This window comes from Narcine bancroftii, chromosome 3 (genome assembly GCF_036971445.1).
Source record: "Narcine bancroftii isolate sNarBan1 chromosome 3, sNarBan1.hap1, whole genome shotgun sequence".
Lineage (NCBI taxonomy): Eukaryota > Metazoa > Chordata > Chondrichthyes > Torpediniformes > Narcinidae > Narcine > Narcine bancroftii.
Genome location: NC_091471.1, coordinates 157,610,711 through 157,713,627, shown reverse-complemented (window position 1 = coordinate 157,713,627; position 102,917 = coordinate 157,610,711). Strand labels below are relative to the sequence as shown.

General features: G+C 42.9%; 1 protein-coding gene and 1 pseudogene across 7 annotated transcripts; one reads left to right on the top strand and one right to left on the bottom strand.

Moving 5' to 3' along the window:
* Window positions 1-36,755: 36,755 nt before the first annotated feature.
* On the bottom strand, window positions 36,756-86,465 carry rchy1 (ring finger and CHY zinc finger domain containing 1). 7 transcript variants are annotated; one of them, XM_069925544.1, is made up of 10 exons: window positions 86,360-86,448; window positions 76,517-76,701; window positions 72,898-73,017; window positions 70,594-70,709; window positions 53,272-53,350; window positions 46,003-46,047; window positions 44,316-44,374; window positions 41,884-41,913; window positions 39,905-40,025; window positions 36,756-36,938 (listed from the first exon to the last, which is right to left on the bottom strand). In XM_069925544.1, the coding sequence occupies exons 2-10, from the start codon at window positions 76,532-76,534 to the stop codon at window positions 36,819-36,821; spliced, it is 708 nt and encodes a 235-aa protein (XP_069781645.1). In that variant the 5' UTR covers window positions 76,535-76,701; window positions 86,360-86,448; the 3' UTR covers window positions 36,756-36,818. The 7 variants fall into 7 exon arrangements, with proteins under 7 accessions (XP_069781645.1, XP_069781646.1, XP_069781647.1 ...); XM_069925545.1 differs by having other exon boundaries at window positions 76,517-76,684; window positions 86,360-86,447; XM_069925546.1 differs by lacking the exon at window positions 86,360-86,448 and adding an exon at window positions 83,874-83,896 and having other exon boundaries at window positions 76,517-76,684.
* Window positions 86,466-92,733: 6,268 nt separating this feature from the next.
* Window positions 92,734-92,825, top strand: LOC138759699 (U6 spliceosomal RNA; annotated as a pseudogene).
* The last annotated feature ends 10,092 nt before the right edge of the window (window positions 92,826-102,917 follow it).

The following is a 102,917-nucleotide window of genomic DNA, read 5'->3' as shown; positions in this document are numbered from 1 at the left end:
CACCCCCGACCCCGAACAGCTATGGGGCACTCAAGACCTCCTTGGGTACCAAGGACTTACTACAACCGTGGGGGACGAACCTGCCCCCCGCCCATCCGATGTGATACACATGACTTAACCCCGGCCTCCCTGGCCACCTCTCCATGCTGCACCACACCAGCCACTCCAGCCCCTGCCCCCAGCCCCCCCACACCCTCACCGACCAGTAACCAGGAGCCAGTCCTGCAATGGTCGCAGAGAATCCGATGGCCGCCAGACCATTTTAATCTGTAAATATTGTGTATATGTTTGGGAGTTTACTGCAACTCCTCCCCCCAGGGTCAATTTTAAAGAATGTGGTGGTACACCACTGGCCTACTGCAGGGGGCAACCTCTGTCCCTGCAGAAGAGCATGGGAGCAAGACAACACCTGGCTGGCTGTCAATCAGTCAACCTAAATGGGCCAAGCCCCACCCAGTCGGTGTCAATCACCCTCCAGGATATAAGCCTGAGCTGGCCCTTTGAAGTCACTCTCAGAGCTTACACCAGCACAATCTCACAGCTGCTTCTGTGGAGTTTTACGTCAAATAAAGCCTGTTGTACAGTCTTTTGGTTTTGTGTGTTGGCTTCTGACCAACGACACACCACATATGCACCATCTTCTCTACAGAAAAAGATGCCCCTTTTAAACATTTCCCTCTCACCATGAACCTAACCCCCTCTCGATTTAAACTCTCCTACCCTGGAAAAAAATATTATGATTATTGACCTTACCCACAGGCCTCATGATGTTGTAAACCTCTGTAAGGTTCCCACAGCCTCTGACACTCCAGGGAAGACTTCCAGCTTTTTTTTAGTGTTACAAGATCAAACCAGCAACCACAAAGAAGGCATATCACACAGGGGTAAAGATGAACAATTACTTTATTACCAAAAATTCACTTTCAAACTTTAATTCAAAATCCCCTCTTTTATAACAATGCCCACTGGTTACTATGCAAAATTTCTATAACAGTGTAAAACTAATAAATTCCCCAGCCTAAATATAACATATGTAATTAAAGTCTAAGTTATATTTCCAACCAGCCCACAGAAAAACTTAGACACAAAACACACAAGACTCACAAAACTTCGATCTCAACTGAAGCAAAGATCATAAAGAAAATTCAGTTTGTTTGGTAAACTGAAGCCAAAAGTTCTTTGAGAGAGAGAGAGAGAGAGAGAGAGAGATAAAGAGAGAGAGAGAGCACAAAATTCAAAGTTGTCTTGTGTTGCTTGCAGAGAGTGGGACCACTGGCTTGGTCCAGGTCCTTCTGGCTGCCTTCGGAATTTTCATCCTTTTTGAAATCCCAACATTCTAAACCATCCTCCAGACCATGACTCATGCTCTGGGCTTTATTCCACTCCACAGCACCACGCAGTGGTGGTTTATCATCCAAGTCCAGAATTTTTTTTCCATTTTCTGCACATGCTCAGTCTGTCTCCCACTCTCTCAGAAGTCCACCTTCACCTTGGCTCTCTAAGGCAAACTGTCACATTTTAACATAAAAACCACACAACACATAGGCCAATACACAACACAGAACTCTGTAACATTAGTCAAACAGCACAGTAACAGGACCTTTTTTCTCACAAGCCCTTTCTGCCAATGACACCCAATTTGCCTACAACCCAGGTACATTATGAAGGGTGGGAGGAAACTGGAGCACCCGGAGGAAACCTATGCAGACACAGGGAGAACGTTCAAACTTGTTATTGACAGCATGGGATTTGAACCCCGGGGTAACAACTTTGCACTAACCACTACGCTAACTGTGCTGCCAATCTCTCTTTATAACTCAAGCCCTCCAGTCCAGGCAACACCCTTATGAACTTTTTTTGAACTCTCCAGCTTAATCAAATCCTTTCCATAGTGTGCAATCAGAACTGCACATCAACAACTTCAACTGTGACCTAATAAAGAGTCTGCACAGCTGGAGCATGATGCCCAACTCTTGTACTCAATGTCATGGTCAATGAAGGCCAATGTACAATATATGAAATGGATGCATTCAGACATTGCTTTAATTCTCAGTAAATTCCACAGGTGAAGTATATTACCACAATGCAAAATACTATGGACCAGAGCCAGCACAGATCAGAGTTAAATCTCATGTAATTGCTTCAATCATTAGTTTACAGTTTGCATAATTTATTCTTCAAATAGAATCTGAAATCATTCCTCCTCATCCCACTCATTCCAAGACATCAAAGAATGGCTTGTTATTAAGCTGCTGTGATACTCATTTACATTTCTGACCTTGTGATTCATGATGAACAGATCGTACATTTATACAGTACCAAGGATTGCCTTTGAGCTTCTGTGGTTCTTTAAGAGTCTCCATTCAATCCCAGGCCTTGCTATTGAGGGGGTGAACATAAGAACATAAGAAATAGGAGCAGGAGTAGGCCTTCCAGCCCATTGAGCCTGCTCTGCCATATCCCTTAATCCCCCTAATATGTAAAAATTTATCCAACCTTGTCTTAAATATATTTACTAAGGTAGCTTCAACTGCTTCAAAGGGTAGCAAATTTCACAGATGCACCACTCTCTGGAAAAAGCAGTTCCTCTTCATCTCTGTCCTAAATCTACTACCCTGAATCTTGAGGCTAGTTCTGATCTCCCTCACCAATGGAAACAACTTACCTTCCTCTATCTTATCTATGCCTTCCATAATTTAATATGTTTCTATGAGATTTCCCCACCCCCTCCATTCTTCTAAATACCAGAGAGTACAGTTCCAGACAATGCAATCTCTCCTCATAGGCTAACCCCCACCCCCATCTCTAGAATCAACCTGGTGAGCCTTCTCTGCACCGCTCCAAAGCCAGTACATCCTTCCTGAAGTAATGAGACCAGAACTGCATGCAGTACTCCAGACACTGCCTCACTAATACCTTGTACATTTGCTGACTAACCTCCCTGCTCTTAAATTCAATATCTCTAGCGATGAAGGCTAACATTCCGTATGCCTTCTGGAAAGCCTGCTGCATCTGCAAACCAACCTTTTGCAATTCAAGCACAAGCACTCCCACATCCTTCTGCAAAGCATCATGCTCCAAGCAAGCAGTTTCCATTTAAATAATAATAATCTGATCTTTCAATTTTCCTTCCATAGTGGATAACCTCACATTTACCAACATTGTACTCCATCCGCCAGACCCTTGCCCACTCATTTAACCTATCTATATCTCTCTGCACACTCCGTACCCTCTGCACAATTTCATTTCCCACTCAATGTCATGTCATCAGCAAATTTAGATGCTCTAAACTCTGATCCCGCTTCTAGATCATTAACATATATCATGAAGAGTTGCATGCCAAGTACCAACCCTTACAGTACTCCACTCACCACTGATTGCCAACCAGAAAAGCACCCATGTATCCCAACTCTCTGCTTTCACTGGTTAACCAATCCTCTATCCATGCTAATATATCACATCCAACTCTATGTATCCTTATCTCATGCACGTCTTTTATAAAGCACCTTCTTGAAATCCAGATAAACAACGTCTATCTGCTCCCTCTATCTGTCGCACTCGTTATATTGTTAGGAGCCCGGAGGACCCCATAACCAAGCAGCAACAGAAATTCACCATGATAAATGGTTTCTTAAACAAAAGTTACTTTTAACTATATTTAAACATGAAAACAGGATCAAACTCTAACTTATTACTATTAACTTAACCTAACTTAACCCCCTTCTAATTCTAAGCGTACATGTATATAATGTGTGAGTAAGATTAGAAAAGTACTTTAATTCGTAGTCCAATCTCACTTCTCATTCCTCCAAGTTCACTGGTTGCAGGCAATTCTTTTCTGTGCACAGAATGTAACATTTATGAAGTTCACCAGGCTTTAATGCTTGAAAGGTAAATGGATACCCCTCAGGAAGGTTCTTGTCGGTTTGCAGAAAGAGATTTTTTGTTCACTGGACACAAACTAATTCCTTCTAATCAGCTGCATCAGTGTTTTGCCGAAGAAACTTGCCCTATTAGGGTTTTCCAGATGATCATCTATTTCTTTCAGGTCACCACAAAGTTCCTTTTTGTTTCTCTTATTTCCAGTAGAAACATTAGGCAGCCAGTCCTGTCCTCTTGTATGGACCACAAGGGCTTTGATCATGCTGAACTAACAACTCACAACTCATCTTCAAAATGGGGTTTTTCCACAAGCTTACCAGCTTGTCCTGTTCCAGTCCCAGCTGCTGCTGCTGAACTCCAGCACTGGAGAACTGATTTCTCTCTCTCACACACACACACACACACACACACACACACACACACACACAAACACACACACACACACACACACACACACGCAGAGAAAAACCTGTTTGACTCTCTGCTTACAAAACCACATGACCCTCTTAGAACAGAAAACTGCCCTCAGACAGCCTGCAGCTCCGTACCTAATCCTCTGAGTTCTTTCATCTGTTGCTTTTCAAAACAACAGTCCATTAGTGAAGTCTCTATAGGCACTCCCCAAAGCTTCAGCAAAGCTGCAGTATTTTAAAATGAGATGTTTTGAAGTGTTTGTATGTGACCTACACTAACAACCTTCCACAATTTATCTCCTTGAAAACATATCAATATACAATATAAAATGCAACATAATTTTTCACACTTTCCCCCTACAAAGGAATTTTAACTCCAGTTAAAATTCAGTTCTAACTACAGTGACTTTAAAATCACTAAAGAGATAACAATACACAATTTAACATGTTATAACAATGTAACCCGGTGTTGAGAATATATATTTCTATACCTGATCAATTTTAACATCTTGACAGACAATCTGCTATCACATTATTTGTACCTCTGATATGATTTTTTTTTAAATATTTTATTTATTAGACAACAAAGTAATAACCACAATTACATAACTGAAATGTTAACAAATTGTCAAAATCATTCATGGTTGCAAAGAACTACAGAAAATCCTAAAAGAAAACCCCTAACCTCCCCTCCCCCAAACATTACCCCTCCCACTATCCTATCTCTAACCCACCTACCCCAAGTTAAGCAAAAGGTAAAGAAAAGAAATAGATAAGGAGAATATTTCATATCATCCATTTACTATATGATAAGGAGATCCAGCAGCACTTAAGACCAGCCTTAATTTTCAAATTAAAATGATCCAAGTATGGACTCCGAATCTTTTTAAATACATATTAATCCTGTAAATTATGTTATCTTCTCCTTTGGTATACATGACCTCATTTCCGCATGCCATCTTTGTAAATTAAGCTCTATTTGATCTTTCCATGAAACAGCTATACATTTTCTTGCTACTGCTAAAACTAATCACAAAAATGCCATTTGAAATTTATCTAATTTAATCAAAGTTGTCTCCCCTGTGTCAGTCCTTTGATCCAGAGTTAAAATACTTTCCAACAACAATGACTGAGCAGCCCCAGTATCTCTAAGAATTTTAACTGGAACCTCTGGTTCTCCCTCCTTTACTGAAACAAAGCTCTCTGAAACAAAAGGTTTGAAAACATCCATGACCTCCTTACCAGGTTTGGCACCTCTGCTCTCCTTAAATTCCACTGTTTGAATACATGCTTCTGGTAAAACCTCCTTTTCTCGTTTCTTTTTCAATACTAGACCATTCACAATCACATGACCAGGTTTCTTACAAAAATGACATACAAATGCAGAAGTTCTGTCCTTTCCTACCTTTCCTTCATCTTTCCTTTTAACATTTTCTCCAGACTTTATTTCAGGCCTACTATCCTGACCCATACTAATCTATTTTTGTGAATAAGAGCAAATTCATCCACTAATCTAGCTGCCTGTTGCCACGTCCCCACATCTCTCTCATCCATGTATAACTTGATCTCCTTTGGGACACACCTTTTAATTTCCTCTATTAATATTAATTCTCTCAATCTGTCAAATTCATTATTTATTCCTTTTGAGGTGCACCAACGGTCAAAACATACAGATTTCTTCAGAGTAAAATCCTTAAAAGACTGATTCCATGTTATCACCAAACTCCTAAATTTTTGCCTCTATGCTTCCGGAACCAACTCATAAGCTTTCAATACTGCTTGCTTAGCAGTATTATAATTTGCCACTTGCTCCGTAGTCAAGCTAGAGTATTCAATTTGTGTTTTTTCCTTCAATACACTTTGGAGCATTAGAGGCCACTTTTCTTTCAGCCATCTTGAGCACTCAGCAACTTTTTCCAAAAAGCTGAAAATATGTATCTATATCTCCCTCATCAAAAGGAGGCACAAGATTTACCTCTCTACTAGCCAAAAACCTCTCGCCAAGAGTTACAGCCTCAATCCTCTTACTTCTCTCCATCTCCATTCTTAACCTCTAATTGAAACTCTGTCCCTTTCAACTTCCTCGTTTCGTCTTTCAGCTACCTCTAACTCATATATCCTTTTTTCTCTTTCTTCTTCCACCCTCAATGTATCTCTTCCTTCTTCCACCCTCAATTTCTCCAATTCCAATTGCAATTCAAAAGATCTATTCTCTGGAAATTTTTCTAAGTCTTTCTCAACAACTTTTCCCTCACATATAATATTTCACTATAATCCTCTGTATTTGTACTTTCCTTATCCAGTGCTTAACTTCAGTAATTTTCAATGCCTTAGAAATAGCCATCAGTTCCCTCTTTTCTCATGTTCTGCAGCTCTGTGGGTGATGGTTTAACAAAAATGTATCAACATCCTTTGGTGTTGTTTTTCCAGACACAAGCTTTAAGTTAGCTTGCAAAAAAAACTTGCAAAAATTCCAGGCACAATAGTTTGCAAAAAAAAAACACTATCAACTAATAAATCATAAAACTGCAATGTTCAAATCCTAAAGGACGAGCCCTCATAAAATGTTGTGGAGTCCAGAGGACCCCAAAAACCAGCACCAATAGATATGCACCACAACACAAAGTGTTACTTAAACAAAAGTAGTTTTTAATTATATTTGAACAAGAAAACAGAATTAAACTTTAACTTATTACTATAAACTTACTTAACCTACTTAATCCCTCCCTTCTAATACTAAGTGCAAATTCTTGTACTGTGCATTAATAAAGTTCACCAGTCTTTGGCGCTTAACAGGCAAATGGTTACCACAGGGTTCTGGTTGGTTTTCTGAGAGAGATTCCTTTTGTTCCAGGACATCCGCACTTGATTCCTTTCCAATCAGTCTTGCTGACAAAACTTTCCCCCTTCAGGATTCTCCAGATATAACAGCACAGAACAGGCCAGTTCGGCCCTACTAGTCCATCTGTAACAAATCCCCACCCTCCTAGTCCCACTGACCAGCACCCGGTCCATACCCCTCCAGTCCTCTCCTATCCATGTAACTATTCAGTCTTTCCTTAAATGTAACCAAAGATCCCGCCTCGACCACGTCTGTCGGAAGCTCATTCCACATCCCTACCACCCTTTGCGTAAAGAAATTTCCCCTCATGTTCCCCTTATAATTTTCCCCCTTCAATCTTAAACCATGCTCTCTAGTTTGAATCTCCCCCACTCTTAATTGAAAAAGCCTATCCACGTTTACTCTGTCTGTTCCTTTTAAAATCTTAAACACCTCTATTAAGCCCCCTCTCAATCTTCTACGCTCCAGAGAAAAAAGCCCCAGTCTGCACAACCTTTCCCTGTAACTCAAACCTTGAAATCCTGTCAACATTCTCGTGAACCTTCTCTGCACTCTCTCTATTTTGTTTATATCTTTCCTATAATTTGGTGACCAAAACTGTACACAGTACTCCAAATTTGGCCTCACCAATGCCTTGAACAATTTCATCATAACCTCCCTAGTCTTGAATTCAATACTCCGATTTATGAAGGCCAACATTCCAAATGCCTTCTTCACCACACCATCTACCTGAGTATCAGCCTTGAGGGTACTATTTACCACAACTCCTAAATCCTTTTGTTGCTCTGCACATCTCAATAGCCTACCATTTAATGCATATTAAATTAATGCATATATGATCCTCTTTCTTTCAGGTCACCTTTCAGACAGTCAGTCTTCTCCTTTGACCAGGCAGTCTTCCAAAGTTTACCAGCTTGTCCCTCTGGAACCAGATTCCATGGCTCTCCTTCTCTCTCAGCTCTCTCCCTCTCTGAGATCCAAGCTGTTCTCCTCAGCCAGCAAAGATCACATGCTCACCCAGGCATGCTGCTGAATGTTGCTACTTCATTGTACTTTTGCAAAAAGCACTCTTCAAAAGTCCTGCAAAAATTCTGTGTTTTAAAATGTCTGTGTGCAACCTGCTCTAACAATCTTTCCAAACCACCTCGAAATACTCTGTCACATGACCTGAAAGAAAGAGGTTATTATCTGGAAAACACTGATGCGTCAAGTTCCTTCAGCAAGACATTGAAGTGGCTGATCGGAAGGAATCAGTTTTGTGTCCAATGAGTAAGAAATCTTTCTCTGAAAACTGACAAGAATCTTCCTGAGCAGTAACCATTTACCTTTCAAGCACCAAAGCCTGGCAAAATTCAAAAATATTAAATTCTGTGCACAGTACAAGAATTGCCTGATACTGGTGAACTTGGAGGAGTGAGAAGTGAAATTGGACTGTGAATCAAATAACTTTACTGTACTTACACACACATTACATACATGTGCGCTTAGAATTAGAAGGGGGTTCAGTTGGGTTAAGTTAATAGTAATAAGATAATGTTTGATCCTGTTTTCATGTTTAAAGGTAATTAAAAGCAACTTTTGTTTAAGTAACCATTTGTTATGGTGAATTTCAGTTGCTGCTGGGTTTTGGGGTCCTCCGGGTCCATAATATCACTATATTTACTTTTGTATCTGTAATCGTGATTATTATGTATTAGTCATTAATATCTATTATAATAATTAGGGACTGGAATGTAATGGTTACAACCTTGTGTTTTTGATTCTTTTGTTAATTTTGTGCCTATCCCTTTAAGAAAAATTGTTGTTTATAGTGTTGCCATAGTTACTATGACATCCTATGTTGTAATATCCAAGCGGATTGAGAGTTTGTATCTCATCCTTCGAAGAATCATGACAGAGATATAAGCTCAAGATACTTTTCTTTGAGTTCATCTTAGTTTGTTTATTTCTTTTATATCGGTTTAAAGTTGAAAATCATTATCATTATACAGGATGCTTTGTTACTCATCGTTATGAAAATCTCAATGCGAAGTTATGCAAAATCTTTATATGTTTTATCAACAAATTAAAACTACTTACAGCTGCAACTATGAAGTTTGATTTATTGAAATAATAATATAGTAATTCAGAATATTGTCGCTTACGTTTCTATGAAGATGACATGTTTTGAAATTGGGAAATATTAGAACTTGGAAAGTGTCATCTATAAGGAGGGACTAGGTTATACTCATTAGAATTTAGAAGAATGAAAGGTGATCTCATTGAGACATAAAATTCTGATAGAACTGGACAGATCAGATGCAAGAAGAATGTTCCTGATGTTGGAGAAAGGGTGTCACAGTCGAAGAAGAAGGGGCAAGCCATTTAGAATTTAGATGAGTAAAAACTTCTTCGTGCAGAGAAATTGTGAAACTCCCTGCAACAGAAAGTTGCTATGGTCAATTCATTAGATATATTCAGAAGGGAGTTGGATGTGGCCCTTATGGCTAAAGGGATTAAGGGTATGGAGAGTCAGCAGGAATAGGGGACTGAAGTCATACGATTAGCTACAATCATGTTGAATTAGGTTCAAAGGGTTAAATGGCCTTTTGCATCTATTTTCTCTAAATCGCCCCACAGTCCTGCTCATTACTCCTGTGTGCTTTCCTGCAATTCCCATTGGAAGATCCTGCTGAATTTCTCAGTCAGCAAGCAATAGAACATGCTCCAGGGTGTGTCACCCCCCCCCCACCTTCCCCCCCCCCCCCGAGCATGTTTGCCCCAGGGCACAGCAGCCCTTCAGAACAAATTTTAGAAAATGCCTGTTCAATGCAGAGAAATAAAGCCCATTTCTCCTCCCACCGGATTGTTTACAAATCATTCTCTGTCCACTGATACTGGTCACTGTCCCTCCTACCAGTGAAATGGTTTCTCATATTTACTATCATAATTTGAGAGTTTTATAGCATGGAAACAGGCTCCTCAGCCAAACCTGTCTATGCCAACAACTTGTCTACCCATTTCCCTGAATTTGGACCATAACCCTCCAAACCTCTTCTATCTTTTAAACAATACTCCCTAAGACTCTTAGGTGCGGATGTCCTGGAACAAAAGGAATCTCTCTCAGAAAACCAACCAGAACCCTCCTGAGTGGTATCCATTTGCCTGTTAAGCGCTAAAGACTGGTGAACTTTATTAATGCTAACTTCTGTGCACAGTACAAGAATTTGCGCTTAGTATTAGAAGGGAGGGATTAAGTAGGTTAAGTAAGTTTATAGTAATAAATTAATATGGTTTATATTCCAGCTCCATTTGTATTCCCAAAATGCATCAGCTTGTATTTATCAAGATTAAACTCCATCTGCTATTTCACAGATACACCATTATGGGCTGAAGGACTTGAAATGTTCTCTGTACTTCAATATCGCCCTGCAACCTACGACCTCCTTCCACACTGTAAACAACTCTACCAACATTTTGTCATCTGTAAACTTAATGATCTTTCCTCTTACATCAAAACTCAAATAATTCACATATATTACAATAGTTTTGATCCCTGTGGTCACTATTAGTCACAGCATTTAGTCACAAAAGCAACACTCTATGATTACTCCCCTATTGTGAAGCCAATTTTTGACCCATTTTCCCTTGGATCTCATGGGCTCTGACCACTTCTGTACCTCCAAAAAAATTCAACATGGATTCGTTAGAAATGCCCTTGCCAAAGCCTGCTGGCTGTCTTTGGTGAGTCCCTGTTATTCCAGTGATCATTATTCTTCTCCCTTGGAATTTTTCTCAAAACCTCTCTCCCACTGATGTTAGGTTCACAAGACTACAGTTACCAGGATTTTCTTTGCTGATGTTCTTGTAAAGACAGAGAAATTTGTTGTCATCAGTGTCCAGTGAGGATTAACAATCTCAGCCAGAGGCTCTGCAATCTCTTTCCCCACATGCCATAGCATCCCCATTCTGGGGATTTATACAGATTTGAGCTGTCAAGACAGTGACTGTTTATGGAGACGTGCATTGGACAGGTCCTTGCAATCAAGCTTCTGGATGAAACCTAAAGCCAATATTGTTTCTAAATGTTACTCTCTGACATCAGAATGGCATTTACAGTCAAGATAATTGCCTGTTTTTATTGCAATGGAGGAAATACACAGTAAGCTGTCAGGAAGAATATTCACAAGTGTGAGATCACGCGCCACCACTATCCCAATATTTTATTTGTTCTCTAAAGCAGTGGTTTGCCACCTCTTTTTTTCCACTCACATACCACTTAAGTAATCCCTATGCCAATAATGCTTAAGGTAGTATGTGAATGGGAAGGGAAGGTTGAGAACCACTGCTCTAGACCCGATTGTTAACTGAAATATTTTACTTGAGAAAAATTGTCATTGACCCATTTCCTTTGGAGTTATGAAACCATGCACATAATGAGCCAATTAGGTACAATTAAAACAGAGGTTTTCAAATTTGTTCTTTCTACCCACATACTATCTTAAGCAATCCTTTACTAATCACAGAGCGTCTATGGCATAGGGATTACTTAAAGTGGTATTTGAGTGGAAAAGAAAAGGTGGAGAACCACTGCTCTAAAGGAATATATCTGTCATTGGCTAAAAAAAAACATTCTGCAGGAGGAGGAACAGGTGGAATATCTGAATTATCATTTCAGGTTGAGACATCTGTCATTAAGCTGGAAGGTGCGAAGAAAAGGGAGCAAAAAAGATGTTACTGAGGAGGAGGGGCTTCAATTACAAAAAGAGGCTGGGTAGGGTGGGACTTTTGTTCCTGGAGCGTAGGAGGCTGAGGACTACCTTTATAGAAGTTTATAAGATCATGAGGGCAAAATTGCAGAGGGAGATAGAAAAGGCATGCAAAAAGGGCAATGTTATAAGAGTCATGATGGATTTCAGTCTGCAGGTTGATGGCAAAAACCAGATTGGTACTGGATCCCAAGAGAAGGAATTTATTGAATGCCTTCAGGGTGGTTTCTTAGAACAGCTTGTGGCTGAGCTGATCAGGGAAATGACAATATTGAATTGAGTATTGTGTAATGAATAAGGGTTCTGAAAATAAAGGAATTCTTTGGAGGCAGTGATCATAGAATGATAGAATTCACTCTGCAGTTTGACACAGAGAAAGTAAAATCAGAGGTGTCAGTATACCAGTGGAATAAAGGGGATTACTGAGGAATGAGAGATATTACGAGCTCCCGTTTTAGTAAAATGGGATTATCACTGTAAGGGATAGTATAGACAGGAAGAACCGAATGGTCACTATTAACATTTAACATTTCACATAAGCACCATCACAACACAAGTCACAATCCAGCAACATTTTGAGACATTGGAAGAACTGAGGGAAGGCTTGTCTAGTCTGTTCTAGATTCAATACATTTTCAGACATTGTAATTTTGCCAGGGAGAACCATTCTGACGGCTGAAGAGAAAACAGCTGTTTGAAGTTGCTCTTACGGCCAGCCTTTTTGTGGAATTCAGAGCACAGCATGCTCTGTGATGACTGTGCCTTTTCAGTGGATTGACCTGTGCCAGGAGGGGCTTTTGGGAAGCAAAGTGCTTCATTTTTATTGTGATTAACAGTGCCAGAGTCTTGGAAGCTTCGTGGAGGCCGCCCAGCTCGAGTCTTGCCTACAAAAGGACCAGAAGTGTTATGTCTACAGCTTGTATGGATGGTCATTTCTTCAAAGGCAATACAAGGAGAATTCATGAGTCTGTAGCAGCCACAGCCCCATCTTCCCATCATTCTAGGAATGAAGGGATCAGCATATGAGGAATGTTTGATGGTTCTTGGACTGTACTCCTTGAAGTTCAGAAGAATGAGGAGTGACTTCATAGAAACGCATCGAATGTTGAAAGGCCTGGACAGAGTACACCAAACACTATAGCACAGTATGGGCTCTTCGGCCTTCAATGTTTGTGCTGATCCATATATATCTTTTTTTTTAAAGTACTAAACCCTCCCTACCCTGTAATCTTCTATTTATCTTCCATCCATGTGCTTATCTAAGAGTCGCTTAAATTCCTCTAATGTTTTAGCCTCCACCACCATCCCTGGAATGGCATTCCAGGTACCCACAACTTTCTATGTAAAAAGTGTACTGCTGAAGCTTTCCCTAAACTTCGCTCCCTTCATACAATATGGCAAAGTTGTTTCCCATGATAGGGGAGTCTAGGACAAGCGGGTACAACTTCAGGATTGAAGGGTTCCCATTTAAAACATAGATGTGGAGGAATTCTTTACAGAGAATGATGAACCTCTGGAATTTGCTATCAAAGGAGGCTGTGGAAACCAAGTCATTGGGTCTATTTAAGACAGAGATTGATAGGTATTTGAATAGTCAGGGTATCAAAGGTTATGGGGAAAAGGCAGAGAAGTGGAGTTGAGTCAGAGAATGGATCAGCTCATGATGGAATGGCAGAAAGGACTCGATGGGACAAATGGCCTAATTCTGCTCCTGTACCTTATAGTCTTATAATAATCGTAGTCTTTTTCCTAGGAGTCTAAAGCAAAAAAGCAGAGATTTATAGTGAGAGAAGAAAGATTTAAAAGGGTCCTGAGTAGCAACTTCCTTCACACAAAAGGTGGGTAGTATATGGAACAAGCTTCCAGATGAAGCTATAGAGGCATGTACAATTACTTTTTTTTTAAAAAAAAGGCATTTTCATGGTGGGAAAAATTAAAGGGATATTGGCCAAATCTAGGTAAAAAGGACTAGCCAAGGTTCACTACTTGGTCAGCAGGGACAGGTTGGGCTGAAGGACATGTTGCATGCTGTATAACTATGTATTTTTCACATTATTTCTTTTATGCTAGCTCATGTTCATTCATCATCTTCCAGTGTTGCAGTTGCTTGAACAACCACAGTCAGTTCACCCCATCATACCTTCCCAGTTCAAGTTTATTATCATCTGACTGTACATATACAATCAGATGCAAGTGTTTTCCTGGACTACATACACATAATCTTTGGCTTGGCTTCGCGGACGAAGATTTATGGAGGGGGTAAAAGTCCACGTCAGCTGCAGGCTCGTTTGTGGCTGACAAGTCCGATGCGGGACAGGCAGACACGGTTGCAGCGGTTGCAGGGGAAAATTGGTTGGTTGGGGTTGGGTGTTGGGTTTTTCCTCCTTTGCCTTTTGTCAGTGAGGTGGGCTCTGCGGTCTTCTTCAAAGGAGGTTGCTGCCCGCCGAACTGTGAGGTGCCAAGATGCACGGTTTAAGGCGATATCAGCCCACTGGCGGTGGTCAATGTGGCAGGCACCAAGAGATTTCTTTAGGCAGTCCTTGTACCTTTTCTTTGGTGCACCTCTGTCACGGTGGCCAGTGGAGAGCTCGCCATATAACACGATCTTGGGAAGGCGATGGTCCTCCATTCTGGAGACGTGACCCACCCAGCGCAGCTGGATCTTCAGCAGCGTGGACTCGATGTTGTCGGCCTCTGCCATCTCGAGTACTTCGATGTTAGGGATGAAGTCGCTCCAATAAATGTTGAGGATGGAGCGGAGACAACGCTGGTGGAAGCGTTCTAGGAGCCGTAGGTGATGCCGGTAGAGGACCCATGATTCGGAGCCGAACAGGAGTGTGGGTATGACAACAGCTCTGTATACGCTTATCTTTGTGAGGTTTTTCAGTTGGTTGTTTTTCCAGACTCTTTTGTGTAGTCTTCCAAAGGCGCTATTTGCCTTGGCAGGTCTGTTGTCTATCTCGTTGTTGATCCTTGCATCTGATGAAATGGTGCAGCCGAGATAGGTAAACTGGTTGACCGTTTTGAGTTTTGTGTGCCCGATGGAGATGTGGGGGGGCTGGTAGTCATGGTGGGGAGCTGGCTGATGGAGGACCTCAGTTTTCTTCAGGCTGACTTTCAAGCCAAACATTTTGGCAGTTTCCGCAAAGCAGGACGTCAAGCGCTGAAGAGCTGGTTCTGAATGGGCAACTAAAGCGGCATCGTCTGCAAAGAGTAGTTCACGGACAAGTTTCTCTTGTGTCTTGGTGTGAGCTTGCAGGCGCCTCAGATTGAAGAGACTGCCATCCGTGCGGTACCGGATGTAAACAGCGTCCTCATTGTTGAGGTCTTTATGGCTTGGTTCAGCATCATGCTGAAGAAGATTGAAAAGAGGGTTGGTGCGAGAACACAGCCTTGCTTCACACCATTGTTAATGGAGAAGGGTTCAGAGAGCTCATTGCTGTATCTGACCCGACCTTGTTGGTTTTCGTGCAGTTGGATAATCATGTTGAGGAACTTTGGGGGGCATCCGATGCGCTCTAGTATTTGCCAAAGCCCTTTCCTGCTCACGGTGTCGAAGGCTTTGGTGAGGTCAACAAAGGTGATGTAGAGTCCTTTGTTTTGTTCTCTGCACTTTTCTTGGAGCTGTCTGAGGGCAAAGACCATGTCAGTAGTTCCTCTGTTTGCGCGAAAGTCGCACTGTGATTCTGGGAGAATATTCTCGGCGACACTAGGTAACAACTGTGGCAAAGCAGCAGGTATGGATGGAATCCCCCCAGAGGTCTGGAAGGCTGGTGGCAAAACTCTGCATGTCAAACTGCATGAGTTTTTCAAGCTTTGTTGGGACCAAGGAAAACTGCCTCAGGACCTTCGTGATGCCACCATCATCACCCTGTACAAAAACAAAGGCGAGAAATCAGACTGCTCAAACTACAGGGGAATCACGCTGCTCTCCATTGCAGGCAAAATCTTCGCTAGGATTCTCCTAAATAGAATACACATAATACACAGCACATAATAATCATATGCATAAATATTTTGCAGTAATTTACTCATTTCATTAATAAGAGACACAAGACTATTGGGCACTGTTCATCAATCTCTCCCATTCCCTTTGCTTGTTTTAGAACATTAGAAATAGACATAGCACTACTCAGACTCAGTGATCCTGCAGTTGGATCAACATGACATCCTCTATCCGAAGCACTTTCCTACTTTTGTTCATGGTTTGTTACTCATGCCAATTAATGGGTCAATGGCTTCTATCGACATCAACAAATATTCATATTTCTATCCCCAGTCATTTTGATTCCTGCTTAATCATGCATATATACACAGATTTGGCTCCATTCATTAGATGACATCCATATTCCAGCCACATTCCCATTATTGCAGCACTGTTATTTCAACAGAGACAGCACAATGGCAATGGCTATTTAAAGGAATGCTATGAAGTCACAGTGACAGAGATAGAGGTATATTTTTGGACAGATAGTAACTGTGTACCAGACCAGATCTTCAATCTTAAAAATGCAGACTCTCATTAGTCAGGCAAGAGTGATGAGGTTGCAGTGAAAGCCTGGACATTAAAGTATAATGAACATGAATGATGCCATCATTAGTAACTTTGACTTGGTTGCTTTGGCAATTGAAAGCTTCTCATCAAGAAACAATGCAAATAGAACAAGTTCAGGGTCTTCTAGGGAAGCACAGACAGAACAGAACAATACAGCACTGTACAAACCCTTCAGCCTTTGATGTTGTGCCGATCCATATATCCCTTCCTTAAAAAAAGTTCTAAACCTTCCCTACCCCATAACCCTCTATTTTACTTTCATCCATGAGCCTGTCTAAGAGTCTCTTAAATGCCCCCACTGTCTTAGCTTCCACCACCATCCCCAGCAAGGCATTCCTGGGACCCACAACTCTCTGTGTAAAAAAAAACTTAACCCTGATGCCTCCCTAAACTTCCCTCACTTAACTTGTGTCCTTTGGTATTTGCTGATCCTGCCCTAGGAAAGAGGTACTGGCTGACCACCCTATCTATGCCTCTCATTGTTGTAGACCTCCATCAAGTCTCCTCTTATCCTTCTACACTCCAAAGAGAAAAGTCCCAATTCTGTTAACCTTGCCTCATAAGACTGTTTCCCAATCCAAGCAATATCCTAGTAAATCTCCTCTGCACCCTCTCCATAACGTCCACATTCTTCCTATAATGAGGTGACCAGAACTGAGCATAATACTCCAAGTGTAGTCTTACCAGAGATTTGTAGAGTTGCAACATGACCTCTCTTCTCCTGAATTCAATCCCCCTATTAATGAATCCCAGCATCCCATAGGCCTTCTTTTTAAAAAAATGTTATTTATAGTTTTACAGACTTGTATTAGCCAAGTGTTATAGGGGAACAATCTTCCCTTTTTACAGATCATTGCTTGCCGTGTCCTCCATTTTCCCTTTCCCCTCCCCCCCCCCCCCCCGCCCATCCTTCACCCTCCCTCCCACTTCAACCAGGTAAAAGCATTTTAAAAATCACTTACTAAAAACTTAATTATCGTATCAACCTGTGCGGCAACCTTGAGGGATGTATGGATTTTCACTCCAAAGTTCATCGCAAGAATGACCTTTTCCCATCTTGAGTTAAATTAGGATTTGTGTTCCTGATTTTGCTTTCACCTACAGATTACTTAAACACTACCCCTCAGATTAGCACAATCACACTCATTCCCCTCAAAAAGGCTACCAATCAATCCAATTGTGGCTACACAAAAAAGCAAACTGCTGGAGGAAGGAGGGAGAGAGACGGTTAACATTTTATGTCAAGACCCTGCATTGACAAGCTGTGGAAGGGAGATGGCCAGTATAGGTGAGAGAGGGGTGAGGCCAAGTTCCCATCATCCTATTCTGACCCCATGCTTTGCCCTGACTCCAATTCCTGCTGGGTCTTCAGCACAACCCCTGTGCCCTCCCTCTCTGATACTGAGGGAGGCCTCTATGGCCTCACTCCCATACCAAAGTGTGTGCACCTCAATGGGCCCCAGCTCATTAGCCATTATGGGGGTGGGGGGGTGGGGGGAAGAAAGGTAGCCAGGGTGGTGTACACAGTAGCTGGTAGGTTATAGGTGGAGATAAATTCCATTTCCACTTCCCATTGTTTTCTCATTCTACTCATCTCCCACCACTCATCTTGACCTTCCCTTTATCACCTTCCTCAGGTAGGTTCCACCCATAAAATCATCTCACCCCTTCCTCTCCCCTCTCTGTTTTAATGAGGGTCTCGAGCTAAAACAGCAACCCTTCTGTATCCAGACACTGCCTGACCTGGTAAATTCCTCCAGCAGTTTCTTGCTCAACATTCCAGTATTTGCAGTCTGTGCCATTACTGTACAACTATATTATATTTTAACTTAGTATTGCACTGTTTGTGGAAGATCTTAGAAATATTGTTATTAGATTTCAGATAAAATTCGTCTTTACTCCAGTTTCACTCCCATGAGCAATGCAAGGAGATGGACCAAATGTAGCAAATGGGACTGGATCAGAATGCTAACTTGGTTGACATGTACAAGATGGGCTGAAGGGCCTGTTCTGTGCAGTATGACCTAATGACTCCAATTACACTTCCAGCCTCTCCACATCAACAACTTTTCCAAACACTGGATCATTCTCGGAAATATCCCTGACATCAGCAGTATTCCAAGGAGCCCCTATGGAGCTGGATGCCCTATTACACTGCAGGAGAATTGTTTACTCAAGTCAGGTGGAAGCCTCAGGATATGTTACCCAGATCGAAGAGCGGCCCACAATTAACGTCATTGTGTAACAGTGGAAGTTATTTTTATTTAGTGATTAAGGTAAATATTAACCTCTATAATTCCCGGCAGATCTAACCAATGGTCAAAGATGATCTGAATGTGAATCAGATGCAATGGTACCTCTGAGCAGAAATGCCTGCAAAAGATAGTCGACACAGCCCAATACATCATAAGCAAAACTCCTCGCCATCGAGAACATCTACAAAGAACATTTCCAATGAGAAAGTAGATTTTAGAATATAATGGAAATGTGTTTTAAAGGAAAATGTAGCTTAAAATGGCGACTGGAAGGGAAAAGGAATGGGTTGTGGCCTTGGAATATATTCCTTTCTCATAAGAAGCTCCCTTGTTTCATAAAGCGATGTGAATGGTGTGATGAAGGGTCAGTCCCTTCGAATGTACCAGAAACTTGAGCTAAGAATTTACAAAAACAAATGATTTTGTGAACTGTGAGGAAGGCAGTAGTCTCCTATATGGTAAGGTAGCTTTCTCAACTCTTTGATATGATGGAGCACACTTGGCAAAGTGAATAAAGTTTGTTTTTGCAACTGTATTTGTGTTTCCTTTGGAGCACCTCAGGTCCACTTTAGCATTTGGCATAGTCAACAGGATCCCAAGACAGGAATCTCTGATCAAGTTTGGGGTGAATAAGTGGTCGGGCCAGTGTCGGAGAAGCAGAGGGAGTTAGGGCCCCCAGGTAAACTTACCTTGATTTCACTTTGTTGATCCCCGGTGGCGCAGTCCCTCGCCTGAGGTTGACTGGATTGCGTTGACAGGATCCACAAAAAGACCTGCAGGAAGGAATATAGATTGCACAAGGTTAGTGTATTTTAATTGGGCAGCAAGTTCAGGATACTCAGTAAATTTGTGAATTAGGCAGAGAGCCTAATTCAGTAAATTAAAATTGGAAAGGATTGGGCTGCAAGTCTGGTTGAAGTCAGTAAATTAAGGAGTGCGGAATTAGACAGCGAGCACTGGACTCACTATATTTGGGAATTGGCCAGTGAGTGTGAGAACTCAGTAAATTAAGAGTAAGGATAAATGGTCAGTGAGTTCATAATATTCAGTGTAGCGTAGTTATTAGAGTAAAGAGGATAATTCACAGATCCGGATACAGAAAAAAGAGAATACAGAGAACAAAGATAAGATAAAGTGCAGTGCTGAATGTTTGGGCTAAGTATGGCCCTTGGGAAGGGCTGAACAAGCTTAATGAAAAAGATAGTGGTATCAAGTGGGAAAAAAATTGGAAAGAAAAAGTGTAAGAAAGGACCAGCCCACGCTAGCAGCAAAAATCATTGTGTGACCCCAACCCCATGTCTGCCTTACTGATGTTGTTTGAGGGAAGCAATTTGGATTGCCTGATCTCCAATATATATCCAAGTGTAATTCTGTTGTATCTCAAACAAGCAATCCTGCAGAACCACTAAAGCCAAACCCAGCACCACACAGACCTAGTAGACGCTGATCTATTCAAATGTCAAGGGAAGGACGATTGTGAAAGATTATATTGTGTTTAAGTGTGGCAGGCTTTTTTTTTAGTGTAGGTCACATATAAACACTTCAGAGGAATCTCATTTAAAATACTGGAGCTCTGCTCAAGCTAGACAGGCCAGCTTAGAGAGCCTTTGCAAAAGCTTTGGGGAGTGCCCAAGGGACTTCACTAATGGATTGTTGTTTTGAAAAGTAACAGATGAAAGAACTCGGAGAATTAGTTTCAGAGCTGTAGTCTGTCTGAGTGCAGGTTGCTGTTAAGAAGGTCATGTGATTTTGCAAGCAGAGAGAGTAAAACAGGTTTTTCTCAGAGAGATAATTCAGTTCAGCAGCAGCAGCTGCTGGGACTGGAATATGTCAAGCAGGCAAGCTTGTGGAAAAAACCCACTTTGAAGATGGGTTGCGAGTGCTTAGTTCAGCCTGGTCAAAGCCCTTATGGTCCATACAAGAGGACAGGATTGGCTGCCTAATGTTTCACCTGGAATAAGGGAAACAAAAAGGAACTCTGTGGTGACCTGAAAGAAAGAGGTTATCATCTGGAAAAACCTTGATGGGGCAGGTTTCTTCGGCAAGTCACTGAAGTGGCTGATTAGAAGAGATCAGTTTGTGTCCAGCAACAAGAACCTTCCTGAGCAATAGCGATTTACCCTTCAAGTACCAAAACCTGGTGAACTTCAACAATGTTAAATTCTGTGCACAGTATAAGAATTGCCTGCAACCAGTGAACTTGGAGGAATGAGAAGTGAGATTGGACTGCGAATCAAAATACTTTTCGAAACTTACACACACATTACATACATGTGCGCTTAGTATTAGAAGGGGGTTAAGTTAGGTTAAATAAGTTAATAGTAATAAGTTAGAGTTTAATCCTGGTTTTATGTTTAAAGAAAATTAAAAGCAACTTTTGTTTAAGTAACTATTTGTCTTGGTGAATTTCTTCTGCTGCTGGGTTTTGGGATCCTCTGGGCTCATAACATTTTGGGGACTCGTCTTTTCGGATTGAAAATTGGAGTTTTGGTATCTTAAACTTTTGGAATTTTTTTTGCTTTATTAGTTCATTGGTTTTTCCAAGCAAATTTAAAGTTTGTGTGTGTGTGGAAAACAGCAGTAATGGATATTACAGTACATTTTTGTCACATTAATCACCTGCAGAGCAAGAGAAAAGAGGAACTGATGGTTATTTCTAAGGCCTCAAAGCTGACTGAAGTCAAGCATTGGTTGAGGAAAATACAAATACAGAGAATTATAGTGAAATATTATATAGATGAGGGAAAATTTGTTGAGAAAGACTTAGAAAACCTTCTGAAAGATAGATCTTTTGAATTGCAATTGGAGTTGGAGAAATTCAGGGTGTTGGAGACTGAGAAACAGAGAGTATACGAGGCAGAGGAAACTGAAAAATGGAGGAAATTCAAGTTAAAGATATCTGAAAAACTGAGGATATACGAGTTAGATGTAGCTGAAAAATGGAGGGAGGATGATGAAAGACAAAGAAAATATGACTTGGAAAAGATTGAAAGAGACAGACGGTTTCAATGAGAGAAGTTAAAAATTGAGATGGAGGGTGGTAAGAGAATTGAGTCTGTGAGATATAACTGCCAGACTGAGGCAGGCATTAATAGTACCCAGTAAGTCGAGTAGACCATTCACACCGTCATAGAGTGATTAACAAGTTAACTCAGCAGGCTCTGACACTTGGCCCCACCCAGAGTAAGAGCCCGGTTGAATTTTACTCGCCCTGCCTGGTTGGAACCTTTCACACCATCAGATTACCCGCTATGGATCTGCTACATTGGCCAGTTCAACCCACATGTACTTGGCAGTGTGAAAGAAGCTTATGATGACCTATTTTTCTGCCTATATTTTTCCCCTTTCACCCTTAACCCTGTCATCACGTTGCCTGGGGCGCAAGCTGGGGCCTAAGCCATGAGGTAATCAGCAAGCCCTGATGGCACCAGCTTCCTTGCAGCGCAGTGATACAAGTGGGGCCGGTTCACTACAAAAGATGTGTGCTGCCACACAACCCCCACACCCCCAGAACCGGCTTATGCATCTCGCCGCTTGGGTGGCTGACCCCTTCATTTAGGTTGGGCCGTCCTCACGGGTTGGTCCAAGACCAAATGCACTGGTTTCAGTCTATCAACAGTAAATAACTCCTCCTTGCCCACAATGTCCAGGGTAAAAGTCTTTCCTGAACAGGGTAGGACCATGTACGGGCCCTCATACGGGCACTGCAGGGAGGTAGAGTGCGGGCCACGCCAGACGAAAATTAAATGCGATGAGGCCAGCTCCTTGGGAATGTTCACCGGGTGTCTGCTGTGGTGGGTTAGTGGTGGGGGTGCCAACGAGGTATGTCTTTTTTTTTTCACACTATAAACCATATTGACCAAGATACATACAAATATTTTTCTTCTTAAATATATAGTGTTGTTTTCTCCCCCTTTCCCCCCTCCCTTCCTTCCTTCCCTCCCTCCCTTTCCCATTTATTTAAAGTTCAAACTATAAGATACATTAAACCCGTTAAACAATGTTGTCACTTAATAAAAATAAACAAGAAATTTTACTGAGTCAGTTCTTTTCATTATCTTCTCCTTCTGTCATTTTAGGTGGTGGAAGTCCACAGTAGGATTTCTCTATTGTGTTTCATGTATGGCTCCCACATTTGTTCAAATATTGTAATATTATTTCTTAAATTATATGTTATTTTTTCTAATGGAATACACTTATTCATTTCTATATACCATTGTTGTATTCTCAAGTTTTCTTCTAATTTCCAGGTTGACACAATACATTATTTTGCTACAGCTAGGGCTATCATAACAAATCTTTTTTGTGCTCCATCCAAATTGAGTCCAAATTCTTTGTTTCTTACATTACTTAGGAGGAAGATCTCTGGGTTTTTTGGTATATTGCTTTTTGTGATTTTATTTAATATCTGGTTTAGATCTTCCCAAAATTTTTTCACTTTCTCACATGTCCAAATTGCATGAATTGTTGTTCCTGTTTACTTTTTACAGCGAAAGCATCTGTCTGATACTGTTGGGTCCCATTTATTTAACTTTTGAGGTATGATGTATAACCTGTGTATCCAGTTATATTGTATCATACGTAACCTCGAGTTTATTGTATTTCTCATAGTTCCGGAGCATAGCTTCTCCCATGTTTCATTCTTTATCTTTATGTTTAGATCTTGTTCCCATTTTTGTTTAGTTTTACCATTAGTTTCCTCGTTCTCCTTTTCTTGCAGTTTGATGTACATGTTTGTTACAAATTTTTTGATTATCATTGTGTCTGTAATCACATATTCAAAATTGCTTCCTTCTGGTAACCTCAGACTGTTTCCCAATTTGTCCTTCAGGTAGGTTTTCAGTTGGTAGTATGCAAACATTGTATCGTGAGTTATATTATATTTATCCTTCATTTGTTCAAAGGATAATAATTTATTTCCCGAAAAACAATTTTCTATTCTTTTGATCCCTTTTCTCTCCCATTCTCTAAAGGTTATCTATTGTAAAAGGGATTAGCTGATTTTGCGTCAATATTAGTTTTGGTAGTTGGTAATTTGTTTTATTCCTTTCTACGTGAATCTTCTTCCAAATGTTGAGCAGATGATGCAATACCAGTGAATTCTTACGTTGTACCAATTTTTCATCCCATTTATATAGTATATGTTCAGGTATCTTCTCCCCTATTTTATCTAGTTCTAATCTGGTCCAATCTGGTTTTTCCCTTGTTTGATAAAAATCTGATAGGTATCTTAATTGTGCGGCTCTATAATAATTTTTAAAGTTTGGTAGTTGTAAGCCTCCTTGTTTGTACCATTCTGTTAATTTATCTAGTGCTATCCTCAGTTTCCCGCCTTTCCATAAAAATTTCCTTATTATTTTCTTTAACTCCTTGAAGAATTTCTCTGTTAGGTGTATTGGTAATGACTGAAATAGGTATTGTATCCTTGGGAAAATGTTCATTTTAATACAGTTTATCCTTCCTATCAGTGTTAGTGGTAAGTCTTTCCAATGCTCTAAGTCATCTTGTAATTTTTTCATTAATGGATGGTAATTGAGTTTATATAGATGGCTGAGGTTTTTATTTATTTGTATACCTAGGTATCGCATTGCTTGTGTTTGCCATCTAAATGGCGATTCTTTCTTAAACTTTGAGAAATCTGCATTATTCATTGGCATTGCTTCACTTTTATTTGCGCTGATCTTGTACCCCAACACTTCTCCATATTCCTTCAATTTCCTATGTAATTCTTTTATTAATATTTCTGGTTCTGTTAAGTATATTATAATGTCATCTGCAAATAGACTGATTTTATATTCCTTCTCTTTTATTTTTATCGCTTTTATTTTATTTTCTGTTCTTATCAGTTCTGCTAGTGGTTCTATAGCTAACGCAAACAGTGAGGGAGATAGTGGACATCCCTGCCTTGTTGATCTGCTTAAGTTAAATTGTTTTGATATATATCCATTTACTGTCACTTTCGCCAATGGCCCCTTATATAATGCTTTAATCCAATTAATATATTTCTCTGGTAAGCTGAATTTTTGTAGTACTTTGAATAAATAATTCCATTCTACTCTGTCAAAAGCCTTCTCTGCGTCTAAAGCAACCGCTACTGTTGGAGTTTTATTTCCTTCTACTGCATGAATTAAGTTAATAAATTTACAGATATTGTCTGTTGTTCGTGTATTTTTTTAATAAATCCAGTTTGGTCTCTTTCTTCTTTCTTTGGCTTGGCTTCGCGGACGAAGATTTATGGAGGGGGTAAAAAAAGTCCAGGTCAGCTGCAGACTCGTTTGTGGCTGACAAGTCCGATGCGGGACAGGCAGACACGATTGCAGCGGTTGCAGGGGAAAATTGGTTGGTTGGGGTTGGGTGTTGGGTTTTTCCTCCTTTGCCTTTTGTCAGTGAGGTAGGCTCTGCGGTCTTCTTCAAAGGAGGTTGCTGCCCGCCAAACTGTGAGGCGCCAAGATGCACGGTTTGAGGCGATATCAGCCCACTGGCGGTGGTCAATGTGGCAGGCACCAAGAGATTTCTTTAGGCAGTCCTTGTACCTTTTCTTTGGTGCACCTCTGTCACGGTGGCCAGTGGAGAGCTCGCCATATAACACGATCTTGGGAAGGCGATGGTCCTCCATTCTGGAGACGTCTAGATTTACTATTTTTGGTACAGAGTCGGCTAATCTGTTTGCTAATAGTTTAGCTATTATCTTATAATCTGTGTTAAGTAAAGATATTGGTCTATATGACACTGGTACAAGTGGGTCTTTCCCTGTCTTTGGTATTACTGTAATTATTGCTGTTTTGCATGAATCTGGTATGCTTTGTGCTTTATCAATCTGGTTGATTACTTCCAGAAGGGGTGGGATTAATAAGTCTTTAAATGTTTTATAGAATTCTATTGGGAATCCATCCTCTCCTGGTGTTTTATTGTTCGGTAGTTTTTTTATTATCTCCTGTAATTCTTCTATTTCAAATGGTTTTATTAATTTATTTTGCTCCTGTTTGTAATTTCGGTAGTTCAATTTTAGTTAGAAATTCATCTATTTTGTCTTCTTTCCCTTCGTTTTCAGTTTGATATAGTTGCTCGTAGAATTCCCTGAAGTTTTCATTGATCTCCGTTGGATTATATGTAATTTGCTTGTCCTTTTTCTTTAATGCCAATACCATTCTTTTAGTTTGTTCTGACTTAAGCTGCCATGCTAGAATTTTATGCGTTTTTTTCTCCTAGTTCATAATATTTCTGTTTTGTCTTCATTATGTTCTTCTCCATCTTATATGTTTGTAGTGTTTCATATTTTATTTCTTTATCTGCCAATTCTCTTCTTTTAGTTGTGTCTTCCTTTATTGCTAATTCTTTTTCTATATTTGTTATTTCCCTTTCCAACTGTTCTGTTTCCCGATTGTAGTCCTTCTTCATCTTAGTTACATAACTTATTATTTGCTCTCTAATGAACGCTTTCATTGCGTCCCATAGTATAAACTTATCTTTCACTGATTTCGTATTTATTTCAAAGTACATTTTAATTTGTCATTCAATTAATTCTCTAAAATCCTGTCTTTTAAGTAGCATGGAGTTTAATCTCCATCTATACATTCTTGGTGGGATGTCCTCTAGTTCTATTGCCAATAATAGGGGTGAGTGGTCCGATAATAGTCTAGCTTTATTATTCCATTTTCCTAACTCTCCCTTGAATGTGGGCTGATAACAGGAATAGGTCTATCCTTGAATATGTTTTATGTCTGCCCACATAATATGAATATTCCTTTTCCTTTGGGTGTTGTTTCCTCCATATATCCAAAAGTTGCATTTCTTGCATCGATTTAATTATAAATTTGGTTACTTTGTTCTTTCTGTTAGTTTTTTTTCCAGTTTTATCCATGTTTGAATCCAAATTAAGGTTAAAATCCCCTCCTATTAGTATGTTCCCTTGCGTATCTGCTATCTTCAAAAAGATATCTTGCATAAATTTTTGATCTTCTTCATTAGGTGAATATACATTGAGTAAATTCCAAAATTCTGAATATATCTGATATTTTATCATTACATATCTCCCTGCTGGATCTATTATTTCCTCTTCTATTTTGATTGGTACATTTTTATTGATTAATATAGCTACTCCTCTGGCTTTTGAATTATATGATGCTGCTGTTACATGTCCTATCCAATCTCTCTTTAATTTCTTGTGTTCCACTTCTGTTAGATATGTTTCTTGTACGAATGCTATATCAATTTTTTATTTTTTCAGTAAATTTAACAGTTTCTTCCTTTTGATTTGGTTATGTATTCCATTAATATTTAAAGTCATATAGTTCAACGTAGCCATTTCATACTTTGTTTATCTTTCCTTTCCGTTTCCTCATCACCACCTTCCCTTCTTATCCATTTCTGCTTTCTTTTTTTGAACACATTATAAGACAACATTTCTAAAACATAAAATATTTCCACTATTCTCATATCTAAAATTCCTTTAACCCCAATAGCCCCTCCCCTTCCTGAGTTGCCCTTTGTCCCTTGTCAGGCAACCACATCTCCCCTCTCCATTTGGATTTGCGAATTCACTCGCAAGCGTCAACTGATTTCGCAGTGACTGTAATTCTTCGCCACCCAGCCCCCCCAGAAAAGATTTTAATCTTCATATATAACAAAGGTCACTCTCTTAATTCCCTCCTTACTTCCTTTCTTCCCTTTCTTTCCCTTCTTAGATACATACACACATATACATATATATATCTCTTCATCTCTCTGTCTGTTTTGTAGTTGTTCTGCAAATTTTCGTGCTTCTTCCGGATCCGAGAATAGTCTGTTTTGCTGCCCCGGAATAACTATTTTAAGTACTGCTGGATATTTTAACATAAATTTATAACCTTTTTTCCATAGGGTCGTTTTTGCTGCATTAAACTCCTTCCTCTTCTTCAGGAGTTCAAAACTTATATCTGGATAGAAAAAAAATTTTTGACCCTTGTATTCCAGTGGTTTTTTTGTCTTCTCTTATTTTCTTCATTGCCTTCTCCAATATATTTTCTCTTGTTGTATATCTTAGGAATTTTACTAGAATGGATCTTGGTTTTTGTTGTGGTTGTGGTTTAGGGGCTAATGTTCTGTGTGCCCTTTCTATTTCCATTTCTTCCTGTAATTCTGGTCTTCCTAGGACCCTGGGGATCCATTCTTTTATAAATTCTTTCATATTTTTGCCTTCTTCATCTTCCTTAAGGCCCACTATCTTTATATTGTTTCTTCTATTATAATTTTCCATTAGCTCTTCTGAGCTAACAGCTCCTGTGTTTCTTTAACTTTTTTATCAGATTCTTCTAATTTCTTTTTTAAGTCATCTACTTCCATTTCTATGGCTGTTTCTCGTTCTTCCACCTTGTCTACTCTTTTTCCTATATCTGTCATGATCATCTCTAATCTATTCAGTTTTTCTTCTGTACTTTTCATTCTTCTTTTTATTTCACTGAATTCTTGTGACTGCCATTCTTTTACTGTTTCCATATATTCTTTAAAAAAAATATATCCATGTACTTGCCCTTCCCTTCATCTTCCATTTCTCTGTGTTCTTCCTCCTCTTCTTCTGAGTCCACTCCAGGATCTTTCTTGCTCTCGTTATTTTCTATGTTTTCCTCTTGCTGTTGTGTTGTAGTTGTCAGTTTCAGCTGTGGAGATTGACTCCTCAGCTGGTCCCCCCTCCCGTCAGTGTTATTTTTCTCTTGCTCATCACTCATGCGCGAGGATTCGCGCATGCGCGGTTGCGCACTTTTGTTTGGCTCTGTCAGCCATTTTTATAGTCCCGAGTTCAGGGCCTCGACTGACCTCAGGGAGCGGGCTTCTCTCTCCACGGCAGGCCTCCTCTGACAGGTAAGGCCTTCACCTTCTTCTTCCGATGTCTTTCCTTCTTTTCTTCCCGTTGTTTTTGGTTTTTCTTTCTTTGCTGCCATTTTCTCCACACTTTTACTTTCACTTTGTTTAGGTTTTTATGTTTGTGCCTTTGGTTTTTCTCTATCTTTTTTTTACTTTTCTGGAGAGGGCTGGAGTTCCCCGGCCAGCCACTACTCCATCACGTGACTCCTCCCAGCGAGGCATGTCTGATGTGGAGGTCTGTGAGTAGGGTTGGGTTCTCGCCTCCAAATTCTGTGCCTGGACCGACGAACTCTCCCAGCAGCGACAGCAGTGAACCATAGACGAGTTCCGCAGATGAAACCTGGAGATCCTCCTTCTGGGCTATTCAGATGCCATGCAGGACCCAAGGCAGTTCGTCTGCCCAATTAGGTCCTTTGAGCCGTGCCATGAGAGCTGCTTTGAGATGCCGATGGAAGTGCTCCATGAATCCATTAGCCTGGGGATAATAGGCTGTGGTGTGGTGGAGTTGATCCCCAGTCGGTTTGCCAGTTGCACCCAGAGGACCACTGTATCGCTGGTCATGTGAGCCGGGACACCGAACCAGGCAACCCAGTTAGCAAGTAGGGCTCTGGCGCAGGACTCAGCGGAAGTGTCTTTCATGGGGATGGCTTATGGCCACCTCTTCGTTCGGTCAACCACAGTCCGGAGGTAGCGGGCATCCCTGGACACCATTAGGGAGCTCACTATATCAATGTGGATATGGTTGAACCTCCTGGCTGGCAGGTTGAAATGTTATACAGGGGCTCTGACATGGTGTTGGACTTTAGAGGCTTGGCAGTACATACAATTTCTTGCCATCTGGGCCACTTGTTTGTTTAAGCCGTGCCAGACAAAACGTTCCACCACCATGCGCATTGATGCTTTGATGCAGGGGTGGACCAGGTCATAGAATGCCTGTTGCCTCCATTGTGGGGAACTACCAGGTGTGGGGAGCTGTTTTAGACGTCACACAAAAGCGTGTCATTGCTGCTCAGTAGCTTCAGGTCTTTGAGGCGCAGACTGGTGATGGCAGTTCAGAAGGCCTGCGTCTCTTCATCCCCTTTCTGGGCCTGAGCTAATTGGGCGTAGTTCAGGGCGGGGGATAAATTGTGGATGGTGGGCCTTGAGAGCGCATCAGCAACGACGTTGTCCTTACCCTCCCGGTGTCACTTGTCGGTGGTGAACTCTGAGACGTAGGAAAGGTGCCACTGCTGGTGCACTGACCATGGGTCCTTTGCCATGGTGAGGGCCTGCGTAAGTGGCTTATGGTCCGTGAAAACAGAGAAGGGCCTGCCCTCCAGAAAGTAGTGAAAGTACCTGATGGAAAGGTACAGGGCCAGGAGCTCCCAGTCAAAGGCACTGTATTTCAGTTCGGGAGGTCAGAGGTGCCAGCTAAAAAACACTAGTGGGCGCCACTGTCTGTTGACCAATTGCTTGAGGATGCCCCCAATGGCTGTGGCGGACGCATCCACTGAGAGTGCTGTGTGGGCGTCGGGCCGTGGGTGGGCCAGTAGGGTAGGGCTAGCGAGGGTGGCTTTGGCTTGGGTGAAAGCTGCTTCGGCCTCCTTCGTCCACTTGAGTCTTTTGTTTCACCGAGATTAGGGTAAACAATGGGCGCATTATGCGGGCGGCCCCTGGGATGAAACGGTGGTAGAAATTAACCATCCCGGTAAACTCCTGAAGGCCCTTGAGTGTTCTGCCTGTATGGCCTTGAACTCGTCCGGTGATGGTGCTGCCCCATCCACAGTGATGTTATGGTCTTTCCCGAACTGGCATATGGCTACGTTGACGGTGAGGCCAAATTCCGCCAGACGGGCGAACAGTGTGTGAAGATGGGTTTTGTGCTCATTGTGATTTCAACTGGCGATGAGGATATCGTCAAGATAAATAAACACAAAATCCAGATCTCTACCCACTGCGTCCATGAGCTGCTGGAACGTTTGGCTTGGTCAGACATCTGCAGAAATTTGAAGAGGCCAAATGGGGTGATGATGGCGGTTTTGCCAATATCATTTGGGAGTACGGGGTAGCCCCTCACCAGGTCGACCTTCAAAAAGATCTTGGCGCCATGCAGATTGGCCGTGAAGCTCTGTATATGGGTGTGATAGTACACCAATGTGTATATGTATATATTGTAGTATAGGATGATTGAGATTGGCTGAGAGCATAGCCATGCCTACTGGCAGGTTTTAAAGGTTTGCTCCTAACCAGACCCAGATCATTCTGGACTGGTCGACCTACACGTGATACGCTCCATCTTCTAGTTAATAAAAGCCTTGGTTTGGATCAACAAGCCTTTGACTCTTTCGACGTACTCTACAATGGGGTATGGGGAATCGGTCAGGCGTGGTTGCGTCGTTGAGCCAGTAGTAGTCCCCACACGGGCGCCAATCCCCAGAGGCTTTTGGGGCCATATGAAGGAGAGAAGCCCAGGGACTGTCCGACCTGCGGACTATGCTGAGTTCCTGGAGGCGGGAGAACTCCTCTTTGGTGAACTTCAGCTTCTCCGGCAGCAGTCGTCTGGCCTTAGTGTGGAGCGGGGGGCCCTATGGTAGACACCATATTGAGGCATGGTGGCGGTGAATGTGGCCGTAAGATGACGGGGAAGTTGTTGAGGATGCGGGAGTACTCACTTCTGGGTGTACAGTGGTGGCTACTCCAGGGTCGTGCACGCTGGAAGATTCGAGTCGGAGAGTCTGGAATGTGCGGGCATGTACGAGTCTCTTGCCTTTGAGGTCCACTAGTAAACTGTGTGCCCGAAGGAAGTCGGCTCCTAGGATTGCAGTTCGCACCTTAGGAACCTCTATCGCCCGAGGTGTACCTGGATGCTTCGTGTGCCACAAGTCTTTATTTCGGTGCCATTCACTGCCTGTACGGTCAGGCCTCGGGTTCTCATGTGGGATTCAAGGGCCGTTGGGGGAAGCACACTCATCTCTGCTCCAGTGTCCACCAGGAAACACCGTCCACTGGTCTTGTCCATCACATGCAGGAGACTGTTTGCATGGCCAGCCGTCACAGTCATCAACGGTGGCTGGCCTGGTAGTTTCCCTGGTATGAGCAGGGTTGGCAGCACTTGCAGGCTTGGGCTCCCCAGCATTAGTGGTAGAAACACCTGGTGGTTTGGTGTTCCTCCGGCCCGCTTGGGCGGTTTGTGGTCAACTAGGTCCAGGGCGAGTGACCTGACTCATGGTAGCCTCATTCCCATTTAGTTCTCCAAAGTACATCGGTGTGGGCTACGACTTTCTGTGGGTCAGAGAAGTCCTCGTCTGCCAGTAGGAGTTGGATGTCTTCCGGCATTTGTTCCAGGAAGACTTGGTCAAACATCAGGCAGGGTTTGTGGCCTTCTGCCAGTGCGAGCATCTCATCCATCAGAATGGACAGGGATCTGTCCCCCAGGCCGTCAAGGTGGATCAGCCCGGCCGCTCATTGTCAATGGGACAGACTGAAGGTGCTGAGGAGGAGGGCTTTGAGGGCGACATATTTACCATCCTCTGGTGGATCAGATCATCCACCCTGGCCGCAGTTTCTTCATCAAGGGCGCTCACCATGTGGTAAAACATCGTGGAGTCAGAGGTGATCTAAGGTGAAACTGTGCCTCCGTCTGCCCGAACCAAGTGCATGGGCGATGCATCCAAAAGGAGCGGGAGTTTCACTGCCACAGCGCTGATCACCATCGAATCCATAGCCGGAGACCTGATAAGCGTCTGGGCTCTGCGGGGTCACCAATGTAGTGGTAGCTACATGCACAGAAACACACCACTGGACTCGGTGGAGTTTCACTTGAACTGCTTTATTTGAATTTCATGCACGCCCCTTTAAGGCCAACAGGAGTTCCGCCCCATGCGGCAGTGACATCATCACGTTGCCTTGGGCTCAAGCTGTGGTCTAAGCCATGAGGCGCCATCTTCCTGCAGCTGCCTCACCAGTGCAGCAATACAAGCAGGGCCGTTCGCTACAAAAGATGTGCGCTGCCACACAAGTTTGGTGGAGCATATAAAACATGTCAACAATTTAAAGATTGGGGTTGACATGCACAATTATTACACTAATCCTATTGGGCAATGCTTTGGTACATATTGGTTGCAGTGTCTTGAAAAGGGATTTATCACTCTTCTTGCAATACTTTTGCATTGCTTATGTAAGTTTGCTTTTCATCTGATCATTGGCATTCAATTTTATTATAAAAGGAGGGAATGATAAAGTAGATTTTAGAATATAATGCAAATGTTAGTTTTAAATGGAAAATGTACCTTAAAATAGTGATTGGAAGGGAAAAGGAATGGTCTGTGACCTTGGGATACATTCCTTTCTGAAAGGAATGTATGAAAGAGCGATATGTATTGACAAATTATAAGGATGAGTCCCTTCGAATGTTCCAGAAACAAGAATTTTTTTAAAACAAATGATTTTGCGAGCCCCAAGGCAGGCAGTAGTGTTACGAGCCCAAAGGACCCCAAAACCCAGCAGCAACAGATATTCACCAAGACAAATGGTTACTTAAACAAAAGTTGCTTTTAATTATCTTTAAACATAAAACGATGATCAAACTTTATCACTATTGGCTTAACTAACCCAACTTAACCCCCTTCTAATTCTAAGCTCACATGTATGTAATGCGTGTGTAAGTTCAGAAAATTTTTTTGATTCACAGTCCAATCTCACTTCTCATTCCTCCAAGTTCACTGGTTGCAGGCAATTTTTATACTGTGCACAGAATTAAACATTTATAAAGTTCACCAGGCTTTGGTGCTTGAAAGGTAAATGGAAGGTTCTTGTTGGTTTTCAGAGAGATTTGTTGTACATGGGACACCTAGCCACTTCAGTGTCTTGCCGAAGAAACTTGCCCCCTCAGGGTTCTCCAGATGATAACCTTTTTCTTTCAGGTCACCAGAGAGTTCCTTCTTGTTTCTCTTATTCCAAGTGAAACATTAGACCGTCAATCCTCTCCTCTTGCATGAACCACAAGAGCTTTGACCAGGCTGAATTAAGAACTCATAACCCATCTTCCAAATGGGGTTTTCCATAAGCTTGTCAGCTTGTCCTGTTCCAGTCCCAGCTGCTGTTGCTGGCTGTAACACTGTGGAACTGATCTGTGTGTGTGTGTGTGTGTCTCTCTCTCTCTCTGAGAGAAAGCCTGTTTGACTCTCTCTGCTTGGAAAACCACATGATCCTCTTAGAACAGCAAGTTCCACTCCAGACAATATGCGACTCCGACAAGCTCTTTCATCTCTTCCCTTTTTGTAAACAACAATCCATTAGTGAAGTCTCTTGGACACTCTCCAAAGCTTTTGCAAAGGCCCTGAGGCCCCAACATGTCTAGCATTAGCAGAGCTCCAATATTTTAAAAAAGATCTATTTTAAAGTGTTTGTATGTGACCTACAGTAACAATACCTTCCCCCAATTTATCCCCCAAAATCATATCTATATTCTGTCACAGTAGTCTCCTTTATGGTAAGGTAGCTTTTTGAACTATTTGCCATGATGGAGTACATTTTGCTAAGTGAATGTTTGTTTTTGCAACTATATTCGTGTTTGCTTTCGAGCATCTCAGGTCCACTTTAACAGTCAGAAAGCAGTAGCAATCATCAAGGATCCACACCATCCAAGCTCTGTTCTCATTGCTACCATCAGGAAAGAGGTGCAGGTGCCACCTTTGGGTTCATTAATAGCTGCTATCCCTCAACCATCAGACTCCTGAACAAGCCACATTCAGAGACTCATGAAGGACTCTTACTTTGATCATTTATTACTGAATACTCATTTTCTGTATTTGCAATCAGTTTCTTTACATTTCTTTCTAATTGAATACAATTAACAGTTACTGGTAATCAAAAATTCTGCCTGCCCACAGGAAAAAGATTCTCAGGGTCATATGTGTATGTACTCTGACAATAAATTTGAACATTATGTGGTATGGTAGTTATAAAGCATCAGATCAGAAGTCATCAGCATTGCTTAAATAACATGCAGACTATTGAAGGTACCAACCACCCATCAGATGGGATCTTTGTCCATCAGGAAGGAGGACTGTCTGCAGGCTGTGAGATTGAGTTATTCCAGAATATTTATTTTATATATTTTTATTTGTACTTTTATTATTTGCTGTGAGAAATGTATTCTGTGTTTATGTGTGGTCTGCAGAAATGCTGTTTCGTCTGGTACAATCAGATGATCTGTCAAGCTGAACATGGAACATATTCAATTTTCTGCCTCCATGGATCTGGGATAACAAAGAAACTACATTCGGAGAAAAATCAATCCTTCTCACCACTATCTTAAATAGGCAACCCGCCATTCTAAAACCATGCCCCCTGGTTGCAGACAACTTCACCTGGAGAAATTGCTTCTCAGCATCCAGCTTGTCAATCTCTTTTAAAATTTTGCATTCTTCAATCTTATTCTTTCTGTCTTCCACATTCATTGGAGTATGGGCCAATTCATTCAACCTCCTCCATTTGTCAATTCCTTCAGCCCAGAACCAACCTTGTGAACCTTCAATGCACAGCCTCCAATTCCTGAACATCTTCCCTTAAATATGAAGACCCAAAATGCATGAGGTAGCCCAGATTGAAGCACAACAGCTTTCACATCATTTGGACTGAATAATTTTATCACAATCCTTTTAAATAATAGCCTGCTTCTCTATTCCATCTGAAAATTAGAGGTTTACTCGCACTTATGACAACACATTGGCACTCAGCTTGCTCAAACTCCAGCCTCGTTCCTTGCCGAGCACTATGTCTAGCAGAATCGTAGCTTAAAAGAGAGTTCCTCACAGAAACAAACCCCAAAGGTTAGTTCAAAGGTCAAAGTTTAATTTTCACTGAAGCAGAGGTACAACACTGGAATGGATCTTTGAACATGCAACGCAGGAGGAAAGAAAACAAATACTCATTTGATTTTTGGATTTATGGAGCTGGAACAAATACAACCCAAAGAGATTCACATCCATCTGTATCATAATTTAATTACATGACAGTCTAAGTAATGCGTAGATTGGGTCCTGCATTCACGCCATGTGATAACGAACAGCGTTGTGGTCTGGTGAATCAGGCACATTTTGGATGCGTTCACGTCAACTACGCTTCAAGAATACAGACATCTTCCATGTGTGGGAACAACCACAGAATCTCTTCTAGCCACAGAAGTTCCCAAAGTGTTTTATGGCCAATGAAGTAGTTTTGATTTGCACATATTGGAGGATTATGGGAGTGCTGGGGATGGGAGGATAATTTTGGACACTAAATTCCAGTTTTAAAAAATAATTAAATAGAATATACTTTAGTTATTGGTTTAGGATAAAGGATGAAACAGCAAGAATACCCTTGCTAGTCTTCAAGATACAGTAAACCCCCAATATGCAGCACATAGGGAATGGGAGATGGCAGATAAGTGCTTGAGATTGCATGTTATGTGATTGGCGAATTAGCCACTGGGGGGCACCACTTTTAAACCTGCTTGAATTCCAGATAACGGATTTGACTGTATGATTACAGGACTTTTTTTCATCTGAAACTTCAGAAGTGATCACAGTTCATTCGACAGTGTAGCTCTCCTTCACAACTGAACTGGAAGCATCTGCCTAGATAGCACAAATTCACAACCATCAGACTCAAAGGCAGGTACGCTACCTCTGACCAGTGGCCAACTCTTACCAAGCTGGCGCTGCACCATGAATGGATCACCGAGCTATAAAAGACTGGAGCCCATAATGAAATGGTAACTATTTTAAAATGTTTCTGTAAAGTCACACTGAGATCATAGAAAATATTAAAACATTCAAACTTCAAAAGAAAACATGGATATCGAGGTGTAAATCAAAGCCACCTCATTTTTATATTTCTATCCACCTTAAATGATTTTTCAACATTTATACAGAGAATATTACTGACCTAAGTGCTCTTGATAATGTAATCTTGAGAAACTTCATTAGAAATTTTGAGTTGCAAGGTAGCAGAGATTTTCAAGTACCCAAGAATACAGGATATGGAAGTACCCAAAGCTGAGCTTCTCATAGTGAATAATGAGCACTCCAGAGAGAAGAATAATTGCCTCTTGCAACAGATTGGGAATTACTTTAAGTTGACTAGGTATTGGCAAATGTAGACAATTAATGAAAAGCTAAAAAAAAGTATCACTGGCTTCTGAATCAATTATAACCAAGTTTGCTCGTTGAAATAAAAGTCAAAAGGAACTCAATATTCCAAGCCTACGTTCAAAAGTTTTAATTGAGAATACAGGACCCAGTCTGTACATCGTTGCTGTCACTGCAGTGCAATTAGTCCTCCGTCCTGGGCGGTGTTGTAAGATCCACATCCGCTGCACTTAAGACCCAACACATGGAACGGCGCAGTACTGTGGAGCTGACAATCATTGCACATGATCTGCAGAGGTAACCACAACCACATGACAGTCATTGGAGCAGGATGACAGAACAATGTAGATGCTAAAAGTACAACCTTACACTTCAACAGCACCTTTTACAACCTTAAGATACCCCGAAGTATTTTCAATCAAATTGTTCAATTCATACACTTGCGACAATGTGATAACGAGCCGTTATCTTGAGAAAATAATGTTAGCAAGGGTCTTCAGAATGTGGAGTGGGAACACCGCTCGACCAAAAGGCAGCTAGGACTTCAGTTTGATGTCTCTTTCCAAACATTTCCATTGTTTATTAGAGCCAAACACCCTACAGCATTCCTTCACTCTAAGCACTGGGACTGCATTACTCTAGTGCCTGAGTCACTGGAGTAATATCAGAACCATAGTGTTCAGATTCAAGAGAAGTCAAGTGCTATTAATTTCAAAACAAGAGTTTCATAATAGTGGAAACATACAAGGTCAAAACAGCAGAATTATATTTCACAAGATGTTGGACACATGCCAGGCAAGGATTTAAATGTCCAACTGCAGTCATCAAGTGAGTTGTCAGACAATTTTCAAGGAGAACCAGGTGCTCCTCTCACACCCTAAACATGTTAAATCGCCACTGAAAATTGTCACTGATGTGTATATTAGTGGCAGAATCTGAGGGGGGCGGGGGAGGAGTGTGGCAGGGTTGAGAAATTTTTTGAAAAAGGATTTGATATAAGATTATTGCAAGTGGACGATTGATGGTTGGTATTGTCTTGATGGGCTTAAGGGCAGTTTCCAGGCTGTATCTTGATTTAATTTAGAGATACAGCACGGTATCAGAACCTTCCAGCCAATGCCACCCAAATACTAACTCCATACATTTTTGGATGATGAGAGGAAACCTACGTGGTTCCAGGGAGAATGTTCAGACTGTCCTTACAGAGAGTCCTGGATTCAAACCTGGGTCGCTGGAGCTGTAATAGCTAATTGTGCTTCCCCACTGTATTACTGTGATTGACTTCTTGTCAGTGTGCAGTCTGCAATAGAAGTTACTTGTACACCAGATAGGGACAGTTGAGGACCTTTCATGAAAGATTTTTTTCTATGTTACATATAGCTTGTTACAATTCCCAACACTGATTCACAAATGTCAAAATTGATTTCATTTCAATGGCGGCATTGCCACAACTGCTGTAACGGCAGCACTGCTGCTTGTGCAAACCCACGGAGAGCGCTACCGTGGGGTCCAGCTGCTGTCAACTCTGTACAAGCTTTGAATGGCCCCTTAAAGGATACGACACTAGTTTTATTTAAAATTCCAGACTGCGGGGTCTGCGTCCAAGATGGCAGCACCTGTGATCAACAGCAGCCACAGGGGATCAAGGTGTTGCAGACTCTAGAGAAGTAGAGGACTATAGCAGAACACCAAAAAACAGAGAGAACAACCACCACCCCCCCCCCCCACCCCCGCCATAGGAAGGAGAAGCAGAAGAGACAACCCATAGAACGATGACCACTGTGGTGGACCAGGGTGGCTGAAGGAATCACACAGGCTGTTGGTGACTTGGGACAAGGAACCCACTTAGGCTGTGGACTGCTGGAGACTGAGATGTGAGAAAGTGCCAAGGGCGCTGAAGGGTTCCTAATCATATCAGAGCTCGGGTTGTCGATGGTTTGGACTGTACTCTGTGTGGAATGCGGAGGCTGCAGGGGCTGCGGGAGCACTGGAGGCGAATCCATGGACACTCAGTGGCTCTAGGGGACTTTCTTTTGCTTCTCTTTCTCTGACTCTAAGAGGCACTTCAGGCAATTTCTGTCGATGGCAAATCTATCTGCCTTACAGCAGACAAAACCAATTTCATGTAATATGACACTGTTTTCATTACATGACAATAAATGGAATTTTGAACTCCTGATGTCCATTCCACAATTACTGACAGTCACAAGTTTAAAAGCCCAAAATATAGCAGTGCTTCTACACAAGGAAAAATGTTCAATTTCTAGCTATTAATTTGCTATGCTATTTAGAGGACAGCATAAGGCAGGAGGCTATTCAGCCATCAGGTCATGTTAGCCCCTTAAAATGTCATTTAGCCCCTTAAAATGTCATTTAGCTACTCCTGTGTTCATTTCTTATCTCTACAACTTATAATTTATTTTCAAGACCTGCCCATTGCCATTCATGAGATCAATTAGGGTAACTTAATGTTATTTTCTGAATTGGTAAATCAACCAGGATTCTAAATCATAGTCATTGCTTAAATCACAAAATGCCTCTGAGTCTGATGGCAATTACTTAAGCCTCTTATGCACTTGTAGAATACTTGCTGTCGTTACATCATCCAACTGGAAGGTGCCTTGCAATGAAGGCTGTCACCGTGGTGGAGCTAGTGAAGCTGATGCCTCACATCACAGAGAGCTGGGTTCATTTCTGACCTCACATGCTATCAGGTTCTCCGTGACCACGTGGGTTTCCTTCCACATGGAAGAATTATGTAGGTTGGTAGGTTAATTGACCCCTATAATTTGCCTCTAATGTGTAGGTGAGTGGTAGACCTAGAAGAGAATAATGGGATGGCATGGTGCAGAGAACAAAATGGGATTAGTATAGGATTAGAGTAAATGGCCTATTTCTCTACTCCACATCTCCGTGACTCTCCCCAAGTAATTGTTTCCTTGTTCCATATATGAATTAGGTGAAGCTTAAAGCATCAGTAGACGTATTACAGTATCTGGTTACACATATCTGGTTACAGTATTACACATATCATGTTTGCAGTTTTATATATTATACTGGCTATCTCTGCTGTGCACCCTCAGTTTTGATGAAGGGTTCAGCTGAAAGGTTAACGATACTTTTTCTCCCACTGATGTTTTCAGCCTATTGAGTTCCTCCAGCAGATTGTGCTCCAGATTCCAATATGCCTCTCATGAGTCTCCATCTTTAAAAAGTGCTTGGAATTATTGCAAACATGCTCAATTTCACTCTTACCTTTACAGCCATGTTCTGATAGTCTGATGGCATAGGGGTCTGGGCTATTTCTGTATCCAGCTCCTCCCAGTATTTAGTCATGTCAGTAGCTGATTGCATACACAACGGGCACCGATAGGCTCTGAAACAACAAGCACACAGATGAGCTTGCAGTTGAATCACAACAGATGACATGACTTCTCTCAGAGTGGTGTTGCTTCTCCTCAAACTGCCAGAAAAAGTATCACATTCTCTGAAGTATAGAGTTTTGTGAAATTCTGGCCTAGTCACAGTTACAGCAATTCATTGTTTCTCCTGTTTTCAAGATTCTTCTATTGTCATGTAATAAAACATAAAATGTATTACAAAAAAAAATTTCCTTTAGTCTACCATAAGGCAGACAAAGATTTGCCATCAGCAAGAAATTGCCCAGCGCCCCTTCGAGTCAGAGAATCAAAAAGAGCTCCCCCCAAAAGAATGACCGAGTGTCCACAGAACTGCCTCCGCAGCCATCACTTTAAACCAGTGGCAACCTGATCTCCTGATCCAACCCTCTGACACAATCAGGAAGTCTTCAGCTCCCTTGGCATCTTCTCACATCTTGGTTCTGAATCCTGGAAAGCCTTCAGCCTGCCTCCCAGCAGTTCGCAAGCTGGTGCGTCCCTTGTCCGCAGTCATCAGCAGCCCACGTGGGTTCCTCACCTCGAGTCAGTAACAGCCTGCCACCTATGTGTTCTTCAGTCTCAGAGCCCCTTGTTGGTCCACCATCAGTATGGTCATCTCCTCTACTTCTTCTCAAAAGTGGGGTGGTCTTCTGTTTTTTTTTTACTACCCTGCACCAATCCTCTGCTTCTCCAGTGTGCAACCCCTCTAGGTCGCTGCCATCTTGGGCTCAGACCATGCGGTTGTAGGATTTCAAAATAAATTACCATCAACTCCTTTTATAGGCCGTTTAAAGCCTTCAGGGAGCCATCTGCAGTTAGATCCAGGCAGTAGAACCCTGTGGAGGAGTGATGTGTCTCCACTCCCCGCTCTCAGCAGGTACACACCAATGGCAGCTCTGCCATTCTTTTTACAATGAAACATATCTAGGTCAAATCACACCACTCTGGAAACTTGAACAGGCACTTCTGATGGTGGAGTAAAAACAAAAGTCTGCATACACCATGACTGAAGTAAAAACAATGCTGGAGAAACTCAGCAGGTCAAACAGCGTACTTTATATTAGCAGATACATAACCAATATTTCAGACTTGAGCCCTTCATTCAAGGCACGAGCAAAATGTATGCAGGTCCCTGAATAAGAAATGGGTGGGGAAAGGGGCAGGGGAGGAGTAAAGGCTGACAGGCAAGAGTTAAGAGATGGATAAGGGAGTGAGGGACTGGACTCAGATTGGGAGATCATTTTGCTGACCACCTTCACTCTGTCCGCATCAGTTACAGGGATCTCTCAGTAGCTAACTATATCAATTCTGCACCCTACTCCTGTGCCAGCATGTCTGTTCATGGCCAAACCAAGGCCACTTGTAAATTGGAGAAGAAACACCTAATATTCCATCATGGCACTCTTCAACCAGGTGGTATTAACATAGACTTCCCTGGTTTCTGCTAGATCACACCCTGTTCTCCCTATCCCACTGTCTCCTTTCCTTCAGCTCTCAAGCCCTTCCCTCTCCATTCATAGAGACATCCCCACATCCTGTTTACTGCTAGGCCCTCTTTCCCTTATCCCCCTCTTGCCTGTGGACCTGTGCTCCTCCCCCTGCCTCTTCCCTCCACCATTTTATTTGGGCGCCTGCCTATATTTTGCTCATACCTTATCTTTTGCTATACTTTATCTTTGCTATACTGTTTGACTTGCTAGTCTTCTCTCACGTTGTGTTTTTACTTCTAATGGTGGAACGATAGGTATCATGCTATTTTCGAGGGAACACTCCTTTGGAGTGGTGCTCAGAATTTCTTTTATTTGTTTTGGAATAAATCAGGAAACAAAAACTCACCCTTTATTAAACAGCATTTCATAGCAGGTCCTGGGGAGAAAAACAAAGACCAAATTAATTTCTCCATTAAGATTCACCCCTACTAATTTTCCTTCTGACCAACATTTGGATAAAACATTAGATAAATTAACTTATTTTCAGGATAGAGTGAATTCAATATAGTGTCAGTATGAACAATTCTGGACCCGTTTAAAAGACTGAAGTTATTAAATATTTTGCATTATGCTGATGTTCATGAATCAGTAAAACTCCCATACTCTGTCTCATTGGAACTTTGATGGCACTCTACTGGCCCATACGGCAGCCTGGCTTGATGAATTCAGGCTCCGACCTCCCATCCATTGAAGATGTCTATGTGAGGTGCAGCCAACATTCTAATGGATCCATGTCATCCTAGTCACAACCTCTTCTCCCTATTCCCTTCGGACAGAAGCTTGAAGAACAGCACCACTAGGTTCAAGAACAGTTCTTTCCAACAGCTATCGGGCTCATGAACCTCCTTTAATTAGAGACTACTCTGACATCACAAAAGTATTGTCTGCATCATTGTGGTGTAGGGGAGGGGGTCTGGGAGAGAGAGATGGGAACTGGGACCCACCAAAGGGGAAGGGGGTGGAGGGAGAGAGGAGAGGAACTGAGGGAGAGGGAGGGGAAGAGACAGTAACCAGGGCCCGGGAGAAGGGGAGGGAATGGGAATCAAATGGCAAACTATCAGGATTTCTGTTTTGTCAAACAGCAGATTGTCAGAGTTTTAGTTTACATTATAATGAAAAGATCCCATGGGAGAATTTTTAAAAATCTTGTACCATTTTATCATTACATTTTGAAAGTATTATCGCTTCTACTGCTGATGACAGTGAAAAGAGTGAGGTCTTGCTTTGGTACTGTTAGAACCAACACTATATCTACACTAAGAATATAATGAGGAAGTATAAAGTGCCACATTCAAATCATTAATATGTGACATTTCATTTTCAGTTTTCAGTCACTCCTCAAGTCCAGAAAGATACCCAGGAATATTCCTAAGGAAGCACATTTCTACGTTCACTGAACCATTCACTGCATTTTAACAAACTAGTTCAATGAATGGCTGCATCTCATAGGACCAAAAATCATAATGCAAAACACAATCTGTTTGAGGAACTCAGAGGGTTAACCAGCATCAGTAGGAAAAACAAGAAAGGTCACGTTTCACTTTGAAACCCTTCATCAACACCCAGTATTTCAATGAAGAGTTCAAGCACAAAACATCGACCTTTACTTTTCTCCCACTTTATGCTGTTCTCCCTTCTGCAGAGTGTGCTTTGCTTCAGATTCCAGCATCTGCAGTGTGACAGAATATAGATATATTCTGCGGAGATAAATTGGGGCAGAATTTTTAGTGTTGGTCACAGACAAACACTTTAAAACAGATCTTATTTAAAATACTGGGGTTCTGTTCATGCTAGACATGTGGAGCCAACATTCTTTGCAAAAGCTTTGGAGAGTGCCCAAGAGACTTCACTAATGGATTGTTGTTTACAAAAGGGCAACAGTTGAAAGAGCTTGCCGGAGTCGCATTCTGTCTGGAGTGGAACTTGCTATTCTAGGAGGGTCATGTGGTTTTGCAAGAAGAGAGAGTAAAACAGGTTTTCTCTCTGAGAGAGAGACACACACACACACACACAGATCAGTTCTAGTGTGTTACAGTCAGCAGCAGCAACTGGGACTGGAATAGGACAAGCTGGCAACAAAACCCCATTCGGAAGACAGGTTGTGAGTGCTTAGTTCAGCTTGGTCGAAGCCCTTGCGGTTCATGCAAGAGGAGAGGACTGGCTGTCTAATGTTTCACTTGAAATAAGAGAAACAAAAAGGAACACTGTGGTGACCTGAAAGAAAGAGGTCATCATCTAGAGAACCCTGAGGGAGCAAGATTCTTTGGCAAGACACTAAAGTGGCTAATTAAAAAAGGAATCAGTTGTATGTCAGCATACAACGAATCTCTCTCTGAAAACCAACAAGAACTTTCCTGAGCAGTAACCATTTACCTTTCAAGCACCAAAGTCTGGTGAACTTTATAAATGTTAAATTCTGTATAAGAATTACCTGCAACCAGTGAACTTGAAAGAATGAAAAGTGAGATTGGACTGTGAATCAAAGAACTTTTCTGAATTTACACACACATTTCATACACATGCGCTTAGAATTAAAAGTGGGTTAAGTTGGGTTAGTTAAGTCAATAGTGAGAAGTTAAAGTGTGATTCTGTTTTCATGTTTAAAGATAATTAAAAGCAACTTTTGTTTAAGTAACCATTTGTCTTGGTGAATATCTATTGCTCCTGGGTTTTGGGGTCCTCTGGGCTCGTAACATCAGTCTCCCGCATGTCTCCAGAGCAGAAAGCACCTTTACTCAAGTCACCCATTTGATTAAAGTTCAAATTTAGTTCACCTACTTATGAAGAAGATGCCCGCAGGCAAGGACATGAGCACCAATGCGAGACGTATGAATGTCCTGTAAGAGTAAAAATGAAAGAATCAGAAACACAGAGGTCAACTACAGTCAGTGGGGAATTTTAGACTCCAAGGTAAATTCATCAGTCCCACCACAGAACCATTCTCAAAGAGAGCAAGGCTCAGAAAACCACCACGTTATTGTTCTTACTCTAGGAGAATAACTTCCTGTAGTTGGAATAGTCATTGTTCTGGTTTTCTAAGCCTTGCTTTCTTTGAGAATGGTTCTATGGCGGGAGTGATGAATTTACATGCCACTGGGCCAACTGGCTGGATTTTATGTTGCATATTTTACCCAATATGCATTCTATTTGACTGTGCCAGTAATTTGCGAATGCAGCCTTTGTCTTTTTATTTAGACACAAATTCTTACCAAAGCCTTTTTTTTTTAAAAAAGAATTTCATCAAAGAATTACCACAGATAGGAATAACAGTGCAGACTGTTGGAACAGTATGGAATAGCACTAATAATCATAGTTGGAAATCCATGTTACTCATTAGCACAGCTTCACCCGTACCTCCTCCAAGCTGAGCCGTTAGTCAATGATAAGAGTTTGAAGAGTTTTGGTACGACATCAAAAAACTTGGCAGACTTCTATACTGTAGATATATAGTGGAAAGTGTGCTGTCCAGCTCTAACACAGCATGGTATAGGGACACCAATACCTCTGAGCAGAAAGCTCTGAAAAAAGGTAGTGGATGTGGCCCATTACAGGCAAAACTCTCCCCACCATCGAGAAATTCTACATGGAACGTTGCTGTCAGAGAGCATCAAGGATCCACATCCGCCAGTACACACTTTGTTCTCACTGCTCCCATCTGGAAAGAGGTATAGGTCCACAAGACTCATACCACCAGGTTCAGGAACAGCTGCTACCCCTCCACCATCAGACTCCTTGACAACAAACTCAATCAGTCCTCATTTAAGGTCTCTTACTTTGCACATTATTTAATGTTGAATATTTATTTTCTGAATTACAGTTTGTTTGCACTTTGTTTACATTTCTCTTTTGTATATGCATCTTTTCTTTATGCGCTACCTGCATGTAGAAATTCTTCCTCACCTGCAGGAAAACAAATCTCAGGATTGTATGTGATGTCATCTATGCACTCTGACAATAAATCTGAAATCTGATAAACACTATTGCCTTCGTAAGGTAGACGAATTATTAGCATTAATGCCCGCACTCAACTGCTTAATACATCCATTGTAATATACAAAATTATGAGAAGCATCGATAAGGGGACAGTCCTTTCCGAGGGTGGGAGGGGTTAAGTGAGAGGGGAAACTTAAAAGCTACCTGAGGGGCAACATTTTTCACACAGAGGACGGTAGGTTTATGGAATGAACTGCCAGAAGAAGCTGTTGTGGAATGTGCAATTACAACATTTGAAAGACTTAGAAAATTTTAGAAGGATATGGGCCAAGAGCAGGCAAACAGGACATTCACGTAGACAATTTGAACATGGTCGGTATGAACAAGTTGAGCTGAAAGCCTGTTTCAGTGCTGTACAACTCTAACCTAAATGGCTAAGGTTTAAAGTTAATGGTCAGTTCTGGAATATAGAAGAGATATGTAGCCAGCAACAGGCTTGACACTAATTCCATCTTCAACCCTTGGATCTTACCTCCATGCATACTGGACAGTTCTGTCGTGAAACGTTTTCAACACACTGAAGGAGAAAAGAATCCAGAGTCAGTATTCAAACACCATTAATTTTATTTTTAAATGAAGCAATGAACAGCAGAGAAAGGTTAAACATTCTGAGAGTATACTGATGCCAAACTATTATTCTATCTTGTCCAATTGACCTACATTCAGACAAAAGGCCTCCATGCATGTTCCTATCCAAATTTCTCTTATGTTGAAATCAAACCTGCATCCAAATCAAATCAAAACTTCCCCCAAGACTGCGATGGGCTGCAGAGATCCCAGGAGATGGCAGCACAGATAGACAAGATGGTCAAAAGGCATAAAGGATTCTTGCCTTAATTAGCCAGGGCATAAAATCTAATAGTAGGGAGGTCACGCTAAATGTTATGAAGCATTAATTAGGCCACAGCAGTACACCTGAAGTGCCAGTTGATGAAGTAAACAAAGACGATGTGGTCAAACAATAATCATGGCTTTTATTAGCAGAAACTCATCGTACAATAATGAAAGACAATAGATGCATATACAGTTATATCCAAGGGGAGTGTCCTTAACAGTAGAGATAACGCACAGCCAATGTTAGTACAGCAAGGCTCGCCACGGGGGGGGGGGAGACAGGCAGCTTGGCAGACATTCACCACAGTCTCCCCCCGGCAGAAGAAGGGTTAAAATCAAAAGGACAGCTGCTAGGAAAGACTGAAGCAAGCGATACATGGATACCCTGTTTGGCATTGAGAATACTCTAATAGCCAAAATACGCCAGTATCTAGCAAGCAATTGAAATATAATGAGATGTTTTATGAATATGTCAGCCTATCAGGTTGTTTACGAATTCTGGTGCTTCTTCTCAAAACAGGTGGCTCCTTTGAAACCTTGGGAACTGGTACAGTTCCTGGGTTTGTAGTTTGGGAAGGACTGACTTCTGGACCCGTTTCAGAATCGCCAGGGTGAGGCAGTGGAGTCTCAGCATGGCCATCTGAAAGCTTACTAGGAGTCACAGGCTGGGGGGAGGGGGGGGGGGGGGCGTGAGCCCAACCTCTCAGGCTCACTCTGAGTAGGGGTGTGAGAAAGGGGCAAACCAGGCGAGGCCAGATCTCTTAGGTGTACAGTGTCAGTACTCCCGTCTGGGAATCTAACATGGGCGTAGTTGGGGTTAGTATGCAGTAGCTGAACTGGTTGGACTAGGGGGTCTGTTTTACACGCCCGAGCATGGCTCTTCAGCAGCTCAGGCTCAGATAAACAGGCTGGTCAGTCCATCACAGTTCCTGATTTCCTAGGAAAGGCAAACATACGTTCATGAGGTGTTTGATTTGTTGCAGTACACAATAAAGACCGAATAGAATGTAGCGCCTCAGGCAGCACCTCCTGCCACCGGGTAACAGGGTAACCATGTGTTTTTAAAGAAATTTTTAGCAACAGCTAAAGAACTCAACCTTACATTTAACGAGGGCAAATGTGTGCTCAACACAACAGAGCTACCCATTCTGGGCTACATTGTCCGCAAGGGCAAAATCCGCCCCGACCAGGAAAGAATGACCCCCCCCCCCTTAAGAAGTTACTACCCCCAGACTCAGCAAAAGCCCTTAAAAGGTGCATGGGATTCTTTTCCTACTACTGCAAATGGATTTGAGACAGTCTTCCAGACAAGATAAACAGAGTGGAGAGAGTGCAGAGAAGGTTTACCAGAATGTTACCTGGGTTTAAGCATCTAGAGTATAGGGAGAGATTGGACAGATTAGGTCTATATTCTTTGGAGCGTAGAAGGTTGAGAGGGGATTTGAAGTATTTAAGATTATGAAAGGGATAGACAGAGTGGATGTGGATAGACTATTTCCGTTAAGAGGAGGAAAGATTAAAACAAGAGGACATGAGTTAAGAATTAAGGGGCAGAGGTTTAGAGGTAACATGAGGGGGAACTTCTTTACTCAGAGAGTGGTAGCCGTGTGGAATGAGCTTCCGGGAGAAATAGTGGCGGCGGAGTCAATTGTATTATTTAAGAAAAGGTTGGACAGGTCTATGGATGAGAAGAAGATGGAGGGTTATGGGCATTGAGCAGGGAGGTGGGACTAGAAAGGGGTGTTTGGTTCGGTGCGGACTAGAAGGGCCTAATGGCCTGTTTCCGTGCTGTAATAGTTGTTATGTTATGTTACTAACCCTTTTGACCTGCCCATTGCCCTGTGGGTTGTAGCTCGTGGTACGGCTGGTGGCAATCCCCTTTCAAAGCAGGGCTCGCCGCAGTTCAGCGCTCATGAATGCTGAGCACCTATCGGTATGAATGTAATTGGGAAAATCAAAAATGCTGAAAATTCTGTCAAGTGCCTTAATGACAGACGCTGACGAGACGTCAGGGCAGGGTATCGCAAAGGGAAACCTGGAATATTCATCAATTACAGTAAGGAAATATACATTTTTGTTGTTGGAAGGTAACAGTCCTTTAAAACCTAAGCTGATCCTCTCAAAAGGTCAGGTTTCCTTGATGAGAGTGGCCTCCAGAGCTTTAAAGTACTGCGGTTTACATTCTGCGCAAACAGGACAGCTTTTAGTCAGTTTCCTGACTTCTTCCAGAGAGTAAGAAAGATTGTTAGCCCTTATGTAGTGGAAGAATCTCGTGACTCCTGGGTGGCACAGTCTGCTATGAATCTCTTTTAGCCCCTCCATCTGAGCTCTGGCAGCAGATCGTGATAATGTGTCAGAGGGATCATTTAACCTGCCTGGTCTGTACTAGATCTCATAATTATAAGTTGAGAGTTCTATTCGCCAGCGTGCCATCTTATCGTTCTTGATTTTACTTTTGTGTTTAGTACTGAACATGTAGGCTACAGATTTCTGATCAGTGACAAGAGTAAATTTTCTGCCGGCTAGAAAGTGTCTCCAGTAGCGAACAGCTTCAATAATAGCCTGGGCTTCTTTTTCAATGCCAGGATGTTCAAGTAACGTGCGGGAGAAGAATGCCACAGGTCTGCCCTTTTGAGTAAGGGTTCCTGCCAATGCACAATCTGAGACATCAGTTTCCACTTGGAATGGGACATCCTCGTCAATGGACAAGAGTGCACCTTTGGCAATATCAGCTTTAATTCTCTCGAAAGCCTTCAAGGCCATTGGAGAGAGGAAAAGATTTAGTGTCAGACAGAGGGCGTGTCTTCGTGGTGTAGTCCCGAACCCATTTGCAGTAGTAGGAAAAGAATCCCATACACCCTTTAAGGGCTTTTGCTGAGTCTGGGGGTAGTAACTTCTTAAGGGGGGGGAGGGGTCATTATTTCCGGGTCAGGGCGGATTTTGCCCTTGCAGACAATGCAGCCCGGAATGGGTAGCTCTGTCGCGTTGAACACCCATTTGCCCTCGTTAAATGTAAGGTTGAGTTCTTTAGCAGTTGCTAAAAATTTCTTTAAGTTGTCATGCTCAGCCTGTGTTTTCCAACAGATAGTGACATTATCCAGATAGGGAAATGTACCTGTAACTCATACATCCTAACAATCTTATTCATTTCCCTCTGAAGCACAGACACACCATTAGTGACCCCAAAAGGTACCCTTTTAAACTGGTATAACCCCCCCTCCCCCCCATCAGCCTCAAAAGCCATATAGGGTCATTTCCTTTTCTTCATGGGGATTTGATGAGAAGCTGCTTTGAGGTTGATAGTGGAGTACACTTTGTATTGCGATATCTGATTAATCATTTAATTGATGTGCGGCAAGGGGTAGGAATCTAGGTTAGTGTAACGGTCGATTGTCTGGCTGCAGTCAATAGCCAGTCATCTCATAGTGTGATTTTTCACGACTACCACTTGGGCCCGCCACAGACTCTTACTGGGTTCAATTACTCCCTCTTTAAGCAGTCTCTGGGTCTCCGCTTTGATAAACTCACAATCCTCTTTGCTGTAAGAACAGCTCATAGTGGCAATCGGCTGACACTCAGGGGATAAATCATTGAAAAGGGAAGAAGCTTTGATCTTTAATGCAGACAGACTGCAGTAACTAGCGCGGGGAAAGGTAAGTGTGGGTAGTGGCCCACCAAAATTTAACACTACACTGTTCATCTGAGATTGAATATCTAACCCTAGTAATACAGGGGTGTAGTGCTCCTGCGTCATTAAGAGCCAATCATCAGCCAGGCAATATCCCTGCAAATTTAAAGTAACCTTTAACTGTCCCGTACAGTTTTTGTAAATTCACTACAAGCCATCGATATCTTTCGGTTCGCTGGATATCTCCACAAATTTAAGGCTCTGGCAACTTTCTTGTGGATGTAGCTGTCGGTATTCCCCGAGTCTATTAGGCAATCAAGCGTCTCACCATTCACCTCCCCCTTCATGGTCGACCGTTCCAGTCCGTAACATCCCCCAAGCTTTACAGTCAATTGAGCTATCACAGGGGCTCTCACCTCGCCATCACTTGAAGTCGATTCAGCCTGCTCGTCTGAAGATTCCCCCATTCACAGTTGTCTTCCATTCCTGCAGCTCCAGGACACATTTTCTTGGTGCTTCTTCTTCTTATCAGTGGGAGTACTTTTTGCCTTACAGACTTTAGCGAACTGGCCGAGTTTCCCACAATAGCTGCAGGTAGCAAATCGAGCTGGGCACTTCTGTCTGGGGTGCCAGCTCTTATCACAGAAGTAGCATTTTTCAGGGGTTCGCCCTTTTCTTTCCTTCAGGGTTCCAGCACTCCTGGATGTTTCCTTTTCGGTTTCGAGCATTTCACTGAACCGCATGGCACTTCTCAGTGTTTGGGCTAGAGTGACTGCCCGGTCGTAGATTAAGGGCTCTGTCTCCAGCAGCCTCTGTCGGATGTAACTCGAGTCAATTCCGTTGACAAAAGCATCCAGCTTCAAGGCATTGCGGTGTTGTTGCACATTGACTGCCCTGACATCACATTCGTTTGCCAGCGAGTCGAGGGCCAGTGTATAGGCAGCATCACTTTCCCCGGGTTTTCCTGCATCTAGTCAGCAACTGGGGTTGAGCAAGCACCACATTCCGTGGCGCTGCATAGTGAGCAGTCAAACATACCCGGGCTATAGCCAGAGTGGGAGCTCCTTGCGTTACGGTGAAAGGGACCTCACCCAGCAGAGAATTCAGGTGGCCCCACTGTATCGCCTCATCGACCACGTTGTTTCGAGCCATGTAGTAATCGAAACAAGCAATCCAGTGGTTGAAAATTTCTCTGGCCCTCGGGGGAGACTGGTCGATTGTCAGCTGCTCTGGCTTGAGGGCTGCATCCATTTCTGCTAATAAAATTGAAGTGCCAGTTGATGAAGTAGACAAAGACGATGTGGTCAAACAATAATCATGGCTTTTATTAGCAGAAACTCATGGTACAATAATGAAAGACAATAGGTGCATATACAGTTATATCCAAGGGGAGTGTCCTTAACAGTAGAGATAATGCACAGCCAATGTTAGTACAGCAAGGCTCGCCACAGAGGGGGGGAGACAGGCAGCTTGGCAGACATTCACCACAACAACTAGGTGCAGCTCTGCCCAAAACACCATAGGAGGGAGGTGATTGCACAGGAGAGCATTCAAATGAGATTCATCAGGACACTGTCTGGTTTGAAGTTCCCAGGCTTGGAGAGACAGGGTTGCTGGTCTTTAAGCGAACGGGCAAAGAAAGAACCTGATAGAAGTATCGAGAAATAGGAAAGACGTAGATAGGGTAGTTAGCAAGAAACTTGTCCCAGAATAGAGGTGTATAAAATCAGTCAGTGATTTAGGGGGATCTGCAGATCTACCAGATTCCAGAGGGTGATTGGAATCTGGAAATGCAAGGGGTAATGGAGGCAGAAACTCTTATAACGCTGAAGTGTCAAGATGAACACTTGAATCACCAAGGAGAAGCTACAGACCAAGTACTAGAAAATGGATATTAGATGGGTACTTACGCAGCGTACAAAAGTACACCAAGTTTAATAAGCAACAACAAAAGTCCACCAGCTCCCCATCCCTTCCTTCTCCTGTCAGCTACCTTTCTTAGCCCTCTCCCCTATTAAATCTTTACTTCTTTGAATCATAGAACAGTATAGCACAGAAACAGACCCTACAGCCATCTAGTCTGTGCTAAACTATTATTCTGCCTAGTCCCAATTACCTGCACCTAGATCATAGCCCCCCCATACCTCTCCCATCCATGTACCTATCCAAATGTTTCTTAAATGTCAAAATATAGCCTCCATTCACCACTTCAGCTGTCAGCTCGTTCCACATTTTCTGCGTGACGTTCTCCCTAATGTTCCCATTAAACATTTTACCTTTCATACTTAACATGACCTCTAGTTCTTGACTCACCTAACCTCAATGGATAAAGCTATTTGCATTTACTCTCCGTACCACTCATAATTTTGCATACCTTCATCAAATACCCCCTTTCTTCTATGATCCAGGGAATAAAGTCCTAATCTGTTTAACCTTTCCCTGTAACTCTGTCCCTCAAGTCCTAGCATCATCCTTGTACATCTTCTCTGCACTCTTCTGCCCTTCCACCTGTATCCACCTCTGATCTCTTCCCTGTTAGCCTGCACTTCTCCCCTTCCTACAGGAGTGCAGTGCTGCTGGAGCTCACAGGAGCTCTGCTCCAGGCACCTCCTCATCACCGTTTTTGTTAAGCTCCAGCACCTAAAAAATTAGCACTGCACCCCTGCCTTCCTCCCTCCACTCCTCCACTACATACTCTCCCCCAACCTTTTTATTCAGACATCAATCCACATTCGTGATGAAGGGCTCAGGCCTGAAATGTTGGTTGCCTTTTACTTCATATGGATGCTGTGTGATCTGCTGAGTTTCTCTAGCACTTTTGTGTATTGCACTAGACCCACCCCTCCCACCCCCGCCAGCATCTGGCACTTTTCTTGTTTACCTAGATAGGTACTTGATGCTTGGCCAAGAGGTGGTGAATGGAAGAGCTCAATTCCAAGCTATGTGTCTCTGAACAGGCAAATGACTGGATAGTCATCTTCCAAGAAACCCAGCTTTAATACAAACACTTTTTTTACATGCATAAATAATCTATTTCAATATCAACTTTACAACAATCATTGCTTTTAACCAAATTATATATATATATATTTTTTTTTGCTGACTTCTAGGATTTGATATGTGGCTCTTGGTGGCACCTTAAGGCTGGGTCCAATGTTGGCCTAATTCTGGACAATTGGAAACTTGAAATGTCCAGAAGGCTGTTCTATCTTCTGTTATCTACCCAAAAAGGTGAGAGACACCGAGGCCCGATAAACCCTTAAACCAGATCTCACCTACCTTGTGGTTCCCACGGAGATGCGTAGCGAGACACAAGTTGCACTTCACACAGTGGAAAAAATCATCTTCTGGTCCAATCCTGCAATGAAACATTAAAAAAATGTAAAATAACATGAACTGAGTTTAGAAATGTACACAAGAAACTGCAGTAGGAGGCCATCAAGCCTGCTTCACCATTCAATACGATCATGGGTGATCTGCCATGGATTCTGCTTCACCCACCTGCCTTTCCCCCATAACTCTTAATTCCCCGATGATGCAGGAATCTATCTAACTCTGTCTTAAATATAGTTAATGTGGTAGCCTCAACATTCCTTGGACAGTGAATTCCACACTCTATCGAGAAATCGGTTCTTCCTCATCTCCATCCTAAGTCTACTCCAAATCTTGAGGCTATTCCCCCTCATTCTAGACCAGTGATTTTTAACTTTTTCTTTCCACTCACATACCACTTTAAGTAATCCCTATGCCATAAATGCTCTGTGATTATTAAGGGATTGTTTAAGGTGGGATGTGAATAGAAAGGGAAGGTTGAGAATCACTGCTCTAGTCCCAATTGTTACTGAAATATTTTGCTTGAGAAAATTTTCATTGGCCCATTTCCTTTGGAGTTATGAAACCGTGCACATAACGAGTCAATGAGGTAAGATTAAAACAGTGATTTTCAACCTTTTAGGGTATACTTAAAGCGGTATGTGAGTGGAAAGAAAAAAGTTGAGAACCACTGTTCTAGACTTACCTACTAATGGAAATAACTTTCCTGTCTCCATCTTGTCAATCCCTTTCATAATTTTACATTTCTTCAAGAACCCCTTATTCTTCTGAACGCTATCATCTCCGGAATCCCCACACACTGCCTCCAAAGCTAATACAAGCTGTACCTCTTAAATACGGCAACATTGGGATCTGGCCAATGCCGACCACAGAAAATGCCAGAAAACAGAAATTGACCCCAAGGGAAACCCCTATGTAAACATATCAAAGCTAGAACAAAACTTAAAACAGGAAATAACTTATATGCAATGGTTACAGGATGCTTTGTCTTGCTTGAGTTTGGAGAAAATTAGATATAATGTTAAAGAGATCAAGGTTGAATTTGACAAGATATGGGCCCATTCATAGTCTATTATCATAATTTGATTACTTAGGCAGGGATGCTCTGGGGGTTTGCAATCCAATGTCCAAGAGCCGATACTCAATTCTTTACAAAATATTTTCTGGTGACCGTGCTTAGTGGGAGGGGTTAGATTAGTACAGGTTTTCTTTTTTCTTCTGCTCTTATTTTTGTTTTTTTCTACAACTAGAAGAGATTGGTCTATTTAGATAGTCACAATGTTTATCTCAATATTAGAATAAGAGGTGAAGTTCTTAAGGATTTTTCACTTTTTTCGAGAATTATATAAGACAATGTATATTTTATATATGACATATTCTGCATTATATAAAAGCTAATTAATTAATTAATATCCAAACAATATGTACATGTACTATTCCTCTTTATCAAATTGATAAAAGTATCTTAAAAAGAAAACAGGGTTAGTGTAGCGGTTAGCGCAATGCCTTTACAGTACCAGCGATCGGGACCAGAGTTTGAGTCCCGCACTGTCTGTAAGGAGCTTGTATTAACGGCAGCAGATTCAAACTTGCCAGACCATGGGAGTTGCTGGACCACAGAGCGCCAAATAAGAGGTACAACCTGTACATCTTTTCTTAAGAGACTAGAATTGTGCGTGGTTCTCCAGGTGTGGCCTCACCAGTACGCTGCACAGTTGCAGCAGAATCCCCTTGCTCTTAAATTCAATCCCTCTACTAATGAAGACCAACATCTCATTTGCCTTCTTGATTACCTATTGCACCTGCAAACCAACCTTTTGTGATTCATGCAAAACACTCCCAGCCCCTTGGAAAAACAGCATGCTGCAAGCTTTCATCATTTAACAATAATCTGATTTACTTTTTTTCTTCCAGTGGATGACCTGATGTTTACCAACATTGTATTCTATTATAGATTGAAAAGAGGGTTGGTGCGAGAACACAGCCTTGCTTCACGCCATTGTTAATGGAGAAGGGTTCAGAGAGCTCATTGCTGTATCTGACCCGACCTTGTTGGTTTTCGTGCAGTTGGATAATCATGTTGAGGAACTTTGGGGGACATCCGATGCGCTCTAGTATTTGCCAAAGCCCTTTCCTGCTCACGATGTCGAAGGCTTTGGTGAGGTCAACAAAGGTGATGTAGAGTCCTTTGTTTTGTTCTCTGCACTTTTCTTGGAGCTGTCTGAGGGCAAAGACCATGTCAGTAGTTCCTCTGCTTGCGCGAAAGCTGCACTGTGATTCTGGGAGAATATTCTCGGCGACACTAGGTATTATTCTATTTAGTAGAATCCTAGCGAAGATTTTGCCTGCAATGGAGAGCAACGTGATTCCCCTGTAGCTTGAGCAGTCTGATTTCTCGCCTTTGATTTGTACAGGGTGATGATGGTGGCATCACTCTTTTCAATCTTCTTCAGCATGATGCTGAACCAAGCCATGAAAGACCCCAACAATGAAGACGCTGTTTACATCCGGTACCGCACGGATGGCAGTCTCTTCAATCTGAGGCGCCTGCAAGCTCACACCAAGACACAAGAGAAACTTGTCCGTGAACTACTCTTTGCAGACGATGCCGCTTTAGTTGCCCATTCAGAGCCAGCTCTTCAGCGCTTGTCGTCCTGTTTTGCGGAAACTGCCAAAATGTTTGGCCTGGAAGTCAGCCTGAAGAAAACTGAGGTCCTCCATCAGCCAGCTCCCCACCATGACTACCAGCCCCCCCACATCTCCATCGGGCACACAAAACTCAAAACGGTCAACCAGTTTACCTATCTCGGCTGCACCATTTCATCAGATGCAAGGATCGACAATGAGATAGACAACAGACTCACCAAGGCAAATAGCACCTTTGGAAGACTACACAAAAGAGTCTGGAAAAACAACCAACTGAAAAACCTCACAAAGATAAGCATATACAGAGCCGTTGTCATACCCACACTCCTGTTCGGCTCCGAATCATGGGTCCTCTACCGGCATCACCTACGGCTCCTAGAACGTTTCCACCAGCGTTGTCTCCGCTCCATCCTCAACATCCATTGGAGCACTTACATCCCTAACGTCGAAGTACTCGAGATGGCGGAGGTCGACAGCATCGAGTCCACGCTGCTGAAGATCCAGCTGCGCTGGATGGGTCACGTCTCCAGAATGGAGGACCATCGCCTTCCCAAGATCGTGTTATATGGCAAGCTCTCCACTGGCCACCGTGACAGAGGTGCACCAAAGAAAAGGTACAAGGACTGCCTAAAGAAATCTCTTGGTGCCTGCCACATTGACCACCGCCAGTGGGCTGATATCGCCTCAAACCGTGCATCTTGACGCCTCACAGTTTGGCGGGCAGCAACCTCCTTTGAAGAAGACTGCAGAGCCCACCTCACTGACAAAAGGCAAAGGAGGAAAAACCCAACACCCAACCCCAACCAACCAATTTTCCCCTGCAGCCGCTGCAACCGTGTCTGCCTGTCCCGCATCGGACTTGTCAGCCACAAACGAGCCTGCAGCTGACGTGGACTTTTACCCCCTCCATAAATCTTCGTCCGCGAAGCCAAGCCAAAGATTCTATTGTAGCAGCTACAAGTTATACATAATCAAAACACACTCATTAGTTCTTCACTACAAAATGGAGATGGCCTTCTTTACTCTTCTCAGCCACTGCTACCCTTTCTTCATCGCATAAAACACTACCCAGCAAAACCCCCTGACCTTTTCATTGGGTCTCCGTCACACGGGTTATCACGACACTCAATTTCCTCCTCCTCCTGCGCCCTCTTCACATGCACGCGGTCTATCACAGTGTAACACCCCCCATTCCGACCCGCTACTACTCTCGTGCTTCACCCCGCAAATGTCACCAATGGCGATCAGCACTACTCCTGATGCAAGCAAAAACGAGAAAGCCCCACCTCTCAGCCCCCAAGCTATGTGATATGATTGATTGGATCTGTTGCACTACGTAACTGTCTGGAGGCCTGACATTCCGATCCTACTTCGTCTGGTACTGCAAGGTTAGCGGTGTATGCTCCCACTGTCAGAGGTGTGGCTATTCCTTCGACATTGGCAACGACAAAGAAAATGGACTGTCGATATATGCTGGCTTCATCCTGTCAATGGAGACCGTGTCAGCTTTCCCAGATCACAGAAGTTTTCAGGTGTTCATAATGTCTGTCGTAAACAGGCTGAAATGGTCTGCAAACAGCTTCATGTCAAAGGATCACATGCATGCAGTGTTGTAAATCATCCAAACATACACTGCGGGTGACGCATGTCACATAGATGTTGGTCTGAGCAACTGCATGTTTTCCCGAAGACGGTCAACACAATTTGATGTCCTCTGAGCTGGTTTCACAAACTCACCAGGCTGCACCAGGGTGGGGCTATATACCATTTCTGCCACTGAACATCCAACATCTGCTTTTACGGCAGTGTGCACATCAAAGAGGATCATGGGCAAATGCTCGCTCCACAGAGATGCATTAATTTCCAATTTCAGATTTATTGTCAGTGTACATACATGACATCATATACAACCCTGAGATTCTTTCATCTCCAGGCAAGGCAGAATTTCCATTTATTGGTAGCGCAAAATTAAACTGTACAGCACATACACATGTTAAAAAAAAGAGAACTGCAAACAGATAATGAATGTAAACAAACTGACTGTGCAATACAGAGAGAATTTTTTTTTTTTAAATCAATAAAGTGCACAAGTAAAAGTCCTTCAATGAATCCCCGAATGAGTTTGGTGTGGATCCTTGATGATTGGTGCTGCTCTCCGATGGCAGCATTCCCTGTAGATGTTCTTAATAGTGGGGAGGGTTTTGCCTGTGATGTCCTGGGCTCTGTCCACTACTTTTTGGAGGTCTTTACCCTCAGGGGTTTTGGTGTTGCCATACCAGATCATGATTCAGCCAGTCAGCACACTTTCCACCATACCTCTATAGAAATTTGACAGGATTTTTGGTGTCGTATAAAACCTGAGCATCACCACTCACTGTCAATGCTGCATTCAATTGGTGGTGGAAATGCTCAACGAAGCCTTTGGCCCACGGATGGTAGGACGTAGTCCAAATGCGGGTGGTATCCAAACGATCAGTGAGAGTTCAGAACAACACCAACTTGAAATTAGACCCTTGGTCCATCATAAACACCAATAGACAGAACCGAGCAATCCACAAAAGCCCAAGCAATAGTCTCCTCAGAGATATTAGTGACAGGAATGGCCTCCTGCCACTTGGTAGCCTGGTCCTTACATGTAAGCAGATAAGGGATCCTCTGGATGGCAGAAGTGAACTGACCAAGTCCGGGTGCACGTGATCAAAATGGGAATCTGGAATAGCAAAATCTCCAAACCTGGATTTCATGAGTCTGAAGACCTTAGAGCATTTGACACAGCAAGAAGGTCCTTGCCCATAATCCAACATTCTGCTTAATGTGAGGCCAGATAAAACATTCCACAATCAGGTTGATCAATGCTCTCCTACCTGGATGAGACAGGTTATGAAGAGCATCAAAAATCTCTTGCCACATTGCCGCAGGTACAAAAGGCCTAGGTTTCCCTATGGAAAAGTCACAAACTAGTGTTTCACCCAAGCCTTCCAGACTTGCATCTTTTAGGTGGAGACCAGTGTTGATCCGGCAGTACCGGATGAGATTGGGATCAGTGTGTTGTGCATGAGCCATGACAGTGTAATCGATGGTAAGGCCTCTGTCGCACCTGGATAAGGTGTCAACCACGATGCTCGCCATCCCTTGGATGTGCCATATGTTCAAGGAAAATTGTAAGACGAGTTCAAGTGCCGAATTTCCTGTGGTGAGAAATGTGCACTTGTAAGTGTGGAATGCGTAAGAGACTACTGTCTGTATAAATGGTCAAATGGCAACCTTCCATCCAAAAATGGAAATGCTTCACTGCGAGACAGATGGTTAGAAATTCTTTCCCGAACATACTATACTGTATTTTGCCAGAGCCAACAACAGCTTGGCTGAAAAGAACATCAGAGGTTCAAACTTCCCACTAACTCTTTGTTCTAACAATGCTCCCATGGCACTGACGGATGTATCTGTGATAAGAGAGCAAGGTGTTCGGCTTCTGATATACAAGTATTACGGCATTCGCAAGTGCAATGTTGATAGCACGAATGGCATCATCGCCCAAACACAATGGATTTTTAAGAAACTGACATCAGATCTCTTAAATTGTTCGGTAAAGGATAAGAGAGACGCTGCTGCATTTGGCAGGAAGGTGATAGAAATTAATCATCCTTATAAAGCATCTCAACCTACCAAACACATCGGGTGTGGAAAATCTCGAATTTCTTGTACTATTGTTTCATCTGGCAAGATAGCATGCTTAGTAAATTTATGTCTCAAAAATATAAGTTCAGCAGCACCAAAATCGCATTTACAGTGCCAAATTCATCGAGTCTCTGGAACAGTGTTATAAGATGATGCTTGTGTTATTCTTCATCCACCAGAAGTAAATATATCTACCTCATCATACAGACCAATATCACTCCTGAATCCAGAGTATAAAATTCTAGCAAAGGCACTAGCCAACCGATTGGGTGAGAATTTACCAAAATTAATACATCCAGATCAAGTGGGATTTGTTTAAGGAAGACACTCTTTAAAGACTCTAGGTAGATTATTCAATATAATACATATGGCAAAACATAACTATTTCTTTAGAATGCTGAAAAGGCATTTGACTGACGAGAATGGTCTTTCTCATAAAAAATGTTGGAAAAATTTGGTATAGGCAGAAAAGTTATAAATTGGATAAAATCTCCATCATAAGCCACAAACTACAATAATAACTAATGTCATCTATTTTCCCTTGAGTAAATAGACAGGGGAGTCCCCCATCTCCAGCATTATTCATACTAGATATTGAGCCTCTGGCAGAGATTAGAAGAGATCTAGATATTAAGGGTTTCAAAGTTGGACAGGAAGAACATAAAATCAGTTTATTTGCTGATGATGTGCTATTATAGATGTTTGACCCATCTGAATGATTGATAAGATTACAAACAATATCAGAAAAATATGGAAGAGTATCAGGATATAAAATAAATATAGATAAAAGTGAGATAATGCCATTGAAAAACTTTGATTATGAAAGATACAAGAAAGGTAGTAGATTTAAATGGAAGAAGAATCAAATAGTTAGGAATAATGACAGATAATAATTTACAGAATTTATACAAGCTTAATTATACTTCTAAATTAGAAAAAGTAGAAAAAGATTTACAGAAATGGAAAGATCTGCCGATTACATTAATTGTAAATTGTATAAAAATTAATGCCAAGACTACAGTATCTCTTTCAATTGTTGCCTATTGTTCTAACTAAAAATTTCTTTAAATTATTACATAATTGTATAAGACAATTCCTATGGAATAACAAAGAATTGCACTGGGAAAGTTAACATGGGATTATAAATTGAGAGGACACAGACTCCTGGAATTTAAATACTATCTATCTGCACAAGCAAGAATTTTATCATCTTTCTTTGATTCAAATGGGTCTGAATTCAATAAGAGACTTTATTTATAAGTGGAATGTTATATCAATAACCAAAAAAAAGGACATCCTATATTAATACACATGATTAGAATACGACAAGAAATAAATGAACATACTACTGCCTATAAACCTGGGTAACAAAATATTGAATTCATGGTCTGACAAAGGAATAAGATATGTGGATAATTGTTATATGGAAGAATCTCATGTCTTTTGAACAATTAAGAAATAAGAATGGAGTAGCTAATGGGACATTCTTTTGCTTTCTCCAGTTATATCGTTCTTAAGAGAAAGATGGGGACCAAACTTGGCCCCACCTGAAATTAATGAGATGGAACAAACAATTTGGCTGGGGAACACACCTAAATTTTTATCTATAATGTACTTGGCTCTCCAAAATGAAAGGGCAAAACCAGGTTTACAGAGATTGAGAGAGAGATGGGAATCAGATTTAGGAGTTGCAATAATGGAAAGATGCTAGTCTGATTGCTGTTTGGATAGCATTAACGTCAATTATAAATGCAAGATACGGATTAGTACAATATAAATTTTCTACACCAATTATACCTCACACCACAGAAATTATATAAATCAAAATTGGAAATATCAGAGATGTGTTTTAGATGTGGAATAGAAATAGAAACATTTGTACATGCTGCGTGGTCATGTGTGAAGGTGAAACCTGTCTGGCAGGATATTATTGAAATACTAACAAGGATAACAGGGATGGCCTTATCTTTTGAAATTAGTAACAAACTAACTAAATTTCAAATTTTATTTGTTAAAATAGCTTTAAGCTGTGGCTAAAAAATGTTTTGTGATTACTTGGAAATCAGACTCCCTCTACAGATAGCATGATGGAAGACAGAGATGAACAGTTATATCCCTATAGAAAAAAAAACACATATAATCTAAAGAACATACATGACATATTTATAAAAATATGGGGATTGTATATGGATTATATCGAGCCCCAAATATAAATTTTTAAAAAGGTGTTACTATTATAAAAATGTGATCTCCCCAATGAAAACTTTTAACAAAACTATAAGCCATGATGGTATACAGAATTATACTGAGAAGGGGGTGGAGGGGGGGTGGGGGAAGGTGCTGTTGTGTAAGAAAAAGTTATACATATATATATATATATCTTGAAATTGGAAAAGTTTAATATGTATATTTATAGAAAAAACATTTTTTAAAACATACTCATTTTTCCATATGGATTCAATCTTCTTTATTCTTCTCAGCCACTGCATCCCATAAAACACCATCCCACCTAACCCTTGACCTTTTCATTGGCTCTCCACCACAGGGGTGATAGCGATGCTCTTAATCTCCTCCTCCTGCACCTCCTTCACATGCATGCAGAACATCAGAGGGTATGCACCCCCCCCACCCCGTTCTGCCCCACACATGCACGCTACTACTCCCGCATATTGTAATGAGGATGTGGAGAGTCTGCAGAGGGATATAGTTAAGCTGGATGAGTGGGCAAAGGTCTGGCAGATGGAGTACAATGTTAGTAAGTGTGAGGTTATCCACTTTGGCAAGAAAAATAAAAGAGCTGAATATTATTATTTTTTTTTCTTTGGCTTGGCTTCGCGAACGAAGATTTATGGAGGGGGTAAAAAGTCCACGTCAGCTGCAGGCTCGTTTGTGGCTGACAAGTCCGATGCGGGACAGGCAGACACGGTTGCAGCGGTTGCAGGGGAAAATTGGTTGGTTGGGGTTGGGTGTTGGGTTTTTCCTCCTTTGCCTTTTGTCAGTGAGGTGGGCTCTGCGGTCTTCTTCAAAGGAGGTTGCTGCCCGCCAAACTGTGAGGCGCCAAGATGCACGGTTTGAGGCGTTATCAGCCCACTGGCGGTGGTCAATGTGGCAGGCACCAAGAGATTTCTTTAGGCAGTCCTTGTACCTTTTCTTTGGTGCACCTCTGTCACGGTGGCCAGTGGAGAGCTCGCCATATAACACGATCTTGGGAAGGCGATGGTCCTCCATTCTGGAGACGTGACCCATCCAGCGCAGCTGGATCTTCAGCAGCGTGGACTCGATGCTGTCGACCTCTGCCATCTCGAGTACTTCGACGTTAGGGATGAAAGCGCTCCAATGGATGTTGAGGATGGAGCGGAGACAACGCTGGTGGAAGCGTTCTAGGAGCCGTAGGTGGTGCCGGTAGAGGACCCATGATTCGGAGCCGAACAGGAGTGTGGGTATGACAACGGCTCTGTATACGCTTATCTTTGTGAGGTTTTTCAGTTGGTTGTTTTTCCAGACTCTTTTGTGTAGTCTTCCAAAGGCGCTATTTGCCTTGGTGAGTCTGTTGTCTATCTCATTGTCGATCCTTGCATCTGATGAAATGGTGCAGCCGAGATAGGTAAACTGGTTGACCGTTTTGAGTTTTGTGTGCCCGATGGAGATGTGGGGGGGCTGGTAGTCATGGTGGGGAGCTGGCTGATGGAGGACCTCAGTTTTCTTCAGGCTGACTTCCAGGCCAAACATTTTGGCAGTTTCCGCAAAGCAGGACGTCAAGCGCTGGAGAGCTGGCTCTGAATGGGCAACTAAAGCGGCATCGTCTGCAAAGAGTAGTTCACGGACAAGTTTCTCTTGTGTCTTGGTGTGAGCTTGAAAGCGCCTCAGATTGAAGAGACTGCCATCCGTGCGGTACCGGATGTAAACAGCGTCTTCATTGTTGGGGTCTTTCATGGCTTGGTTCAGCATCATGCTGAAGAAGATTGAAAAGAGGGTTGGTGCGAGAACACAACCTTGCTTCACGCCATTGTTAATGGAGAAGGGTTCAGAGAGCTCATTGCTGTATCTGACCCGACCTTGTTGGTTTTCGTGCAGTTGGATAATCATGTTGAGGAACTTTGGGGGACATCCGATGCGCTCTAGTATTTGCCAAAGCCCTTTCCTGCTCACGGTGTCGAAGGCTTTGGTGAGGTCAACAAAGGTGATGTAGAGTCCTTTGTTTTGTTCTCTGCACTTTTCTTGGAGCTGTCTGAGGGCAAAGACCATGTCAGTAGTTCCTCTGTTTGCGCGAAAGCCGCACTGTGATTCTGGGAGAATATTCTCGGCGACACTAGGTATTATTCTATTTAGTAGAATCCTAGCGAAGATTTTGCCTGCAATGGAGAGCAACGTGATTCCCCTGTAGTTTGAGCAGTCTGATTTCTCGCCTTTGTTTTTGTACAGGGTGATGATGGTGGCATCATGAAGATCCTGAGGCAGTTTTCCTTGGTCCCAACAAAGCTTGAAAAACTCATGCAGTTTGGCATGCAGAGTTTTGCCGCCAGCCTTCCAGACCTCTGGGGGGATTCCATCCATACCTGCTGCTTTGCCACTTTTCAGTTGTTCGATTGCCTTATATGTCTCATCCAGGGTGAGAACCTCATCCAGCTCTAGCCTTAGGGGCTGTTGAGGGAGCTGGAGCAGGGTGGAATTTTGGACTGAGCGGTTGGCACTGAAAAGAGATTGGAAGTGTTCTGACCATCGGTTGAGGATGGAGATCTTGTCGCTGAGGAGGACTTTGCCGTCTGAGCTGCGCAGCGGGCTTTGGACTTGGGGTGAGGGGCCGTACACAGCCTTTAGAGCCTCATAGAAACCCCTGAAGTCGCCAATGTCCGCGCTGAGCTGGGTTCGTTTGGCAAGGCTAGTCCACCACTCATTTTGGATCTCATGGAGTTTGCGCTGAAGATGGCTGCATGCGCGACGGAAGGCTTGTTTCTTTTCTGGACAGGACGGCTTTGTAAGGTGAGCCTGGTGGGCAGCTCGCTTCTTTGCCAGCAGCTCCTGGATTTCCTGGCTGTTTTCGTCAAACCAGTCCTTGTTTTTCCTGGAGGAGAAGCCCAGTACCTCTTCAGTGGATTGCAGTATGGTAGTCTTCAACTGATCCCAGAGGGTTTCAGGGGACGGGTCCGTGAGGCGGGTTGCATCGTCGAGCTTTGCTTTGAGGTTTGCCTGGAAGTTTACTCTCGCTTCGTCTGACTGCAGGTTTCCAACATTGAACCTCTTTCTGGGGGCTTTATTGTTCCTGGGCTTTGGCTTGAAGTGAAGGTTGAGCTTGCAACGAACCAGCCGGTGGTCAGTGTGGCATTCCGCGCTAGGCATGACCCTGGTGTGGAGCACATCTCGTTTGTCACTTTCTCGCACCAGGATGTAGTCCAGGAGGTGCCAGTGTTTGGATCGGGGATGCATCCAGGTGGTCTTAAGGCTGTCCCTCTGCTGAAAAAGGGTGTTTGTAATGACAAGCCGCTGTCCTGCGCAGAGCTCCAACAGGAGGCGCCCATTGTCGTTGCACTTGCCGACGCCATGCTTGCCCAGGATTCCTGGCCAGGTTTCTGAGTCTTTGCCGACACGAGCGTTGAAGTCGCCCAGGATGACAACCTTGTCGGCTGTAGGGGTGCGTTGGATGAGGTTGCGCAGGTCGGTGTAGAACTTGTCCTTTTCTGCTGGTTCCGCCTGGAGGGTTGGAGCATAGACACTGATGAGGGTGATGTGACGCTTGTTTTGAAGGGGGAGTCGCATGGACATGATTCGGTCTGAGAGGCCTGTTGGAAGGTTTTCGAGTTTGGAGGCAATGAAGCTCTTGACCATGAAGCCTACACCAGATAGGCGTCGTTCATCCGAAGGCTTGCCAGACCAGTAGAGTGTGTAGCCCGCGCCGCATTCTTGGAGGCTCCCTACATCTGCCAGGCGGACTTCACTGAGAGCGGCTATGTCGATGTCAAGTCTGAGGAGTTCATGTGCAATGAGGGCAGACCGACGTTCAGGTCGGTGGCTGTCAGCCTTGTCTCGCATGGTTCTGATGTTCCAGCATGCTAGCTTGAGTTTGTGAGCATCTTTTGAGGGGGAGGACGTGGAGGGGGAGGACGTGGAGGGGGAGGACGTGGAGGGGGAGGACGTGGAGGGGGAGGACGTGGAGGGGGAGGACGTGGAGGGGGAGGACGTGGAGGGGGAGGACGTGGAGGGGGAGGACGTGGAGGGGGAGGACGTGGAGGGGGAGGACGTGGAGGGGGAGGACGTGGAGGGGGAGGACGTGGAGGGGGAGGACGTGGAGGGGGAGGACGTGGAGGGGGAGGACGTGGAGGGGGAGGACGTGGAGGGGGAGGACGTGGAGGGGGAGGACGTGGAGGGGGAGGACGTGGAGGGGGAGGACGTGGAGGGGGAGGACGTGGAGGGGGAGGACGTGGAGGGGGAGGACGTGGAGGGGGAGGACGTGGAGGGGGAGGACGTGGAGGGGGAGGACGTGGAGGGGGAGGACGTGGAGGGGGAGGACGTGGAGGGGGAGGACGTGGAGGGGGAGGACGTGGAGGGGGAGGACGTGGAGGGGGAGGACGTGGAGGGGGAGGACGTGGAGGGGGAGGACGTGGAGGGGGAGGACGTGGAGGGGGAGGACGTGGAGGGGGAGGACGTGGAGGGGGAGGACGTGGAGGGGGAGGACGTGGAGGGGGAGGACGTGGAGGGGGAGGACGTGGAGGGGGAGGACGTGGAGGGGGAGGACGTGGAGGGGGAGGACGTGGAGGGGGAGGACGTGGAGGGGGAGGACGTGGAGGGGGAGGACGTGGAGGGGGAGGACGTGGAGGGGGAGGACGTGGAGGGGGAGGACGTGGAGGGGGAGGACGTGGAGGGGGAGGACGTGGAGGGGGAGGACGTGGAGGGGGAGGACGTGGAGGGGGAGGACGTGGAGGGGGAGGACGTGGAGGGGGAGGACGTGGAGGGGGAGGACGTGGAGGGGGAGGACGTGGAGGGGGAGGACGTGGAGGGGGAGGACGTGGAGGGGGAGGACGTGGAGGGGGAGGACGTGGAGGGGGAGGACGTGGAGGGGGAGGACGTGGAGGGGGAGGACGTGGAGGGGGAGGACGTGGAGGGGGAGGACGTGGAGGGGGAGGACGTGGAGGGGGAGGACGTGGAGGGGGAGGACGTGGAGGGGGAGGACGTGGAGGGGGAGGACGTGGAGGGGGAGGACGTGGAGGGGGAGGACGTGGAGGGGGAGGACGTGGAGGGGGAGGACGTGGAGGGGGAGGACGTGGAGGGGGAGGACGTGGAGGGGGAGGACGTGGAGGGGGAGGACGTGGAGGGGGAGGACGTGGAGGGGGAGGACGTGGAGGGGGAGGACGTGGAGGGGGAGGACGTGGAGGGGGAGGACGTGGAGGGGGAGGACGTGGAGGGGGAGGACGTGGAGGGGGAGGACGTGGAGGGGGAGGACGTGGAGGGGGAGGACGTGGAGGGGGAGGACGTGGAGGGGGAGGACGTGGAGGGGGAGGACGTGGAGGGGGAGGACGTGGAGGGGGAGGACGTGGAGGGGGAGGACGTGGAGGGGGAGGACGTGGAGGGGGAGGACGTGGAGGGGGAGGACGTGGAGGGGGAGGACGTGGAGGGGGAGGACGTGGAGGGGGAGGACGTGGAGGGGGAGGACGTGGAGGGGGAGGACGTGGAGGGGGAGGACGTGGAGGGGGAGGACGTGGAGGGGGAGGACGTGGAGGGGGAGGACGTGGAGGGGGAGGACGTGGAGGGGGAGGACGTGGAGGGGGAGGACGTGGAGGGGGAGGACGTGGAGGGGGAGGACGTGGAGGGGGAGGACGTGGAGGGGGAGGACGTGGAGGGGGAGGACGTGGAGGGGGAGGACGTGGAGGGGGAGGACGTGGAGGGGGAGGACGTGGAGGGGGAGGACGTGGAGGGGGAGGACGTGGAGGGGGAGGACGTGGAGGGGGAGGACGTGGAGGGGGAGGACGTGGAGGGGGAGGACGTGGAGGGGGAGGACGTGGAGGGGGAGGACGTGGAGGGGGAGGACGTGGAGGGGGAGGACGTGGAGGGGGAGGACGTGGAGGGGGAGGACGTGGAGGGGGAGGACGTGGAGGGGGAGGACGTGGAGGGGGAGGACGTGGAGGGGGAGGACGTGGAGGGGGAGGACGTGGAGGGGGAGGACGTGGAGGGGGAGGACGTGGAGGGGGAGGACGTGGAGGGGGAGGACGTGGAGGGGGAGGACGTGGAGGGGGAGGACGTGGAGGGGGAGGACGTGGAGGGGGAGGACGTGGAGGGGGAGGACGTGGAGGGGGAGGACGTGGAGGGGGAGGACGTGGAGGGGGAGGACGTGGAGGGGGAGGACGTGGAGGGGGAGGACGTGGAGGGGGAGGACGTGGAGGGGGAGGACGTGGAGGGGGAGGACGTGGAGGGGGAGGACGTGGAGGGGGAGGACGTGGAGGGGGAGGACGTGGAGGGGGAGGACGTGGAGGGGGAGGACGTGGAGGGGGAGGACGTGGAGGGGGAGGACGTGGAGGGGGAGGACGTGGAGGGGGAGGACGTGGAGGGGGAGGACGTGGAGGGGGAGGACGTGGAGGGGGAGGACGTGGAGGGGGAGGACGTGGAGGGGGAGGACGTGGAGGGGGAGGACGTGGAGGGGGAGGACGTGGAGGGGGAGGACGTGGAGGGGGAGGACGTGGAGGGGGAGGACGTGGAGGGGGAGGACGTGGAGGGGGAGGACGTGGAGGGGGTGGACGTGGAGGGGGAGGACGTGGAGGGGGAGGACGTGGACCTGTCCTCGGGCCTGCGCAAAGGAGCTTTTAGGTTGAGTGCAGTGCGCACCACGTCCCAGCTTGCTTGGCCACGGCACACGAACCATGGGTGAATATTATTTAAAGGGTGAAAAACTACAGCATGCTGTTGTGCAGAGAGACTTGGGAGTGCTTGTGCATGAATCGCAAAAAGTTAGGTTGCAGGTGCAGCAGGTTATTAAGAAGGCAAATGGAATGTTGGCCTTCATCGCTAGAGGAATTGAATTCAGGAGTAGGGAGGTAATGTTGCAATTGTATAAGGTACTGGTGAGACCGCACCTGGAGTACTGTGTCCAGTTCTGGTCTCCATATTTGAGGAAGGATATACTGGCTTTGGAGACGGTCCAGAGGAGGTTTACTAGGTTGATCCCTGGGATGAAGGGGTTGACTTATAATGAAAGATTAAATCGTCTAGGCTTGTATTCGCTCGAGTTCAGAAGAATGAGAGGAGATCTTATAGAAACATATAGGATTATAAAGGGTATGGATAGGATAGATGTAGGAAGGTTTTTTGAGCTGGCCAGGGAAACTAAAACGAGAGGACACAGTTTCAAGATTCGGGGGAGTAGATTTATGACAGAGATGAGGAAAAATAGTTTTTCCCAGAGAGTAGTGAATGTTTGGAATTCTCTATCCAGGGAAGTGGTTGAGGCTGCTTCATTAAACATATTTAAAATTTGGTTAGATAAATTTTTACATGATAGAGGAATTAGGGGATATGGGGAGAAGGCAGGTAGGTGAAGTTATGTCATACCAATCTTCTAGCCATGATAATACATGACCCTAAATTCATGCATCTGTATCTTATGATTTTATTGAATGGCGGAGCAGGCTCGATGGGCCATTTTTGGCCTACTCCTGTTCCTACTTCCTATGTTCCTACATTGCTCTGGATATGTCACTAGTGGCAACCGGCACTCTTCCAAAACACGCAAGTACGCAATCGCAACACCATCCATCCAATAGACCCTTGCCCACTCACTTAATCTATTTATATCTCTCTAACCCTCTGCATCATTTGCTTTTCCACTCAATTTAGTGTTATCAGGAAACTTAGATACACTATATTCAATCCTCTCCTCCAAATCAATGCCCTATAATCTCAACAGTTGAGGGCCCAGCACTTCTCATCGCTGATTGCCAACCAGAGGAGCACACATTTATCCCAACTCTGCACTTTTCATTGGTTAACCAATCTTCTAGCCATGATAATACATGACCCTAAATTCATGCATCTGTATCTTATACAGATCTTTTATGCAGCACCTTATCAAATCCAGAATTTCAAGGAGAAAATATCCACCTGTTCCCCTATATAAATTGTGCTCATTATATCCTCAAATAACTTCAGAACACTTGTCAAACATGACCTGCCCCTTATATGCTTCATATTCCTGATAGAACCATCTCTATCCAAATGTCTCTCTATTTCATCCTTAATTATAGCCTTATACATTTCCCCAACCAGACATTAAGCTAACTGGCCTACAGTTACCTACCTTTTGCCTATGTCTTTTTTTAAATAGTGGTTTCTACCCAGAGTCCAGAGAATTTTGGTAAATTATCGCAAACACACACATAATGCACGTTATCTGCAATCTCCGAAAGCTTAAATGTGTCATTTATCACTTCTTTGTCCTAATCATTTAACATTCCCTGAAATAAAAATATCAATACAAGGCCATTCAGCCCATTGTGTCTTTGTTAGCTCCCTAGAATAATTCTTCAATTAGACCTTCCTTTCTCCAATTCCCCACAGCCCTGTACGCTTTTTTTCCTTTCCCCCAATCTCCTTGTGAAAGCCAGTACTTTTCCTTAAACCTTCCAAGGTTTTAATTATCTCCTTTATGTGGCTCAGTACCCAAAATTTTCTCTTGAGAACCTTGTAATACTTTACAACATAAATGTTTGTGTTTATATAATCCTTTTCTTTGCACCTCCCCTTTAGGCCATTCTTTCTGGAGTATAAACAATAAGAATTTCAGCTCCCTTCTGAAGAAGTTTTAATAAGTAAACGATTCTAAAATAGACTGCACTACCAAATACTTCTCAATGCATTTTCTACTCCCAACTCTCATTTAAACAGCATCAAATTGATATTACTTCAATGAGCATGCTTTTATGTAAGGGTGAAATAAGCATTACAAAGGACCTCATTTCTCACCTGCATATGCCGCATGATAGGCAGTGGTACTGTTTCTTGTCCACGTCAAACAGATGACACGTGTCACAGTAATATTCCCCAAACACAGTTTTACAGCTTTCACAGCTCTTTTGAACCTGAAGTTCAAAATGTGTTGATGTTCAGATTATTTGACTTTCACAACAGACTGACAAGCAACAATATGACAAAGTTCACATTGTAGTTTATTTGCTACAAAAATGAAAATGTTGCAGATTGTAAAAAATAAACATTTTGTCCTTTGTTTCTTTTGTAAAATTAAACTAATTTCCAATTTGTTTCTATTAAGGAGGGCACCATAGGAAAAAATTGTGCCTACTTCACTACATGGCTAATCCTGCATCTCAAATTCATTTATTCAATCAAGCCCCAATTGACTTCATGTTCACAAATCTATTGGTCGCTTGATTACAGTTAACTGACCTCCTGCGAGATTTACACGATTCTCTGTTGTTCACATTTCACTCTCAAATCCTGATTTTTAAATTGCGCCTATCGACTTTTGCCGTTATATCAACCGACCATAATTCCAGTCTGTAATAGTTCTTCAACAGATTGTGTTTCTGATTAGTCATACTAATATAGATATGTTTTGGGGAGATAAATTGGGAAAGGTTTGTTAGAGTAGATTACATACAAACACTTTAAAACAGATCTTATTTGAAATACTGGAGCACTGCCCCATGCTAGATATATCGGGGCCTCAGAACCTTTGCAAGAGCTTTGGAAAGTGCCCAAGAGACTTCATTAATGGATTGCTGTTTACAAAAAGGCAACAGATGAAAGTTTGTCGGAGCTGCCTTCTGTCTGGAAGAGAACTTGTTCTAAGAGGGTCATGTGGTTTTGCAAGCAGAGAGAGTCAAACAGGTTTTCTCTCAGAGAGAAAAAGTGAGAGAGAGACACACACCCACAGATCACTTCTACAGTGTCACAGCCAGCAACAGCAACTGGGACTGGAACAGGACAAGCTTGTGGAAAACCCCATTTAGAAGACGGGTTGTAAGTGCTTATATCAGCCTGGTCAAAGCCCTTGTGGTTCATGCAAGAGGAGAGGATTGGCTGTCTAATGTTTAACTTGGAATAATTTAAACAAAAAGGAACTCTGTGGTGACCTGAAAGAAAGAGGTTATCATCTGGAAAAGCCTTAAGGGGGCAAGTTCCATCAGCAAGACACTGGAGTGGCTGATTAAAAGGAATCAGTTGTGGATGTCCTGGAACAACAAATCTCTCTCTAAACCGACAAGAACCTTCCTGAGCAGTAACCATTTACTTTTAAGCACCAAGGCCTGGTGAACTTTATAAATGTTATTTTCTGTGCACAGTCTAAAAATTACCTGCATCCAGTGAACTTGGAGGAGTGAGAAATGAGATTGGACTGTGAACCAAAGAACTTTTCTGAACTTACACACACATTATATACATGTGTGCTTAGATTTAGAAGGGGGTTAAGTTGGGTTAGTCACCCTGGTCAGAGGCGTTATCTGTAAACTTGGGAGAGAGGGGGTTAATTATCTACAATGTTATTGTTCGTCTATTGGGTGGCTCCGTGGAGGGTGAGAAACCTGCAGATGCAGTGACAGTTAAATGTTTTCAAAGAATATGTCTGAAAATAAAGTGAATTGCTTAAGATTTATATATTCATGCAAGTGAAGTTTGTTCATTGTAAGTATATTATTTTTGTCTTTTAAATTGTTTATTCTTAATGCAGGTATATTAAGCAGCGTAAGGGAAAGTCTCAAGCAACTGGAAAACACACTTATCTGGCTTCTATCAATTCCCCATAGGTGCCAAATACCGAAGGTTTTACTATACTGAGAAAAGCCAGCACTAGTGACTGTACAGCCTCTTCCTATTAATAATGACATTATTGACCAAAGGGCTGAGAATTCAATGATCTTATACCTATAATGACACTGCAGGTAGACATTTGTTGCATATGCTGAGGAATAATTTCATTGGTTCTCTGCTCCTTAGTTTCCTGTACCCTTGTCCTCTCTCATACATGCCATCAACACACCTTTAATTGCCTTTGCAAATAAGGGTAATATAGTGGTCAATTCATCTACTAACCATTTTTGGGATGTGGAGCACCTGGAAAAGGCACATGCAGTCAAGCAGCAAAACTCTACAGACAGCACCCAAGGTCAGGACTGAACTTAAGTCTCTGTGGCTACAGACAGGAGCATTAGTTGCTGCTTGCCTATGCCAAATTGCAAGCAACAACCAATTGAAAATGATATTACTGTACAATTAACTCGGTTTTCTTATTACTGAGTAGTTATCTACCTTCTGAACTGTTTCACACTTTGCACACTGAACTTGAGTGACCTTAAAACGATCCAGTTGATGATTTTCCGCATCGTCATGACACAGGCGACAAATGTAAAACTTGCCACAGCATGGTGCCTGAAAGATCAAAGAGTAAATTTTAGAAATTGTGTTTGCAAACTCAATGCATTCTGTATTCAAGAGGACCTTTACTTGTTACAGAAACTGGAAAGACTGATGGTTGAACTCTGGCAAAGGGTTCTCAACCTTAGGTGCAAGGTCCAGTATAATTTCCACTGGGACTGCTTGATGGCTTCAAACATTTTGGGTTTTATTTCTCATTTCTAAAATCTGCAGCTTTTTTGATCTTCCACATCCAACACATTTCCACTTCACCCTGCCTCCTGCCAGTCAGAACAAATGGAGTTCTCTTGCTTCACCCCATTCAACACATTTTTATACCTGCCAACTATGATATGATACCATTTGGGGCTACATATCCCACCTCCCCACCCCTTTTTGCAGGGACTTCTCCGTGACCTCCCAGTCCAAGCACATCCTCAGCTATCCTTGTACCTGACAAGGAACTTCCCACTGTAATCGTCATGACATTTCCCCCTTACCTCCATCTTGGACCATAAACAGACTCCCAGATGAGATAACTTTACATCATCCAACCTAATCTACCACCTGTGTCAAACAGCGTAGCCTCCTCTAAGATGATGATGCCAAACAGAGATTTGATTTCCTCCCACAGGGGCCAGCTGGAACTCCAGCCATTTTAATTTTGTTCACCAATCTGACACAGAATGAGGGAGAGAGCCAGGAGCGGGTGAAAGGAGAGGGTTGTTCCTCATTGCGAACTGCGAGAGTGATATTTAAAATGAGAAGAGAACCATTTTTTAAAAAAAATTATTTATTGATCATGATAAATCATACAATAAAAATCTTTCTTTCTTTGGCTTGGCTTCGCGGACGAAGATTTATGGAGGGGTATGTCCACGTCTGCTGCAGGCTCGTTGGTGACTGACAAGTCCGATGCGGGACAGGCAGGCACGGTTGTAGCGGTTGCAAGGGAAAATTGGTTGGTTGGGGTGGGTGTTGGGTTTTTCCTCCTTTGTCTTTTGTCAGTGAGGTGGGCTCTGCGGTCTTCTTCAAAGGAGGTTGCTGCCCGCTGAACTGTGAGGCGCCAAGATGCAAGGTTGGAGGCGATATCAGCCCATTGGCGGTGGTCAATGCGGCAGGTACCAAGAGATTTCTTTAAGCAGTCCTTGCACCTCTTTTTTGGTGCACCTCTGTCTCGGTGGCCAGTGGAGAGCTCGCCATAGAACACGATCTTGGGAAGGCGATGGTCCTCCATTCTGGAGCAACACCATCAATGGGAAGAAAATTAATAATTCAACCCCATACATTCCAAATACATGCTCCAAGTTTTAACAAATAAAAGAATAATTATTACATAAATTATATGCTATCTTTTCCAATGGAATACAAGATTTCATTCCTAAATTCCATTGCTGAATGCTCAAATTAGTCTCATTCTTCCAAGTAATTGCCAAAAATTTTCTAACCACAGCTAAGGCCAATCTCAAAAAAGCTATTTGAAATTTATTTAATTTTAACTCCAAACTCAATTTCTTAATATAACCCAATAAAAAATACTAAAGTATCAAGTGAAATTTTCAATTTAAAAATAGCTTCTAAGAGTTCCTTAAATCTACCCCAAAAAGGTTTCACCATCTCACATAACCAAGTAAAATGTAAAAATGAACCAACTTCTTTATAACATCTAAAACATAAATCTGAAGAAATAAATGTCTATTACCTTAAATTTTCCGGAGTTAAATATAATTGATGAAGAAAATTATAATGAACCAATCTGTACCTTACATTTACAATTTTAGCCATACTATCCTCCCATAGATTCATCCAATCACCCTGAGAGATAGATATGGACAGATCTTTTTCCCATTTTAATTTAGATTTATAAACATCTGACTTAAGCATTTTATTCTGCAATAAAGCATACATCTCAGATATAAATCATTTCTTGCCACCATCAGTAAGTAAAATTTGATATTGAAACCTGCTGGGGAACCCAAAATTATCCAACAATTTGATAATAAGAAAAAAAGAGTATTCGAAGATATTTCATATTTCTCTTTCATTCTTTGGAATTAAATAAAATATTCTGCTTCATAACAATCTTCCACTAATTTAATAACTTTCTGATCCCACAACTTCAAAACTTGATTATTAGGTGTAAAAAGAAAAAGCTTATTTTGAAACATAGGAGTTTTACTCAAAATTTTACTTTGAGTACCTATAATTTCATTTTTTTTATTCTATAATTCCATTAAATGTTTAAACACATGCAAATTATAATTGCTTAATAACTGAGAATTCCATCTATAAATAAACTGATCCACCTTCTTCTCGCCAATCTGTGATAATTCAATATTAGCCCATTCACAGGTTTATCCACTTCAAACATCCTATTAATAAATTTCAACTGTACTGATTCATAATAATTCTGAAAATTAGGAAGTTGTAAACCTCCTAATGCATATTTCCAAGTTAATTTCTGTAATAACACTCTGACCATTTTATCTTTCCACAAAAACCTCCTCACCAAAGCATTCAAATCTTTTAAAAATTTTTGAGGAATCTTGCAAGGAATAGATTGAAAAAGATATTGAATTTGAGGAAAGATATTTATTTTAATACAATTAATATGTCCTATTAATGTTAAAGGTAAATCTTTCCACCGATTCAAATTATATTTAATTTTAGACAATAAAGTTAGATAATTTAGTTCATATAAATGATTATAATTACTATCTATCTTAATCTTAATACTTAATCTGATGACTCAAATTTAACAATATCCCTGCAAAGACCATTTTAGCTAAAGGCATAATTTCACTATTTTCCCAGTTAATTTTATATCCTGATACTTCACTGTACTTCTCCAATCTATCATGCAGACTCCCCAAAGATTTCAAAGGTTGTGTTAAATATATCAAAATGTCAATTGCAAACAAATTTATTTATATTCATCAGCTTTCACTTTAATACCTTTAATATTACTATCTTGTCTAATCATCTGAGCCAAAGGTTCAATAACCAATGCAAATAGAGCTGGTGACAAAGGGCAGTCTTGCCTAGTTGATCTAGATAACATAAAAGGTGAAGATACCTGTCAATTTGTCACAACTCTAGCAGTAGGTCTTCTATATAAAGCCTTAATCTAACCAATAAAAAAAGCCCCAAAATTAAATTTCTCCAAAACTTTAAATAAAAAAACTCCATTCGACTCTATCAAAAGGCTTCTCTGCATTGAGAGAAATTACCATTGATTGGTCAGATTGCTCCCAAGAATCATTAATTAAAGAAACCAACTTAACAATATTGTCTGCTGAATAACATTTTTAATAAAACCTACTTGATCTACATGAATTAAATCTGGTAAATATTTAGCTAATCTATTAACTAGAACCTTGGCAACAATTTTATAGTCTACATTCAATAAAGAAATAGGTCAATAAGACCCTGCTTTTAATGAGCCCCTATCCTTAAGAATAACTGTAATAATTGCTTTAGAAAAAGAATCCAGAAAAGAACAAATCTCTATCACCTGCTTCAATACATCCATCAATAAAGGAATTAATAAGTCCTGAAATTCTTTATAAAATTCGGAAGTAAACCATCATCTCCTGGAGACTTCCCACTAGGCATAGATCGCAGTGTATCCATCACTTCTTTCACAGTAAAGGACGCATCTAAATCCTTGATATCTTTATCCCTTCAAAGAAGGTAAAACTAAATCAGACAAAAAATTATCAATTTTAGCTTCATCTTCCAACACTCAGAAGTATAAAATTTTTCATAAAATTTACAAAACTCATCAATTTCCTGGTTTATATGTAATCGGTGAATCATATCTAATAGCGTTTATTGTTCTAGAAGCTTGCTCCATTTTTAACTGCCAAGCTAAGCTCTCACACAACCCATAATATTGCTGTTTAGTTCTCTGTAATAATTTCTCAAATTTATGTTTGTAACAAATTATGCTGTAATTTCATATTAACTAAGCGTGTTCTCTTAATTTCTGAGAGAAAATTAAAAAGCACTGGGAAAGGTCCATTCCTGTTTGTTTCTTGTCAGAAATTGCAAGAGTGGGACTTGGAAGGGGAAGAGGACAGTTTAAAAAGCCAATAAAGGCAAGAAGAGCTTAAATGAAGCAACTATGAGTTGAAGTGAGAGAGCATGGGAACAGGCTTGTTTAAATTAGTGAGAAGTTGAAGCAGAATTGCCATCGTGTGAGTTGGCCTGAATTGGAGTGGGGAGTTGAGGCTTTGGCCAGAAGAGGCTGAGGCCAAAGAAGTACTATATATAGTCATCAATACCATTTAATAGTCAACCTCCCCTTTTTTTGGCCCAAAAATTGCATGTTTTCAAATAAATTGACCCTTTTTTTGTCTCTGACTACCCTCCCGTCCAAGCACCCAATGCCCCAGATGTGGACTCACCACCCAGTCCCAGCCATACGAGCTCCCAGCGCCCCAAATACAGACTCACCACCCAGTCCCAGCCATCCAAGCTCCCATTGCCTTGAAAGACACAGGTACTTACTGCAGACAAAGTTTGACCCATGTAAAAGTCAACCCCCCCCCCCCAAATTTGACCAAAAAAAATTGACAGCTACATGAGTATACGTATACATTAGGTAAGAAAGGTCTATTTTTCCTTTCATATTGCTGATTTGGTCTTGGTTACCTGTAGTAACATGCAGGAGTGATGGCAGATTAATACTCAGAATCAGAATTTATTGTCATGAACATCTCTCGAAATTCATTAATTGCAGCAGCATTACTGTGCAAATTTTGATAAATTTCAAAACAAGAAAATAAGAGAAAGTAAGGTAGTGTCTGTAGTTCATTATCCATTCAGAAATCTGATGGCAGAGGAGAAGGAGCCGTCCTTGTGCTGCTGGGTCCTTTTCTTCAGGCTCCTGTATCTTTTTCCTCATGGTAGCAGTGTGAAGAGGTCATGTCTTGAATGGTGGGGTCCTTGAGGATAGAGGCTTAAGATACTATATCTTGTCAATGTCCTTGATGGAGTGAAGACTGGGGTCCGTGATGTCACTGACCAAGTTAACTACTCTGTAGCTTTGCAGACGATGCCGCTTTAGTTGCCCATTCAGAGCCAGCTCTTCAGCGCTTGACGTGCTGTTTTGCGGAAACTGCCAAAATGTTTGGCCTGGAAGTCAGCCTGAAGAAAACTGAGGTCCTCCATCAGCCAGCTCCCCACCATGGCTACCAGCCCCCCCACATCTCCATTGGGCACACAAAACTCAAAACGGTCAACCAGTTTACCTATCTCGGCTGCACCATTTCATCGGATGCAAGGATCAACAACGAGATAGACAACAGACTCGCCAAGGCAAATAGCGCCTTTGGAAGACTACACAAGAGTCTGGAAAAACAACTAACTGAAAAACCTCACAAAGATTAGCGTATACAGAGCCGTGGTCATACCCACACTCCTGTTCGGCTCCGAATCATGGGTCCTCTACCGGCATCACCTACGGCTCCTAGAACGCTTCCACCAGCGTTGTCTCCACTCCATCCTCAACATTCATTGGAGCGACTTCATCCCTAACATCGAAGTACTCGAGATGGCAGAGGCCGACAGCATCGAATCCACGCTGCTGAAGATCCAACTGCGCTGGGTAGGTCACGTCTCCAGAATGGAGGACCATCGCCTTCCCAAGATCGTGTTATATGGCGAGCTCTCCACTGGCCACCGTGACAGAGGTGCACCAAAGAAGAGATACAAGGACTGCCTAAAGAAATCTCTTGGTGCCTGCCACATTGACCACCGCCAGTGGGCTGATATCGCCTCAAACCGTGCATCTTGGCGCCTCACAGTTCGGCGGGCAGCAACCTCCTTTGAAGAAGACTGCAGAGCCCACCTCACTGACAAAAGACAAAGGAGGAAAAACCCAACACCCAACCCCAACCAACCAATTTTCCCCTGCAACCACGTCTGCCTGTCCCGCATCGGACTTGTCAGCCACAAACGAGCCTGCAGCTGACGTGGACATTTACCCCTCCATAAATCTTCGACCGCGAAGCCAAGCCAAAGAGAAAGAAGAAGAGACATTGGCACTGCCATACCAGATAGTGATTCAACCAGACAGAATGTTCTCCATGTACACCTGTAGAAATTGGAGAGTCTTTGGTAACATATCAAATCTCTTCAAAGTCCTCACTTAGTACAGCCCTGGTGAGTCTCCTTCGTGATTCCATCAACATGCAGACCCCAGGAAAGATCCTCAAAGTTGATGACACTGAGTAATTTGAAGTTCTTAACCCTCTCCACTGCTGACCCCTAAATGAGGACTGGTTTGTTTCCTAATTTCCTCCTGAAGTCCACAATCAGCTTCTTGGTTTTGCCATTGTTGAGTGAAAGGTTGTTGTTATAACATCTCTCAACTACTGATCTATCTCCCTCCTGTACGTTTCCTCATTGCCATCCATGATTTGCCGAAAACCGTAGTGCAGTGGTTCTCAACCTTTTTCTTTCCACTCACATACCACCTTAAGCAATCACTTACTAATGGGATAGGGATTACTTAAAGTGGCATGTGAGAGGGAAGAAAAAGGTTGAGAACCACTGCCAGAGTGTCTTCAAAAAATTTATGGACTGCATTTGAATTGTGCCTAGCCATACAGTCATGGATGTTGAGTGAGCATTGGGCTAAGCATGCATTCTTGAGGTGCACCTGTTTGATTGTCAGTGCGGAGACTTTGCTTCCAATTTGTACTGACTGGGGTCTTCCGATGAGGAAGACCAGAATCCAGATGCAGAGAGAGGTGCAGAGCCCCAATTTTTGAAGCTTGTTTTCTAGTACTGAGAGAATAATGGTGTTGAAGGTTGAGGTGTAGTTGATGAAGGGTAGCCAGATGTGTGTGGTGCTGTGGTCTAGGTGATCCAGAGCCAAGTGGAGAGTCAGAGATATTACATCTCCTGTAGTGCGATTGTGACGATAGGCGAATTGCAATGGGTCCAGATCTTTACTTAGGTATGTCTTAACTCAAGCCATGGTCAACTTCTCAAAGCATTTCATCACAGTAGATGTGAGTGCTATTGAGCTGTACTCATTGAGGCAGCTCGCTCTGCTCTACTTAGGCACCAGGATGATTGATGCCCTTTTGAAGCAGGTGGGAACCTCTTACTGCAGCAATGAAAGATTAAAAATGTCTATGAACATTCCAGTTAGTTGGTTGGTGCACTGATTTTCAGTACCCTGTCAGGGAACGCCATCATGGCCTGATGCCTTACAAGGGTTCACCCTCTTGAATGATGTTCTGATATTGGCCTCAGAGACAAATCACAGGGTCGTCAGCCTGTAAGTTGTGAAAATTCATGGAATTTGATATTTCCCTGATGCTACACCCTGCAGGAAGCGCAGCCAACTCCAACTCCTGAAACACTGCATTAAGGAACTGAAGTTGGATGAACTGAGGATTATCTGGCAAGTCAGAGATAAGACTTTTGAGCAGATGCTTTCATCTAGAGTGCAGGATTCAGCTAGTAGATGGGTGAACACCGAGAAAGGTAAGGGGAGAAAGAAGTCGGTGCAGGGTTACGCTGTGGTCAACTCTGAGCCTTAGAATGGAAGGATGAAATCAGGTAGAGCAAATGTCATAGGAACCTCGACAAGGGGAAAAGATATGTGATTCTGCGGCCACAAAAGAGAGTCCAAGATGTATGTTGCCTCCTAGGTGCTCGAGTCCAGAATGTCTCTGAGCAAGAGCAGAATATTCTTAAAAGGGAGGGCGTGCATATTATTAATAAGTACCAATATTATTGGTACATATTGGTACCAATAATATAGGCAAGAGTGGAGATGAGGACCTGCAAAGAAAGTTCATGGAGTTAGAAGAGGCTGAAGAGCAGGACCTCCAAGGTGTAATCTCTGGATTACTTCCAGTGCCACAAGCAATGTAATGTCAGAACAGGAAGATAGAACAGACAAATGAATGGCTGAGGAGATGGTGCAGGTGGCAGGATTTCACATTCTTGGATTATCTTAACCTTTTCTGGGGAAGGGGGGACTGTGCAAGAGGGACAGGTTGCATCTGAATTCAAGCGAACCAATAAGATGGCAGGTGAGAGGCGGCAAATTAAACTAGAATCAATCACAGGGGGTGGGAACCAAAGGTATACACACAAAAAAAGCTGGTAGGGAGTTTGTGTGGAAAGAGAGGCAGATAGGGCAAAATTGCAGCCATTTGGATCAGTTGCAAAGGAACAGGGACACTATCAAGAAAAAGGTAATAAATACAGAGCTAAAGCTTTTGTATTTAAATGCACGCAGCATAATAAAGTGGATGACTTTGTCATTCAGCTAGATTGGCAGGTATGATGTGGCTATCATAGAGTTGTGGCTAAAGGATGGATGCCATTGGGAGCTGAATGTCCAAGCATACACAGTGTATTGAAAAGAAAGGCAGGATGGCAGAGGGGTTGACATGGCTGTTGATAAAGAACATTAAATTATTGTAAAGCGGTAACATATATAGAATACACAGAGTATAGGCCCTTCAGCCCTTGATGTTGTGCCGACTCATATATCTCTTTAAAAAAGGTACTAATCCCTCCCTACCCTATAACTCTCATTTTTCTTTCATCCATCTAAGTCTCTTAAATGCCCCCAATGTTTCAGCTTTGACCACCATCCCCGTCAAGGCATTCCAGGCACCCACAACCCTCTGTGTAAAAAACTTATTCCTAATGTTTCCCCTAAATTCCCCTCCCTTAACTTTGTACTCATGTCGTCTGGTGTTTGCTGATCCTGCCCCAAGAAACAGGTGCTGGCTGCCTCTTATAATCTTGTAGACCTCCATCAAGTCTCCACCCATCCTTCTATGCTTCAAAGAGAAAAGTCACAGCTCTGCTAACCTTGCCTCATAAGAATTGTTTCCCAATCCGGAGAACATCCTGGTAAATCTCCTCTGCACCCACTCCATAGCTTCCACATCCTTCCATAACAAGGCAACCAGAACTGAACATAATACTCTTAGTGTGGTCTTACTAGAGATTTCTAGAGTTGCCACATGACCTCTCTACTGAATTCAATCCCCCATTAATGAATTCCAGCATTCCATAGGCCTTCTTAACTATCCTATCAACCTGTGCGGCAACCTTGAGGGATGTATGGATTTGGACCCCAAGGTCTCTCTATTTATCCACACTCTTTGTAACAATATTAATATTTGAGGAGAATTTATAAGATTTAGAGTAGGTCACATTTTAAAACAAATCTTATTTGAAAGATCTCTGGAGAATGTAAGCACCTTTCATAAGTAGTTGTTAATTGAACTGCCTAAAAAAATCTCTTGGTGCCTGCCACATTGACCACCGCCAGTGGGCTGATATCGCCTCAAACCGTGCATCTTGGCGCCTCACAGTTTGGTGGGCAGCAACCTCCTTTGAAGAAGACCGCAGAGCCCACTTCACTGACAAAAGGCAAAGGAGGAAAAACCCAACACCCAACCCCAACCAACCAATTTTCCCCTGCAACCGCTGCAACCGTGTCTGCCTGTCCCGCATCGGACTTGTCAGCCACAAACGAGCCTGCAGCTGACGTGGACATTTACCCCCTCCATAAATCTTCGTCCGCGAAGCCAAGCCAAAGAAAGAAATTGAACTGATGTCATAAAATGCTTGACCATTGTCTTGCTGGAGTCATGCTGTCTATCAGTACCCTTTCTGCAAAGTGCTCATAGAAAGGTCACTCCTGGATTTTGTTTATCTAACAGATGGGAGCAGAAGAAAGAACTCCTGTTGTTTTCCTCAGGAAGGTGGGGGTTTTGCAAGACATGAGTAACATGCTCTCTTTGGAGTTGCAGTTGGAAGAGAGAGAGAGTTAACAGCTCAGTCAGTGTGTGGGACACTGACAAGTAACTGAAAAGTGCAATCCAGGGAAAACTGTTTGAAACTGATGAAAGGAAGTTCCAGAGCAGTAGATTTCTGGAAGTGCTATCTGACTGATATTTCTCTTGAAATAGAGGAAGGAATGGAACTCTGTGGTAGCTTGAAGAAAGAGGTTACCATCTAGAAGACCCTGATGGGGTAAGTTTAATCAGTGAGACTCTGGTGGTACCTCAGTTGTGGAAATCCTGGAGCAACAAATATCTCTCTCTGCAAACCATACAAGAACCTTCCTGAGTGGTAAACATTTACCTTTCAAGCACCAAGCCTGGTGAACTTTATACTAAATTCTGTGCACAGTATGGTGATTGCTTGCAACCAGAAAACTTGGAAGAAGAAGTGAGATTGAACTGTGAACCAAATAACTTTTCTTGAATTTACACACACATTGCAAACATGTGCGTTTAGAATTAGAAGGGGGTCAATTAAGTATAGAGTTAAGTTAATGTTTGATTCTATTTTCATGTTTATTTTATTAAAAATAACTTTTGTTTTGAAAGCCACTTGTCTTTGTGAATGTCTATTGCTGCTGGGTTTTGGGGTTCTTTGGACTTCTAACATCTTAAATAACCAATTCTCAGACTTCTGGTTAGTCTTTCCAAAGTGCATCACCTCACACTATCAGGATTGAAGTCTACCTGCCACTTTTTTACCCAACTCTACATCCTGACCATTAACCCTATACTCAGCCTTCTGGTTAGTCCTTCCAAAATGCATCACCTCCCACTTATCCGGATTGAAATCCATCTGCCACTTTTATGCCCAACCCTGCATCACCTTGTAATCTTCAACAACCTTCAGCTTCATCCACAACTCCTCCATCCTTTGTCATCTGCAAACTTACTGACCCAGAAGATATAGAATCTTTGTGGGTTGAGTTAAGAAATGAGGAGAAAAACATGAAAGTCTGCTGATGCTGTGATTGTAGTAAAAATACAAAAGTGATACAGCAACTCAGCACCTCTCGCAGCGTCCAGAAGATGTATTACCATCATATCTAGCCAGAGTCCTTCCTCACTGTAAGAAATGGTTAAAAGGACATCAATGGCAGTTATAGACCTCCAAACAGTAGCCAAACAATAACAAATTACAATAGCAAATAGTAAAGGCATGTCAGAAGGACAATGTTATGATAGTTACGGGGGATTTTAACATGCAAGTAGATTGGGAAAATCAGTTTGGGGCTTGATCTCAAGAGAGAGGATTTATAGAATGCTTACAAGATGACTTTTTAGAACAGCTTGTTAATGAGCCCACTAGGGGATCAGCTGTACTGGATTGGGTGTTATGTAATACGCCAGAGGAGTCAGTGGGAGTAGTGACCATAATATGACTGAGTTCAATTTGAGATATGATAAGGAGAAACTAAAATCTGATATATCTTTCTTTCAGTTGAGTAAAGGGAATTACAGTGGTATGAGAGAGGAACTGGCCAAGAAGGTTGAAAAGGAACACGAATAGGAAGGACAGCAGAGCAGCAATGGATGAGTTTCTGCAACAAATGAGGAAGGTGCAGAATACATACCAAAAACTAGAATTCAAATGGAAAAATGTCACAACTGACAAGGAAAGTCAAAGCCAATATAAAAGTAAAAGAAAGGGAAGATAAGAGGATTGGGACGTTTTTAAAAATTTGAAAGCAACTAAAAAACTCAAAGGAGGGAAAAGATTAAATATAAAACTCAGCTAGTAAATAATCTCAAAGAGGATACAAAAAGGTTTGGGATATAAAGAGTAACAGAGAGGAGTGGAGATCAGACCACTAGAAAATGACACTAGAGAAGTAACAATGGGAGACAAGGAAAAGGCAAAGAAGCTAAATGAGTATTTTGCATCAGTCATCACTAAGGAAGACATTATCAGTGTGCCAGATGTCCAAGGCTATCAGGGAAGGGAAGTGAGTGCAGTTACTATTTCAAGGGAAAAGGTGCTCAGAAAGCAAAATGACCTAAGGGTAGATCAGTCTCATGGACCAGATAGATTGTAACCTCAGGTTCTGAAAGAAGAAGCTGTAGAAATTGTGCAGGCATTGGTAATGATCTTTCATGAATCAACAGATTCTATCACAAATGTCACCCCACTATTCAAGAAGGGAAGAAGGCAGCAGAAAGGAAATTATATTCCAATTAGCCTTACATCAGTGGTTGGGAAGATTCTGGTCAATTGTCAAGGATGAAATCAAAGAGTACTTGGAGGTGCATGACAAGATAGACCAAAGCCGACATGGTTTCCTTCAGAGAAAATCTTGCTTGACAAACCTATTAGAATTCTTTGAGGAAGTGACAAGCAGGCTAGGTAAAGGAGGTGCAGTGGATGTTATGTATTTGAATTTTCAAAATGTCTTTGACAAAGTGCCACACATGAGACTACTTAACAAGAACCCATGGTATAACAGGAAACATACTAGCATGGGTAGAGCATTGGCTGATTGGCAGGAAGCAGTCAGTCAGAATACAGGGATCATATTCTGGTTTGTCGCTAGTGGTATTATGGCGTGTTTTTAAAAAAATGTTATATAGATTTGGATTATGGAATGAATGGCTTTGTGGCCAAGTCTGAAGAAAATACAAAAGTGGGTGGAGGAGCAGGAAGTGTTGATGAAAAAGGGAGGCTGTAGAAGGAAAGACAGATGAAGAGTATGGGCAGAGAAGTGGCAAATGAAATACAATACAAAGTCAGAAAAATACTTTGGTAGAAGAGATAAGCAGGCAGACTATTTTCTAAATGGGAAGAAAATTAAAACTTCACAGATGCAAAGGGACCTGGGAGTCTTCATACAGGATACCCTGAAGGTAAACTTTCAGGTTGAGTCAGTGGTGAAAATAAATGCAATGCTGGCATTCATTTCGAGAGGAATAAAATAGAAGAGCAGAGATATGCTGTTGTGGCTTTATAAGCTTCACTTGGAGTATTGTGTGCAATTTTGGGCTCCTCATTGGAGATGGGTCAATAGAGGTTCACAAGAGTGATTCTGGGAATGAAAGGGTTATTGTATGAGGAATGTTTGACAGCCCTTGGCGTGTACTGCTCGGGGTGGGGAAGAGAAGGAATCTCATTAAAACATTTCAAATGTTGAAAGGCATGGACAGAATCAGTGTAGAATGGTTGTTTCCCATGGTGGGAGAGTCTAGGACTTCAGGATTGAAGGGCATTCCCCTAGAACAGAGTTGTGGACCAAACCTCACTTGCCACAGGGTGGTAAATCTGTGGGATTTGGTGCCACAGGTCGTTGTGGAGGCTAGGCCATTGGGTGTTTTTAAGGCAGAGATTGATAGGTTCTTGATTAGCCAGGGCATTAAAGATAACAGAGAGAAGGCCAGGCAGTGGGGCTGAGTGGAGAAGGGGATCAGTTGATGACTGAATGATCTGAAAGAACGATGGGCTGAATAGCCTATTTTTTGTTCCTATGTTTCATGGTCTTATCGGGAGCCGACCGGAGGGGGAAAAGGAGAGCGCGTGGGATTCATTCACTCACCTTGAGCAGGCAGGAGCGCGCGTAATGCTCGCAGCCCACCGAGGCCGCAGCCGCCATCACCACGTAACCTGGAAACGGAATACGTCGGTCCACTGAACAGCGCATGCGCTGCGAAACCGCGCACTGACAACCCACACGTGCAGTCAATGCCTGCGCCGTTGGAACACGCAAGCGTCATACTGCGCACACCCATGACGTGAAAGTGCCTGGTCACCGTGTCTGCGTCATTCTTAGAGCGTCGCCGCCGTAGTGACACGGATTCGATGCGGACCCCAGACGTTCACCTAACTCTGCCGGTTTCCACAGTGTTCTCCGGTTTATTCCCACATCCCAAAGGCAGGCGGGTCGCTGGGTTAATGATCGCTATAAATGGTGCGGGTGAGGGGTAGAATGTGAGTGGTAGAATGTGAGTGGTTGGGTGGCTCTCTTCGTGGGATTGCTGAGCCGAGGGACAGGAGCATGCCCTGTTGTAAATACAATGAAGGCGTGATAAAATGCTGGAGGAACTCAGCAGATCTCGCAGCATCCAGAGCAGGGGAAAGCTATAGTAATACAGGTCACCCTGTTCAAATTTAAATTCAAGTTGTTTCTAATTTCCCTATACATAAGTGCATTGAGATAAAATAATATTACGTGGGAAAAACTTGTAAACTAAAGAATACGGTCATCTGGATTCAATTAAAAGTTTAATCAGGTTAACTTTATGCATCAAGACCCTGCTACCAAAATATTCATTACTTATCCAATTAAAATATAAGTATTTAAATTATATGATTATAATTATCCTTAACAGGTCCTTGTTTTACAGAACTTATAAAATTCCCTGCACTGACAGTCTTTGTGCCTTTTACGTTGTAACATAGCTTCTGTTGTGGTCACATCCAACTGATTTCGTTCTTTTGTCCATTGAACATTCATTAGCGATATTAGTATTATGAGCCAGTATGCTGAACATGCACTGGCATAAAATTAATAACTCTGAAAATTGTGCTTCAAATTTAATTTGTTGAAACACAGAATACTGTTGTCCAGAGGGAATACAAAAGATTGCATAATTAAAGGGGTAAAAAAATTCTGCATTGTGACTACTTGCATCCATGGATGTTCAACAAAAAGACGAAGCATTTATATCTTTGACAATCTCTGAAATGATATATGGAGCTATTACATTTTTTATTATTGCAGTACATTTTGTCCTGGCACTTGAAAATTTGGATGCAATTTTGGATCAATTAGTTTTTTTTAAATGTTGTCCACTGACACAAAAAAAACTAGTTTATTTTTATTCCCTTTTTTTCACATTACACATGTTGATTCCACTTGTTCCCATGCTGGCAGAGTATTTAGTAACATCCATGTAAAAGTATCAAATTGTTTAAGAGATTAAATCTATTTCACAAGATAGTCATTGCAAGTGCCATAATAATTATCAACTTCAAGTTGGAAGTCCTTTTTCTGTTCAAAAGTAATGTCACTTTTAAGGCAAGCCTTGACACTTACAGGGATAAACTTTTCATCATTTCTTTACACAGTCAACGAGTTCTTTAGGCAATGAAGTACTTCAATAATGCTATTTGCTCTTTTTCAATTTGCATAATCCTATTGCTGTAGAGATTTTGAAAACTGAACAAGAAATAAGTAGGCTTCATTCAATGGATTATTGAAAAAGCCAACAAGAATTTTCAGGACCTTTTCTTTAGAATTATAGTATGATTTCAGTGCTTCAAATAAACTTGAGTATTCTCTCAATTGCATTTATTAAAGAGACCCAATGAGTTTTAGAATGTGAGAACTGAAGAATGTTGAATGCCAACAAAATCACAAAAATCTTTTAATCGCTCAGTTTGAACAGTATGAAAGCTGAAGTAAAGAATAATTAATTTCATGATAATGTCAATAGAAAGGACATCAGATGTGGTTTGAGCAGCATTATGCAGAATATATGCAGAACAACCGTCACTTTCCACAGAATCATTCATGCTTTGCTTCAACTTTGAATAGACATTGTTCACATCTTTATGCAAACATCTATCAAAATTAGTATTTGTATTATCTCCACCAAAAGCTGTATAATTTTTTAAAAATTCTAACTCAGTAAGAGTTTCTCTGCAAAAGCTATAGTTTCTGAGATCTCATCTGGAAGGGATTTCACTCACAACAGCTTTACCAGCAAGCCTTTTTCTCAGTCAAAAGATTGCATAATTAAAGGGGTAAAAAATTCTGCATTGTGACTACTTGCATCCATGGATGTGCCATAAAAAGACGAAGCATTTATATCTTTGACAATCTCTGAAATGGAATATGGAGCTATTACATTTTTTACTATTGCAGTACATTTTGTCCTGGCACTTGAAAATTTGGATGCAATTTTGGAATCAGTAAAAGTATGCTCAGTCATTTGAGCTGAATGACTGATGATGATGAACTGTGGAAGACCATTACAACTTCTGCAGCTATTATTTTATCTTCTGTATTTCTCTTAAGATATTTGTTATCAGTTTCTTTTGTAGTGGAGGAAAGCATACATCTCTTGTCCTTCGTTGTTTGTATATGCTACTTTATATCCGACTTCCCACCATTTTCAGTATTGAATGAACAATTGCGTACTCCACAAAGAGTTTCAAAACAAATTTTCCCTTTGTCCACTCTTCAGAGAATTCATCATGAAATTTACACTTTCATTTTGGTATGTTAGGGTTAAATTACAAATCACAAATGAAAAATATTTTGCCTGTTTACCAATGCAAAAATTGAAAAAAAATCAAGCCTGGTTATTTCACTGATCCATCACTAACAACTGTAAACGCATAACTAACGGGCTGCCTGGCTGTAGTGGCTACAGCCAATGAATGCACACATGACATGTGGCTGCAGTTTCTAACAAGTTCATTACCTGTGGCAAATACTTGCTGTCTTTGGGTGACTTCCTTCAACGTAATAGTGGAGTTATTTAATGTTTTAGTTTTAATGAAGTAAAATTAATGTAGCACAAAGAAAATTATTGAAAATTCCAAATTGTGCAATTTATTTTAAAAAAATCCTAATACAGGACATTTAAGGCATCCTGATAAAGGAGACAGGATGGAATCATAAAGGACATGTCCTGTATTATATAAATATATTACCGATATTTTGGGCCTCAGACTCAAATCTGAAAGGTCATTTGCAAACCTTCTCTGGACGTTGTGTGATCTGCTGAGTTCTTCCAACATTTTTGTGTTTTTACAATCACAGCAACTGGAGACTTTCGTGTTTCACTCCAAGGTGTGATGAGTGTTTGTAGTCAGAGGGGGAAGAGGGAGATCCATCAACATGAAGTGATGTGGGGCATTCAGCGAGTCCAGAGGGAATCCTAAGGATGGAGCGCAGGCCTGTTGGGCATATCATTTTTAGAAGAAACGTTGAACCAAATCCCTTCCCTCTCAAGTGAGCATAAATGTTCCTACAGCGAGATTTGGACAGAAGTGTTAACACTGGTATGTTATCCAAATAAGATAATTGAATCATTAACATGTCAAATGGGTAATTGATGGTCGGTGCCAACCTGTTGGGCTGAAGGATCTGTTTTCACGGTATGACTAACCATTGCTGCTTTTGGAAACTTGCAATGAGCAAATCTACAACCTTACTCATTGCATGGCAGCAGTGAGTATATTTCAGAAATGCATAACTGGCTGTATAGTGCTTGGGGACATCATAAATGGAACTTTTTATTTAAAGTGTTAAGTGTCTTTGGAATTCCAAATGTTTTTATAAATTGGATAAGAGCTTTGTATAATCATCCAAAAGCTATACTGGTCACAAACAGGCAAATATCAAATCCCTTTTTATTAGAAAGATCATCAAGGCATCTTTATTTGCTTTGGCTATAGAACCTTTGACAGAGGTGATAAGAAGGGATATGAGATTACAATTTTTGAGATATGTGATAAAGAACATAAAATTAGTTTATTTCCAGATGATGTCATACTATATGTAACAAAACCAGAAATATTGAAGAAAATAACTAAGATTAGCACAATATGGTCTGCTATCAGGTTAAAAAGTAAGTGTAGAAAAGAGTGAAAAATGCCTATGAATGACAGGGATTATACACAAAGTTAAAAAAAATGACAAAATTTAAGAGGCAAAAAGAAACAATTAAATACTTAGGAATAAAAATTGACAGGAATTTAAATAACTTATTTAAATTGAATTATTTACCACGATTAAAAAATTGAGGAGGATTTAAAAAGATGGAAAGATTTACCAATAATTTTAATAGGAAGGGTAAATTGTATTAAGATTCATATTTTTCCAAGATTGCAATATTTATTTTAATCATTGCCCATTCCTATACCAGAGATGTTTTTCCAAGAATTAAATAAAAATGTAAGAAAATTTCTTTGGTGAGATAAAATGCCAAGAATAACCTTGGAAAGATGGACCTGGAAATTTGAACAAGGTGGACTAAGAAATCTGAATTTTAAATATTATTATAAAGCAGCGCAGCTAAGATTTTTATCCTCCTGTTATCAAATTGGAGGAAAAATAGCGTAGGTGCAGATTGCAATGAAAAAAATAGAAATTAACCCAGAGCATTTTTTAAATAAATGGAATAATGAATTTTTGAAAAGAAAAATAGAAGTACCAATTTTAACACATTTACTTAAGATATCAAGATAAGCCCCCAACCCCATGCATTCTCATCTTTTATGTGGCTCCTTCTCAAAATCCAATTATACTACAAGATTTACAAAAATATCACCTGAGTTTCAGCATCTAGATTACAAAGAAAGACTGAGCAAATTAGGTCTTTATTCTTTGGAGCATAGAAGGTTGAGAGGGGATTTGATAGAGGTATTTAAGATTATAAGAGGAATAGAGTTGATGTGGATGGGCTTTTTCCATTGAGAGTAGGAGAGATTGAAACAAGAGGTCATGAGTTAAGAGTTAAGGGGCAAAAGTTTAGAAGTAACATGAGGGGGGATCTTCTTCACTCAGAGTGTGGTGGCTGTATAGAATGAGTTTCCAGGAGAAGTAGTGGCGGCAGGGTCAATTTTGTCATTTAAGGAAAAATTGGATAGGTATTGGATGGGAGGGGAATGGAGGGTTATGGCAGAGTGCAAGTAGGTGGGACTAGATGAGAGTACTTAGTGTGGTGTGGACTAGAAGGGCCGAAATGGCCTGTTTCCATACTGTAATTGTTATATGTTATATGGAATGGAACAGAATTCATATGGAAAGAGGAATTAAGAATTATCAAATACCCAAGATGATGTTAAAGTAGAATCAACTTATAAATGGAACCTGGAAAACACTAATAATGTGTGTGAGTCCTTCTTTATGCTCATATGTGGGATAGTTCCAAGATTCCTGTTATAACCTCCAGTAATTAAAAAAATACTCTGGAGACCTGACAACAATCAGTTGACCAAAAAATAGACTCTACCATGCAATGTAACAAGCATTGAAATAATAAGGGAACGACTGATGTAGATGCACCCCAGCTATAAGGAATTGTGAGGTTCAGGAGGAATGTTTTTAGGTATTAAAGGAGAGAATGACAGAGCAAAATATACTGGGTCCAAACATGAATCATGTTTGACTTTGAATTATGTTGAATTTAATTGAATTGCTTATTGTCATGTGAACTGTGAAACACTTTGTTTTGCGTGTTATCCAGGCAAGTCAACCTAGTCTTAAGTACACCATGCAGTGCCATAATAAAACAAAAGTGCAGCATATAAGATAACATGCAGGTTACAGAGAAAAATACAACATTTACCAATGGGAGGTCGATTTAAGGAAAGGAGCTGTCCTTAAACCAGGAGGTTCATGTTTTCAAGCTCGTGTATCCTCTGCCCAATGGGAGATGGGGGGAAGAGAGTGTAACCGGGGAGGGCAGGTCCTTTACTATGTTGATAGTTTTCTGAAATTTGATGAAGAGGTTACTTTGTGTGAAGGTCAATCAAAAGGCAATTTTAGATACATTAAATAAATAGAAAAATAAAAATATTAAAAGTTGCATCAAAACCTTTCAAATAATCATCTAATTTGGAATATTGAATCAGAAGCTACAAAAAATGTATGAAGTTCTGATGTGCCATTTGAAACACAGAATGATGACTGTACTGAGACTTCTGACCTATAAAGGGTGTGAGTTTATTGTCATACACTTTGTATAATGTACTTGTGCATCAAAATTCTTACTTGCTGGAGTTGAACTGATAATTTGAGGGGAAAAAAACCACAAAAAAACTATAATAGTACACTTAATTTAATAAAAAAGAAACAATACATATAAAAGAATTGATATATAATAAATATTCACAGATATCCTAGTACAAAAAAATCCCTATTCCAAAATAAGATAAAAATTATTTACAAATTCTGTGCTCGCTTTGGAAGCACATATTCTAAAATTGGAACGATACAGAGAAGATTAGCATGGCCCCTGCAAATTCGTGAACTGTTCCATATTTTTAAAAAAGCAAAAAGAGAAGAAAAAATTATTTACAAATTCTGCCTGCAGTCCTTTTATGGCATTGGAGCTGTCCCTGATTAGTGTAACAAGCGGAGAAACTGTTCTTGAACCTGGAGGTGCTGGTCTTCAAACTTTTGTACTTTCTGCCTGAAGGTGGCAGTGAGGTGAGGTGGTGAACAGGGTGGTGGGGGTCGTTTATGATATTGGCTGCCTTTTTGGAGCAGTGCTTTACATAGAGGCATTCAACGAATTGGAGGTCAGAGCCTATTGTGGACCTGGCTAAATTTGCTAACTTCTGGAACTTTCTGCATTCCGAGGCAGTCGAAGTTCCAAACCAGGTTGTGACACAACCAGTCAGTTCTCCTCTTATGAATTTGATTGTGATTTCAATGACATGCCAAATTTCCTCAGACTTCTTAGAATGTAGAGGTGATGTTAAGAGCTAGATTGTTATTCTTGCACCACCCAACTAGTTCTTGATATCTATCCTTTCCAGTTATTCAGCCAATGATAGTGGTATTGTTAGTGACTTTGTAGATTGAATTGGAGCTGAATTTGGCAATGAAATCATGTGTATAGAGAACAGAGAAGGGGATGAAACATGCAGACTTGTGGTGCTCTTGTGTCAGAAACGAGGAGGTGATTTAAAAAAAAATTTCGACATACAGCACGGTAATGCCATTTCGGCCCTCAAGTCCAATTTACACCCTAGTACATTTCGTATGGAGGGAGAAAACCGGAGCCCCCGGGGAAAACCCACATAGATGGGGAGAATGTACAGACAGCATGGGATTCGAATCCCAGTTCTGATCTCTGGTGCTGTAAAAATGTTGCACTAACTGCTACGCCAACTGTGCTGATCTGCACTGAATGGGATCTGCTAATGAGGATGTATACTATATTCTCATGACTATTAATTTCATAGCTTGGCTTCGCGAGCGAAGATCCAGGAAGGATTGTAGACATAGGCAAGTCCTTCAAGCCTGCACAGTGGATTTTTTAGGTGGAATGCAGTGAACGCAGCACTGGCCCCACCCTTTACATCCGGGGTTTATCTGCCATGGCCCAGCATGCTAGGATGGTGACAGCCAGGTCCTTGGGTTGTAGGTGTTACGTTGGAGGGTCCTTCTCCTAGATGGATGGCCTGACGAGGCTAACAAGCCCAGGTTTGAAATCATAGCTTTCCTTCTCTTAGGCTGGCTGCCAACCAAGATTAAGGAGCCCAGCCTATCCATCCAGTTATGCCATCAGACACTCAGTCGCGCTAAAACATAGCGAACACAGTAAAAAGTGGGGACACCATGAGAAGGTGTTGCTATTTATGCAGTAATGTAGAAGAGGCCACTTGCAGTGACCTACCTGGCAAGCCAGACAATGGCCACACGATGATCACTACATCGAGAAAGGAGAGCCAACGTATTACATGTGCAATTTCCCTGGGTGAGAAGGACACAAAGCCCAGACCTCACCCACCCCATTCTCATATCTATAATACTATGTGATTATATGTGATAATAATATATGATCATACATGTATTCGTATCACTCATTACTGAATGTTTAAATTCAACTCAGTGCTGAACAGCATCTGTAGAGAGATAAACAAATTTAATGTTTTGAATAATGATCTTTAGTCAGAGTTAATGTCCTGACCACATAATTAGTATTTGGTGCTGCTCATTTATTGAAGAATATCAGTTGTCAGCATAAAACTCTTGCGCTGAAAAAAAATTTGCATGAAGTTTTTTTTACTTTCTGACAAAATAAAGTCTCATAAAACTTTTCATGAATTCAAATCCTGGAGTGCAGGAAAAAGCCAGAAGAGCATACTCAGTTAGATCATGGCTGTTCAATATTTAAACTCCTCGTATCATCTTTCAAAATTTTACCTAACTGAAATATATCAGTCTCAGCTTTATATCTTCCATTTGCCCCAAATCTCAACATTAAACCTTCAGCCTACAAGCTTGTAACTTGGAGGCTATTGCAGTTTTGATCCACTAACATCACAAAAGAAGTCGAGGAGCATCAAAATTAGGTCTGCTAGGCTGGCAAATAGCTTCTCCCCACAAACTGTGAGATTGATGAAGAGAATCTTGTAAGGAATTAAATAATCCATCTGTGAGCGTGTGCATGTGTTTGTGTGCGTATGCATGTGTATGTGGTGGCTCACCACCACAGCGATCAAACTGGCACTCCGGGCGGCAAGCAGACCTAAAAGCCAGCAGACCTTGCAGCGGCACTGGCTCTAGTCAGCAAACCGGCGGAGGAATGGCAAGGGCAGCTTAAGGACCAGTGACCCCAAAATTGCGTTGGCCCCACTGCACAGCCAACAGAGAGGGTCAGTGCACAGGGAAGAAGGGACTGCCATGCAAGAGGGTACCCACGTGCAGGAAACCCGCTTTTGTTATGCACGTCATTGCATCAATAAAAAGGGGAAAATAGCGGGAACGTGAGTGGTATAAAAGTAAAGAGCTCCCAATAAAACACAGACCTTAATCTGACTGAACTTGTGTGTGTGTCTTTCTTTCAAGTAGCGCACGGCTACAATTGGTGACCCTGACAGTTTAGATAGCATCAAAACCCAATGATGAGCAACCCAGCAGCAATCCATGCAGTTGCTCTCAAGCTGCCGACCTTCTGGATGAATCAGCTATGCATGTGGTTTGATCAGGCTGAGGCACAGTTTCAGATCCAGCTGATCACAACAGAGTCCACCCGGTACTACCACATGGCGAGTGCCATGGACTAGGACACAGCGAGCCAGGTGGCCAACTTCATCAAGGAGCCTCCACCAGAAAGCGCATATACTGCCTTCAAGGACTTGCTAGTTAAGACCTTCAGGCTCTCACGGCATGAGAGGGGGGGCAAGCCTGCTCCACCTGGATGGACTTGGGGACAGGCCCCCATCGGCTCTAATGAATGAGATGCTGGCCCTCCTGGGCAAACACGAGCCCTGCAATATGTTCGAGCAGGCATTCCTGGAGTAACTGTCCGAGGAAGTCCAACTGCTCCTGGCAGACGCCAAATTCAGTGAACCCCGGAAAGTTGCAGCACGAGTGGACATTCTGGGGAAAGAGAAAAGAGAGTGCTTGGCATCTGTGGGGCTCATCGTTAAACCCCACGGCCAAACCCGTGCAGAACCACTGAAGGAACAGCATCCCCACAGAGGAAGTGATCCCAATGACCAGTGGTGCTTCTACCACCAGAAATAGGGTTCTGGAACCTGCTGGTCCAGGCCACCATGCGCATTCCAGGGAAATGCCAGGGCCAGCCATCACTAATGGCCACGATGGCTGGCCACCAAGACAGCCTCCTGTACGTTTGGGATTGCCAGTCTGGACAACATTTCCTCATGAACATAGGAGCAGAGGTCAGTATCCTGCCCACATTGGGACAAGACACCAGGAATAGGCAGTCAGACCCCACACTAAGGGCTTCCAACAACAGCATGATCCAGACATATGGTACCTGCAAGGTCCAACTGCAGTTGAGAGGCAACCTTTTCTCATGAGTGTTCATGCTGGCTGCAATGGAACAGTCGCTCCTCGGGGCAGACTTACTGCATGCCCATAGCCTGCTTGTGGACTTCAAGGGTTGGAGACTGGTCCATGCCAGGACTTTCCAAACCGTCCCCCTCAAAGACGCCAAGTTTCCAGCACTCCACCTGGAGTGCAGCGATCCACAGATGAATACACCAAGGTCCTGACTGAGTTCCCGGCAGTACTCACCCCTCAGTTCACCACGGCGATGCCCCAGCATGGAGTACAGCACCATATCCTGACCAAGAGCCTGCCGCTCCATGCATGAGCAAGACACCTCCCTCTGGAGAAGCTCCAGCTGGCGAAGGAGGAATTCAAGAAACTGATAGAGCTCGGCATCATACGGTGGTCAGACAACCCAATGGCTTCTCCCCTGCATATGACGCCCAAAGCCATTGGGGGGTTGGAGACCATGTGGCGACTACCGTTGGCTCAACAAGGCCACTACACCAGATGGCTACCCCATGCCGCAGATCCAGGACTTTGCGGCTAACCTGCGTATGGAAAAGATCTTTTCCAAAGTGGACCACATGTGTGGATATTATCAGACTCCATTACACCCTGACGATATCCCCAAGACTGCCATCGTCACCCCATTTGGCCTGTTCAAATTCCTGTGAATGCCATTTGGGTTGAAGAATGTCACTCAGACCTTCCAGCGACTAAAGGACGCGGTGGGCCGAGACCTGGACGGCACCTTCGTCTACCTGGATGACATCCTCATGGCGAGCAGGAACCGACAAGAACAGTTAACACACCTTTGCCTCCTTTACACTCGACTGAGTGAATTCGGACTGATCCCAGCCAAATGCCAGTTTGGATTGGAGCCCATTGATTTCCTGGGCCATAGGATAACTAGGGCAGGAGCCACACTGCTATCCAGTAAGGTGGAGACCATCCAGAAGTTTCCTAGGCCCAGTATGACCAGGGGACTACAGGAGTTTGTGGGGATGATTAACTTCTACCACAGGTTCATCCCCTTGGCTGCCTGGATCATGTAGCCCTTGTTCGCCAAGATGGCGGGCAAGAAGAAGGACATCACATGGGTTGAGAAGTTAGTGGAGGCCTTCGTGAAGGCCAAGGAAGCCCTTGCAGGCTCTGATTTTCTGGCACATTCCAGGGCAGATGATCCACAGCCCTGATGGTGGATGCCTCAGGATCGGCGGAGTTCTGGAATGGCAGATCGAAGGAAGTTGGTGGCCGCTGGCTTTTTGGGGCAATCATCTACAGCCTCAAGAACTGAAGTACAACGCTTTCAACGGAGATCTACTGGCGCTGTACCTGGCCATCTGCCACTTCAGATACTTCCTCAAGGGCAGGTCTTTAATGGCCTTCACAGACCACAAGACCATGACCTTCACCTTGGCCAAGATCTGGGGCCCCTGATCAGCCCACCTGCAGCATCACCTGTCTTACCTTAGAATACACCACAGATGTAAGGCACATCTCCAGCAAAGGACAACATTCTGCCGACGCACTGTCCACACAGAGTATCCACATGCTATAAAGGGGAGTGGATTTTGTAGTGCTGGTGGAGGTGCAGCAAGACAACAAGGAGATGCCCCAGTACAGGACAGCCATATTGGGACTGCAGGTCCAGGACATCCCAGTCGGCACAGTTAACACCAACCTCCTGTGCTACATGGCCACCAGCCAGGTCAGACCTATAGCCCTGGTGGGCTGGAGATGGCAGGTTTTCGATTCCATCCATGAGCTGGCTCACCCATCCATCAGGACTACAGTCTGGCTGGTGGCCAGCAAATACGTGGCATGGATTGCGAAAACAGGTCAGCGGGTGGGTGAGGGCATGCACACAATGCCAAACAACCAAGGTACAGCAGCATACCAAGACTCCACCTCAGCACTTTGAGCCCACAGAGCGAAGGTTTGACCACATCCACATGGACATAGTAGCACTCTTACCAGTATTCCAGAGTTTCTGCTACTTATTCACAAAGGTAGACCGCTTCACCAGGTGGCCAGATGCAGTTCAGTGGCAGACACTCCACACCCTCGTGTGCCAGAGCTCTCATCTTGTCCTGGGTGGCACAGTTCAGGTTACCATCCTACGTCACATGTTCACCTCCAGTCTGTGGTCCGACCTCACCAGCCTGTGGGTCGCCAAGCTGCACCACACATTGGCCTACCACCCACAGTCAAATGGGCTGGTGGAGTGCTTCTACAGGTACTTCAAGACTGCGCTCATGACCAGACTCCAAGTACCTAACTGGGTGGACGAGCTACCATGGGCACTGTTGGGTATCTGCACGGCACCCAAGGATGACTTCAACTCCTCTTCGGCTGAGCTCATCTACAGACCTCCACTGGTGGTCCCGGGGGAATTCATACCATCTCCAGGCAGGCAGCAGAACAATGTGGCAGCTCTCCTCTGCAAGCTGAGGGAAAGAAACGGCAATCAGGCCCCAACTCCATCATCCAGGCACGGACATGTGAGGACCAACATACCCAAGGACTTACAGGACTGCGAGTATCTTTTCATTTGTAAGGGTCTGCATCATCCACTGCAGAGACCCTACAAAGGCCCATTCCAGGTCATATGTAACATGTTCGAGCTGGAGGTCAGAGAGAAGATGGAGGTTTTCACCATGGACAGACTAAAGCCAGTGCACCTGGACCCGGCGTGCCCAGTTGAGATGCCAGCACCACGCAAAAGAGACAGGCCACTGAAGCCTCCAGAGACCAAGTGCAGAACTGCTGGTTTTGGGGGGAGTCATGTGGTGTCCTGCGTCGCAGTGATCAAACCGGCGCTACAGGTGGTGAGTGCACCTAAAAGCCAGCAGAATGTGCAGTAGACCAGCAGACAAATGGCAAGGGCAGCTTAAGGGCCAGCGACCCCAAAATGGCACTGGCCCTGCTGCACAGCCACTGACAGGGACAGCGCGCGGGGAAGAAGGGCATTATTATATACTACATCATCATGGTTTGGCTTTGCAGACGAAGATCCAGGAAGGATCATAGAATTGGGCATGTCCTTCGAGCCTGCACAATTGATTTTTTTTTTAGGTGGAGTGCTGTGTGTGCAGTACTGGCCGCACCCTTTACACCCAGGTTTATCTGCCTCAGCCTAGCAAGCTGGAATGATGACAACCAGGTCCTCATTATCATAGGTGTTATGTCCTTCTAGATGGATGACCTGACAAGTCTAATGAGCCCCTTCGGCCTAAGTTTGAAATAAGAGTTTTCCTTCTCTTAGGCTGGCTACCAACCAAGGCTGACAAGCCCAGCCTAGCCATCCAGTTATACCGTCGAACACTCAGTCGCGCCATGACATAGCAAACTCAATGAAAATGGGGAACACTGTGAGAAAGTGTTGCTATGGACACAGTAATGTAAGAGAGGCCATTTGCAGTGACCTCCTGCCTGGAAAGCCAGATAGTGGCCACGCGATGATCACTACACTGAGAAAGGAGGGGTGATGTATTACGTGTGCACTTTCCCTGGGTGAGCGGGACATCAGACCCAGACCTCACACGTCCCCCTATACATATATGCATACTGTATATATACTTTGTGTGTGTGTGTGTGTGTGTGTGTGTGTGTGTGAGACACATACACATATATAGGAATGATTTACTCCTGGTGCCTTGGCATTGCATTTTCATTCTCACAGTTGTTGCATGACATGCTGATAGTTTCCTGCATTTTCTGCTTTTACTACAGAATACATGTGTGTGCACTTCTTCAAAGTTCAAACAAATTTAGTAAAATATCACCTTTCTGACTCAATATCTAACTCAAAATTTGCATTTAGATGTTTTCCACCATTAACTTTGCAGCTCAGGAGAAAAAACATTAAGGACTTCACTGATTGGTGATTAATATAAATTTATATTAATCACTAGCAACTAAGGGGACATTCAAGATCCTGGTAGCCTGAAAGAAACAGTTCTTGAATCCAGAGCTGCTGGTCTTAAGGCTTTTGTACCTTCTGCCCGAAGGTACCAGTGAGGAAAGTTAATGGAACTTTTAATGTTATAATAATAATAAAATGCTAATGTTCAATGTGTGTGTGTGTGTGTGTGTGTGTGTGTGTGTGTGTGTGTGTGTGTGTGTGTGTGTGTGTGTGTAAGAGAGAGAGAAAGAGCCTTTGCAAAGGAACATAAAAGTTATGAAATAAGGTCCATTAAATGAAGAACACAAACAAAGGAATGTAAAGTTTGTAAAATGGTGGTGCTGAAAAGGAATAGAAATTTACATTAAAGATAGTTAAAGACTTAGTAAAAAGTTTTAAGGAGAATCTTTTGCAGATGTGGGAGGTTTACGGAAGATATTTTGGACATTGGTGAGAAATTAAAATCAGAAATAAACAAAAGCAGCAAGATTTCAGAAAGCTGTGGATCCAAGGAATGTTACAGAGATGAGGCCGGGCAATACCTGGAGGATGAGAAGTTGAAAGCTGAGCCAAATGAAGTTGAGAGCTAATATAGAGAGCAGAAAATGCTGGAAATATTCAGCACACTTGTGGGGAGTGAAACAAGTTGAATTTTTCAGATCAAAGAAGAATTCTGATGAAGGGTGTTCGAGTTTTGAAGTAGCTGAGGTAATGTTATCATTTGATGGGTTCAAAGAAAATCAAAGCGAGATGCAAGTTATCAACAAACTGGGCTTTATTTACAAAGAGGAGAATTCACAAAAGGGCACACACTCACACAGAATAACATACACGGCATACAAGCACGGTACACTGAGAAACAAGGGTTTAATTTCTTTAGTACCAACCACCCACAGGGACAGTATACCGCGTAACTAACGAGAACATACACATGAACCTGATCTCCAGTGTCGCTGCTGCTTGGGATCTGGGATGGCCCTCCGGAGCTGCCCATGGCTCACAGCCTGGAATTCAGCAATGGACACAACTAAGAAACACATACATAGCAATACTACACAAATAACTGCACATCAGATGTGAATAAATCACTGCAAAACTTTTTCAACTCCCGATTGGGAACACGAAGGTTAAATACACAGTACCATTGACTCTATCTCTGGTAGGCGCCGCACATTTAACAAACAGTAAATTAATTACAACAATAAGTATATCAAATGAGCCTGCTTTGTTAGTTTTTGTTCATACAGCATGGCAAACAGGCTATTTCAGCTGACCTCCAGGTCTCCAGGTTTGCCCACGGCTCGAGATCCTGGATGAGCCCATTGCAATTGACCCTCTGGAGCTGCCTGTTGCTGTAGCCAGGAGTTCAGTGATGGTCTCCATGCAGCACTAGCAAACAGAGAAAGAGAGGACAGAGACTGCACATTTTCTGCTTTTTCAATGCAAGACACATCCATGTGACCTTGAGGTCCATCTGCCTCATCTGGGTGCAGATCTAACCCTTGATTGGCATGTAAGGTGACTTCTGACAAAGCTCCAGCAGGAGTGATCACATGGCCCTCCACAGTCCACATTCCCCCCCAGATTCAAGACTGAGAGGCCACATTATCCTCACAATCCACACTCCCACCAGGTTCCAGACAGAGAGGCCACATGGCCCTCCACAATGTACACTAGAGGTAAGAATGAAGATCTCCCAGTTACACGAAAACCTAACCTCAGATATAATCCAGAAATTTTATGCACAACATTGTACAGTGATGTTGAGCTGTCAATTGCTTTCTAGTGAATGTGACAATTCACATGAAGCACTGAGATGATACCGAATAGAGTGAATGAAGTAACTAAGTAATCCAGTAGTTGGTGTGGAAAGACAAAAGGATTCTGTGTTTGTTTAAATTCATTTCCAGTGCAGTCCTATAACTGAGTAAATTATTCCATAATATTTATATGTATTTATTTTGTTATATCATTATGTATATATGTGATTATTATGTGCTTGTATTGTATGGGTATGCATGTGGACTGTGATCTGGAGAAACACTGTTTTGTCTGGTTGTATTTGTACAGTCAGATGATAATGAACTCGAATTTGAACTTGAATGACACATTATCTAAATTGATTGTTTCATGAGCCTTTTTGAAGTTGTATTTCCTCTTGGAAAAACAGCTGAATTCACAGTAATACTGAATGCAGCCTTCAAGAATTACTAATGTAGCAACTTGAAGACCGCAGTTTTGACAGCAGTTTAACCAAACGCTGACAAGTAGCTACAACCAGCCCTTTCTGAGACATGCTGAATCCCTGAGGCATCTTTCAGTAAGTAGCACGACCCTGCTAATTACAGAGAGTGATTGCAGTGGAATGCTGGAGGATGGATTTCCAGCTCAGATGTAAGGAATCCCTCAGGATCATTGCTCTGAAGGAATGGGTATGATTTTTCCCACTTTAAATTTTCACTATCCATCCTGTTACTCTTTTGGAATCTCCTCCAGTCCTACTTCCCCAACATCCCCACTCCTCCAGTTCTGACAATGGGTCATGCATTTAGCAGTGGGAGTTTGGAAAGTAAACAGACTGTTGGGTGCTACCAGTTGCCCCAATAATGCAAAGACAGACTGAGTGGAACAATAGGCTTTATTACACTAGATATTGCTGGCCCGGGTTAAGGCTAGGGAAATTAAGAGAGAAAGAGG

Bases quoted from the DNA above. Each gene is read 5' to 3' on its own strand.
- rchy1 (XM_069925542.1), bottom strand. From the start codon at position 86,464: ATGCGCTGTTCAGTGGACCGACGTATTCCGTTTCCAGGTTACGTGGTG. The intron at 73,018-86,359 runs GTGAGTGAATGA...TTGATCTTTCAG, and splicing joins CGCGCTCCTGCCTGCTCAAG to GCACCATGCTGTGGCAAGTT. The intron at 70,710-72,897 runs GTAGATAACTAC...TTTGAACTTCAG, and splicing joins AGTGTGAAACAGTTCAGAAG to GTTCAAAAGAGCTGTGAAAG.